Here is a 144,179-nt window from a genome sequence, read left to right on the forward strand (position 1 = left end):
AAATGCATTTTAGGTTTTCAAGAGATGAGATAATCAATACTGACTCTTGTATGAAGCTAAGCTAAATAATGTTGGTCACCAACAAAGGTTTACACCATGAAACTCATTCTCCAATCCATAACTTGTTGTTTTTTCTTCATGGGACATGTTAAATATCATGTTTTTGCTGGGGCTGGGTGACAATCGTGTTTTGTCTTATGTTATGTGCACAATTGCTTTAAAATACAAATTGTGATGTTCTTGAGGTCACTGGGTGTTTCGGGGCTTTCAACGTCAGACACCCTCACTCAGGTGGACCCAGCCAGGGTTGATCAAGCCTCCGCTTGTGCCCTCGCAGCATTCTCCCACGGATCAGCTCTCTTGATCCAGAGCTGTCTTGAGGCTTTCTCAGTAGTCTCTGTGTTGCTCTGGATGGCTTTCCTCCTCCTTTCTCCTGTGACACTGAGTGCAGTATGGCACTGCTGAGGGACTGCCCTGCAAAACCTCTGCACCCCCACCTCTACAGGTAAGCACCTCGCCTTCCATTATTGTCTGTGGCCGTCACTGACAAGGCCCTCATACTTCCACCTCTTCCTTTCAAAGGCCTCCTTCATGCGGTCCTTCCAAGGCACTGAAAGTTCCAGCATGATGATGATCTTAGTCCTCTCTGACACCAGTAATATGTCTGGTCTGATGGTGGTCTTGATTACATGCTGGGGGAAGTTAAGCTGCATGCCCAAGTCCACCATCAGCTGCCAGTCTCATGCAGTGTTAAGTAGCCCAGTTGTTGCCTTGGGTGTCCTTGATGGTTTCTCCCCTTCACAAACAAAGCAGATTTTCTGCCTTGAGGGTTTTAATCTCCTGCAGCTGGGGACAGTACCACAGATAGTTTCTTCGATGGTCTTGAGAACTTGGTTGTGGCACGGTGGCGACCCTCTCCCAGAACCTTTGGGCAGCAGCTCAAGATATGCTCAAGGGTCCCCTTAAAGTGGCACAGAAGGCAAGCAGGTGTTTCACTCAAGCCCCAGCAGTTGGAAGGGCTGGGAAGGACATCATACCAGCCGTCTTGCCGTGTCACTCCCACTGCTCTGCTCAATAGCTGCCCTTACCTCATCTTGGATTAGTAGCCTGCGCTCCCTTCCCCGAGCCGTGTCAATCCGGGGAGTTGTAAAGGTTCCTAATCCTGCCCTTCTTCTGGTCACTGCACCAACCAGGACACTGTGTTGCAGCCGTGACTCAGCCTGCTTCACTGCAGACTCAGCCCTCCCCTTCCTTCCAGTTCTGACTTCTATTCCAGCCCCGGCAACCTTGGAGTCTCTGGACCCTGAGCTGCAGCACCTCCCTTGTATGCAAGAACTTGAACTCCTTCTCGAGCCTCAGTTTACAGGTGTTACTTTAGAGGGCGATACTGGTCAGACTCCTTGGTAGCCCCAGCCATCTCCTCAGATAGCAGCTGACTCTCCTTTGCAGTTCTGAAATGGTGGAGATTGGAAAGATCAGAGGCCACAGGATCCACGGTAGGGATTCCATGCTGATTAATCCATGTCCTGAATTTCCCAGGAATTTCAACCACCTCTCTTCACAGGTGCACTTAATGGATGCTAAATCCCTGAGGCTGTTGTCAAGAATCTTGCCCAGGCTTTTTACTAAAAAGCAAAAAGAGTAATTACATAATTACATCCTTTCTGGTATGCACAGACAACTGTAGTTCCGGCAGATGACTCAAAGCAATCTCTCCATCTCTGTAACTCTGACAATATTTGCATGTATTATTGAATTTATTGTTTGTCTCCGAGACTTTCCTTTTATTAGGTTTCTTCTCAGCATAGGCAGTTGTTGCTGGTGCTGCAGAACATGAACACAGAGTAAGTGTAGTGGAACAGCCTACAGGAGCGCACTGTCTCTCTCCAAACTGACCTGTGACTGGCCAAATCCACAAATGTGTCCATAGAGATTTAGTTATCAGGCTGAAAACAAATCCCAGAGGAGTTACAGAGGTGTGCAAAGGTCACTTGATTTACATTGCACTGTGATGGGGGGACAAAGTTTTTGGCAATAATTTGATTGTTTGTAATGAATAATTAGCTTAAATCAGCCTACAAAATGTATGTTAAATAAGGATATCTTAAAGCTATCAGAGCGAACACATAGATTGTCTTGTTCAAACACGACATCAAGCATGATTGAACAGTGGCGACCGAAAGGACTGCAAGGTGATGCCATGGTGACCCTACTGGACAGGTAGGTTCACTTTTTGTCTTTGTGATCTTTTGAGAGTATTTGTTGTTTTTAGGCATCACGTTGTCATTTTTATCCAAAAAAGTTAGCGCCCCTAAAAAGTACCAAATGTCACAGATGCGGCGCAGTGCTTGTGAATCCTTGTTCATTGCACGTTCCTGTGCTCTGGAGGCGTAGCTTCAGGGGTCTGAAGGAAGGGGCTTGGACTTTTGAATTCAAAATGTAGCCTACTCTAACTGTTTTTCCAGAATCTCCAACCAGACCTTCAAGTCTGTAATTTTGATAGAAATTAAGTTATCACAAGACAGAAATGTGTGTATGTACTGCATTTGTTTATAGTACTGTACTACAATGTGGTTAAAAAAGGGTGTAGCTTGTTGGCACAGTTATTGATCATTAGAATTTATTTAAATGTCAGGAGAGCATAAGGCAAGGCTGTAGTTCACATACTGTATATGGCTGGCTGGATATTTCCATTTAGATGCTCTTAACATTTACTATTGCCCTCTTACTTATTCATTATGATGTGTGTGTGTGTGTGTGTGCCATAAACGCAGTAATTCACATCCTGTCCGCGTAATATGTTGGTGTCTAGACCTGGAGAGTAATTCCTCTTTACTGCCTATTGATTTAGAATACAACAAACAGCTTTAAATGTGACAAGAGGTTTGCCGTTGTGTTGAATGAACTGTGCTTATGACTCACAGTTTTGCTATGGCCTCCCAGAGCAGCAGCAGCAGCAGTCATTTTCAGCCAACCATGCCGAGCTACATTTCAACTTTATGTTCGTCCAGCTGAAAGTCCGATCAATACAGTTTAAGTGGCCATCTCCAAAGAGCCTAATTCATTTAGCTGGTTCTGAGGGGCTGCGATAAATAAAAATTAATTATTTAGTGCAAAGATCAGAATCACTTTCTTTTTCTTTTTTTTGACATTATGCCGTCAGACATTGTGGAACCATATAGACCTGGAAAAAATACTATATAGCAGCTAATGCTTGGACAGACAGCAGCAGCTCAGACAGACATTTTGCCCATGTGGCCTAACAATCCATTATCATCATCATCATTATGGTCCTCACAACTAGCCTTTGCAGCTTCAAGATGAACATCCACACTGATGCACATCCACTCCACAGCAGTATCACCCCACACACACACACACAAACACACACAGTTGGTGTAATTGCACCTTTATTTGTCTCCCATTCGCACTTATTACAACCCCGAGCAAAGAGGTGGTCACATCACTGGAAATGGCCTCTGAAAGCCTGGGGCTGTTATAAACAAGACTCTTCAGTGCCATTAGGCTGAGTGTCTGTGGGAGGCAAAGAGGCCAGTGCTGCCATCATGGTGAGTAAAGTCAATTAGTGTACTTCATTAGAATGTAGTGAACTTGCAGAAAGGCCATCGCCTGATGAATACTGGGCATGTTTCCCTCTTTGTAATTTTTATTTAAATTATTTGGGATGGTTTTTTTTTACCTATGTAGGGAAATTCCTCTCTGCATTAAATCCTTTACCAGAATAAGGACTGTGTTGATGGTAAATGGGTGGATGGAGGGCGGATGGTTATGAAATATATACTACACATTCATTTGGTCATAAGATAAGATAAACTTTCACTTGTTACAGCAGCAAAAACACTTAAGACAGACGTGTGCAGACAGCAAAATGAGATAACACAAAACAAGCAAGGGATTAAAGAAAGGTAAAACAGAAAAAAGGATATAGTCTATGTGAATTGTGTACAGAAAAAGTTATTATATTATACAATGAATGAAGGCTAGAGAAATATTTCCCTTTGCAGGTAAATGTGTAATTAAATATAGTGAATATCGTGTATACAGACTCAGCAAGAATATAAATACTTCTAAATATTATGACTATTGCACAGGATAATGCACTGGTGTACAGCCAGTAGGCACAAGATGGTCGAGGTAGTAGTGCAAGTGAAGGTGGTTACAGTGCTACATTATGAGTTGTAGAGTCTGACAGCAGTCGGGATGTATGACTTGCGGCACAATTCGTTTTTGCGCTGTGGGTGCAGCAGTCTGCAGCTAAGTTAAGTGCAGTTAAGTGTCACTATAAATACTGTATGAGGAGGCCACCATTGTGCTCTCTCTCTCGTGCACATCGTGTGTTACTATCGTATGTAATGCGATATTAACACAAATGAGGACAATACTTCAACTTGCAAAAGGTCATAAACCCTTTATTATATTAGATAAGCTATACTTTGACACAGCTTGAGTATTAAACCCATATGGAAAATGTTTGAAATGTTTGAAATTAAAGTTAAAGTCAAGATTCAGCAGTTTCTTCTATAGATTGTGTAAAAGTAGTCCTCCGGTGGCAAAACAAACTCCTCATTTGAAGCCTTGATCTTTGCAATGTGAGGAACCTGTTAGATGATACTATTTGTCAATCACATCGGTGTCCACCCCTGTGTGCTGTGTTGTTTTTTGTTGTTGTCTATTTCCGCTAAATGGAAAGATAATTTAAGAAATGACATCATGTGCTAAAAAGAAACTAGTGATTGAGATCATTAACTCCTCAGGAAAACCTTTACTAATAGAAGTAGGTGATTTTGACTTTCATTCAAACAAAGGGTATCACAGCGCGCAAGCTACATCCATTTATTTTATTTTATTTTTTAAAATATGGTCAATTGTCTTGTGTCTGTTTTCTCAGTCCATGTAAAGCTGCACACCAGGCTGTGACTCGTTGTCCTGCTCCTCCTACTGGAGCTCTGGAACCTCCCCTCCTCCTGATCAGCACACCTGCATGCAATCATCTCATCATCTTCACCTGGTTTCCACAGCATAAAAAGCCCAGGTCTTCACACCACCTCAGTCTGACTGTCTGTTTATCAAACCTGTGTCTCACTTTTGAACCTTGTGTTAGTTTATGTCTTTTGTCAACACCTTGTTGTTCTGTAATCCAGATTAATCTGCTCAGCCCCTCTGATGTACTTGTGTGTGTCAGTTAAATACGAATTTGGGTTTTGATATCCTGCATCAGCAGACTTTCACATTCAAAGACCTGAAACCAGATCTTCAGTTCATTTAGTGAAACTCTGCAGGGAGATAATGCTGATGATGCACTTTTGTGTCACATTGAAAGTGCAATGGCTCTGTTGGAGTAAAGTTTTGCAGTGGGTGTGTGTGCAACACCGAACGTTTTTACAGTGTCGTGGTGAGCAAATGTCGCAAACTGTTCATTGATGCATCTTATCAGCCAATCACATGGCCACCAGTTCAATGCATTTGGACATGTAGTCATGGTCAAGACGACCTGCTGAAGCACAAACTGTGCACCAGAAGGAGTCAGAAGGGAGATGGTTGTCAGTTCCCAGAAGGGCTGGTCTGATCATTTCAAAAACTGCTGATATACGGGGATTTCCATGCACAAAACCATCCCATTCTAGAGTTTACAGAGTGGTCTGAAAATAAAGACTGCCTGGTTAGAGGTCAAAAGGGAATGACAGAATGGTTTGAAATGATAACAAAAAGGCAACAGAAACTTAACTAACCACTCATTACAACAAATGTGTGCATGAAGACATGCGTGTTGAAGCCGATGTTGAAGGCTACAGCAGCAGAGGTGACACTCCTACCAGGTATCCTTGGTACCCAGTGAAGTGGCCAATGATGATTAATCATGGTTCCCTGTAAGGAGACCCTGGCACCAATAAGTGTGAGAACCCCCTGATGGAAAGAAAAATGCCTCTTAAGCATCAGCACTTATAGATCTGGTTTCTCAGCTTCTCAACACTCTGCACTGGCTTATATATTAGTTTAGCATATAAAGGCTCTGCAGCATCTTTTTGAAGAGGCTTTCTGATATGGGGCGTGTTTTTAATACTGCTCTCTTTGACGCTTGTTTTCACTTTGTTAAACACTATTTTCTGTGCGCCTGACGGATTAAGATTAAGTCAACTACACAATCTCTTATCACTCTTCTGATTCCAGCTGGCAGCTTTACAGCTTGTGTTCTAGTGCCAAACATAAATGTCACCACTTTATGTAACGCGTCATGTTTTGAATAAATGTCTCCACTTGCCATATTTGACAGGCCTGGTGGTCAATCTGATAGGCAGTGACACAAATAGACATACTGCAGATAGGCTAAATCAGAGAAGACATATTCCACTGACTGTATTTTTTTTTTTTTTTCCTCTCTGTCATTCTGACAGAAGTGAGAACTCAAATAACCCCCGTGACCTGAGGTTGGTGCCCGCTGAGCGTGCCACCCCCACAATGGACTGCACAAAAATCCACTCCTCAAACCAACTGGAGTCAGAATAATTCAGTCTGTACTTTTTTTTTTTTCCACTGACCATTTCAGAGCATTACATGGTATTTCTCACTGTCCCCACTTGACCAAGCGGTGCTTGTGAAGCCTGTCTGGAGGTCTCCTGTGGTGGAGTCTCCCTGCTGCATCCATTTTTAGGTGCTCTGGGTGTTTTTGAAGTAGTGGAGAAATGTATGTCCCACCCTCCTAGACTTCTCCAGTCTGCCAACACTTACGCAGTGTCTTACCCAAAGCTGGCGTTTGCCGTTTTGTCAGAGTTGCTCAATGTTTGACGACACTGTGCCAAAAAGACATGACATTGATATCAGCCACCAACTGACCCTGGACCTGAGATTCACCTACAGAGACGCTAGAGCTGCATCTCCACCATATATTACAGTTGAACTCGCCTCGGCACAGTTTGGATTGGTAAACCCTGAGTGATCTGGCTTAACCACTGCAGGGTGTGTTCGCCAGATGACAATAGCTTTGTCAGTCATGTAAACAGCATGACATCAGAAAGGGCAGCCCGCAAATAAAGTCAACAAAAGAACACAACACAGTAAACACTGGTGCATGGTGTCATCATTTGTCAAACGGCTCGGATTGGACGAAATACAAAAGTGCCTTGGATTTGCCTTGGACTTTCTGTTGTGTTGCATTTAAAGTGGCATGTTTTTGTGTTTTTCCCCCATTTCCTTTTTCCGTTGTTACTCGGAAATGACAGTTCTCCGGTAATCCATGAGTCCTCCAATAAAACGAGTGCCAAAAAAGCAGGGTGGTACAGCTCAGTTACTTTGGTGCCCCTCAATCAAAATGCAAATAACTGTCATGAATCCTGCACAGGGTTAGAGTGGGTTTCTAGCAGCTTGTTTGTATGCTGATTTTGTATGTGTGCATCAAATAATACAGAAACTGCGAATAAGTGCAATGGAAAAATATTCAGTGATTACAGGATGAAGTTTAGTGAGGAAAACACAACATGCTTTCACGCAAATAATTCCACAGTAATAGACTGAAAACACAACCATGTATCAACAGCTACTGCTGCCCCTTTATTTATGTCCTCCAGTTGCACCTTCTTATACCAACAACACAGCGATTTCTCAACATTTTGTCAAAATTTGTGACTTTTAAATGGAAACCAAGTTACTGACAAACCTTTTTAACACAAACGCATAAAGAACACCCATTTGTCATCTTATTTATTTAATGCACACATACTTGAAGGCCTTGGAATTAACCTCAAGATCCAAAGCTGTTATTTACAAGCTGCATATTCTAGATCATTCTGATAAAAAAAAGCTGCTGTTTCCCCCCCACCCCACCTGTGAGAAATGAGACACTTGGGGAGTTGATCTGATGTCTGTGGTTTCTCAAGATGTGTGATAAATGTGTCACAGGTTAGAACCCAGCAGCAGCATTAGTCACCACCAACATTAAGATTGGGAGAATATAGGGGGAAAACAAGATGGCTATGTCTTCTCTTAGAGTTAGAGTTAGACAGGCGAGGCTCTCAGGCTATTACAGAACAATGTTAGAGCCTGCATTCACACGCAGCAGCAGCAGAACAACTCAGCCTGCATTCTGATTTCAGGGACATGTGTTTGCCCTGTCTTGGAAACTAAACACTACCCTCTATTGGATGACACGGAGACTGCGTGTGACAGTGCCTGACCCAATCGCAGAGGACATCAGTCCTGCTCAACCACATAGTATTTTTCAAACCCCTCCTATACGCAAATGGAGAGACAGACTACTGTGTTATAATGACTTTAATAAGATTTGATTTGTTTCTTCTATTTAATCCTGTCAGAGTCACCGAGTGTGTCCAGCACTGAAGAGCTCCCACTTAGCATGATGACTCGAGACAATTAGTGAGATTTGTTCTGCGCTGCTGCTGCTGCTGCTGCTGACCCCACTTCAATTTAGAGGTTATTCTGTTGAGGCGGGAGGTGATGCATGAAACTCAAGAATAATGTCATACACATGCTGAGTGGAATTTAAGTGAGGTCCAGAGAGAGGGAGAGAGTTTAATTTCATAGTTATTTTACTGACTAGTTTAATCAGAGACACCGCCACTTTGACCTCAGCTGCTTTACAAACTAACACAAAACTGCATTAAGTCGTGCACTGAAAACTGGACCTTTTTTTATTTTATTTTATTTATTTATTTTTAAAATACATGCAAAGCATTAGAACCCCCTTATTTAAGTCCGTACTTGACTTTTCACAACCTATGAAACCAAAGGTGCGGCCGTACAACATCGGCCATGATTGGCCTGCGAGCCGGACTTTGGACATGCCTGCGCTGGACAGATCGCCAGTCCATCGCAGGGCCACATAGAGACACAACCATCCACTCTCACACGCACCTAGAGTCAATAAGAGTGTCCAGTTTAACAAATACCCATATTGCATATTTTTGGATTGTGGGAGGGACACAATTTTGTCTTTTTACAAAGATGAGAGACCTTTTTGTCCATCACTGCAGATTTAACCGTTGATTGGTGTATTTGCCTGTCCCAAACTTTATCCCAATTGCAAATGCAGTCATGACACACGAGGAGTAACTTTATACTCTACCAAATACAGTATAAACAGCTCTTATCACAAGTCTGACGAGTCACATGCCCATTTTGGTCACTGATGCTGCCAATAAAACTCCATGAAGCCCTTAAATTTATGAAGTTGAGGTCAGATTAATAATCATTAGGTGTCAAGTGGCTTATAATACCCCTCGTGACCTGGCATTTTTCTTCCCTGGAGACGAGTCTTCAAAGCCTGCCATTTACACAGTGTTGCACAGTGGATTAATGCAGTCCACTTATTTCCCTTGAGAGCCTGGGCAAATTTCAGCAGTCAAACGACAGCAGTGACAGACTGTGTATTATAAATTGGCCAACAGGAACAGCTCTTTGAGCTGCGTTGTACAAAGGAACACGAAAAGTCACCGGTATCTAATGGGCAAAGGTTCAGCCACAATGAAGAAAACCGTTTAACAGTTGGTGAGCTTTTACAAAAGGTGCCCTCTAAAAATCTTAAAGTCAAATTGCCTGCCTTCATTCATTTTCATCCACCTTTTTCTTGAGTCTCTCCATGTGACATGGGAAAGATCTGACAACACTCGCACTCATGGCTTTATTACTTTATTACTGCAAGAAAATCTTTGGGGGAAAAAAAACTCCTTGACTTTTCTATTTGTAATGCAAATAACACATGTGAGTGTTTTTTAATTTTACCATTTCTGCCTGGGAAAGTAGTGTTTACAGGAAACTACAAGAAAACGAACATGGGAGGAATCGAGACGAAGCTGTAACTATAATTACATTAAAACTAGGTGTCTCTCAGCGTACCTGTCTCAGCCTTTTGACTGGAAATTAAGTATGTAAATTGCTTCCTGCACTGATGTCCATAAAGGAAAATCAGCACATTTGGCTCGAGGGGACACAGGAGCTCCTGGTCCGCTTCAATTTGAAGAAAGTCTGTTACTTTGGTAAATCTGAACAATGGATTTCAACTACCAAGTGACAATATAATTTGAATGTACTGATGGAGGCAGCAGCGGATCAACACCAGTGTGCGCTGATGAAAAATTGCTGGATTTCTCAAGGGACTTTGGTGCCAGATGTTCATGGTTTTAACATTATTTGTTGTTAATATGGGTCACATTTGTTTTTTTATAAAAATTAGTTATATAACTGTTAAATTAATTACACCGTGGCTGCTGCTTACTGTAATCAACTACAACAATAAAATAGATTAAAGAACAGATGGTTCATTCTGAACCATTTATAAGTAACCTTTTTTAACTATTTATTCTTCATTGTTTGCCAAACATTACCAGGCCACAACATTCAAGTCAGTTGTTTTCCAATATATCCTTCATATGTAGATGTAGTGCACTGACCATCACACAACCTCATTTGAGGACACTGTAAATGCTAATTACACACACACATACAACGAAGAGAAGAAATGAGCTGCAGTATGCAAGTAAACAAGACCACCACACATAAAAATGTTAACATTTATTGCTGATTCTGAATACCTCGTCGAAAGCAAAAGCATTCAGAGTATACACAGAAATTATACAATTATATATGGTTTCACAAAGGCAGTGAACACATACTGTATTACAATCTACAAAAAATCTACTTTACAGAAATTTAAAATCCTAAATATCAAAAAGTACAGCTGCAGAAACAGGTGTAGAACTGGAACCAGAAAACTGCTCTGGATATTGGTGAAACAACATGGTGACATCACAATATAAAGAAAGCAGAGGTCATCTTTGTACTTTACAGCTGGTTTTGGAAACTACAACTGGCAGACAAAACAAACATAACTCCAAAACAACTTCTGAATTGAAATGATCATATAAATTATGGTGGTTTTATGCATCCAAAATATATAATTTTACAGAGTACACCTCTACAGGTAGAATGTCATAGTATTGTTCAGTGGGACTGGTAGTGTATCCTTGCAAAAGAATATGGTTAAAATAATATAAGGGCACCATGGAAAGTAAATACTCTCCCATCACACAATGATGGGTAAGTACATTTTTAAAACAATCAGCCTGTTGGAGTAACAGCATAATCATGAGGGGGTGTTAGGTTTGGATCATTGCTTGACTAAGGATTTTTTTTACATGTGCTTCAGTCAGGAACAGAAATGGTGGTTAGCTCATATTTAAACGATTTGATAAATAATGAGGGCTGGTATGGCTCTGTTCTGACCCTGGTAGTGTGGAACACTGGGCTTAAAGGGTACAAAACCGAGACCACCAATCCTGGAACAGTGTCCAAATAGCTGGAGAGAGTGGCATTAGAACCAGAAGCACTCAAAGCAACTCCATAGAAAATGCAAAAATAAATCCAGCCAACAGACTCAAGGCTGCTTAAACCAACCCCTTTTAAGGGAAACTTAAAAATTCAAGATATGAAGATCAATAAAATATTCCAGTAAAAAAAAAAAAAAGCCTTCAAACAAAAATGTTTTTCTATGCCCACATCAATGCCAGGTAGCCATTTTGGAGAAGTGTCCAAAAAAGGGACGAGGCGTTCGTCTTGTGTCAGAGGAGCAGTTGTCCTCGTTTCCAGTGACAGTCAAGCTGGATTCAAGGACAAGCTGGTTTGTGGTCACATGAGGCAGCAGGAGGACCTGGTTTTAGTCTAGTCCTGCTCCATAGGCTCCTCGGTGGTCCCAGTGTTCGAGGTGGCACTTTCCATGGCGGCCTCTGTGGGAGGTTCAGTCGTACTGCTGGAGGGAGCGAGAGCTACGTCTTCTCTGCCTGCTTCTGCACCATCCTCTATGCTACAGCTGCTACCGCTGCTGCTGCTACTACTACTGCTGCTGACTGGGTCACTGTTACTCTCCTCACTGTCCCTGCTGGTCTCGGGGCTCTCCAGGACGCCTGCAGGTGCCTGCTGTTCAGTCTGATCCATGTCATTGGCCTCATCCTGGGAGCCGCACGGTACCTCCCTCTCAGCCTGCTCCAGTTCCTCACCGGAGCCTGAACACACTTCAGCTTGTGTGCTGCTCGTTGGCTCTGTTTAGAGAGAGAAAAAATGGAAACATTTTCAAACACAACAGAGTGGGAGGTGTTTTTACCACACCGATAGGCTCAATGAAAACTGTCTGTCATCCAAGTCAGAGCTTATCAAAACCCAAACAAATAAATGCCATTAGACAGGTATTTATTTATCTGAAGTCTGACATTATGTTAAACAAAAGCATTGGGTTATATTTGTACAATATTTAATTGTTTGTGGTGTCAAATAGCAAACGATCATTGAATTGCATTAGGGCTAAACACAAAAATCAAAATGAGCAAAATAACAAAGGATGCTATTTAAAACTTTTACGTGACTGTAAATGTGATGAAACATTGTTCGTAATGTAAAATCTCATCCTGACAATTAAAAGTAAAATGGTTTATTTTCTCCAAATTGTTCAATTGAGTGCCTAAAACCTATGTGAAGTAGCACCATTTTCTAGGCAGCATATAAGGGCAGACTTTTTTGAAAGACCCTGTGCAAACTGACAACCATTGAAACACATTTGGTAAATAAATAAAACCTGCCTTGGTCTTCAGTGGCAGCAGCACTGCTGGAAGCTTCATTCTCCTTGCTGTACCCAACCTTCTCCTCCTCCTCTTCATCCTCCTCCTCCTCTTCCTCTTGGACCATGGCTTCTGCCTCTTTAGAGAGGCAAGAGGCGTGCGAGGGCCTCGGTGAGTCCACTTCCTGCTCTTCCTCTTCATCATCCTCATCCTCCTCATCTTCATCTTCCTTGGTGAACTTCAATCTCTTCACCTCCAGCTGCTCAGCTTCCATGTCCTCTTCTGTGTCTGGGTGTTTGTTCTTCACAGAGCTGCCCAGGGAGGCTTCTGAGGCAGAAACCTCACTGAAAACACAGCAGAAGCAGGAAATACAACATTGATTCCAATTGTTTCATTTGTTCTGAACATAAATTGAATTTCAGGTGTGTTGTGGCTTCTGACATACCTGGTGTCTTCCTCTCCATCTTGCTCTGGATTGAGGTCTTTGCCATCTGTGCTGTCGGGCAGACCATTAGCAGCTAGTGAGGTAGCCAGAGACAACTTCGGTCGATTCAGCGGTCGGGGAGTTCCTGGACCGTTAACTTTCCTAAAGGACAGCAAAAATAGAAAATTAGTAAATACAGCTTTTGCCCTTGAAGCAGAACCTGCATTTTCCACGGCAACTGAATGCTAATCACGATCGATCGAGTGACGTTTGGCATGTGAGAGCATCACCTGTTACACATCATTTCTACTCTTTCGCCTTCAACAAAGTTATTTTTGCAGTGTAAAAGTAACACCAATTCCGATTTGAATAAGACACAATCTGGATTTGTGTTAAATTTAACTAATTCAATGTTAACATAACACACTATGGGTTAAATATAAAAGTTAAATTGACTCTTTCAGAATTTTAGTGTTAGTTTGACAACGTTACTGTGTATTGTTGGATGGGAGGATGGCGACCGGTGGTCTAAGCTAATATACACTAACAAATTTAGCCACCTTATTTACTCTGTCACTACCGATGGTGAAGCTATAAACAACGTGAAATGCTCCAATGCATATCACTATTTACAAAGCAATAAGGTCCTTTATGTTGTGTTGAAGGATGTGGAATAGAATCTTATTTATTTTAAAGGCAGACAGAGAGCCATGTCAGAGACTTAGCGTCTCATATCACCTAAACTGAGTTTTATTTAAACATCAGTTAAAATACAAACTGCAGGATTCCAATTCAGCTGCCACCACCACTGTGTTTTACCACTGGAAAAAACTAACTTCTTCCACATCTGTTCCTGAAGTTCAGGTCTAGCGATTTCAGGTATAATGTGGATATACATATTACAATCAAGGAATAAACCCCCAATCCAACCTTTCTGTAAAGGCAGATGTGTTTCCAGGAAGCATCACTCCATTCATTCTATTGACGGCACTGCATCCATTTTTCCTGCACAAAACCAAAACGCTTAGTACACTGGAGAACAATCATTCCCAAACGTACACATTTAAGTTACTGTATTATTATGACACTTACTCGGAGTTTGGATGTACACAGCTGACCACCATTACGTTCTAGAACAAAACAGTAATTGCAAAATGAGTCACTGAAAGTGTCAGAATGACATGCAAAAAATAATAAAAACATACATGATGATTATACATACCTTCTCCACTCCCCGAAGAAACTTATCTGTTCCTGTGTAGTTCCTCTTGGGTTCTGTCAGCAGCTCACACAGGCGCTGAATGGTAAATGGGATTCTACAAATAAAAGTGCAGCAAAATTAATGTGCAGCAACAAAAGTATGTTCAGCAGTCCTGTTAAAATATCCTAACTTATATTCATACTGTAATTTAGTTAATACTAGAGTTTTAGTGACAGTGTGGGAAGGAGATTTACCATAGGCCAAGAAATTCCACAATCTACACCCCTGCAACACATCCAAATAACTAGAATGTGCAACTCGCATCCCCTTCTGACTGCTGTTCCAACACTTTGTATTTGGTATATGATATACACATTTCATTTTGTGCCTTATTGCGTACATGTTTCACTCGTATTGCAAAGCTTAGAGCTGAGAGACCACAGTAACGGCCAAATGTGTACTTATATTTTAGGTTTTCTTCTCTCATGAAATGTGGTGTGATGACACAACAGACCTCATACTCACTGATAGTTACTTTTGTGGTTATCCAATCTCAGGTCTGTAGTCCAGGCTCATTTTCTATTAACCGTGGGTGCGTTCAAACTGAACAGTTTGCTTTGTTGGAGCGCATGGTGGATACACTGTATTTTTAAGCTGGTTCCGATTATGTTCACAAAAGGCATACCTCAAACTGAACAAAGTACTGTAAACAAAGGTCATGGTTTTAACAGACAATTAAGCAGGTAAAAAGGTGAATCCCTTGCATTTCCTACATCATGGCGCATCGGTTCCAGAAAAGACAGACAAGGAAAATATGCCTGACTGGCTCTGAGGAAAACCTACCACAACCAAACCTTTTGTCGCTTTCACACACATTTTACTAATATTTTTATCATTACAAGGCCACACCTCAATCAGGTCTGGGACTTCACACGCATCAACCCCAACAGGGACAGAAATCTAGGTCTGGTTCAATTGGTCTAAACAAGGCTGGTGTGAGTGTACCCTCAGAGTGGACCAAAAAAACTCAAGTGGGCTTGGTTAAGTGTGAGATGAATAATATTGACAAACCTGAGCAGACATTTAGTCAATCGATTTGGTTTTAACTATTAATTACATCTATTGAAATTAGTATTATCTGTCTGTGTGTGTGTGTGTGTGTGTCAGGGTCTTTGTGTTGACATGAGCAAGAGAGTGCAGAGCCAAGAGGAGCTGAGTGAATCATTCATGATGGATGTAAATAGCATGGGTCAGTTAGGACAAATATGAGATCCAATCACTCAGACTACATTTGAAGGTGGTGTGGGACACATGTGGTAACATTCATTTAGTAGTGTAAATGCAACATTAAACTGAGCCAGTGTGCAGAAGACAACTGCATCCCCAGCTGATGTCCTCGAACCTTCTGTTCCATAATGAACCAAAAGTATTTTTACACTAAGTGCCATACATAGACCTACTTGTGGCCACTGCAACAATAACAATAGTAGCACACGTCAACACATGCATATTGACAATGAACAATGTTTCCTCTCTCCCTGCATCACAGCTATGGTGCATTGCCTGAATGGACACAGATGGACAACAAATGCTACTTTGGAAATTAAAATCAGTTTTGGGTCAGGGCCTGTCACATTGGCTCAGCTTTTTATTTTAATGGTCGTTTACACAGCACACCCCTGTAATTATGGAAAAAGAGTATTGACCACACAATAGTGCGTCAGGGAAACTCAATGGAGGTGGGTATTACAACAGCATCAAAGGCTTAACAAATAAAGTCCAAAGAGAAATATTGTGACAGACCAACAAACTAAATCTGATCACAATTGGAAACAAGACAGAAATGCAGGACACATTCAGAGCTGCCCACATGTGACAGAATCCCATAGGACAGATGTGAATACCAAGTATGACCAGGGCCATGAGGGTGAATTAATTTAACTGGACACCTACCCATTGTATCCATTCACAATCTTCAGAATTCTCTCCTTCATATCATCAAATGGAATTGACTCCACATTGGGATTTGCAGGACCTCTTTGTTCAGGCGCTGAGGCTCTGAAGTCATCCATCACCTTCTCTAACTTAAATAGGAAGTAGCTTTTAAATTGAGACCATTGAACCCTGGAGGAAAATGAGGAAACTTGTAAATAATTAGGCTTGTCACATTAAAAATAGGACATTTAAATATAAATACAGGACAAGTGTAGGCCTTTAAAATACATAATAATTGGTATCATACGCACACAATAAATTAAAATAAGGGTAACTTACATGCATGCATGCATGCTGACAATTCTTTAACAGCTACTACTTAAGGCATACATTTGTCAGTTACAACTTCCTACCACATGAAATGCAGATTAAATACTGTGTGCACTGCAGTAGTTGAAGTAGTAGTAATGACAAGGCCTGTAATGTTCACTTACATGGTCTCTCCAGTCTTGGCAACATGACATAGAAATTGTTCCAGAAGAGGGCATGCCTCCTTCTTCGATTTTTTATCAAAGTCTGAGGAAAGAGGGGGAAATACAATTTACATTATATCACAGCCATATCAGACATCATAAGGCTTTGCTTCGACCTAGTTTCCACAACAGTTTAGATAACTGTGCCATAAACCCTCGAATGTTTTGAGCAGTAGTCATCTACATAAACTAAATATTGTTTGTGTGAAGGAGTCCAGGATACGTATTTTATTATTTTTTTAACATAACGAAGAGGAGTAGTGCTGCTAAAACTAAAGCTGTATGTCGGCTAGCTGTTTAGCAATGACTAGCTCAAATCCAGCACACTGGCTAGCACACAGCCGCATCCGCGTCGCCGGCAAAGTGTTTTATCACTAGCCGGTGACAATAACCAGTTCTATAAATTGAGCCGAACGCGCCAGTAGGCGAAAAAAGTGAAACAGGGCCAAAACGCCGGGTAAATGTGTACTTTTTGAAGGACAGAATAAAGGGAAACATCATGTTTTAGTTAGCTTTCTGGGCGAGCTAACATATTGAACAGGCAGCTATTTCCGTCAAACCGCTTGTGATGTTAGCATTAGCGCGAACTAGCGCTGAGAAGTAGAAAGCTAGCGACATTAGCCCGTGAGGACAAGCCGTTCATTTCGTATCATATCACAAATGCGGGATACACGGACAACACACAACACCCAAATATACACATGAATCAAATAAGTAACGTGTATAGACCTCTGAGCGCCTCTTGGAGCGAGTCAATTTCCATCACGTCGTTGCCCTCTGTCAGTCCCGCGGATGTATAAAGCAGACTGGCGGCTAGCTGCTGCAGCTAAGCTAAGATCTCACAGGGAAAGAGGAGGGAGCATTTTAATATGGCGCCGTGAGGTCACTGCCTGTTTAGCAGCAACAGCAACCACTTCTATGCATGTACAGTATATTTCATACATTGTATATATCATTTCCATTTTTTTTATTGGCTTATGATATGGCGTTTTGATCATAATATTAAATTTTGTAATGCCTACATATTACACGTTACATTTTGTTTCCACAAATGCCTCTATTTTGTCATCTCCTTTTCTGGTGGAAAATGCCTAAACAAGATACCATGAAAGCAAAGTCACAAGTCCAAGACGCCAAATATCTAAATAGTCAGACGAAAAATAGAAATATAAAATAAATACATTGACACACAAAATGGAGTCTGAGCAGCAACAAGCAGTTATAATAGCTCCAAGCTTTTCCTTTTATGTAATGTTGTCCTTTATATGTATGATGTTATCAAAATGGGGCTGTGATGTCACATTTTTTATAATAATAATAATGATCATATGAATGAAAACAGTAGGGGCTCCATCACCGCTGGTACTTTGCTTTGCCTGTGTTGGCCTCCAGTCAGCAGCTTGGTGCCCGAATAAGAATAAACATAATCTCAGCAAAATCTCTGAAAATAGACTTTCTTTAAACTTTGTCTTCTTTCATCTTTGAGTGGTTTTATTTAGGTCTACCTTGCATTATATTTAAATATAATGTATTATAGCACTCTCGCCTTGCAGCGAGAAGACCCGGTTTCGAGCCCCGGTTGGAACAAGGGCCTTTCTGCAAGGAGTTTGCATGTTCTCCCCGTGTGTGCGTGGGTTTTCTCCGGGTTCTCCGGCTTCCTCCCACAGTCCAAAAACATGCAATGTGGGGATTAGGTAAATTGGACACTCTAAATTCACCATAGGAGTGAGTGTGAGAGTGAATGGTTGTTTGTTTCTATCTGTGTGTGGCCCTGCGATGGACTGGCGAACTGTCCAGGGTGTACCCCGCCTATCGCCCGATATAGCTGTGATTGGCACAGCACCCCCTGCGACCCTCTGGTGGAGGATAAAGCGGTTAGATGATGACTGACTGACTGACTACAGGTGACCACGAATACTCCCCTATAACTTGAAGTTTATACATGCACAACATGGTTAATTTATCCTCTAACTGTTGATAGATCCACTGGTGGGAGACTATTAAATATTTAAGGGGGGGTGGGGCATGCAATATCTTAGTGTGCAGCCTCCATGTTCCTCCAGAACAGCTTTTTTTATGTAAAATATTTTGCAACTTTAATGTAATGATTCATTTGGAAGAATGACAAACAGATGGGAAGAAACGACAAAGGACATTTTGGAGAAGGGACAAAATTACTGGTTGGGTGAATATGCAGTCTGACATGTTTTAATTCTGTGCCTTTTACAAAGAAAGTAGTGTCTACAGTCCATATAGCTATACTGATTATGTGAAACATATACAGGTTGAAACACAAGATGCTCGGCCAAATGTAGAAATTGTAAGCAGCCTAATTTGTCTCCATTTCCCCTCATTTTCTCCCTCCCTCTCGTCCTTCCTGTTACAGTATGTGTCTGTTTGGCTGAACTCCCGCGCCACGCACCTGCAGTTCATCACCACTGACTGCCATCTGCACCATAAATACCCCATCTCCACCTCCAGATTGTCTCAATCCTTTTTTTGGCCTCGCCTCATTTGCCCTCTCCTCTTCTGCTGTAGGTCACCTTCCTGTCCCGCTTTACTCTGATTTCCACACAGGTGTCACAAACTTGCATCTTGAAGGAAAAAGGCTGGAAAGCAAAATTGCAAATTGATCGTGACACAATATATAGGAATGAGGCTGACCTACAGCATACGACGTCATCATATGATACAATATTCCAACATGATCACACTACATTACATGTTTCAGTAAATGAAGGTGAAACAGGCTCAGGACATTGCATTGTTTTATTTAGAAACATGTGATGACTGCACAGCCATTTTCAGTTTCCAGTTTGAATCATTTGATACATCAGTTCACAATTAAGAGTATGTAATGTTGCAACATTACATATGACCCAGGTGTACACAACATAGTACAAAAACACACATGTCAATACCAGTCATTTTCTTTGTTATTGTAGTAAACATGGCAGACTTGAATATATGGCACATAATGAGCTATAATATGTCACATTTCTTTTTAACACTAATACTTTTGGTATTGATTAGACAGTGTGACATTTTGTGTACAACCATCCAGTCACATACAAACATTCTGAAAGTGCATTTTAACATTCACAATAAAGTCTGTATATTTCCCCTCCGTTGTACCGCAGTTGATGCTGTAGCATTTGGACACTGCAGAACAGACAAGGAACTCACAACTTATTCTCATCCACACAGGCTCACTCTTCAAGGTAATTGCTTGTTTAACATTCACATGATTTTAAAGGAGTGGTTAATGAATGGACTACTAAGTAGTACAGGTTCCCCAAGCGGAATGCCTACTTTGTGCAGTCAATGCCATTTTCATGAGGAAAAAAAAATGGCAGATTCTTTAGTCAAACACAAAATGACAAAAACACGCTTTTGTAGTGTTGCTTTTACACTTGAGATGAAGAGCTGATACTTGTTCTTTTCACTGTATCATATTGACATTTTCTCACATTTCATCACCACCTTTTTGAGATGTGAAATTTCCTAGATGGCAATAAGGCAAAATGTGTTCAACAGCATCACTGACCAGCACTGTATGCTTCAGAGTACACAAAAGGATTTTACCCACACCATGACCCGAGAGTCTAAATGTGCATGAGACCATTCTTCCATGAAGTGTCTTTTGTTGAATGCACTGCACATGCTGAGCCACCAGTTCTATTTGAGCGATGATGGTATGACGCATAATTCACACCAAGACATTCCTCGGCATGTTCTAAGAAACAAGAGTCCAATTTCCTTTCTCTGTCTTTAAGTTCCTTTGTGCGGCCGGACATGTTTGACCACTCTATCCTCAAACACCTTCCTCATGGTCTTTTCTATCTGTTTCAGGAAGACTTGAGGGACTCGACCGCACAGGGTGTTCACCGTGTCCAGGAATTTGGTCTGGATGGGGTAGAAGAGTGACTCGAACATGTTGTCCTCGAAGGGAAACTGCAGACACAGAGACGTTATTACACTCGGGACGTTTATATGCTGTTAAAAGAAAATGATTACGATAGTCATAACTGAAATTGTACAAAATCAAGTCAGACTAATGTGGATAGTCCAGCTGGGAGTAGAATTATTATTACATATAACCCAAACTAGCCTTCAGACGAAGAAGACACAATCTCAAACTGCTCCCACCCAATCGCCCTGTGCACTACTTCCCCTCTTTTTGCACAGAGGAAGTGCAACAGGAGCATGGAGGAAACAAGGTACATACAGTATGTAATGGTTCCATCTTTCTACTTTGTCCCCGTCGATTAGTTTCTGTGTCAGAACGTTTTTCTCAAACCAACATATGATTCAGTTTTAATAATTTATTTGTTATATGGAGCAAAGAAACGAGAACATATTCAATAAGAAGCTGAAAAATCTGAAAACTTGTCTTAATTCTTTAAAAAACACTCAGACCGATCATCAAAATAAACTGATTCATTTAGTAATCGTGTGTATTCTTGTACACAGAGACAGTGTAATAAACAAAGCAGCTTATAAATCTGCACGTTTGAAAAACGCTGCAGAACGTCTGTCACTTTGTATACCATTTTATGTAGAATAAAACAAGTGAAATCATGCTCATTATACTGCACTGTAAGTCTTAAAAGTCTTATTCTTGTTGCCATGGCGGCCACTGCTTCTTTCTTCTGGTAGAGTGGTAAGGACATAAATTATTTTGGCTTCTTCTCTTTTATACTCTCCTCCTCAGTAAGGAGAGCCCTCCACAGCAACACAAGTTACTTGGTTTAGAAGGACAGTGGGTACGGCTGATTTAGGTTTGAGCCGCAGACGACAGCGAGGAAAACACGGTGAAATGCAGACAAGTGCATCTTAAGACTGATGGGAGACCAAGTCTATGCTCTGTATTCTTAAAAAAAATAACAGTTTGAATTTAATGGATGGTAGAAAGAATGGTGTTCAACATGGTGCCAACTTGCCACTAGCAAAAGTAGTTTTGGTCAGTGACGTAATAGGTCAACCAGAAAATGCCTAATACTGACGAGCTGAAAGGGGGCATATCGGAGCAACAACAGTGTTGCAGGTTTGGAATAAAACATCATATACTAAACAGTATTTACAAATGACTTCACCAGGGTTGGGGTAGGGTGATTTTTAATTTAATTACAGTGTGACACAGCTCATCTATAAGAGGCTTATCTCAACAGAACAGTGCGGAACTGACTCTGCTGTCAGAGAAAACAAATTCTAAATTTAAAAACTGACCCAGATTGTTAAATGCAAGCACGAGAGAAGATGCTTACAGTTGCTCTTTGTTTCGGCACTGATGTCCTTAAAGGAACAGTTCAACATTATGGGAAATGTCTTTTATTGTTTTTTTGCATTATCTAAAATGAAAATAAACCATCAACATTACAATATTTGTATTAGGTTTATTATTACTACATTAGTATCTAATATATTTTCTTGGACGTTGACTGCATTGGCTTAATATGTCATTAATTATTACTTATTCAAATGAATACACTGTATTCAGGTAGTTCACAGGTATTTGTTTGTGGAATCAATGCCACAAACAAATACATGGGCTGTTCTTGTAGGAACTAATGTTCCTAATGATAAAGTGTTCAGTGACTGTACAGCCACAATTACAACCACCTTGCACTGGACGTAAGGTTTCAACAGAGGGCGCTGTGAATCAGTACCACGCTGTGTCAAGCTGAACTAACCAACTGGAGTACTCACGTCACGTATTGTATCATAGACGACTTTAAAAGCTGGCTGCTTGTCGTCATGATACACTCCGCGGTTGCCGTGGAGGATGGACACGCCCTCCTCTTCAGCCTCTTTACAGTTACTGCCGTACATACAGTGATCGGGCCTGTAGTTCCACTGGCAGGGAAAGATGAAGAGGCTCTCTGTAGAAGAAAGAAACGACACATTGAAAACACAGGATTACACTCTAAATCACAAAGTGGGACTAAGAAGTGAAACTAGAGTGATTCCCCAAGAATCAGTTGAACAGTAGACCACAAAATCAAAAAATACTTGTTAAAGTGTAAAGAGCTGACACTTTTTTCTGCTTCAGGTTAACTGCTAACAAATACAATGCATTATTTACTTTTCAACAACATGATTTCATTGAAAAACATAACATCTGTATAACTGTAGCTTGGCCAAACAGAAACTAGAGCAAAGGGAAAAATCAGCATTAAATATTTGCACTATGAACATAGCTTTTGCAATATGCATATTCACAAAGTTAATATCATGATGACGCTGGTACTTTTCTATGTAGGATAACGGCTTTTGAACGACAGGGGTGGGTTTAGCTTTTGTAAAACAAAAACACCTGCGTTGTTTCTGTGGAGAAAACCCCCATCTGCATCCTGAAATAGAAATAAGTCTGCACTGCACAGCCAAGAGCATGTACTGTCCCTCAGTAAATCCATCAGTATGCAAGCTGCAAAATTTTTTTCTGGTGTCTGCATTTACTTGTTGTTTTGCAGATTTTCTCTGCCTCACACATACAGGACATCGCACCATAAACATAATGAGGTTTGAACATAAACCACCTAATGTTTCAATGATAAGTTAAACTGTTCATTGAATGTGACTCTCAGGGAATATTCTTCACAGTAAATGAATGTTTCTGCAGTGAAGTAGTTTGAGGTGCTGACACATTATAGAGCCGACTGCACTCTGTGTGTGTGTGTGTGTGTGTGTGTGCTGAGAACACTAAAAAACTCGCTCTCATTGTAAGCATGGCTGCGAGTGGGGACACAGAAAAATTATTTTAGCCACTTGGGAGACCAACATGAAACAATGGTTGTGGGTCCTACATCATACTGTGAGTACAGGTACATCATACTTTAGTGTGTGCAAGACAGACAGCAGGACATGTAACAGGGTTCGATAACTACAATTAGTAAAAAATAAGATATCGTATCTGTTAAATATTCATCTAAAAGCAGAGTGAAAAAAACAGAATGATAAATTAAACAAACCTCATTTAAACAAACCAAAAAAAACGAAAAAACATTCCTTATAACGTTCCCTCATTGTAGAACAAACAAAATCAGGTCTGAACAATGTGTTTTAATGTGATTTTTTTCCCCTCTCCCATAGAGCTTAAAGCCTTAAAGGGGAATTCCAGAATATCCAAACAAAAACACCCACATTAAATAAATGTAGGACCCCGTTTGAGAAATAATGGAATTCCCCTTTAACGTGCAAAGCAAACACTCCACACTGCAGCGCTGTCACACAAACACCAGCTATGCCAGGGCTGCTGTCGGCTCTGAGCGCTTAATGCCCACATCTGGCTGCTGCAGCTGGAACGCCTGACGCCTGCTGCTGCTGCTGCTGCCTGCAGCCACATCCCCGCGTGTTTACTGATCAACACTCAAAACGTGGACAGAAATACGAACAGGAAGCAATCTCTAGGAAGACGTTGACGGTGTGAAACAGCTTGGATGAAAGTGTGCCGACTGGAATTTTAAAAATCCATTCGTATGCAGAATGTGTGCAAATAAGTCCGGATAATCATTGACGCAGAACTGAGTGAAACTGTAAAGCTGCGAGGGGAAAAAAGGGCCACCAGTGGCTGCTGTGTTTATGGAGGTGGTCTGATTTTGATAAAACCCACGACGATAATGTTTTATCATGAATCTATTTTATTTTTTTGGTTTGAAAACTTGTCTTTAAAGAACAGACATTCTTGGCTAATAGTGAGCCTCAGCTTTAGACTGTGACTCACACCCTCTACAACATGGAGGTGAATTAATATTTCAAAAGGTCCAGACAGAGAAAATGTCCTCAAGCAAAGGTTTTTTTGTTATTTAAACATTTGTTTCAGTGGTTTAAAGGCTTATAAATAAGCATTGTAATGAATATAATAAATTCTCTTTTCTCAGCACTTTCAATCGACACAAATTGAACCTAAAACTAAAGTGCTGAATGTAATTGGCCTGCATTTCTGGTGTCGTACAAAAAGCTCTGCCATTATGGTTATGATTTATAGAAACAGGTCAGGGTCTGGATCAGAGGAGGGTGTCTGGGTCTGTCAGTGGCGGCAGCTTGTAAATGTTTATTCTGAGTCTTCATTTTTGCCATATTTATTTATTCTAGTATATGACGATGGGTTCTGTCATTTATTGTGTATTTTATGTCCAGACTAGAGGAGAATTAAGCACTTTGATGTCACTCTTTCTACTTATTTTTATTGTTTGTTGTACAAGAAACAATGATCTTGTTTGATTTACAAGATCATTGTCAAAGAATGCCTTTGTCTGAAAACGGCGACACAAATCTACTTCCAGAGACAAATAAGACGACTTAAATTGATGAACACAAGCAAATGTGTTTGTTCACATTCCACTGGGCTTTCAGGGAATGACATGATGGATGCACACTGTTACCTGGGTTGTAGTGGAAGATAATGTTCAAGAGATCCTGGTCTCCCCAGGTGATGTGGTTCTTGTACTTCTGATAGAGTGGATGGAGGAGATCCTCCCACGTCAGGCCACTGGGGATCATACTATTCTGATGTTCACTCACAAACAGCTCATAAGCTGCTGCTTCTTCTTCAAAAAACACATCATCAAAGGAAAAGCACATTTATATTCCAGCTCCCATTTGCAATCTGCCTGCAGTATGAAGAACTGGATAGCTGCTAAATTGAGTATTGAGGGCACGCGTCTGTGATGCAAGCGTGGTAATCAGAAAGCTTCAATCACAGCCTACTCAGAACACTTAGCCAGGAACAAAATCCCCTTCAGAATGCAAAAGAGACGTTTGACCTTACTTTGAATAATGTGCTGCGGATCCTTGTGAGATTCATTAGCATGACACCGGAGTTGACCCCGGTGACGCCGTAGAAAGGGTGGCGAGCGAATCGGCTGTACCAGCCAATCTTGGGGACCTCGTGCTCTGGAGCCATCGCTGCGAGCTGAGTGCTGTTGAAAGATTTCAGGAACCTCCAGATGTCGTCCATGGGCCGCAGGAACAGCACATCTGTGTCCACGTAGAGTAACGAGTCCACATCCTTCAGGATGACCTGTGAGCGTAAGCAGAGGCGTCGGCAGAATATTTATGACCAGTCCTCATCTGAAGCTCGCCGATGGGCATGATTACGCGATGTAATGCGCAGACATTAAACATCGGATTAATAAGACTGCTGTTGGAACATGCTCTCACACACTCCCCATCTGCAGACAACTTGCAAACAGCTTGCCCTCCCAGACAGTGACTCGCCTATGAATAAATCATAACTATAAAGTATTCAGAAAGCGTAACGAAGTTCATTTTAGTTTAGATCATCTAAATATTTAAAGGTCCAGTGTGTAATGAACATAGAGCACATAGACAAATAGAGAGTGACTCCACTGGTTGCAGAAAGATCTGTGTTTGAACGGCCCATGGAAACTGCCACTCTTCTAAAGTACAATGACTTATTCTAAGGCTAAGAAAACCTGACAGTTTGTATGTTAAAAGGGGTTAAAAGTAGTGTGTTTGAATTCTTTTACTACCCCCTCTGAAACATTACACAATGGACTGTTTTTCATTAGAATAAGGACTGTTTTAATTAGTAGTGCTGTGGTGTGTGACTTTTAAAGATAAACAAATGTCTGTTTCATCCAAGTCATTGTCAGGGTGAGTTGACTCAACGGTGATTATCCGCTCAACATTACTCTCTCTCTGTCAGTGTTTTTAGACAGACACAGTTCTGGTTCTGGTTCTGGTGCAGTCGAGGAACCAAAGTGGGAGGACATTACTCTGCGTTACTCAGGTAACACTGGCATTGCTGATGACACGGCTCGTGAGAAAGAACCACTTATTTTTTGGTTCCAGTCGAGAACCATCTTTTCAGGTTGCGAACCAATTTTCTTTAGGTTTGAACACGTCGAGGGGCATGTGTGATTCACTATGTCACTCTCTCAGTCAGAAAAGCAGTTGTTTTTGTTTTTGTACCTGAGGTGACATTTCCATGCCGCAAACAAACTCATTTCAGCATGCGAGGCAGAAGAAGACCGAGTTACTTCTTCTGAAAACTTGTGACAAAAAGAAACCGTTTTTAATCACATCACGACTTTGGCTTCTCACAAAGGTGAGCGTGCAATGTTGAAAATGAAACAGCAATCAAGCGTGAGACGTGCACTCTTGTGTATGTGTGAAATATTAGTGGGACCAGTGGATGCACAGTCTTGGCACGAGTCTTGGCATTTTGTTGAGTACAGAGGAACATTTTAAGTATTTAATAATATATAATCAATTTAATATTTAAAAGCAACAGTCATGCGGAAGTCGCAGCAGATGAGTGCACTACACACACACACAGTGCAGCCCAGGCCTTAGAATCCACATATCGCCAAACACTATGAGATAATTACTTTCAGTACGCAGTGATGAATTGAGCCGTCAGTGCTTTGCAGACAAATTACACAGAGTTTGGCTGAGATAAAAAAAAAGGTGTTTTTTTTTTACTCTTGTACTGCTATAACGGCCAGTTTTCAGGGAGGATAAACGACAGAGCTATATATCTGACAGCAACAATAACTTAAGGACAGAGAATATTATGCATTCTTTCAAAGTTTGGCACAGACTGTCACAGTGTTTGCTACTCACATTTAGAAAATGTAGCACAGACAGATGGAGCATCAGGCCGCCGCTGTGGCAGACCTGCGACACTTCTAACCAGAGCAATAAAGTTTGAGGTGTTCAGTCAATACAGCTGATTGAGAGAGAAGCACTGGGTGCACGTGTCGGCTTTGCAAATGAGAGGGATATAAAGATGGATTATAAAGCGCAAAAAGTATAGCATCCATTGTGTGGCAATGATTGGGAAACCTAAGCTCCGTTCAGAGTCAGTATTAACATCTGTCCTGGGAGATTCAATCACAAGTGGACCCCCTTCAGACCTGGATCACACATGTTCAGGTCTGAATGCTCTCAGATCCAACCACAAAGAACACATTTGGAGGTGGTTTGAGCATGTATATGGCCACATTCCTGAGCCGCATGAGCACAATCCATCCCCCGGACAGATTAGAGACCACTCATCTTCAGTTTCAAGTATTAATAAGTGTTTCTTTTTCATAGCCACGACGACAATATTATTCTAATTCTATCAATTCTTTTAATTTTAACATTACAGCAGCACGAGTAGAGCTTAGATAGGGAAGCCAGATCTGAGCTCATGTGGTCACAGGACACTCATCCAGGGATGTTTTGCCAATCTTAACTCTGTCCACAAGCGATTGGATCACTAAAGACGGGGGTGGAGATACCAGGTGTGAAATAGGGCCATAAAAGTATGGATTTAGCCTTAGCTGAAGTTAACGCTGCCTCTTTATTGAGTAGAAATGGTGGATACAAAAGTAGAAACTTTAAAGTTGTGTCTGATTTACAGTATCTGCAGCATTAAGTGAAAACACATCTCTGGAAGCATGTAATATTGAACCAAAATGGACCAGTCCAACCCCTTAAGTGATTTATTGTAGTGGCAAAAAATACTGTGACACTTTGCTCAGTAGGTGTTCCAACAAAGGTGAACAGTGAATGTTCATTGATTGCCATGCAGCAAAAGAATACAAAAAACACTATGGATCTTTCTGACCTGCAATATGCTCATTACATGCTAAATAAGCTAGCTGCTATTTCAACCAACACCAGCAGAAAAAGCAAATCAATAACCAGGAACAACCTTCTCTTGATGAAATTACTAGACTGCGTCTCTGGAGACTGCTCATTTGTTAATTAAATGCTGCAGAAAAGGTGTGAAATCATCAGTCACCATGCCAGCACTTAATTATAGACATTCACCGGGATCAAAAATAAAAGAGTGGGGGAAAAAATGCTGTTTGAGTAGAAATGAAAGGGATTAATAAAAAAGACTTGTGCGAACACTGGATAACGACATTATGCATGGTGTCTGAGGATATAAAGGGGAGATAAGAGCCGCAGCCTTACAGGGAGGAAGAGTCTCTGAGCAGCGCAGGGCTTGAAGAGCTTCTTCCACTCGTCAGCGTTCCCCACAGAGAAGGTGATGGGGTAGATGGTGAACTGGAACCTTGCCGAGACGGAGCGAGGCCACTGGTTCAGCTGGAAGTAGAGCAACACATCACACTTTATGAAAACGGAAGTGTCTAATGGGCTTCTCACTATAAACAATCATTATTCTGAAAGCTAATCTCCCGCTCATTATGCAGTCTTATCAACAGAAAAGAGTGCGAAAAGACAGCCATTTAAAACAATGAAGTCATGGTGGTGATGTATGGTTCAGTATGCAGCTGCCAGCTGTGGTTTAACTACTAGAAAGAACAAAATATTCCAAACAAGTAAGGAACCACTGCAGTGGTCTGCCTGTTATCAGACCTACGCGATGCCAAATCCCTCTGGGATCGACAGTTGAGAGCGAGGGCAGCGCTGCTAACAAGGCCAATAGCTCTGACAAAGACAGGGTTCCCACACCTTGGTTGACATCAAATTCAAGGACTTTCCAATGACACAGCTGAAGATGGAAGGGCAACTTGTAAGAGACGCTTCTCCCATGCCGTCCACTGTGATTGATTTGCAGCACGCTCTGCATCTAGTGATTGTCCTTAGGATCGTAGGCAAGCCAGTCTTTGTCATTTTCTTTAGCTCTCTCTTGACTGACGTTTCTGGGCTCATTGCTCTGCATGGAATCTCATGTCAACGAGAGAAAGTGGACACAACACCGCTAGTAATTAAGACTCGATGTCTTGTTTGTTCTGTTGATGTTTGTTCTGCGTCGGCGTAGTATACGTACATCAAGCAAGTGCATCTTGGCGACAGGAGACCTAAATATCAACTTATCTTCTTTCTTGCACAGAAAAGCCCCAAAATTTCTACTAAGGGCAATTCAACACTTGAAAGGGCCTTGATTTTTTTTTCAAATTCACAAATTTTCAAGGATTTCAAGGACCTGTGGAAACTAACCCTAAGCCTCACTCTAACAATAGCGAGTATACACCCCTTTTTTTTTTTAAACCATGGGTTAAAAAGTAAAAAAAGAAGAAGAGGCAATTCATGTCATTCCCATTGTCAGTGTTTTTTCTTCCCTGTGATGTTTTTTCACATTTGAAATGTCACCCATGCATGGACTGTGATGCTGCAAACAACAAATTGGAGGACAAAGAAAACAACAACAACCCAATGAAGCTCCGTGACAGTCATGTGTTATTTTTCTCTTTGGTCCCATTATCAAACTTAATGGCCAGTAAACAGAGGCACAAAGACACTATTAAGATGAAATACAAAAACATAAAGCACTGTCGCTTGTAGACATGAAGTCACTGTTCATTTGGGTCTTATGTTCCAACTAATGCCAATCTGAGCCAAAGCTGACAGAAACCTGCACACACCACACTGCACGGTCCTTTTGACCTGAAGGTGAATGCAGACTCCTCCCCTCTCTCTTACTGTCCCATCTGCCCGCCTCACCACAAGGGCATTCAGCCGCTCTGCCTCCCCGCCTCTGGAACCACCTGAACTCAGAAATATTGAATCTCTCCCCCAATTCAAATCCAGACTGAAAACCCAGCTGTTTTCCGACTTGCCTTCCCCTCACGATTCCACTCCGCTGTCCCACTCCATTATTACATTACCCATCTGTTTTTATTTTCTTCTCTGTTTTTAATCAATTGTATATAATCTTGTTTTATCCATGTTTTATTGCTTGTTGTTTTTTGATGTACGGTGACCTTGAGAGCTTAAATAGATAAAATGTATGATTATTATTATTATTATTATTATTAAAACACACTAACCCTAACTCACAAGGCAAAGAAAAAGCCTTTAAACCCACTTTATATGAACTGTTTTTAGCCAGTGGGACTGAAATGAGAAGGAATCAAAAGAGATTGTCACTAACCTTTTCCGAAACACACAGTGTCTCTTATCACTAAGTCTCCACAGAAACCCCTCACTGTAAAAACCCAGCACATGTGCTACATTATATTGCCCATAAATTAGCTCCCTGTCTTCCACAAGATGACTTTTTTTTTTCCACACATGGAAATAATTCACACACACTTGACAGCCAGTTCACAGGTTCAGGGTTTCGACTGAAAGCAGTTTAAGGTGCCATTTGAGGTCCATTAATTGGAGTAAGTTTAATAGAGCGTTAGTTATGGTATCAGTGGAACTAATCAAAAACATGCCCGGCACCTTTGTAAAGGTGACTTTGAAGTGCTACGCGGCGCTGGAGGAAACGCAAGGGTGTCTCTGTGATATATTACACCCCAGCCTTGAGATAAAAGGATTACACGTCTGTACGAGAGGGAGTCAGAGCGGCAGAGCTAAACATGCTCTGATCTCTGATGTCATCTCTTGCAAAGAGAGAGGGGAAGTGCCGCATTAAATCGGAAATCAGAGCACATGGAAAAAGGCGTGTACGTGTGTATTCAGACAAGGATTCTGTGGCGCCACGTGTGCTGTTTTGTAAACATATACACTAGAGCTGAACGCTTATATGCGATTCTATCTTGATTTGAAATGCAGATTTTAAATCAAGCTTCACTTCAGTATTCAGTGTGTTACAGATTTAACACACGACGTCGCATTACAACTTCAGATACCAACAAAATAATGCCTGCTCTATATCACATAGACATTAAACTGTGGTCGACTCAGAACCTTACATAACAATGTTTAAGAATATTTTTGATATCGAGCCATTAAATATACAACTATAAATTACACAACCCTTGCGCTGTCGGTGTTCAGTACACATAAGAATGATGCCAATAAGAATATGATAGGTCCTTTAACATTGAAGTAGGGAGGTGAGAAACCCTGGATTAATATACACTATATAACTTAACGATTTGCGAATTGCTTTGTTTCAATTTGCACAATTTTATTTGAATCTGATTGTTTATGTATTTGCATTATACACTTTACTGCCCTAATGCCTGCGTGTATATAATAGCAATGGCTTCTTACCCTTTCTTCAAACTGTGGGGCCAAGGGGTCCTCAGCAAAAATGTGAAACTTGATCCTCTTGAGGCTGAACAGGAGCGCTGACTTGACCATGGTGAGGGTCTCATCCAGTCGATTCCCACAAGCGACCACAGCCAAGTGCATGAACTGCTCAGCCCGGCTGCGCCTTATCGCAGGTCGGCCCACGTTGCTCTGCGATCTGCTGGAAAAGGGCAGAGACAGATGGTGGCGAAAGGAGCAGTTTAGTACAAAAGAACAGAGGAAATGTTCAGTAATTAACTGGGGCACTTTTACGTTGGTGTGTCATCTTTACAATACGACGTAACAATGGGGGCAAAGAGATAAAAATGGCCTCCATTAATCAAAGAGATAACGTGCAGGATCTGCAGTTCTCTGCAATGTAGTCAGGTCTAAATGGGCCAAGGCCGTGAGTGGGGATACGGAGGGGGTTTGTTTTACTCACTCATCGCTTGTAAAAGCTGCACAGCTTGTGAACTGCAATTCTTACTCAAAAGAAAACACTTGCACTGAGCCAGACCTGAGTCAAAACATACAAAATGAAGTCGTGAAGGAATGAATGAACTTTGAAACCTGAAAGTTCACTGGAAGATTTTGATATTTCTAATTTACATGAGACACTAAATTATGATATTTTGTAGCAATAATCAATTACTTTACACGTTATACATTTTCATACAGAGGTGTTTTGTATTTTGTGTTTTCACTACTTTTCATTAGCAAGTTATGGATCATAGAAGAACAAATCTGTGTATATGTTTTCAACTTAACCTAAGTGGGTGATTTCTAGTGTCTAAAATGAAATAAAAGAATAATTGGATTAAAGTTGGACATGTTTGCTTACAATAATGGAGCTCTCCAGAAGGGACATGTTGTAAAAGAAAATTTGCTTCTACTTTCTCCACACATTAAGACTAATTCATAGTTTCTGTGTCCAGACCACTACAGTCAGTGTGATGTAAATGTTCCACACTTCTCTGTTTCCGGAGCTTGAAAACATTGTGTGGACAGCAGACATATGAATGTGTTTTTAAATGAAAACAGCACATGTGGATGTAGCCTGACTGTCCAGCCTCCTGCATTTGTGACCAGGCACCACTGCTGCCTGAAGATTCCGGACACGTGTACGCATCTCACCAAGACAATCTCCAGCTGCATTCATCATATGTGAAAGGCGAACTCTGTCCATTATCCCACATTCATGTCTGAACACAGCTAAGGTTTCAATATACAGTATTATATGAGGGCTCTCCATAGACGTCTCACAGATGGCAATATTTAGCAAGGAACAGTAACACTGTATAAGTCCTACGAGAGCACAGAGTGGGTCATCATCTCTCATATTGAGAGAATACAGTCTGTCTGTTAGCCACACTTTCATCCGAAGCCAAATGCATCGAGTATCACAGTATAGCAGCACGCCTGTCCTGTCAGCACACATGTCCCTGTTGTTCAATGTCAATGGCAGTCACTTTGAGTGAGAATCAAGGCGGCAGAGGCAAGGGAAGCATTTGAAAGCCACGCTGATCACTGAATTCATCGCGCTGTCAGATCGCTCAGCTACAAAGTCAGGGATTCATCTCAAGGACGTGACAAATCAGTCGCTTTGCGCACTGTTCGACATGTCTGAACCTCTCCCTCTCCACGCCACCATTCAGAGACACACTGACACACTCAATTCCAGTTCTCCTTCAGTGTTGCACTGCGACTTCCTACGAGACGTTGTTCTTCGATGCTCAAAGGCAACACTGCTGCAGATACTGTACAATAGTGGAGCCTCAAGCTAAGGCCAATATTATCAACGTGTCCCACCCACACCACATGGGGCTGGCTGTAATAACATGTTCAACATAAATATTTTCACAGCCGTAGGGGATAAAAAGACACGGGGCAGAACAGAGAACCTTTTGTTTCGGTGTGTCACGTTGACTGGGAGAACGGTGGAAGTCAAGCGGTTTCACGTCGAAAGCCTGCGCCATGCCAAAAGGAAGTGGATTTCCTCTGAGCCCCAAGGAAGAGAAAGTGTCTACCATAAAATGGATGGGAAGAGCGTAGAGTGAAATTTGACAGGTGGGTTGCAGACCGGTCTCCGAGCGTGACACTTCGTTTTCTGCATGGCTGAGGGACAATGATGAACCGCAGATTAGGATGAATGCGAAGGTGCTGAGAAATCTGTCCTCCACGCTTCAAAGGCTGCTGCTCTGTCAAGGTTGTCGAACACACATTCCCATTTTTTCCACGCAGAATGCAATCCATATCTCCCACACAATTGCTATTATTTTCTACTTAGGTAATGCAAAATAAAAGCCCTGGAAATGATTTCTTTCAGCATGAAATTGGATAACAAAACATCACAAATAAAGACAAATTTCTCTGTTGCATAAAGCCTGGGCTGCGCACATGATGTTTTGTGTCATGGCAGAGTTCCCCACATCTGGAAGCAGTCAGGAAAGCACAGAAGAGGTAAAGGACTGCAGAGTGAGCACAAGAGCAGTGCTCTGCCAACAAAGCAACATGGACAAGCATCAGATGATTTGAGGGAAGAAAAGAAACTGTTATTTGAGTCATCAGCATATAACATAACAATGTCATTTGGTAGGCTTGTATTTTAGACGTTTTGACTTTGGTTTGAACGAAAGGATATCAAAGTTATTACCCTAAAATATGCTGCCATTATGCTCTTCCTGTTTTGGTGGGACTAAAACTAAATTCACCACTTTGAAACAACACAAGGCAGCCAACAGATAGCACTGCAGATCACACGTGCACACTGATTTTCATTTGAGTTACCCGACTGGATGATTTACAGTCATCAGAATATTGAGCTGAATCACCTAAACAAAACATGTGATTACAGTCTAATTCTTAATTCACCCAAGATGTGCTGACGAAACTTGGGAAATTTTGCGGGCAAAGAGAGTTACTGTCAAATGCCTCAAATATGTACCAAAAGATCTTAGAACATTAGGTCTGGTCAACCACTGACCTTGGAAATCAAGCAAGTTTCTTTCAATAACAAAACATGTTCCCAGATTTTTCTTAAATGTGAATGAATGAATTGATCATTAAGTTCATTAAACTCTTTCATAATGGACTAAGTGGTTGGAGCGAGCTTAAAAAGACAGACAGTTTCTTTATTGTGTTCTGGTTTCATTGTTTCTCTGTCAGTAAACTGAATATCTTTGGTTTATGGACAAAGAGGAAACCTCATTATATTTGCGCCACTAATTGGTTTCATATAGTCCATAAAAACAGAATTTTTTTTTATCATCTATACCACTGGTATATGTGTCCAGCTCCTGGACCATTCAGTTCAAACTTCTGTGAATTGTATTGATTTTACAGTTTCTTCCATTTTCTCAAGTTTTACATCCCATGTTTGTCGTGTTTTCCCTCCACTGTGATTGTCTGCCTCGCCCGTTTTACTTGTGTTCAATCATCGCTGCCTGCCTCCTGTATTTAGTCTCTGTGCCCTCCTGCCTCCTGTGTCGGTTGATCATCTATTTTCAGCCTTTTCTTTTGGTTTCTTTTAGTGAGTTCGTTGTGTGCTGCTTGTCTGCACTGTGAAAAGACATTTGAGGAAATTCAAGAAGTAATACAATGATATTTCTTGGCATTTCATAGACCAAACAACTAATCAATAAATCAAGAAAACAGCTGACTGCTTAATTGACAAAATAATCATGAGTTGCAAGTATGTACTCAATACTAGTCAATACGCATAACATCGGCTCTATTCTGGCCAAACTGTTCTGTTTGGGTTACTTTGGTTCAATATCCAATCTTCTTTGGCTGATTACCTTCTGAGGACCATATAATTACTGTTGTATGACCCTGATAAACTATCAGGAGTGATGATGCATGTTTCTTGTGCTTGCCCTAAGCAAACACATGCAGTCCTCCTGCAGTTAATGTAACTGTGTTGATGTGGATACAGCACATGCCTCGAGAAATTCTAAAAACATCTACTGACTCAGTTCTTGCTAAATCCTTTCAATGGTTCGTGCTTCCATAGAACCTTTGTCACTTTAAAGTCACACAGATATTTAGATAAACCAAAATCCACAGGTTTCAATGGGAAGTTGTTTTCTTCTGACTGTACTGTGCTAACCACTTTGACACCTATATATGTAGGGCTGGATTATATGGTCCAAAAGATTATCATGATAAACGTTTTTAAATCTGTTGACGATCATGGTGATAAATGTCAGTTGATGCAATGCAGATTTTTGCTTTTGAGAAGCTAGTAAATTATGGTACACCCCAAACTATGTTTGTGCATTGCATATAATGTATATCAAACCCTTTTTTATATTGTGATTGAAGAATTTTAAATCACAGTTATTGAATGTTTGCCCAGGCCTATACCTTTAACTTACAATGATATTTGTCTAATCTGGTTGCCACAAAATCTTCTTCTACAAAATAATTTAGTTAAGGAAACGCCTCAGTGTTTCTTCACTTGGCTTGGCTTGGAGGAGTCAGTTCATTGTGCAAGCCCAGTGTAAACAGGCACAGGTTTCATATGTCCGAAAACTGGACAAATTAGACTAAACTGAACTTCAAGAATGAGGACAAAGCAGAACTACAGCGCTGCGGTAATTACTCACAGGTCAACAGGGGGCTATAAAGGTTCTGAGCAAGTTTATAATTTTATCAATTACTCAACAATTTGTTTCAGCATTTGCTGAATCACTACTTTTTACAGTCAGTGTTGTCCTTTCAGAAAGAACTGCTTAATAAAATATTTAAACCATGCTCTTCAATAGTAATGAGTTTTACCCCAAAAGGAGACTTTCTCTCTAGTTTCGATTCCTCCCACACTCTTGATGACTCATTCGCCATAATTTCCTTGGCCAACAACACTGATATGGCGGCTGCTGCTGCTGCAGCCTCTTTATCCAGGTTCCACAGGCAAACAGGGAGATTTCAAAACGCGAGCACAGAGAGAGCGCCAGTGTGTTAAATCATGCAGACATTTTTATAGCTATGCATAATGCCACTGCAAGAGAGTGACGTCTTTATGGCAAGGAATGGTAACTGTACACAAAGTGACAGTCCAAGGGATATGTTTCAACACAGTGTATCAACAGCCATCTAACCCCAGAGATACAGACAGTAATTCCATGTAACAGAGCAGACAGAGGGATTATGACTGTATTACTCAGCATTCGATACACATGCTGAAGGCAATGAAGTGGGCACAGTCATGGTATGGGTTTAGTTAAGTATTTTGAATCACAGTGTAATGGAGGCCTGACCAATTAGTCACCAGAAAATGCATTTTTAAACAATGCTATTAGCAATAACAAATGCAAGCTGATTAAAAACAACAACAATATTCATACCTTTGAGTTTACCATCCTTGCATTATAGTCCATTCCCATGGGTCAAAAATCCAATTTCCTTGAGTTTGTTTTTAACATGTAGGCTCAGAAATGCATGTGGTTTTAATTCACTTCAGCTCTTATCAGCATTGCTGGGAACGCAAGACCCAAGTGGACACGTTAAGTTCTTCATTTTTGGCAGCAAAGCAAATTCCAGAGTCACCCCAGTGCTAGGCTACAATGTGTTTTCATCTTCTGGGCGTTAGCATAGCTGTTAGCTAAAAATGTTTACAGTGAACCTTACTTTTAAAAAAAAAGCTTGGAAACAGCGCTGACTATTTTTATTTTATTTCATTGGCAACTTGAAAACACTTGGATTTTTATGTTTCCTGCACGTTTGCAACACCTATTTTTTAGATGCTACATGTGAACTTCAGCTTACAAAAACACTATGTTAAAAGCTTAAATCTTTCAGCCTTAGCTGTATGGTAACAGTTCATCACTTTTATAAGCAAAAATGATATGAGCGACAGTGTCTTACATCTGGAAGTGTCTGGGTTTGATTCCTGACTCCACTAGTCTACATTCCCATGTGTCCTTGGACACTTGGCCCCACGCTGCTACTAACAGCTGTGCAAAAACGATATATGATAGTAAATGTGCTGCACACATATGTAAATATGTAGTGTAAAGCAGTTTTGACTGGTCATCAAGACAAGAAAAGCACTATATAAATACGGACCATTTACCATAACAAGCAGTGTCAATTCTTATTCCTGATCAACGTCCAAAGACAATGTGGTTAAAGTTATATAAAATAAAACAACATCTCAAATGTGGCTATATGAAACAACTTTTTTTGATAAATTTGATTATTTAATTATTGAAGGGATTGTAGGTGACTTCCTGTGTCCCTGTCTGGTAGCTGGAGCTCTTCCTTCTATTTTTGGTCACGGGAAGTAGTGTGATGTGTCAAGAGGAAATGATATGATTAGGAAAACACAGGGATGTTTGTCCATTAAGCATGCCGCGCAGGAAATCTGGCCAACGCTCAGATTTTTACAGATGTCTGTTGAGATCAATGGCTATTTATATCCCTATATTATATCCCTGTGTTTTGACCATCAGATATAAGAAGTGATCATTTTTCCAAGGCATGCATGTCTACCATCTGAAAGCCACATGCTATTTTAGAAAGTTCCTGTGATGTTTATAGTCACAAACTACAAAATATCCATCCAACAAGCTGATGCATTCAACGGGCAGGAAGTTTTTGGAGAATCTGGCCAGATGCTCGGTGTGTTCCTGCCAACAGCAACAATCACTCTCAAGCACTTTCCAAACCTGCTATACATTTTCTTTTCTTTTTTGTACAGCCACTGGTGACCCCCTCCACCCCATCTCTCTTATCAGTGCTGAGCACACATGGGGGAGTGTGGTTTCTGGGAGGACGTAAAGGTCCTTCCTCAGTGTAACGCCTTGATGGCTTTTATCTACCAAACAGTGTCCCCATCCTCCAGCCAGGCTTTGGAGTAGAATACAGATTACTGGCTGCCGGTGAAGCGGGTGTATCTCCGCAACCACATTGTGGCTGCTGTGGCATTGCTGGCATTCAGAGCCAGGAGGAAATGTGAGGAATGTCTGAGACTGGAATTAGAACACCGCTTCTATCCTTGGACAGAAATAGCACCTGACAGCACTCTGCCTTTGGTCCAACATTTGAAAGAATGTGACAAAATGGTGTCTTCATCACCATTGTCAGTCAGGATGAAAAAAAAAAAATCACTCAAACTTCACATGACAGTCTTTTCACTCAAACACAGACATCGTTTTGGCAGATTTTGACATCTCACTCATATTGCAGTGAAACAAATTCATAGGCCACCATTCTGTTGTACATTTGCATCTCTAAAGTTATGTTCAGACTACAGGCAACTTGCATTTGCTTTTCTTAAATCAGGTCTTTCCAAGAAGACTAATTGTAAATGGGTCGCTTTGGTAACGTACCCATGTTTGCGATGCAGATTTCAAACACAGGTGCAGGAAAAATAGAGCCGTATCATCTCCGTCTCTAAATAATCACCCTGTCAATCCGCAGAGCAGAACTCCTCAATTTTGCACAACAAAAACTGAGGCAACAGAGAAGGAGGCTGGTATGTATGCTGCAATGTCCTATCTTAACGTTACAGCCGGCTTCACAGTAGCATGAATGAATCCATCCTGCACTTCTAGTGCCAGTTTTGACGTCATTGTTGTGTTATGCATTGAGGAAGATGCGGGAGATAAAGTGAAACCTGATTTGAGCAGCCAGAGCAGTCAGAGGCCCCCTGTACACCTGGCATTAGAGTGTATTTTCTGTGATCGGACAGTGCTTCACCACATCAAGATCCAATTGCAATGCAGTCATCTCCCCCTAGCATCACCTGCCCCTCCTCTTCTGCAAAGATTTCCAGCAGGAGACTACAGCGTCACATCTTGTGTGCCGCCATATCAACAACAACAACGTTAGCCGCACGTGACGTCACGCTATTGTATGGACTCTTGTTTGCTTTTCGAATCAGGGGAAGTAGTCATCTTCAACAAGTGGAAATCCAACGAAAGCAGAGGAGACTGCTCAATTTTGTAGCTGGTGTCACATTAGCTGTGCTCGAAGCCACCACGTATTTCTGCTCACATAGTTGTGGGTGCAGCAGACCACCTCCCAAAGTATTTTGGCAGATCAGATAACAATCTGTCCTAAGGTATATTTACACCTGTACTATGAAATTGCAATCCAATCACAGAAAACACATTTTAATGACAGTTGTGAAGAGGGCCAGACTGAGAGGCATGTAGAAATCAATTCTGACTCACATTTCAAACCAGCTCCAAAAAAAAACACCATTCAGACCTGGACTTAACCGTTTTAAGTGTGGACACAGCCATAAATACAGATCTGAACGCTCTCAATCCATAGTGAATGCATCCATAGATCCAATCATAAAATCATTCAGGGGTGGCTTGAGGACACATGTGGCCACATTCCTGAGCAAGCATGAATCCAAACCGTCCTCAGCACTAATTACTTGCACTTGACCAGCTACTACTTGCACGTGCACCATTGACTGTAGAAGGAGTTGAAAGCTGGAAGCGAGGACATTTTCATTTATAAAGACGAATACATTTTTATTTGTAAGCCCCTTTCTAACACTCAAGGTCGCTTTACATATTAAATGAGAAGATACATCAAGAAGAAGTTAAGATAACATAAAATGGACAAGATCAACAAAGTAAATTCAAATGCAAAATGCTGAAAAGGATGGGATGGTCATGATGGGTAAAATAATCTGAAAAGGTAAATTTGTAGTTGGAATTTGAAGGTAGACAGTGATGATATTGTTCGGATGTGTTATGGGAGTGTATTCCAGAGTTTGGGGGCAGAATGGCTGAATGACCTTAGTCCTTACAAAAGACTGTTTTTCTTTTGGAAGATTTCAAATATTTAAAATACATTGGACTTAGAGGGAACATGTGCATTACATGTTCGCAATAATATACAGTGCATAGGAAAGCCAGATCTAATGTGATCACAGGAGACATCCAGAACACTGTCAGGTATGAACAGTTGTACTTACTGTATCCTCATCGGAGGACAGATGTTAATACCAGGTCTAAATGGGGCCATAGTTTGAAAAAAAACAACAACAATCTGATTCCATGTGCCTTTGTTGCTGTCGTCCAGACTTTAATAAAACAAACTGGATAAGATCTGGCCATGCAGAATATCTGATTTTTCTCGGGCAGGCTGAACGAGGCCCATTAAACTTCCAATTGTGTATTTCAAGGTGACCTTTTCGCTTCCAAAAACAGCAGAGGACCAACGCAGAAAAGCCTGTGGGTCAAATGATCAAGATTTAGAGGTCAAGTGATGAATTCTTTGTGTGCCGTGCTGCTTGCTGACATCCTCTCTGTAAATACTGCCAAGATTTGCACCTAATAACATTAGTCATGCTCCCCACTCATATCTCTGCTGGATATTTAAGCTGCACTCTGACACTCTGAAGGTGATTCATAGTCCAACACATGAGAGAAAAAATACTGGTTAGAAAATGCAGCCAAGCACTCTTTGACAGATGAGGGTATTGTGAGACACTATACAATATTCTGGCGTTGTATTCTCACAGTAAGTCCACTGGGGTGAGTTTCCATTATGACTCATAATCATACTATTCCACTGATGTGACACTGATCTGATATTTTTTTTGTCAGGTCTGAGTGGACACGGGAATCAGATTTTCAAATCCAGTTTGTGTCACATCAGTTTGACATGAGTGCTTTTTCAGATGACAGTTGGACTCTTTACACCTGGCATAAACTTGTGTTTTCTGTGATTGGACTGCAATCAGATATAGAGGATTGTTAAAATATAGTCCTGCGATAGGGAAATTTGCATAAATGTATCCGATCTGGCTCATTGGGAGGTGGTTCATGACTGTAAACTATCAAATATTATCTGTACTGAATTGGAACTGAATCAGAACTGAACAATATGACAGATGAACAGTCCTTGTGATTTATTCTGATGTACCACTAAGGGAGGAGCCTACATCACTCCAATCATTCCAGGATTATTTAGAAACATTTTTTTACTTAAGAATGTTCACTATGAGTATGGACAGAAAAGCCCCGCCCATTTACATTAAGCACATATAAGAATCTCTTAAAACATATTTGAAAAGCACATGATTTGCAATTACTGCAATGATATTGTGGCTCTAACCCTGACAGGACCTTTTCATATCATGCTGCATTACTGTCTCCTTCTCTTTCATCATCCACAATCTTCATGATCCTCTTCTCCTGTGGTGTTTTACGACAGTTGCCACATGTGATGTTGCATTACTGCCTCCCTGAACCTTTAATTGAGGCCATCGACCTGAGTTTGCTGAAGGGAGGACGTGTGTTTGGATCATGGGAGTAGTTTATGGTGAACAGGAACTGGTGAGCGTGTGGAGGAAAAGTGCTGATAATAAACAGAAGAAAAGTAACTCCGCTCACCTCTTCGCGTTGACGCTCGCTCCTCTGTTGACCGCTTTAGCCTCTTTCCTTCCCCGGAGATTCTCCCCCAAACGCACGCCGACTCTTGCGGGTGCTTTCCCGGTAAATTTTGGCGCAACATCGCGCCCGAGCTCAGGCTTTGACGGCGAAGACTTTCTGTTGTCCTCCTCCTTCTTCCCCTTCTCCACCTCATCTGCAACTTCTCTCAACAGCGGATCGTCCGCGGCATTGCCCCCCAAAAAGTACAAAAGTAGGAAAACTCCCAAACACACGGCGATCACAACTACTTTGCAGTGGATCCGCATGGTGAGAGTGACTTGTTGCGGCTGAAAGAGGCGGACGGGACTGCGCTCATGTCTGCGGGAGAGAAGGAGCGGCCCGGGAAGACGTTCTCTTACCGTCCATCGCTCGCATTTTCCCGCAGATGATAATGATGATGGAGTGGGGAGAGGAGCTGCTCATCGTCCATGGAGGATTACACAGGGGCGGGGCTTCTACAGCATTACCGTAATGACGGTGGTATTAACGCGCAATTACATCGTAATAGCGCTTAGGCAGTGATTTCCAAAGTGTGGGCCGCGGCCCCCGAGTGGGCCGTATAGATACTGCACTTGGTCTGCAAGAAGTAGTTTAATTGTTCTTTTTATTTTCGTTGTTTCCTACTTGTTGTGAATATGTATGAACATGGTAACTGTGAAAAATATGTTTGACGTAAGTGTGAAGACGTAATTGAAATAAGTTTAGCTTGGACCTGTTTACTTGTCTGCAATGTTTCAAATGTTATTTGTGTTATTAATAATTTACGTTTATTTTTCACATTCTTCTAGTGCTTGATTTATGTAGATAAAGTTCAAGTTCAAATTTCATTTTTAGTTTTGTCATTGAGTCATTTTGATATATAGTTTGTGGACCTATCGTGTAATAAGTAATAAAACAATGGAATTAACAAATCACAGATGCTGTAATTTAATTGTTCTGTTTCTGATTATTCCATTATATGCCATTAAAAAATTAAAGACATACCTGCTGTTTTCTAGTTGTCCTTTCTTAGCTCTTTTATGACTGCTTTATGAGTGTGTGACTTTGCCCCTGGTCACTCGTTTTTTTTCTCTAAGTTCTGATAGTTATCTGGGTAAGAACAACGCATCACAATTTGACAGCCCGTGGCCAAGTGGAATGGGAACTTGGCTTGTAACCGGAAGGTCGCCGGTTCAAGTCCCCACCAGGTTGAAAGGGCTGGGGTACCCCTGAGCAAGGTACCCAAACCCTAATTCTAGGATGGGTCAAATGCAGAGAAATAATTTCCCTAAGGGGATTAATAAAGTCTATAAAATTGAATAGGTTATATAATCACAGCATTGCATGGTATTGCATTAACACCTACTGTACGTTAAAATACAATGGTGCAGTTAAATAAACACTGAGAAGCTCAGATCCTTCAATGTGTGCAGCAAGATGCTGGAGATCTTTAACCAGTCTGTGGATGCTTGTATCATATTCTTTGCTGCCGCATGCTGGGGGAACAGCATCAGAACGACACCAAAACACTTGATAAGATTATCAAGAATGCTGGCTCTGTAATCAGTCACAGGCTGGACACATTTGAAGACACCATGGAGGTCAGAGGACTGGTCAGAGGACTCTGAAAAAGATGTTCTCCATCATGGACAAGGCAGAGCACCCCGTCCACCACACACTGGACAGACAGCGGAGCTCCTTGTCCAACAGGCTGTTGCAGTTCTGCCGTTGAACGAACAGATATAAGAAGTTGTTCCTGCCTCATGCCTTCTCTCACTACAATAGTCATGTAAAGTCATAACAATTTTGTTAGTTTAATCTATGCACTTTACAGTTCACAGTTTACTACGTATTTATTTATTATTCGTTACACTCCTCATCCTTACGATATGCAGCCTACATACAATTTCACTTCATTCTTTATTAGTATATTTTATTCTATTTTTATTTTTATGTATATTGTGTGTCTTGCTGCTGCTGCTGCTACGATCCAATTTCCCAGTTTGGGATAAGTAAAGTACATCTATTCTATTCTATTCTATTCTTTTTTTGTTATTCATTTCATTTTCCATGCACTCTAAATAAAATACTAAATACTATTCTCATATTTCTGATTTTCCTCAAAGTATCACAGTTTGAGAACATTAGTCAATTAGTGAGACTATTACACACATTGACTAATTAGCATTAGTCAGTGTGAAAAGAAAGTATGCGACTTGGTCAATTAGATGACTCACATGCATGATGCATATTTTATCTCACATATATCTGTTGGAATATCTGTCTGCACGGTTTACGGACCTAAATGTCACAAGGCGATTTTTTTCTTATTTACTTGCCCGTTTTGGTGGTATATTACGGTAAAACATGGACGCTCCGTGTCATAACTGACAGTGTAGCGTGTGCCTCTTGGAATAACTCTGTGTTTTTCTGGTCAGTAGTTGTTTATTCCTTTTCACTGTGATTCGTGTGGATGTGCTGTGTTCCCTCAGTCAGCAGTGAGGTGACAGAAAGAGCCAGTCTCGCCTGCATGCGGTGGAAAAGTAGTGTTCAGGGCGGTGAGTGAAGTGTCTGTCAGTTAGCATCGCTGTTGTTAGCACACGAGGATACCCATCCATGTGTCGGCTTAAGTTTACAGGTGAACAGCTGCCCAGCAACAACATGAAACTATTTTAAATCTGTGGAACACCGACGAAAGTGTCTACCTCTCAGAAAATACCCGCAGTCTGTTGTGTTTTTAGAGAGTGTGGGTAAAGTCTGAACACTAAGGCTGATGAACAGATAACCAGATTTTCGGACTCTCTATACTATGAGTGATTTTATTCATGTATGTACCAAAACATGTTAACGAATATTATGCCTAAGTAACGCGTTGTCCTTTAGTTATTAGACCAACGGGTCTGTTGTGAGAAATACACACGACTGTCATTGAGAGAAACCTTTTTAAACGTCCCGGATTTCCAAGTGTAGTTTGGTAAAATTTCCTTGAATGGCAGGAACTACCCAAGCTAATGAAGATAGCCTCTTTTAATTTGCTGCAGTGGGAAACGACCTATGTGTGAAAACAAGATTTGTTTACATTTGTTCACCAACAGTGTGACTGTGGCACATGTGGCTGCTGCTGCTGCTGCTGCTGCATCTGGTCACGTGATCAAGACCCATGATATAGTCAGCCACAAGGTGGCGTGCTGTAGTCAGCTGGGCCATGATTCATAGGAGCAGCCAGATGAAATAGCTGTGAAATGTGATCCTGTACTACAATCTGAATGGAATTTTCCCACCATTGACTCCACAGGTCTGTGTAACATTCACGTTCATGATGATAACTCCCGCCTTTGACCTGAGCCAAGATCCTGAGTACTTGATCCTCAGCATCCGTGTACCCTACACCAGAACATCAGAGTTTGACCTTTACATTGATGGAACGGATTTCAAGTTTTATGCCAAGCCCTACTTTCTCAGGTGAGAAAAGCGACAAACAAGAACTGATTTAACTGTAAATTCCGTTAAAGGTACTGTAGGTTGTAGATTTTGTAATCATTATTGATAATGATGAATTTTGTAATACCCTTTCAAGTCAAATACAATTTTTGTCACATACACAATTCGACATGATACTAAAGCATTTCATGCCAATTTACAATTTTAACCAAAAAATGGTACAATCCCAACGATGGTACAAAAAGCATACATACAAATAAAATGGTAACAAAATGGACAAATGCTCTACATCAGCAGAGCCGGATTAAATAAATGGACTATACTAGGCAGACTGTATTTATTGTGGCCCCCTCCATCAATGTTATTTATGAATTGAAATCTGAAACTTACCAAAGTTACTAATAAAAGTGAATTCACATTTTATATAGCATAGTATTTGGTTAAGAGTAGGTTCTTTGATTTTTATTACCGTATTTATACGTTACTACAAGGCTCTATTAAATGCTATTACAATAATTATCCTTATCTTATCCATTGCGAGTGTCATCGTTAAGGCAGTAGTACCAGTAAATCACCAGTAGGTGTCAGCATTGCTATGTAAACAGAGCAAATAAGATAAATGTTGTAAGCGATTGCATTTTGCAGAAAATCTTAATTAAATGTGTTGATTAAATTGAATAGTTTAATAAGTCGTCAAATATACAAAGACCAATAAAATTTGCAGTAAGAGAAACTGTGCTGTAATGGTAAAGAGGTTTATTTTCATGGACAAGCATCACCTCTCTTCCATTTTCTGGTGTTCAACACTCAGCAGTTTTCTCCACTGGTCTGAATGTTTCTCTGGATGGTCTACTGTGCAGTGTTGTTTTTGGAAGCCATTCTAGATTTAGTCTTAGTTTTAGTCATTTGGACTAATACGCTTATTAGTTTTAGTCACGTTTCAGTCATTTCTATAGTGCAGTGTCACACATAAGTTTGACATGAAATTTCCTCCGCCGGTGGTGGGCCGCGACCAACTTTAGAGATGGACATGTGCACTCGCTGCGGCTTCTCCCGCTCGCCTGCCCCCAGCGCGGCTGTCGATCAGAGCAGACTGTCCTCAGAACGCCCTGACAACGTCGCGTCATCAGGACGAGGAGCTCAAATCGTCTTGAAACGCGGACCAAGTCATTTTTAGGTTTTGATTGTCCTTCTGTCTGGGCCCCCTGCCAATCGGGCCCTAGGCACGTGCCTAGTTTGCCTTTGCGTTAATCCGGCTCTGTACATCAGGGGTCTCAAACTCAAAACCTGGGGACCACTGAGTGTCTAGTTTGGTCAGTTCGTGTGTAAGGAATTGGCATTTTACAGTAGTAGCACCATTCATGTCAGACTTGAATGTATAATTATTAGGTTTCTTACCTTAATCTTAATCTAAACATAAAAGGTGAGAAGCGAATGGGATGTTTTTTCATTGCAATTATTGATGCGAATATAATAATAAAATATGTATTCTTTTCAGATTAAATCTTCCAGGAAGAATAGTGGAAGATGGAAGAGAAAAGGCTAAATTTGACATTGATAAAGGTAGGTCACATGATTATTATTCATGATTACAGTTGGATACGGCGGCAGTGGATGTGTTGGAGAGGAATGTGAAGAGTTTCTTTTGGCCCCTGTCTCAGTCAACATAATAATTTGGTAACAGATCAGATAAATAGCTGTTTCCCTGCATTGATTTGTTGTTTATTTAGTGTCAATGTGCTGAGATTAAACCTTTTTTCTGGTAATTACTTTTTAAATTGTCCCAGACACATTAATTATTTGTTCCTTTCCCCAAACAAAAGCTGTGAATGAATTAAAGTTGTTTTTTTAACAATTTACTGTACAGTACATACAGTCTTTTTGCATCTTTTAAGTTATCTAAATGTGTTATTACTAAACTGTTTTGAAACACTTGCAATATCCAGTTTATTATATCCAGCTTATTCAACTATCTCGTTGAGTGATTTTTATCAGTGACACTTAAATTTGTGTTAAGACAAGAAAACACGTCTCTTAATTTAGATATATACAGTATAATATGCTGGTTACAAATTACCAATATGTTTGTGCCCAACACAGATTTTTTGTTTCAGCTACTCAGTGACAGTAACACTAAAACTACCCACTTTTAACTCTCACTGTAGCTGACTGTGTAATGTTGACTGAATTTTAACAGGCACGAACCCCCGCAATGATTCATAGTGTTAAGGTTTATTTAAATAACACAGACATCATTCCAAACAGACAATGTGCTTCATGCATGAACCATTCAGAATGTTCTCTCAGGTATGAACAAAGATTAAAGTTGGTCCAAACCTCTCATGTGGTCCCGTTTTAATGGAATAATGGATTGCATATGCCATTACTTTGAAGCCACCATCAGCCTGGTGTGCCTGGAGATGGCTGAATACTGGTGATTTTCTAACTGTTGCCATACGAACCGCAGTATTTTCAGTTCATTTATCTAAAATTAACTATTTTCTTTTTGTGATTGAGCTTCTGCTTTAGCTCTGTGGCTCACGACAGACAGGACAAGAGCACTCGTACAAAGAGTGTCATAAGCACACTTGTACTGCAGTGTAGGCACTGGAAATGACTGACAGTGCAACATTTTTTCATCTGTGTCTGTGACAGACATTTGTCCTTCACATCCTGTTGGTGCAGGCATCGATCACTTTGCTGTGGCAAGATGTTTTTTTGCCTTTTTATAACAGCGACAGTGTGACTCACAGGTGACACAGCAGCACTAGCAGAGACTAAAAATTCTCAGTCTAAAGCAGCTCTATTAATGCTGCTCTGTGTTACCTGTCTTAAGGTTAGACACTTTTTATTCCTCTGCTCCCACTGCCAAAAATAACACTTTTCTTCTTTCTTCATTCCCCAAATGCGGCAAATTCGACGGTTTACGTTTGCCTTTCACTGATGCCATTTTCATGAATGACCACTTTCTGGCATATCGGGCAGGAATAATAGCCTCATTTCGTATCATTGAGGTGGTCGTTATGCTAATTTAATCTCCTTGCACATGCACATTCAAATACCAACAGGTGGCATTCATTATGTTAACGAGTGTCATGTACACTCTTTTTTCTGAAGTTAGAAGCAGTCTGCAGAATCTGATGTGACATGTTCACACAAACCCTCCAAATATTTTATATGTATATGTATATATTTTTTTAATTGCACGAATCATATGTATTGTCTTGTCTTGTTTCACAGCTGCTAAAACAGCTGATGATCATTGTATAGTGTATGCAACAACAACAAAAAAAGAACAGGAATATAATGTGACTTCAAGAATAAGATTGTGGATCAACTGCTTAGTCAAGAAGTAAATAAATAAATAAATAAATGAAGCTTCAGCTGCTGTGAGCTGCTGTGGGAAGTATAAATAATTCTCCTTCTCTGTGTCACAGAATCACTCTGCCTGTATCATTTTAGACTGTTTGCATGTGAAAACGCTGCAGGGTGGTTCATTCATCTGCCCAGCCCTAATAAAGCTCCTGCAAAAGTGCAAATGTTGTAGCATTAAAACACTGCTGCAGTAGACGGTGTTACCTCAGTGTTATTGCATTTCTACAGATTTGAAAAATCTATCCCAATTAAGATACTCTGGTAAGTTGCTTTACACTGTTTTAAGGTGTGTTTGTATGGTTGTAGATTATTTGTCACACTGAGGTGAACCACTGTTCTGGATTCAGATATTTATTTTATCGGAAAATGCCCATTTTCAATTGAAAGCATAATGTAACCTCGTGACCAGTCAGAAACCACTGCAAGAACCCGAAGCTTTGCTGTAATAGCCGGCAGTGATTGATCCCCAGGGAGTCTTTAATATGTACTTCAGTCAATCAGCCAGAGTAAATGAACCTACCAATCATGTTATTTCATCCCTTTTAAGGAGCCACTGGAACCATCTGTAGTGTCATCACCATTACAGCCTGCGGGCTGCATGTTCCGTCTCTCTTCACAGTGACAATGACGGGCAGCTCAGAGTGGAATTTGGTTAAATATATAACGAGCAAATGAAACATGATAATGGCTTTTGGCACGATGTTCACTATTGTCTTTACATTAGTCTCTGTCACTTTGATTTGTCTTCACTTTAATCAGTGGTAATGAAGTTGTCTTTATGGAGACGCTCGCCTTATGGACTCTGACACCTCTTTGCCCGTCTGTCAGCGTGGCCCCAGTTAACACGCTGTGTCTAAATAAGCCTTGAACATCTGCTAATAAAGTGCTGCTAATGAGTGTCCTTGTTTAGGCTTATAATGAGCAATCATTAAGATCCGTCTTGCAGGCTCTCCATTCTGCGAATCTTGCAACTCGAGCACTTAGTCGGCTTCTGTCATAAAGCACTTGTAAGCTTTAACGCTTGGGTGCATTGAAATTTTATGAGGTCTTTAGGCGGCCATCAGATTATCTCTGTGGTGTAGGCAAATCATTTTTATTCATCTGTTCAGTTTTTATCGCAGTTCGTCAAGGAACTAATTTCTGCTGTACTGCATGTGCAGGTGGTCCGATTTATCTGCTGTTGCTTGAAATAAAGAGAGGCTTACTTTTAAATTTAATGTGTAATGGGTTATCAGAAATTAGTCACAATCAGAGCCACAATCTGATTAGAGCCACTGGAGCCTGCTGTGTGAATGTGGCCTCAGTGGTTTCTTTGAAAAGAAATGTGTGACTTTTTTTTTTAAATATTGAAAATGAAACTCAGAAATTACTGGGTTGAAACTTGTATGTAATGCGTCTTCTGTTATTATTAATAGAACAAGTTGTCAAGCTAAATATAGTTGCATCTCAATTCACCCAGAGCTTAATGTGATGTTTTTTAAAAAAAGGCTGTTTTCTCATTAAAGTAGTTCTTCTGATTTTACACCTTTAATATTTTCATAGAATGAGAAACAGCAAAAACAACAAATAATAAATCTGTTATCATAATTATAACAATGGCTGATTCCTGGAACCATAGTTCCTGGAACTATGCAGGGGGAACATGCCTTAAATTATCTTAAATTTACGTTGGATCGCAGAATCGCCCAGCCCTACCTTCATGTTCCGTCTTTCCCGTAGGTCTTTTCACTCTTCGGGTCCCTAAAGAGACAGCTGGGGAACACTTTGAAGGACTTCAGATGCTGACGAGTCTGCTTGCCCCCAAGGGATCCCGTTCAGCAAAACCACTCGTCGAAGATTTAAGCTCTGGTAAGTAATTTGTGTAGACATGATTAGCCTGTTTAGTGCTGTTTCATTTAGAGGATGTAGGATGTTAGGTTCTGTTAGCCCAAACCGGACAATATGACTAACAACACCCTCTTCACATGTAAAAGGATGCAGCGGAAGTGTGGGTGGCGAAGAGGAGGACGACGGCGATGATGATGAAGAAGAAATTGACTGGCAGGTTGAGCAGGAGGTGTACAAGGAGAACACTGAGGAGGAGCTGAGAGCCTTGCAGAAATATGGTTTTGGCAACCAGAGGTCTGGAGTCTTTGCCAGATTACAGGTAATGTCCACGGATTTCGATTTTTTTCCTAGTTTCCCGAAACACTCGCATTCTTTATGAGTGGGATTACACTGGGATTAAGCTCTGTTTGTGAACAGAAAGTGATGTTTATGTCATGCTGTGACTGTCCTGACAGGAGGAACTCAGCGATGTGATTGATATCATGAACCCAGAGGGAACAACAGCAGCAGAGAGGCGGCAGGCGAGGCTGGAAGCAGAAGCATCTGCTTTTTCACCAGACCACTACCTGTGAGTTCATCAATGGAAAAAAAAACTCTGACTCTGCTGAATGTACTGTATGGAGCTGTTTTGTTTTGAGTTGTATATCCATGTGTCTTTGCAGTGCTGATCTGTTTGAGGATGATGAAATACAGAGATTGCTGAAGTTCAGACCGTGGTGGGCAAAGTTGACGCCTTCACTAGAGCAGGAAGGAGAAGCTGGTGAGTTCACCTGCTGTAATTCTTTCCGATACATCACCTGAATGGTGTTACTATACTCAATCCCTGGAGCTTCTTCTTAAAGATACAATATGCAACATTCTGCCTCATAAAACACCATATAACAAATATCAGTCCATCCATCTTCTACCGCTTTATCCTCCACATGAGGGTCGCAATGGGTGTTGTGTATAGAGACAAACAGCCATTCACTCTCACACTCACACCTACAGTCAATTTAGAGTGTCCAATTTACCTAATTCCCATATTGCAGGTTTTTGGACTGTGGGAGGAAAACCCAGAAAGGCCCTTGTTCTGACTGGATTGTAAACCCGGGTCTTCTTGCTTCAAAGGCAAGAGTGCTAACCACAACACCAACCGTGTTACCCTATAACAAACTATATGTAAACCATAAAGATATACAGTGGAGTAGAGGACTAATGTCATGAGCAGAGAGTTACATTTCCTGACCTGTCAGAAACTTGCGACCTTGTTATCTCGTAATTACAATTTATAGTCCACATTGTACTCTGGATATCCAGTATACTTGGAGTTAACAAGTACTGTTTGAACGCAACAGTAAACACTGATACCAATGAGCTATGTTTACTACTGACGCAACAGTTTAATGTTGCTGCTGCTTAAACTGCTTCTTATTAAGTAAGAACTACTACAACTGAACAGCTTGAAAAGATGACGGCTTCCTTACTTTAACTGTCACAATCACTTTTGATTTTGTCTTATGTGTGCTCAACTGCAAAGACTAGGTGTGCTCAAGTATTGCATATTTAAAAAGAGTACTTATTTAATTTCCCCTTATTGAATGTTTCCATTGCATGACTTGTATAAAATCAACAAAGCACAGTGGACAAAATATCTGAGATTGCCATTATGTTTGAACTCTTCAGGTACTTTACAATAAAAGTACAATTACAAAATGCAAAACCCTGTGTTAAATTAAGTTCCGTTGAGTTAAGGTTGGAGTTTGATCTTAAAAAAGGTCATGTTGTTACTCTTTATTACCGTTGCATTACTTTATAAACGGTCTACCGTTGCTGCTGCAAACACTTGCTATTACTTAAATTACTTAGTTCGGCCGACTGCACCTTTTGAATAATACAATTAATTCAACAACACAAATTCTTATTCAGTTTTCTTGGAGAATGTAGTGAAATATTTATTTATCATTTATTATCTTTTGATTGCTTTTTCAAATGTGTTAAGTAATTTAGTAGGATCATCACTCTTAAGTGACTCATATCACAGTATAAAATGGATGGAAACCACAAATAGTGCATTGTGATTTCTAAATAAATATGGTGTTGTAATAAATACAACATTTTGTTCTTAGGAAGCAGTATTTCTATGTAAAAGCATTAAATAAAAATACTGCAATAAAGTAAAAGTACCTCACCCATACAGTGAGTCCTCCCCCACTTCAGCATTAAAGTCTATGGAGCTCAGTCAAAATGCGTTGAACTCATGGGAATTCGGCTTTAAAGTCACTTTTTTTTTTTTCATTCAGTGATTAAAAACATTATCACATATTTTCACACATCACAGGTTTATTGATGTGGATGAATAGATTTTCCAAGCAATTTAAAGCAACCAGCAAAGTAGTGACTGAAGGCCACCAGAGGGTGGCATGAATTTGCAAAAACCAAGAGGTAAATTATGCATTATTAATTCTTTGACCAAATTAAAATACTCTTGTTGACCATTATGTTACTCCCTGTGTACATGATACAAAACCTTCACAAGCAATATGAATTGAAAAAAAAAGGAATATTTATGCATAGATCCCAATGGGAATCTGTCCGCTGGGTTTGATGTCTGCCAGAGTGTCTGACATTGTTCTCTGACAATATGAATCCCCACAGGACACACTTTTAACTGCCTCGTGTCAGAGGAAGGTCAGAGCTCAGCCCGTGGGCTAAAGCTGCTCTGCCTGCCAAACAGCCTCAGGGCGTCTAAGCCAGCAAAGACACTCGCCATTAAGAGAGATTGAACTTGGACCTACTGCTAATCACTACACCTCTATGGTGCCAATTTAAACAGCCACAACCACTAAGTTAGGATGTGACGACTCAATTTAGACTATTATCTCCTTTTATTTACCGTAAGGTTATCCCTGTGAAATATTATTTTTCTTTTTGCAGCCATTCCTTGCTTACATCCAATCTGTGGCTCATTTACTCAGACTGTTACTCCTCGTTGGCTCGAGCCTCCCAGCTTCATTTCGCCATTGGAGCCTCTTGTATGAGAGCGATAGCTCGTGAGGCCTCAGCGCTGTAAGAGACTATTTAATTGTGCCATGCAGCTCCTCTCACAGCCTGTTAATTCCAGCACTTCCACTGTTAAGGCGTGCACATGGCTCACAGCCATAGCTTATGTGTAGTGCATGGGTGCCGTACGCTCGAGAGAGGATTTAGATTAAACAGATAGCTTTGTCACAGGAGGGAGCGAGACTGGTTGATTTTCCACCTGCACCCGGACCTCGACTGCTGACGAGCAGCCATCAGTCAGCAACACGAAGGCCATTAGCCGCACTCTGACTCTAGCCTCCACAGAACATTACGCTTTGCAGTATCCCTGCCTGTTCCTTCTTCTCATTCTGCATTCTAAGACTGAGTGCCTCAGTCGGGAGCCCAGGCATAGATAAATGGGCCAAATTAAACTTAATGGCTTGATTGACAGGTGGAATAGCATTAAGCCACAGCTGAGTGTGAAGAATGGTGTCAGCCAGGGTATTTAAGTGGCTTGCCATCAAATCTTGAAGGCATGGTTGTGATTTTAACTGTTTGTCATATATTTATAATGGAGAAGTACAACTTCGCCACATGGGTCCTTTAGGCTCCCCCCAGCCTCCTCCTCCTCCTTCACTTCTGCTAAGTCTGATATATATGTCACCTGACAGATGGATGTGGTCACAAGTGCTAATGAAGTAGAAAGTGGCCCCTTTGTGCTCTCCAGTGTCAGGTCCAGTACACTGACAGGCCACAGCTGCCCACTGGAGGCCTGTATTCACACACTGGTTCAGGCTAAATGGTCTTGACAGCTCACTCTCTTTATCTTCTCCACTTTGTTGTGGCTGGGTTTAGAAATCCGACCCCAGACTCGAGATAGTCTTCTGTCGATGTTCAATAGGTAACTACTTCACTACCAGTGGTTATACTTTTTTTAGCAGACTGTATCAAGAAATATCCCAGATTTGGGGATACACTTGGCATTATCACAGCATGCACTATGCACAAAATCAATCATATCTGTTTATCCCAAGGTCAAATGTTGACCTCATGCATTTTGTGAAACTCTGGGACAGTTTTCAACCCTCAGCAGTGTTTTTAAGATGCATATTTACTCCATGCCATTGTGCCATCTGGACCTGTAGAGAGCATTGACGAGCCAGACTGCCTTTCCCTACTGTAGGAATTAGGTCAGTTATTAATTTCCAAACAGGAGATGTCTGCGTGCATTGTGTGCTAATGTGCACTAGAATTGATTGGCTCCACAGAGGAGATGAATGAACATGACGTTTATTGAATCTGTTCACCTCAGCTCACCTCACCTCAGCTCACCTTACCTCAGCTCACCTCAGCTCACCTCAGCTCACGTCGCTGCTTTAGCTGCAGAGTTAATAGACGATATATCATCATTGTGAGGCTGCTGTGTCCAAATTGCATAAGGGTGAGTGCTCTGTTTTCTGTTTAGGTTTTCCGTTCAGAATTTCATATGCAAGTGTGTCATGCTACTTTATTCTTCACAGATGGCACTTGTAACCAGAGAAATCTCTATGATCATTTTAGTGTGAATAATGAGCCATTAATACAGTACATTTGCTCAGTGTTGGTATGTGCTTAGCATATAAATCTTGAATCATTTCAGTGCTTGTGGATCCAGTCATTTATGTCCTAATGTTTGAAACTGTGGATTCTCGTGGTCTCATTGGACACTGTTAAAGTATTGTTAACTGATTTAGAGGCAGAAACATCTGGCTGTTTTGTCTAAATGCACTTTAATTGATTTTATTGACAATATTTATACTGCACTTGTTTATGTATATTTTATTGGGGTATGCTGTGTGTGCGTCTGTGCTGCTTTTGAGTGTGCAATGAATTATTTTTTTTATTGTGCTGTCATCCCTTCTCTCAATGCATGCTATTGCATGTGCAATATGTGTATATATATGTATATATATATATGTATATATATATATATATATATATATATATATATATATATATATATATATATATATATATATATATATATATATATATGCGTGGATGCAGGGTTCGCTATCTGTTGTGTGTGTGTGTCTGTCTTGGTATGTGTGTTCACTCAGCTGTGCTCTGGCACTGCAGCTGCACTTGCAAAGCAGCATCTGCAGGGAGCTGCAGGGAGCAAGGCTGACGTAATGCCATGGGAATCTCTAACACAGCAGAGCCAAGTTCCCACTGCAGCCGGAGAGATCATTGTTAAGTCCTGCGTGCGTGCGTGTGTGTGTGTTTGAGAGAGAGAGAGAGAGAGCGAGAGAGAGCTTGTGTATTTATGTGCTTGCTCCAGCCATTACGCACCAGTGTGTCTAGCTCATCAGGGGCTCAGTGCAGGGAGTCTCGCTCTATAAGCACTGGATGAAAGAAAGATACAACAAACTGCTGAGTTACAGCCTGTCCTTGCAGACAGTCCATGTACCTTTCAGTACTGAATGATGCAGATGGCTTAAATGGGATGGAAGTCTGTTTGTGTCACTCCATTAGGCTTGCCACTGATCCCCATTAAGGCAGATGTCTCTTTCAAAAGGCAACGGTAGTAAATTTGCAAAGAGCAGGAAAGAGATATGATCATATAATAGAGCGGTGTATTTTTTTCTTCACGCGGATTTGTCAAGCGTGTAAATGGGATCGGATTACAAAATGTTGATAATTTCACATGGGAGTATTTGGCGTAATTTGCCTCTGCTGCTTATCAGCCTCAGTCAGGTGCCCTTCAGCAATGCACTTTGCCCCCAACTGTCAGTGGAAACATCTTAACAACAGGAAATGGCCAAGTCTCCTCTTCCCTTTCCTTTTATTCTACAACAACGCACACACACACATACATGTAACTGCACTGCACATCAGATCACTGCTGTTGATGTATATACTCCGCCACTCGGGCTCATAGTTTCCTGCTGTGTTTTTAAAGTAATTGCTTCTCTTGCGCCATTTGTCCTCATACATGATGGTGTCCGTGTTTATTTTATCAGGAAATCCCAACTTCATATTCCTACCCTGTGGCTGAAAAGTGTGCATAAATTGCCCAGTTTCCATTAAACTGTATCGTTATCACAAAATGTACATTCATTTGTGATTCCATCCACTGCTCTGAATTGAATAAGTCATCTTTATTTCACTTAAAATAGTTTGTTTTTGTATTCTTTAAATGCCGAGTTGTATGTGTGGTGACCAGTGGACTTCCTCAAATCATCTCAAGCGAGCTCTAATGGTTACCATTTTTCTTTTGACCAAACCAACTGAAGTGGAAAGTGTTGTGCTGCAGGGAGGATGTGGAGTCGTTGAGTACAGTCTGTGCAGACTAAAACTGCATGTGTGCCTGCATTCGTCCACATAGGATCCGCGCAGACCATCGCTACAATTAATGGATGATGGACTACACAGAACTCTGTAGACACACAGATGCAGACCTGGGCCTTAAGACTTGCATTTGTCTTGAAATGTCTAACTGAACCTTTCTTGTTCTCATGCAGCCGTATCTTTCACTGACGATGAGAAGGAGCAACTGAGAAAGTTCACCAACCGCTCTTACCTGCTGGACAAGACGTCCCGTCACCAAGCGTGGCTCAGCCTCGTTGACATTCTGCTGGCTTACTCCTACGAAACGCGCTCCACAGAGGGAGAGCACAATGTGAGTGAGTGAGTGAGTGTATGTGTGAAGAGGCAACCCCTCATAAGCGGCACTTAGGATGACAAAGCCCTATATCCTCAAATCCTTTAGACCCCCCTTCCATTTCATACAGATCCTTAAGAGATTACCGGCCGATCCGTGAGCTCTGATCTAGCTTCTCTGTGGCATTCCTCTCACGTGGTAGGTGCAGAAAGGAAAGGTGACCGGGGCTGATATAATTTTTAAACACTGTTAGTAGCAGGTGTGAATACAAATACAAATAAATCTGCGCTAAAGCACAGCGCTGAATCCAATTCCAGCAATGAAAACAATAGTCTTTATCAAATGCATTTGGGATGTTCTAATCTTGAAAGAGCCCTGCACAAGTCCCCTGCTTCATTTCAGCGTGTAGCCTGATTTAGTGAGCAGCTGCTCTCAGTTCGTCAATCAGAATTGACTGTACTGTATTTTTCACGTAGTGCTATTGTTGTAATGACAAGTGATTTCCTCCTCTGCAGGTTGAGTCACCATGGACAATCAGGAAACTCAGCGGGACTCTCTGCTGGCTGGAGGTAAAGAAATCATATTTGCTGCCGTAAAGATTTTCTGTCACGTGCTCGGGCTGGTAATTAAATACACATACAGTACGTTATCATGGTACTTAATGCGCCGAATGCTTTTCCTCTGACCCCTTGACTGTACTGTTGTGTGTGTGTGTGTGTAGAGAGAGAAAAAAGGGCTGACTTGAATGAGTTTTAACAATTAGTATGGGAGCTAAAACTGCAGCGGGTCAGGGGACGTCAGCTAAGGAGGCGGTCTGTAGAGTGTTAGGGACAGGATTGTGTTCAAAGATGTCCACAAACCACCTCCGAATGTGCACAGTTGCAAAATAGTTTTCATCAGTTTTCAGAAAATAGTTCAAGTCGTTTTTTGTCTACTCCTGCTAACAGGCTGACAGACACCGAATCGGCGGTAATAAAGTAGTAAATTGCTTAATTGCTGACTGCTTTAAACTTACTGTACTAGACTGGGGCTGCTGTGAGCCATTAAATTCAGGAACAATCAATAAAAGGCAGCTGCAGGAAATTGTTCTTGAAAAGCTGTTTCATCGTTTACTTTATTGTTTTCTCTTGTGTTGTGATGGTGGCCAGAGAGCTCCAGTAAAGTTATTTTACGATGCATCTTTTAATGTGTGTTCCTCTTTCCCCTGTTTCTCCCTGTGTTACTCTCACTCGCTCTGTGTGCGTGTGTGTGTGTGTGTGTGTCCAATACGAAAGCTTCTTTTCGCACATGTAAAATTTTGGCACGATTGAATCCATTGCCAGCCGCCAGTTGGCAGTGATAAATCAGGTGTCAAGGGTTTGCACAAATTTCCATTTCCTGCTCCCATGTTTTGGAACACCTAAAGTATAAATCGCAACAGAACAAACACTGTATTTTCAGCAGTGTTGCTTTTGTATATATATATATATATATATATATATTTATATACATATATGTATATATATATATATATGTATATATATATATATATATGTATATATATATATATATATATATATATATATATATATATATATATATATATATATATATATATATATATGTATATATATGTATATATATGTGTATATATATAAAAAAGGCCTGCAAGACTTCAGCAAACTTTCCCAACAGTGTGGATCTGCTTCAGTTTGCCTTGAATTTCACCTTAACATTCATTCAGTATGTTTATATTCATGGCTTCTGTAAATATTGTATCTGTTTTCAAAGCATAAGCGGATAACAGACTGCAGTACTGCTGCTTTTCAGGGCAGGTGCTCATTAACAGATTGGGCTGGTTTTCATCATGTGACAAATGTGAATGTAGAGCACATGTTAACACGTCTTTGCACCATCATGCTGAGAGAAGAGAGAGCGCTGTAGCTCTGCTCATCCTAATTATGAACAGCAACTGTGCGAGGAGAATCCTTATTAAATATGTGACATATTACTCGTGCTTTGCACATAGATAAGTAGTAATTTGCCCAAAAAAATGTAAGGCATCTTAAGTACATTGTAAGGCATCAAAAATCCAGCAGCAACATAAAAAGCTCAGTTTATACTGCTTGCGTTTTTATGGTTTGGCCTTTTTCAGACTTTTTCCCTTCTCCTTGCACCATATGTCATTTTTAGACTTTGGAAAATATCCAGAAAAAATTGCCATTCACATGGGACGAGCGCAGCAAGAGATTGTCTGGCTCTGCTGCCTTCACAATAGCAGGAGAATTTTCAGAACATTCAGGGTGAGTGGCGGCGTCTGGCTTGAGTACGCAGGAGACAGGATACTTTCTCACTCTTGCTCACACGGGTTCACTCGGACTCGGAGAGACAAGTTAATATCGAATACATCCTCTATAGATGATATTGGGAAATGCCAGCACATCAGTGCAGTCCCGGCAGATGCTGCCAAAAATCTATACACATAAGGGCTGAGTATTTCCTATAACCTCATGATGTATGTATGATGTATGATTGCATCATGAGTTTAGAGCTAACTTTAGGGCATTGACTGAGATATGTGCTGCATTACGTTAACACATTAAGTGGCTTTATCTCACAGTGTACCTTAGATGGTGTCAAGACTACCATCACTGCATTTGCTGCTTTATCGATTCAGTTACATCGTAGTCGATTAACACATTGGCGAGGTGTACCTCATGATGTTCTTTTTAGCATAACCCTAACAGGCATTCTGTCAGAGAGAAGTGCTTTAGAAACGGGAATATTTATAGATCTATGCTTTGTCTTTATAGTCTACCCTACCCGACACTAAAAACTCATTGCAGTGAAGCTTTTTAATACCCCAATAAGGTCAACATGGCTGATATATAGAAAGCAGTTCAAGTCGTTTTTTTTTATCATCCTCTTGTAAGTCTTAAACTTGACTTTCAGCTGCAACTCCAGGTTGACTGATGTGTTATGGCCTGGACGGATTATAAAGAGATTAGAGAGGCTCCTCAAGTGAATGTCTGAGTGCGAACGTGTTTCACATATATACACATTAACGATGTGTAAATATGTTGACAGTTGAATTGGTATTTGAAGACACATTAGAGACCACTCTGATATAAACAGCTCAGGTCATTGTTCAGACAGGAGCAGTGTGTAATGTGACCTACAGGGACTTGTCAGTTGTTGGACTTGGCACGTAACCTGTATAATAACAATAACAGGTGTTTCCAATTCAAAGAGTAAATGAAAGGTGGTGTGTGGAGCCTCTCTGCCGCTACACATTTTTGTGTGCGTCTGCCATTATCTACTGTTCACATTAAGTGTAGCTTTTCAATGCAATGTATTTATACTGTATTGTTCTTCTCGTCTTGATGGCGGCTCAGTTATTTACACACCCTTTTGCCATTCACACCAGTTGTGCTGCATGCAATTCCATTTTTCATAGATAAAATGGAATACATAATCAGTCGCTCTTTACTTCTCTCCTGACATGTTTCTTTTTTTTGTGAAACTCACTTTCCTTCGACCCTTCCATGTGCGTATATGCATGAGAATAAAAAAGCTGTTAGCGTGTCTTCACTCTTGCAGCAGAATGTGTGATCTCACATGGGAAATGAGCACAGACATGTTAGTAGGTCTTGTCACTCTGACACTCTGTTATCACTATATTTCTACACATGAATTAAATTATGTTAATTGGTTATCAACCTGAAAAGATTACAATTTTATTCTATAATGGTAAACATGAACACACATCAATATTAATAGTAGTGGTCTATTCCAAGAGGACAGTTGTATTTAGAGTCGTAGTAAATCCCGTGTTTTTATATCGGACCTTTTTGAAGGTGTAGTTTTTGACATTTGAGTTTGAGTGTGTCTAAAATAGCCACAGGTAGTTGATTAATTCTTGTATGCATCATAATTCTGTCTCTTCTCTTGAACTATTACAAATCAAGCAGAAAAGTCAATTTAAATTTAATAAAGAAAAAAAAACAACTTCCCAGCTGTCTGCATCTATTTACCTTTTACTTGCTCACGCTCTTGCCATGGATTAAACACATGTTAATTAGAGTACTTACAAAAGAACACAGACCGAGCGGAGCAGTAATTATTATTTAAATTTTTCCAGCAAAGTCACGGGTAATTCAGCCTGCAAATGTTGTTCTATTAGTGCTTTAAGCAAAACTGGGAGAAAAAAAATGTGTTTACATGGTTTTTCACTGAGGGGTGAAAACCATGTGTGTGTGGGTGCACCACTACTATAACTAGACTGAATTAATTCACTGCTGTTCCAAGGATCGTCATTCGTGTTCCTGGTTTTCTCAGAAATATGTTGCCCCATATGAATAACAAATAAGGGAACCAAAAATACACAATACTTTTTGAGTGAACACTTCAAATACACCAATAACTGTTTCATAAAAACATCATAGGCCCTCTGAACTGTAATTCAATCAAACTGTGAGGTACCAAGAGTTGATCAACCTTCGATGTGTGACCCAATGTTGTCTTCACGGTTAACAGAAAGTGGTTTTGCTCTCCTTTATTTCTGTTTTAATAACATATCTACTGAGACAGATGATGCAGTTTGATGAATGATCTTTAATTAATCAAATGTCTCTCTCTCTGTCTGAGGCAATATTTGTTTTCCATCTATTCTTCAAAAAATTAATTAAATTGAAATAGAGAAAAAAAAAATAGGCCTGTCAAATGATAAACTCTTTCGTAATTGCAATAAAGTGCACAAGTTCAATAATTAATTGTGAGAAATCACATTTTTATCATGTTAAAATTCCAAAGTCCATATTAGCAATGTAAAGCGACTCTTATCAGTGTGTCTTGATTGGGACTGAAATGAATGCAAATGAAGTTACGTTATGGACTTGACTTTTCGTTTTATTTGATTATTTTAAATATGGCTGGGTATCGTTGTACTGGGGTCTCAATTAGTTTCGATATTGATTCATTTCGAGATATTTCTGTTTCAGTTCCAATTTTGATTTGTCATAATAAAACCCCACCAAACTAATGCTGTAAATCGTCAAAAATGTGGATCTCTTTCACTTGCATCATTAAAAATATTAATACTCATACTTAAAAAATGACCCCAAAGTAATTGAATGCACTTTTTATTTATGTAAAAGGAAATCATTTGTGTGTGTGTGATCCTCACTAGGTGTCGGGTGCCTTCGAGCCATCCAAGACACACTTGGTTTCTAATAATAAACAAGCTCGTGAAGAGTTTGCGTCCCTTGACCTTGACCACACTTTGAGAAGTAGCAGTTGTCTCGCTGTGGTGACAGTGGAGTAAAGAATAGTCTCCACCTGCCTGCCAGCCCTTTAGTACGCGTCCGTCAGTCAGCAGAGCTGTCGGCTCCTATTGACAGGCTGCCTCGCTCTCTCCCTCTCTCCCTGCCTCCCCCTCTTCCTCCTCTCTTATCCTTCACTTTCTGCTCCACAATAGATTCCTCTCCGTCTTTGACTGTCTGCCTGTCTGTGTGTCACTGCTGATATCAGCTCTGCTTCCTCACTCCATTTTCTCTCCATGCTGTCTCCTCTTTATTCTCTCACTGTCTGCCTCGCCTTGCTTATGCCTAACATTCTCCTTCCCCCTACCACCCAACATCCCCCCCCCTCTTTTCCATCTGCTCTGTGTTGACTTGTCCTCAGTTGACTGCGCTGGTGTGACTGTGTGTGTCCCCCCCTTCCCTCTACCCAGCAGCAGCAGACCTTATTTACACTCCTACTAAACAAGCCCAAGGGAGAATGTGATCCCCGATGACACACACACACACACGCGCGCTCACAAGCTCGCAACACATCCCTAACAAGGCACAAAGAAAAGCAGGCACACGGGATAAAAATGTCTTGTTTTCATCTGCGGGCTGTGTGTCCATTAGTGCAGAGAAAATCTGAGAGTGAAGGCAGTGATTAAAGGGAAGCAGCAATTAATTGGCCAGGACTGCAAAGGTGTTTAAGAGATGTAATCCCCTGTTTTGCCAGCTCTATAATTGAGGAGTTGTTAGGAGTAATTAGAGCACCAACAACTGCAGTGCACTCCAACGGGAGCCAGACTTCAACTTAAGAAAAAGAAAGGAGGGACCACAAGGACTGAAATACTGACAGATCCATCTTGAAGTTGAGTGAAAGCGGCCAATATAATAAAAATGGTTAGTTTTTGTTATCTTTAAGTGTAAAATCTTATTCAACAGTATGTTCAAATGATTTTGAATTATTAAAGTAACTTTTTATAATGGGGCGAAATGATTGAGGAAGCTGTTGTTGTCAAGAGATTTTGGGGGGAGAAATTGAAAACAGGTCAGATATAACATGAAAACCATTTCATCGCTCTTTTAATATACGCTTTGGCTGCTGTATCCTCTGCCCAAGTCTTGCAAGAATATCGTGTTCATGTCTCATTTGACCGTCGTAGTCTCACGTTACCTTGAGGCTGGGGTAATTACCGAGTGCTGAGCTTACAGCTGAGTCCTCTGATTTGTTCATTACTTTGTTAACTGTGGTGTCGAACCACAAATACTCCCACACACCTCTTTTCAGATGATTTGTTGTGTTGTGATTGTTGGCTCTGAAGGTCAGGTTAGGTTTTATTTGCGTACTCCATTGTCACGACAAAACAACAGAACATCACTCTTGTTGTCCTCTGATGATCAGAGAGGACATGGATGCTGGTCAAGCTGTGCTCAGGGTATTCTCTGCTGGATAACTTGGTGATTACTTCAAACTGCCTAGTGCGATTCTAGGCTGGATATTAAGGTCATATCTAATTTGAAACAAGTGCAAGGTGTAACTACTTTAGTCAATTTTGAATCTGATGTCATTAGTTCTGTTTCATTACCAAAATAATTTGGTATCTCCAAATTAATTGATTGCAAATTAGAAATCAAATCACCTCTGGACCTTGTGAGGGTCAGAATTGATTCAGCAAATCAGTAGTGATACCCAGACCCAGTGTCCACCCTGATCACAGGGGTTTTTCAAACCTTATTGCTAGAACTGTAACTTGTCAAAGACTCTATTGAAAAGTAGAATTGCCATATGATCCATTAACTATTTGAAGTTGGTTGCACTTTTATGGCAAACCACTGTCTGATCCCCATCCTTCTATTCTAATTAGTTGACCAGTTTTGTCTCTTGTTTTCTATCAGGACTTAAACACCAAAACACAACCCGGCCTGGATCATTTTCTGACAGTCACATTCTCTCTTTTACAGACGTACTGCTCCATGCCAGAGGTGTTGGTGTCATTTGGACGTAGAGTGTCGTGTTACCCACTCTACAGACATTTTGCGCTGGTCTCTGCAGCCGTTTGTGACACAACTAAGATTTTGCAGTCAGGTGAGTGTGAGCATGAACATCACACACACACACACACACTCACACAGGGGCTAATAAACTCACATTACTGCTTTGATCTTTCATCTCAGCAGACCAGTTGTGACCCTGCAGTGTCTGCCACATGTTCATTAATAGGACCATGCCATGTCATATTATTCATGATAATGCAGTATAAATTTTTATGTGACTCGTGATGTGGGGTCCACTGCCTGTCGTCGCCACTAAAACAGAAGTGTGGCTGACATGCAAAGTAGCTCACAGGACTGGGATGCTGTCGATCTGTTGCTGCCTTGTTTACTCTGTTTGAGTTACTTTTGTGAACCTAAACAAAGGATTTCATATACTAAAGTCATAGAGGAAACACAATTGAATCTTTGGGGATTCCTGCAACCTATGGTTTCCTGTTGGAACAAGCTGTCTAACTGTAAGATAAATATTTTGTAGCTGTGGTGCAGAATAGGCGAGAAAAGAACAGGGAAATGTTGCCGCTTTTGTGGATTCATGGATTAAATCAAATGTGAACCAAACTGGAGTTGTTTCACTCTACCATGAACACATGATCATGACTAATTAGTGTTATTTGATTTTGGCCACCCTGCAGTTTTGTCTGAACAGTGTTGTCATTATGTAAACGAGGCTGGCGTGTGAAGTCGGAGTCTGCCGCTTGCCTGTGAGCACTGGGATGCAGGTCAATTGTGAGACAGCCTGAAAGTCAGCATGCTTTTCGTGGTACACTGCCCAGTAAAAACAGCCTTCTGAACAGACCCCAATCTTTGGATGAATTCACAAGCACACTGCGGCATGTGTTTTCAAAAAAAAAGTAATATTGCTCCAGCTGAGCAGGAGCGTGGCCTGACTCGCGGCTCCCCTGGGGGAGTGAAATGTGGATTAGTTAAGAACGGACAATTGAGTTTGATTTTTTTTTTTTTTTGAAGCCCAGGGTAATCTTTAAATCAAAAGCCCCCACGGACAGATGAAGCTCTGCAGTATAAACACTCTCAGGATGTGTGAGGGCTAAGATTATCCAGCTTTTGATGGATTTAATGCCATCAAATGACAGCAAATTAAGACCTTTTAAGCTCCAGATTAGCATTTCTGCACGTCATTAAGTCGGAAGATGAGTTGATCAGGAGAACCAGGGACGCAGCAGTCTGAGTCACTGTTCCCCTCACCTTCTTTTTCATACATCAGAGGCACTTCTCATATCAAAAGCAGATTTCTCATGTTTGTTTCAATCCAGAAAGTGTTCCAGTGTATCCTGACGGCTCGTACATCTTCATACACATCCTAGTGATAAGACACTCTATTTATACTGTATCTGTCAAGGAAAAAATAATTATGTCACAATCATTTTTCCTAATGTTGACTCCCAACTGATTTAAGTTATTGCTTGCCAGCATTAGGACTGTGAATAATCGAACTGTAACACGACAGTTTTTCAGCCTGGCGTGTGTCTGTGGGCAATTTTTCTCCCAGCATTTTTCATGCACTAAATAATTTGTCAGGATAAGGCGAATGGTAATGCATGTTACATTTTTTGGGAGACACTTCATTTAAGTGGCCGTGAAAGCAAACATTCATAGAAATGAGTAAAACAAACCCATTACTGGCAGCGCGCAGTTTAAGACCTTGAAGGAAATCTTATCCGTGGGTAAATATTTGAACAGGTCTCCAGTGGCATGGTGAGTACTCTCAAGGAGCTCCTCCACCTGCTTCCTAAAGAACTACTGCACAGGCACAAAAGAGAAGAGAGCCTGAGGGAGCTGCAGGTGACATGGTGCAGAGCAATATGGGGTCATGCTTGTGTCCCCCACTGGACTGAGGAGACAAGAAGAGACAAGAATTGCCAGATGTGGTCCTTTGTTACAGAACCATCCACCATGCATGTCTGTTGTTATTCTTTTCGGGGGAATGTTTGTGTTGGTCATGGAAAATATGGCATCATTCACATGGCATTTTGGGAATTCAAGGAAAGTTTGCGAGTTAAATGAGATGAGGTCAAATCTTCTGTTAAATAAGCACTGTGTTGTCAATTATGTGTGTGTGTGTCATCTCTTTAGGACCTTTTCTCGCATAAATACTGAACTAATCAGGACCAGTCCTCGTAGAGGCCCAAACCTGGTCCTAATGAGGCAGAACCTCATTTCTGAGGCACTGGTTATGTTTAGGGCTACGGATTGAATTGTGGTCAAGTTAAGGTTAGACATGAATTGGTTAGGTTCAAGCTGTCCAGATGAGTGGAGGTCAATGCATTGTCCAAAGAAGAATAGCTGTGCAAAACCTGGGAGTGTGTGTCTGTCTCTGAGGAAAAGAACTGGATGCAATGAACAGTGTGAAAGTATGTGCTGATACTGGATGCATACTATAACTAGATGAATTGAAGTAGACAGCTGAAATGCAGTGAGCATATATTGTCATGTTAGTTGGCAGTACTGTAAAGGCTGAACTACATTACATTAGACGTCAACCTGGATGATGTTTCTATGCTGGCTTTTTATAGCACGTCACTTCTGCATTACTCTTCCTGCTGCATTTCCTGCTTTCATTTAGGTGCCAGATACTGACAAGAAAAGAGAACATACCACTTCAAAGGGATAGTGCAGGTCTTTCTTTTCTTTTTTGATTTGTGGTTGTATTAAGTATGGACACATAGTCAGCTGGCTCCCTATGCCGAGAACAGCTTGAGGTGCGGAAGCTCATTCTCACTGTAAACATAGCAGCCAGCGGGGACACAGGGAAAAACAGATTTTTAGCTCACCTGAGAAAACGTGCTCCCACCTAAGTCGGAAATTGTAAGTGTGTAAACCTATCACTTTCTCACGCCAAAGAGAAAATCGTCAATTTTACATCCTGGCACATAGGAGTTGTTGATCCACTCTTGCCTCTATCAGTGAGGTAAAATGTGTTATGCTGTGACTTTGTTGTCTGAAAGTCTTCACCATCACCTCCCTTGTTCCTGTCAGCTACAAAGGCGGATTTTCTCTATGGACTTTGGTGTGGGGGAGCAGGCAAATTCTGAGATGAAAAAGACTGTTTAAATGATGAGACAAATATATTCTTAAGATATGGCAGACATAAGCTGGTGTGGATTTTATTCGTTGGACATTGTTCAAGTCACAAAATCATCTGAAGAAAGAAAGAAAATTATACTAAAATATTTCACACTCTTCACAGAGATGTGGTGAGAGAATTTGACATACCCCAGTTCCCTATTAGCCAGTATTTTCAGTCATGAAAATGAATCCTCTCTCTAGAATACATTTTCACATTTCCAAATGACCCGTCCATCAAATACAGGGAAGTTTTACCCAAGACAGTCACATGAAAATGCAAACATCACAATGAAAATAAAATGGAAAACTTTGCAGTCGAGGGAAAGAGTTTAACTAAAACTATGTGCATCACGGCAGAGTTTCTTAATACCTGCAGTGGGTACCAATTAACAAGAGAACTGTATTCAGCCCTTATTCTGTTTATCCGTTTAACAATATGATTTAAGATATGGCTCAATTACAACACACTAAAGCTACTTTGCATGAGTGATAAGTGGGTGTCCTACATGGCAGATGTAATCTGCAGCATAAAATCAATATGTTTATATAATCTGATGTAAATTCCAAACTGGACAAGTTTTAACAGCACTCTACTCCTGTTTTTACGTGTGTAATTATTATGACATTTTAATCCACAGAACCCTGTACAGATGTTTGAGAAATAAAATTTGGATTAAATTTCACTAAATGCAGTTTTAACAGTTTTTTTGGAGTCCCTAATTTCTGTCCAGAGGACACAGCAGCCTTTGTATTTGTCCTTCCTCACACCCACCCCTGCGCCTGTGCCAGCCTGCTCTTTTAGCAGCTGCAGACGACTTCCTCTGTGGGCCTCATGTGCTTCCCCACTCATCAGATAATCTGCTTTTGCCCAATTAACACACCTGTATCACTTGTCAGATGCCTTTCGCCAAGAATCACAAGAGTAAAGTGAGAGGAGAGAGGGAGAGGAACTTCTCCCTGTAAGTTTCTAATAACAAGTCATGAATCCTCAGCAAGAGAGAAAAAGTCAAATCTTGGAAGCGAGTGTGTTTTTTCCTCGCATGATCCAAGTCCTGGATTTGAGGGCAGAGTTCCCTGCATATGATCCCATACTTAAATGAGAACCAAATGTTTGCTTAAGGTTTTCCTCACTGCAAGTGTGCTGTTTATTTTGACTGGACAGAATGTTCATGGACAATGCCAACCAACTCTGTGGAGGGGGGGGGCATTCTCTCTATTGCCCTCAATGGGTTGCTGGTCACATCATCAGGCTATTTATACGTCTGATTGGTGAGAGAAGTGCTCTGGCAGTTTTTGCTGGCGGGATACCTCCGGGGAAAGTCATTTGTCGGAATAACAAATGGAGATCGTGTGTAGTTCTGCATGTGCGATACATTTGTGGTGGTGAACGCGCGCTAAGACAATTTCTATACACGTTTGCCAAAGTGCCGGCCTCGGCCATAAACCATGTCGTGTGCATCGTGGCTAAAAGCTCCCCGACTATTTAGTAGATAAACATATCTGATAGTTACATTTGCTGACAGGTGCTATATTTGAGTGTTGATTGATCTCAAGGCTTTATGTAATCAGTTGCAGCGTGAATCTGATGCTGAGTGTTCAGTAAATACCATGTGGAATCCACATTACCTCAGGCACTGTTGCAGTGCAGTAAAAGACATCATTAAAAACAGTAGTTTGGTACATTTCTGTAACACATAATGACGACCGGGATTTAATGTGTTTAAATTATTAGATGAGCTAATCGTCATGGTCATTGGTGTAAAAGCACTTTGTCTACACATGCTGTTAAAGCAAAGAAAAAGAAAGGAAAGAAAGCAGATAGTTATTCAGGAAAAATAAATTGGACTGTATGTGTTATTAAATGTGAAGCATTGAATTAAAATGTGTTTTTCGAGCTGCAAAGCAAACCCGCAAACATGGAATTGCACTGTTTATTTAATTGGTTGCTTGTCTAAAAAACAAGTTCACCCAAGTCCCTGAAGAGCACGTGTTTCCTGACTGACATATAATTGGTATCTAAGGCTGTGTATAGTAACAGGTTTTTATGCAGAGGTTTTTGCAGCCTCCACCCAAATTCCACGGAGGTGAATGGAATTTTGTTTATGGTGCTCAAAGCATGAGAAATGAGGTTTTGTGAAAAACACTCAAACATGTGTCGCTTTGGCAGGAGACATTTATGTTCTCGTGTGAGGGTGGAGCAGCAAAGTTATGGCTTTTGATTTTCTCGTGTCACGTCATCGCTGATCTTCAGCGCGGCGTTGCTTTAAGTCACAAGTCGAACGGTATCATTTCTGTACGTCTGGGACGCTTCCAAAGTATTACGAAAGCTGACAGGGAGAGCAGGCATCAATGCGACGATTATGTGCATAAATCATACGACGCACTTAATGCCGTGCAGCTGTTCACGCTAGAAAAGTGGCACAATTAAACATATTCAAGTAATTAAGAGGCTTTAAGCTGAGCAGTAAGACAGATGGGTGGCAAATCCATACTAGACAGCTTTCACCACAAGACTACAACAGTATTCAGCGTGCTGTCATTAGGGGGTTTAGCACAAGTTTAGGCTCGAAGTTTTTTGACAGAGACATTCACTCGATTCACAAACTGCTGCGAGAACTGAACTCTGAAATAATCATTTTACTCCTCGTTTAGGACCAGGCAGGATTTCTTTTCTTTCTTTTTTTTTTAACAATTACTTACTATAAAAATAAAGATGCTGTAAATAAACGGTGCATGCAAAACTGGAAAGACAGTCATTACTATGTAGGACTGTGTTATTGTTGTTATTAGTTGCAAATCAGGCCTTTGTGATTGTCAGATCACATTGAACTGGATTCAGATGAGAACTCCCGTGGTGCGGCACAATACCTGAATGGGCCGCTGAGAATGTATTTCAAGTGGAAAACCATCCGTTACATTTACTGCTCTTTTTTCAACAGATAAAAGCAAACACGTGTTTGACCAAAAAAAAAAAAAAGTCTGAACAAAATCACGATTGAAATGACAGACTGACTGCCAAAAATAGAGCTGTCTATTCCGTGGCTCTTTTGCCCCGGATGAATCTTTTCTTTTTTTCTTTTTCAACCAGGAACCAGGCTTCTTAAACCGTATGGATCAAATTACCCCGCAACTCGCTGGGGTTTTTCCTCTGATCCCGTACCTTGGCTTTTATGTATGGAATAATGACTGCCAGCCTTTAGATTCATGCTGTGTCTGCCAGCAGCTGGAGTACATTGTCATCCTTAATACTGGAGTGAGAATAACACTGTTTTTCCATTTGCCTTCCACGGTGTGTTTCTGTGCCCAGGGAAAGCCTGTGTCCTCAAATGCCTGCTGGATATTCACAAAGTCTTCCGAGAGAACGAGCCAGCCTACATACTGAACGATCTGTACATCACAGACTACTGCATCTGGATCCAGAGGGTCAAGTAAGTTCACACAAACACACACACACACTTCCATCTATGCATGCACACCTCAGAGACTCTTCATCTCAAGAGAACTGCAGCATCTTCAGAGCCGAGGGAAGTGCCACTCAGCCCCCATGATGCATCGGTGATTTAGAGGAGAGAATTAGACGAGGCATTTGTCACAGCGGCTCCGAGTGAATGACCAAGGCAGCGATACATGCAGTCGCTCATCATAACTATTAACATGTGTCAAAAGTGCCATCGCTGAATCTCAAAAGAGCCAGCTGCACTCAGTAGATTCACTGTGTGCAGAAGAAGAGTTTTTCTGTGTGTGTATGCATGTGTGTGGACCAATTATGGCACAAACACTGGTCTTGTCAGGACCAGTAGTCCACATAGTAACCAAAATCAGGTCCTAATGTTGCAAAACCTAAGATCTGAATTGTATTTAGGTAAGGCGTGAACTGGTAAAGGTAAAGGTTAGGGATGAGATTTTGCTGAGGCTGTCCAAATAATTGGAAGTCAATGCCAAGTCCTTACAAGGATAATTGCACGGACCTGTCTGTGTGTGTGTGTGTGTGTGTGTGTGTGTGCGCTGGAGTCTCTCACATCCTCCCTGCTCCATAACCTTCTACCAGCATTTTAAGCCAATCCTGCAAAATCTGCAATCCCCCACCAAATGATATAGGTTTGAAGGCTCTCGACTCCTCCTTGCACATATTTTACAATTACTTACACATTTCAAATGTGAGCCTGCGAGCACATTACTCAGTAATGAGCTCTGTTTTACTCTTGGCCAGGGTTCAGCCAAGTGGTGTGCTCGTCTGGAAAAAGCCCAGCTGAAAAATGTGTGCCTGATGTTGTAGGCTCAGCGCCCAGATGCAGACACGATAAAAGGTCTGCGGGGATTTAGTGCAGTTTCTCTTCCCTTGTTTCTCTTTACGTTCTTATTTCAACATTTTTCCAGCAGTGGACTTGAATTCTGCTCCTCGTGGATGCTGCGGATGCTGGGATCGTACTGTGTGGCCGAAATCAGCGGCTCAGCTCGGGATTCGTGTGATCTCTTATCTCTTGAGGTCTTTGACCCCAGAGGAGACAGGCCCTTTATCTTACTCTGTAAGCACATGAGGCTGCTGACACTCTGTCAGCTTTCTGAAAATCTCAATCAGTCTCTTCTCCGTTGAGGGGCACTGGAGCCCTGCCTCTTCTCCTTGGTGGACGTTGGAACTAAATGTCAGCTTGACCTCACATGCTGACTCCTACTCCATCGTCCATCGATCATTAAATGGATTAGTCTGTACACAACTTAGCACAGACCTGTGATTGAATTGTTACATTCCCCCCTTTCATGTGAAGTAGGGCTTTGCATATTGTGAAAGCTGGACCTCATGAGTCTTTGGTGATTGGAGTTTCTTCTCCTGCACTTTAATGTTTGACGAAATTTACTCTGAAATGTATTTATGGTAAATATCACTGTGTATTGAAGCTGTGTCGAGGGATCCACTGTGTGTGGTCTCCCCTCCAACACCAACGTGGCTGAAAGCCAAACTCGTTTGAGGAGCACATGACTTGCTGGTTTGTTTTGTGTTGTGTGTGCATGTGTGTGTGTGTGTGTGTGTGTTAACACAGTTGAACTTGCTGGTTGAGGCAGCTAAAAGTTAACTTTAAGGGAGCAGAGCATAGAGAAATGGCTGCATGGAGTTTCATAACTTTTATTACTTCTGCAAACATACTGTCGGTGCATTCTCCCTACAACGCCGCTGCCTGTAGTCACTGATGAAACTATGCCACGATGAAAATCGCAAAATTCCCTGGAACATCATGATAACATTTTCAGCTTATATCGCGCACTCCCCACAGAGAAGCTTGGATTGTTTTTTTATTGTCTCCCCTTGTGCGAGCTGTCATCCCTTGAAAAAAGACATTCAGACGAGTAAAAACCACATCTATCACTGCCAGCCACTTAAAAGAGCATCCGAGCTTAAGTTGCTTTTTGTTGTGTCAGTGTGGGGATTCTGGCTCCATTGAAATTGCATACAGTCTCCTCATGTGGTTTGGGAAACTATGTTCTCATGTTTGTAGTTTAATATTAAAAAGGAACCAAAAGCTGCACGGGAGACTTGGGCCTGTTCTCTGTTGCTTTGAATGAACAGACCAACTTCCACCGCCATACACCCCCCGGTGTCTCCTGACAGGTTTGATGACAGATTATGTAGGCATTGTCTTCTCCGGTGTGAGATATTCCCTCGTGCGGGATTTGTCATCCTCGGCTAAGTGAGTGGTCTCTGGGAGCCAGGCGGAAAAATTAGATGTAATCTATACCGTGGACGCAATCGCTGTATCTTGTCACTCCCTGCCACCGGCGAGACAGATGTGATCAGCTGCGCATGATGGACACAGCGATTAATAGGTGTTTGTTGGCTCGGGAGTTGATTTATTTAGTCTCCCTGACTGTCCCACGTGCATTTCTACTCCTAAAGTTCCTCTGACTGCTGAGACATCCGTCTCAAATTTACAGCCTCATAAAGGCTTCACTGTGATTTAAGCTCTGGGGCAAGCGCTCGCCTTTTCGCTCTCACACTTGGAGACAGAGGAGAAGCCTGCACACTGAAATCAGGAGTACAAGCTCAAAGCAATTTGCTCTTCTCATTGTCTCAGTGGTGTGGAACTTTTGGAGCTTTTTTTTTTCTTTTTCTTTTTTCAACACACTTCTTCCTCTCTGGAAACTGTTTCAACTTGGCCCTCGCACATCCCACCCATTCCTAATTATCTCGGAATTGTTAGCAGGGAGTATTATTCCAAATGGAGCAGCAGCCTCTCCACTCCATTAGCCTTGGTGCATGCTTTTGAAGGTCCTCAGATGCCAAAGCCCCCACAGAGCTGCTGGACTGCGAAGAAAAAAGAAAGTCGCCTCACTCTCTCTCTCTTTGTCTTCACCCACTTTATCAAAAAGCTGGGAGAGAGGCCAACGTAGATTCATGGCAGCCAGCACAGACAAAAAGCCTATAAGCTTGGTGTTGTGTTACAGTACCTTTGTTAAATCAGAAGGGCTACAACTTCCTTTTTTTTCCCGTTTAGGTTCGCTGAGAAAACACCCACCCACCCTTATTAAATGGGTCAATTAGATTCCAACAGAAAAAAAAAACATGGCATCATACAAATGATGAGCTCCAGGGTTTAGTCTGGGAGATGGGAAAGGGAGTTGAGTTTCCATATGAAGTCATTCTTGCAAAAGGAATAACTGGCTCTCTGGTGAAAATTTGACTTGTCCATAAGATGTGTGATTTGTATGTTGCTCCTGAGGCTGAAACAAGGTTCAGGGACAGATTGAACTTTACTCAAGAACAGGTAATTGGACAGTGGGCAAGTGCGCAGTCCCCAAAAACAGCGGGTGTCGTCTTCCCCTCAGAAGATGAGTACAATGCATCGCAATCTTAAAGACCGTCTGCTGTGCCACATGAAAACAACAGAAGGCTGCCAAAAATGAACTTGTAGACATTCTTTTTCTTCCTTCTCTTTGTTTTTTTTTTTCAGTATGAATCAGCCCTCTGGGGTGATTACATATTCTCTATTTCTCCCTTGTCTCATTCATCCCTCGTCTTGTGTGCATAACAGTGTCAGTGGGGAGGGTTTGTCAGCAGCTCCCCCGCAGGGAAAAGCATCTGGAGCTGCAATAACAGGACCGCCTCAGGGCAACAAGGTCACTCATGGGGTGAGCGTGAAAGCGCGGACTGGTGGCCAAATGCCTTGAAAAATGCACTTTTGCTCGTTGGTGTGGCGTTAACGCTCATCCCCCGTGCTGTGAAACGCTGCGCCATTCACCTCGCCGTACCTGTTTGTTCAGGTGTAAAACACAAGACACTTAGCACAACAGGCTTTTTTCATTTTTTACTTGTACCCTGGGGCTTTTTTACTGGATAATAAAATAAAGGTGTTTGAGGCGATCTGTGGTGTGATGCTCCCTGTGGGGAAAGAAGTGGGGGGGTGGGGGATTTGTGCTCTTGTCAAGCATGGCATGTTTTCTGATCCACCTCCCAGCCACACAGCTGATGTGACACCCAGATGTTTGCTGGGAAGGACTTTCCTGCAGCCACCAGGCAGCGTTACACAGCTGTCAAATGCTCGTCCTGCGGAAGGTTTTTAAACAAATAATGAAGCAGCTTTATCTGAAGGAGATCCTGGAGGCCCCGCTGGGGAGAACAAAGACACAAATGTCTCCCAGCTAACGGGGATAAGTAGAACAGATTTCCTCCCAGCGTGTTACCACTCCAGTTTTTTTGTCTTGAGTACACAGGCTCATCTTAAACACAGACTTACACTCCGTGTTTGCATATTTTCTTCTATCCACATTTGGAGTGCCCACTCCACTTATTACACTAAATTACAGTTTTTCCAGCCTCACATGTCTCTGCATTTAGATGAAGCCCAGTTAAACAACTGCAGTCACCTTTTTGCAACAAGATGTAGCGGAGAGAGGACTGAACAGCTTGTAAGATTTGGATAATTTTTTAAATAACTACAACTTCCTGAAGGCTTTGACTAAAGTTTTAGGTCAAATTTTACACCTAATTGATGAAGTGGGAAATACAGCAGAACATTTCCTGCCAAAGTACACTTTTAAAGTTGACTATATCTTATATTCCAGCAAACCACAAATGCCTCAAAGGTATTTTTGTTTTTTTTAGAAATGTCTTACAGTTATAGATTTGTACGTATTTTCTACTGGTTAGGATATTTTATTCACAAAGGCAAAGGAAAGAATTTGGAAACATGGCAACCTCGGTAAAATGAGTCCATCTACAACATGAGTCATCTTACAAACCCCCCAAAAAAGTGCATCACCCAGAAAACCTCACAGGAGAAATATTGTGCTTGCGTTGTTTTTCAACATAGTCTCCTTTAATTTCAGTGCACTCGGTCCACTCATGCTCAAGCTTTACTATCCATGTGTGGCAGAAGTTCACTTCTCCTGCCTCTGGACAATTCTAAACAGCACAGATAACTGAAAATGGCAACCACCCACGTGAGATCTCCATTTTGGAAACCAAGTCGGACCCATTGCTTATTTGGGTGAGTGAGGTGCAAATGGCTGAAGTCACATTTGTTTGCTTTTGCCACTGCCACCTTTTCCCATTTTTTAATAGGGCTCCATGATTTCCGCGTTATAGGAAAAGCAATTTCAGCGATAAAAATGGAATCATGCAGAATTTCTCATGATTTGACTGTAATTGTGTATTTTCTGAGAAGTCGGAGCAGTTTTGCGAGACAGCGTTGCGGGGTGGGACGTTCTGCTTGGGACCATCTGAGACAAATGCACTGTGTAAAAAGTTATGGAATTCAAATGTAACTCCTTAATTCAGAGCTGGTGTTGTTATTCTGTCCACTGGAGTGACAGCCACTTAGCCACTGAAGCCCCACAATTACAGCTCAGAATACGTCGTCAGATTCAAAACGAGAATTTCTCCAGGACTCTGTGGCTGTGTGCGCCAATTCCGACCTTCCTCCAGAAAATCTGTGAAGCTACTGCACATTGTGAAATCCGGCAAACAAGAGTAGCCTCTAACAAACTCACCACTATCTAAAGCACATTGTGTTGAAATCCTTCAAATAAAATGTTATGTGTATCAGACTTAAAGCATATGATAAAATTAAATGCATTTATGCAACACAAAATTTCACTATTTTAATACTTTATTAAGTTGTTGGCATTTGATTCAAGTACATTCTGACACCTTTTTTTTTAATTCAGAATTTAAGAAAAAATAGAGTGGATTTCATTGGGCTCTATGCTAATTTTCATCTGTTGCAGAGAAACAATGGCAAATGTTTGAGTTTTTGTGCTCAGTGATAGAGAATACAGCCTCAAATGTGAGTTCAACAAGTACAGTATTTATGTTGTAATTCCATAAACTGTGTGTCTGTCTTTTCTCAGACAGCCCTTAAATATACTCTCCAACACTGGTTTGTTGAATAAATACATCTGTGTTTGTTATTTCTTAAATCGAAGTGGCGTCCACTGCCTCCCGACGATTCCAGTATTCAGTCACACTGACGAATCGAATCTCCCACTGTCGGCTTTTATTCCCCTCGGCTCGTCGGCGTTACATTTTGCGAGTTACACCGAGAAAGCGTTGCGATCACATTACACGGGCGCGTACGTCGGACGACGAGCTTTATCACAAACGTTTTCAATAGCACAGACGTGCTCAGTGAATGAGCAGGAGTCTGATGAAAGAACTGTCAGATTGTAGTTTGGGTCTGTTCTCTCTCTCACACACACACACACACGTACATTCACTTTTCCCAAGGACTCTGGCAGATGGAAGTGTCTTTGTCTCACCAGAAGTTTTCCAACCTTGAAAAAGCCACCCCTCCTCAGTTTAATGAAGGCAAACCACAACAGCAGTGTAGTAATGACTGGATTGTGTACAACATTATCCCTCCCCCCTCCTCTTGGACGGATCCTTTGTATTCACCACAGGCTGAGCTTCTCCCACCACAGAGCAAGGGAGGGGAGAGAAAACAAGCGGGCCTTTCCAACGCTAACTCAGTAATGACTTCCCACGGGGGAAAGAGAATACGGGGCTTACTTTGAAGTGGCTGTGCTGCAGGAGGCTCTTCTTGCCCCGGCCTCGCTACAGCAAGTTCTTACATGGATTTTATAGAGTCTGGGACTGAAACAGCCTGTAGACACTCATCAGGATCAGGCGAAAGGTTATAGTAATGTCTTCATATCCTGTAGTCATTGTTTGAAAAGGAAATGAGCTGTTGTTGAAGTTGTGTAGGACTGGTGAATACTTGTTTTTCTGGCATTCACACATTGTTTCCACAGACTGCAGTGGCGTTGGTTGCGGCACGAGCCGTTCATCAATCGCGGGCTCCGTGTAATGTCCCGTGAATCGGGTCCGGACGTTCTTCGGTGTTTGTTGTTCACATACTGTGACAATTGCAGGAAATCACTGTGTGGTTAGAGTGCAGTCATAAAGGCAAGAACAATCTGCGGGAGCGTCCAGGCTACGCATGCATTCACCCGATGTGGATTATCCAGGGGTTTCTCTTGGAGAATCTCCAGAGAACATCTGGACTTCAGTCTGAAAGCAGTTTAAGAATTCATATGCACTCACACCAGATTAAGACATTAATCGATCCACTGCTTTGGTGTAGAAATATTCCCGCCAGCTATGTTGCAAAATTTGGATTTATGGTGCCCAGAGGACAATAACTGATGACTCTGGTGATTCCCCAGCTTTTCATTTAGCTTCTTGACAAATTGATTACTACAAAATGTGTTCCCCTCAGGGTACATTACCTTAACTGTTGGTGATCTGTGTCAATTTTTTTTGGGGGGGGGGAGACAGAATTTATCTACCTCTGTTGCACTTTGTGTTTAGTGATAATTATCCAGTAATAACATGCTACCACATTAACGTAAGTGAGTAGTAATGTGCTCAATGTGTGTTTCCCTCAAAGAGGAAGTCACACCTGAATTGCCTCCTGTGTCAGTCAAAGGATGTGAATGTGTTGTTTCATTAACCGCTGATACATGAGATGAAGGAAATCCACTTTAAATAGAATCATGTGTGAATGTTGTGAAACTTGTCAAAAGACTGCGGAAACGATTTATACTTGGTTCTGTCTGAGCTGGCAAGCTGCCCAAGCGTCTTAGCCGGATAGACATCAGTGGACTTTTTCAAATTCTTCCTCATCGTGACGGACAAAAACTGCCAAAACATTTTTGGAAATGTCAGAAATGTTGGTCTGGCATCCCAGCCCCATCCATCCCCTCTCTATTCTTCTCTGTTTCTCAGAGACTACTGTGTATCAAGATAATATATCGCAGCTATAAGATCTGTTTACACGGTCCCTCCTGAGGTCTTAAATGAATATGCAGCCTCTGCATGCTGCTCCAATAAACACTTATGGCTCCAGAATAGGGAGCTCATTAGGACAGCGCAGTAATGAGGAGCCATCCTGGAGCTCAGCACTGGGTTAATTGGGCCAGAGAGGGCAACAGGAGCTGAGTGTGAAAATGTGAATGGCAGCGGAAGAGTAGCCTCTCAACACATACACAACCCCCCCATGCATAAACACACACACACTCACACACACACACACACCAGCATGGCTCACACATTTTCATCCCACCCTGAATGGACGTAGTCTGAATCGCAGTGACCCACACAGGTCAGCTCGTAATCACCATGGCAATGGGGGCGGCACACAAGCCCCGGCCACACTGAGGGACGAATAGCAAGCACTTAAGTTTTTGGCAGCATGGCAGGCATTCCCAGTGTGAATAATGTGCAGACAGGGGCCTCCCAACAATCTGATGGCTTTACACAAATGGGGCCTTGTGGGAGGACATTCATCAGTAATAAAAACCCCACTCTCTCTTCAAGGAGTCTGTTGTGTCTTCTGTGGTGACACAGCTACAAAAACTGAGACGGGGAGGACAGGGACATTGTTTAATTCTCCGCTTTATGAGGACATTCTTTTCATCGTAATCTTTCGAGACATTCTGCTGTGAGACTGCAGTTTGCAGCCATTCTCTCGCCAGACTTTTATTGACTGTACTGCAGTCCGACTTTGTGCAAAACTGCAGTCTGTGGCCATTCGGGTTCCCCCCTGCGTCACCTCTGTGTGCCTGTGCAGTGCTGTCGACGAGCCACTAAAAGCCATGAAGAAAACTGCTCTGCTAACTTCCAATAACTGCCTCCAGCACCAAGCGTCATGCACGACCAGCAACAAGTGTCAAAGTGACAGGTACATGCAAGTCGACCTTGCGTCAGTTAGAAAACAACTGCGGGTAACTGGGAGGGTGGAGAGGAGAATGTAATGGAGAGAAGAAGGTGCGAGGAGATAGAAACCAGGAATAGATGTGTAACAGGTGTATTTGAGAATGATCTCATTAATAACAATAATAATCACTATCATCTTCAGCATCTGTTACAAAACTTCCACATTGTCGGTGTTCCAGACCTCTGGACCGTGGCAGATGTGATGTGTATTAAAAATGCAGGATTATGGACAAGATCCACTGCTCCACTTAGAGCTGACTTACAAATAAAAAAAAAGGTCATTATTATAAGAGTTTATTAACTCCTAGTAAAATCCCTGTGTGTGTACAATTCAGGGCATCTTTATAGGAATCTTAATGCCGTAGTTATTCTTGCATACATACAGCAATAATACTGTAATATTTTAAAAGTCCTACAACGCTGTCTTGGTTGTTTTAGCTCCAAGTGCTCCATGAGTTGGTTGTTTGGTAAAAGTTTCAAATTCATTTCACCCACAAAGAACATTTTATTTTCTGACAAATTACTCTTGTCAAATTATGAAACCACAGCTCACATCTCTGCTCAGTGTCAATTTCTGCGAGTGCTGTGTGCTTATTACCAATCGTAGGTGCATCTCAGTTTAGCTCCTTGGAATGTGAAGGCGTGAGTGTGTGTTTGTGTGGACTGTGGTGGAAGAGGAGCGCTCACTCTCTCCCTCCCTCTCTCTCCCTCTGTGTGTAATCCTGCTCAGTCTCTTATCGCCTCTCACAGGGAGAGCAGCAGGAGCGGGGGGGTGGGGGGGGAGAAAAGCCCAAGCCCCTGGTATCAGCAACAGTGCTCCTCAGCCTACATTATTAAACGTCCACATTTCCATATTTTGTCGAGCCACTTTGCCGCTGCAAATCACCGGCTACTTAGTATTCAGATGAGAATGGGATTTGGTTAATGGCTATTAGATTTGTAGATGGTTTTCCTGTGGCTATGTCTTTAGTCCACAGAAGCACTCAATCAGTCAGTCGTTGCGTTTCTCTCTCCTCGTGTTCCACTGAAGGTGTCGTGAAGTCATATTTTTGTTTGAAATAGTTTTTTTTCTCCCACTAACTTGTCCCTAATTCTCTCTTTCCATCCTCGCAGGTCCAAGAAGGTGGCAGCCTTTGCTGCTGTGTTACAAAAAGCCTCTCTGCAGAAGAAAGACTTGGAGCTGGAGCTGGAAGAACTAGAGGAGGCAGCAACTATGGTGGTGGAGGAAGAAGGAGAAGAAGAAGCCAAAGAGCAGGGAGCTTTCAAGAGCACTTCGTTATCCCACCGTGACAGCAGCGATGAGTCCAGCGACAGCAGCAGCAGCAGCAGTGGCTCGTCTGATGAGAGCGAGGAATTTGAGGCTCAAGGGCAAGCCTGCACAGGAGGAGGAGGAGGAGGAGGAGGAGGAGGAGGAGAGATACGTAAGGACATCCCTCCCCAGCTGCATCCCACCTCTGCTGTCTCTCCCATCCCCCAGGAACAAACGAGCATGCTCATCTCAGCAGTGAGCAAAGTGGAGGCCCTCCCCTCGGCTCCACAAGGCACCAGACAGCTGATCCAGGAGCTCGGGGAGCGGGTGGCAGAGGAGCTGCAAATCTGTCAAGACTCCAGCTGCAAAGACGAGAGGAACGGTTCACAGCTGAGCGGCGCCGGAGTGGGAAAGAGTGAAGCAACATCTGCGAGGAGCAGCAGTGGGACTTTGTTAGAGCCGAGTCCTCAAAGAAATCCTCTGCTCATTGTGCAAACACAGGAGCGTCCCGATGACAGTGACTTAAAACGCTTCATGAGCTGGAAATAATTGTTGACCCCGGTGGACGTGATGTAGGAAAGTCTGTCGGACGTTTTTGGCTTTGAATGTTTTTCCTTCTGTTTGGAATTTCAGGTTTTCTCCTGTGTGTTGTGATAACAAGCATCATCTTTATGCTTTAACCTTCATCTAAAAGGACCTCATTGTTTTTGGCTGCATTTGTCTGTTTGGCTGTGAGCATGTTGAGGATGGATTTTGATTACATTTCACACGGATGTTGGTGATGGTTTTTGGTCACGAGCTGGTCACGGATTTTGATCAGAATTTAGTAGTTAAAATGTGAGAGAGTTCAGTGTAAGGACACTGTGGGGAACTGAGTGGCCCTGGCAAAGGGAAATAAAGTTTTCTACTTTATGAAGTACAGACAGGACACCTCATAAAGCGAGGTGTTCCTCTGCTGTCGCTCATCGGCTTCAAGGTTTGCCTCGTACAGTTTGTCAGTGATGGTCTTCTGCATACCGTGGTTATTTAAATTACCGTTGTCTTTCTATCATTCATTCCCTTCTGGCTTTGTTGATGCTGCTCATTGGATATTTTGAACTCTTGACTGGATTAATCTGGATTTAACAGGTTTTAACTGGTTTAACATAAACGTGTTTCAGAGTGCTATCAAAGTTTAAATTAACTGGTAACCAGTGGTTTCAGTCTCTCTTCAATACTCCTGTCTGTCAAAGTCATTTAAATCATCATTCTTCCCCATCGGGACGTTTGGGATGAACTTGATCAGGTTGTGTTGACCATGTCTGCGTGCCTGAATGCACACAGTCGCTGTGGATAGTTGTGTTTACTGACAGTTAAATGGTTTAGTGAGTGTATGTTGTACTAATTGATGAACTTGAACCTCATTCCTTATTTACATGGTTGGTTAATGTGTGTGGGTTTTAGTCTTCCTCGTTTAGTTAAAAGCAGCAGTCCAACCTTCACCTGACTTTATGGCTGTTGCTCAGTAACCTGCTTCTCTATTGCCCACGTATTATAATCCCATATAAATATGAACACTTTCATGTTGGATCGAAAACATAGACGAGGAATGTCATTCCAGGAAGCTGACAAACATTTGTCATTGTTCTTTGCTGTTCATCATTCACCTAAGGTGACTGGCAGAGCTACTTTGAGGCAGCGATTCTTTCCTTAATAAATAGTAGGAAAGGCACTAACTCCTTCCTAAAGCCCTGGCATTGATTGAAGTGGAAAAGACTCCGTCGGCACTAAAGAGGAGCCGCGGAGCAGGCGGGAGTGATTGATTCATCTGGCGTGAATGGAGGAGCGCCGTCGACGCGGCTCAATATCATCAGCCACGTCTAGCGGGGCGAGGGAGAACAAACAAGGAAGCGCATGTCAAGCAGATAGATGAGGACTGCGAGGGAGGCTGCGGCGCGGCAGCTGTTTTTTGGAGAGATAAGAGGGAAACGCGGGGGCCTGAGGCAGCACAGAGACAGAAGACCAGAAGAAAAAAGAGTCGTGTCCATCTCCACATACAGTGGCAGCAGTGATATCCTATTGGTAAGGAGGTCTTCTCCTTACCAAAGTAGGCGTTTTGTAGGCATGGTACAGTAAGAACTCTTAAGATTTCACGTAAGTGACTTGAAAGTCCATTGCCCAGTAATGCCGATAAAAACCGTGTGCATTGCAGAGTTATTTGACCCGGGAGTGAATGCTGATCAAACACATTCCCACTTGTCGAGTAACCCATTTAATACCTGGTTTGAACTCGTTCTGACCAGTGGGAACGGCACAGGAGGGATTTATGTTGATTCCTCAAGGGGGGAGCCTGCATTTCTTATCCAGCCATTCCATCTTATTTAAGATTCTCACTTTAAAGGTCCAGTGTGTAACATTTAGGAGAAACTGGATATACTATGTTTGTGTAAGTGTATAATTGCTTAAAAATAAAAATAATTGTTTGGGTTTTGTAGCCGCTGGATAAGCACCACCATGTTTCTTCAGCAGTCCCGTTTTGCATTTTGAAGCGAAGCCTTTCTACGCAAATGAAGAACGAAAGAAGATCCTTTCTGGTATGCAGAGGCCACCGTACTTCCCTGACACTTAGGAAAGCATTAGATTTATAATATTCTTTGTTAATGTCAATAATGTGTGTCTATTTCCTCTGTATCCGTAAGCTTTCAGAAAATGCTAAATATGGACATTCATAATAAAGCATAATTTTGGCAATTGCTGCGTTTAGTCCTATGCTTGTGCTGCTTACTATTATTGCCTGAGCAGAAATAGCCGGGTCCTGTGATGCTTCTGGGTCATGACGAGCCGAGGAAGTGAGAGATTAAGCACAGCCGCCGCGTCGCCTCGGGCCATTTCAGGGGGGAATTTCATCCAGCGTTGAATGAAGGCGGCTCGGGAGACAGCGGTGATGATGGCTGCTCAGATAGGCAGTGTCTGTGGTATTGTGTTACCCAGATGGATGGCGTTGTTAGACACCTCCCAAGAAGAGACAGCCTCCTTGAAACTCCCCCTTGGGAGAGGGCGTCATGATCGCTGTGAGGGAGATGAGTTACGTCGGGGGAGTCGGCCCATTTAAAACCCCCTTCATTCAGGGGACACAAGTGTGGGGACTCTGCGTCCCCCACAGGCAGTGGTTTCCTCTCCCCCACTGGGGTTTCCACATTGATTAAGTGACAGTGGGCTCCGTTGCCATTTTTCATCTTAAAGTGGCCTCCATATTCCTCCATTAGTGCAGCCGTCTTGGAGTCTGACCGGAGGCTCGGCACTTCACTTGGTTCATCTGCAATTAATGCTCCTCGCCAACTGACATTTTTCACGGGACAAGGCTGCTTTTTAATGAACACGGCTGATAAATTATACAAGGCTGGAATTAATGCGATGTCCACGTTCTGTTTTGACTTGGATTTGATAAATCAGCCCGTTATCCGTGTACAGAGGCTACCCTTTGACCCTCGGGGCGCTAAGAAACTGGAGTAATGTGCTCAACTACTCATGTAGGCCATCCTCGAAATGAGCCCATTATCAACGGAACATGTACAATAATGAAGGCCAGTTCTGTGCATAATGGTAAATACCAACCCGACAAATTATCACTCGTGTTGAGTAATGCCAAATTAATGAGTGCAGTGTCCTCTGACCCCACCCTCCCTCTCACTGACAAACACAGTGACCCATCGGTCATAGTCACACTGACCACACCAGGAGAATCCTGCCAGATCTATCATGGCCTTTGCCAAAGAGGTCATGTTTTCATTGTCTGTCTGTCAACAAGATTACTCAAACTACCAAATTTGTTTCCATTAAACACAATGAATATTAGATAAACGGGCAGACACAGGAATTTGTACTCAATGATGAGACTGTGATATGACCCTGGTGTTCAGGTCGATTCTAAATGGTCTTTTTTTTATAGTATGTTTCTCATTTTGAGCTTTTTTTTTCAGCGGTTCGGGTCTTTACGCTACATATTGTGTTGCGTTTGCATTAGGAATGGTACCAAAATATCCGACCCCAACCCGCCCCTTGGGGTACCAGAGCTAGACCCATGACAGTCAGCTGATTGGGCGACAGAAAAGCATACTGCACCAAAACGAACTGTACCATGATGGGAACAAGCCCTTAGGGTTAAAGGACCGGATCGTCCTTCCACATCCGCCCTTCCCCACATTGTTCTGTACAGATTCAACAGGGACAAATCTGGGCAAGTCCCTCATTTGACTCCACATGGACCAAATTCGCTGACTGCACACGCTCCCTGTAGCGCAGTCCAGTTGGTGGTGCACTCAAATTCTTTGACGAAATAGACAACGAAGAAGATGGAAACCACCGGTACCCACACCTGTACAAGTCAGCACAAATACAAATGAGAGGGAACTCCTCTCATTTGAAAAATTGCAGCTACTGGAATATGAGATTTGGTACACGTGTGTAATTGGATTGAATGGAACAAAGCAGCTCTCTGCAGATGAGGAACGTGACAATTATGACATCGACATATACCCAAATATACCGATCATCGTTCTAGAACTGTGGCTTAAAGGAGCATTTGGGACACGTATGCTTTCTTGCTTTCCAGCCGAGAGCTATGGAGAAGATGAGATGATTAATATCACACAGCTTGACAAACATTAAAAATTCAAATGTACCCACCAGCACCACTTAAACTCACTGCACCCAGCCAAGCTGTGTTTAAACTGTACTGTGGGCATTTGCTTTTAACCACCACAGCTTCTGCTGCTTCCAGTCTTTGTGAGAACCTAACATCTCGTGCCATATTCAGTGAACAGTTGGAAGAAAAGGTATTGATTTTCCCTTCCAGCTCTCAGTAAAACAGAGAGCTTGGCCCACGGACTTTTTTTTCCCCAGTTTTGCTTCATCCACCTTGTATGGAACAACACCAATTAAAACAACTTTGGTCAAAGCACCACTGTTCAGTTTCGTCTCCACTAATGTCTTTTGCATTGTTGTTCCCTCATGAAGAATCTGCTGCTGGGGCGTTGCATCACTAATGGCTCACTGTGACCTTGTTAAAACCTTGAGGACATAAATAACTCGCGGCATAATGAAGGTAGCGCTTCTGCGCAATTAACTCAACAACATGAGCAAAAGAAAGTTAAGCGTATGAGGGGCTTGTGAATGAAAACTCAATCTGTTGTACGCGTAGAGAAGAGGAATTTCAATGAACTAAAACAAATAAAATAATGATTCAGACTGCATGTCTGTGGAGATGAAGTGAACCACTTGGCTCTCCCGTATGCATCGTGGCCTCGCGCTGGCCGCTGTGAATAGACATTTCAGAATTATCTCACTAATGTGATACAGCATCGCCTCCATTGTTCTTTTTTGTTTTAAATGAGAGCGGCGGCAGCGAGGACGGCGGCGTCACCGCTCCCTCGACCGGCGACACGCAGCCTCATGGGTTGATTGTTAGAGAAAACTCAATCTCCTCTCCCGTTCCCGCACAAGAGGCAAAGTGATTCTGGTGCTTGAAAAGATTAATAGCCCTCAAGAAGAAATGAATCAGGTGCTCTCCAAGGCCTGACTCGTCCAATGGCCGTGCAAATAGAAATCCCTTTGTGCACGCTCTCTTTCAAGCAGCTGTGTCGTGGCTCGGCTCTCTCTCTCTCTCTCGCTCCCTTTTTTTTTTTGTGGCATTGGTGCGATGTCATGTCGCTCCAGGCTTGGCCGGCAAACAGTTGAGGAGTCAGCGCTCAAAGGGAGAACCAGGTGGCTCTTCCCGTCGGCTCCCATTTTTTCCATGGGCTCTGTAGCGGGCCCTCTTGAGATGACTGGCGTATGATAATGAGGGAATGAGTGCGCAGGGATGTGTCGGCGTCTCTCAGGCTGACAGTGCTGACAGGGAGAGATAATCTAAATGGGCTATATTCATGCTCTTAATCACAAAGGAAACAGTGAAATACCCCCCTTTCTGCAGCGTGTGGGAGCTTGTGGGTGAGGCTGTGTGTTGACAGCGCTGGCATCCACTTGTCGTAGGTAGCGTTGCTCGGCTGATTCACTCTAATTGGTGTGAGCAATGTCCGTTAAATCACTCCTTAACTCTCAGTGGACATGTGCTATCAGGCGGCTTAATGCTGCAAATTGCCTCTGCTGTGCTAGAGCTGCGTGTGTGTGAGAGAGAGGGAGAGTGTGAGAAAGCCTCTCGTCATTGTACGTTGTAAAGTGCACTGGGGTTAAAGGGAAGTTGTTAAAGTGTAATGGTGACTTCTTCTGATATCTGACGCTACGTCTATAATAATCTGGACATGACCAACTTTTAAACAAAGGCTCGATCCAGATAAGTGTGGTAGCTACTTATTTGAAATAATCTTCATCCAAACTAACTGCTGAATATTTTATTTTATTTTATTTTATTTTATTTTATTTTATTTTATTTTATTTTATTTTATTTTATTTTATTTTATTTTATTTTATTTTATTTTATTTTATTATTTGCAGAATTTTACACATTTTTTAAACTTCAGGAACAATATATCCGACACACAACTCTTGCTCTGCGTCACAGTTTATTAATTCGACCGTCAGTGTTTCGGTCCTTCAGGACCTTCGAGAAGAGTCCTTTCAAACATTTAAAACTGCTGTCCTTCAACAGATAATGGCCCACACCTGTGCAGGGAGACAATCCCTCTGCCCTGCACAGGTGTGGGCTAATGATCTATCAGCATGTGTTTCTCTCAGGTGACCTGTCTTCTGTCACATGTCCGTGCTCAATAAAGAGACAGATAAACACAATGGTAGCAATAGAAAGCATTTTAAAACAATCTGAGCCGATGCAATAAAAGATCTGACTATAGAGAAGACTATCTGCCACACAGACTGTACCAGGTAAGATCAGATTCAAAGTGAATAACCTTTCCATCCAAAGATCTGTCGTCATTTGTCCTCCCTGCTGTAGACAGGAAATGTAACGCAAGAGTGGATTTGGGTTTTTCACAAAGGTTTAACTCAAGTAGTATGACTTTTGGAAAAAGTCAGGACAGCATGATGAATTCCAAATACCTTCTAAACTTTCTGATGAGCATTTTTTTGTTCTACTTAAAGGTGAACAAGACATGTTGAGAAATAATCTACTGTATGTCTATTTGTGGTCAGTCTATTTAGTCTACTTATGGCTGATTTGGTACAAGATTCCCCAACAGTACTGACACGTTTAGACAAAGGAGACTCTGTGTGGACGTTTATAGGACGATGACAAGGACAAAGAAGACACTTTAAAGACGAAATTCTACAGACGACAGAGTGGAGACTTCACTTGTTTTAGTGTGAAAGAAGCCCTAGTGTCAGGCTGGTACATTACTCATTTAAAATCTGTTCCTCATGTCACAACACATCACGTTCGAGAAGTTTTATTTATCTATAGGAACATCTGTCCGTCTGTTAATCTCATAACTTCCCAACGGTTCGCTTGACAGGCTTTGTAAGACGCACCAGACATTAGGTGATGACCCATGTTCACACAAAAAAACATTAGTTATGCACTAATTTAATTAAATTAAGGGTTACATTCAATATATATAAGCACTCCACAGCTTGTGAGTGATTTATGTAAAAACATTGTGTGTGCTTGTGTCTTACCAAACCCAAAATATTCAGTTTTATTCCTTTTATTTTTTTTTTCACTCAGTGATTAAGAGACACACCCACTGATTAGTAATTGCCCCACACCTGTGCAGGCAGAGGGGGGCGGAGCATCATCTATTTAAAGCCTTCAGTGGTGTTGTGTCAAATGTTTGGGAGGAAGCACTTTTGAGGGCAGAGGGACAGAATGATTGTTGAATTTATACGTTTGGGATAATGCTGAAAAAGAGCTGTGTTTACATTCCAAAACCCATCTGCTTCAAATTTAGATTTTCTAAAGTGAAGTAAACTTTGAATGAATATCACCAGGGCCGGTCCAAGCCTTCATGGGGCCCTGAGGCTAATTAGATTAAATTGGGGCCCTTTGTCAACACCAGTAATAAAGCAGTGAATGTCATAATGTGTCTGCACGGATGTAGCTGTGTTGCTTACAACTCATTGTCAGTCTGGCATGTTCTTACCCTTATATTGAGGGCTAATGAATATGCTGTCAGCTGACTAAAAAGTAACAAAATAAAAATGCAGTTATTGTAACCATGAATATGATCTAAACTTTTGTTTTGGGTCTTCTTTTAACACGCTTAGTTCGCTTGCGTCTCATAAGTACAGTAGAAAAGCTTCCAGCACAGTGCTGCTCCTGACGACTTGACAACTGAGAGATGTAGCGCAGCTTGTCATAATTTCACGCTGCTACACAACAGCACATTTCTAATGAGCCGTAGTTAACCAGTGTGAAACAACAGCACATTTCTAATGAGGCTGCTTCTTTCCACACTGGGGTTTCTTGAGCCTCTTCTGCTTTTTTGCCCACAACAGTTGTTAGTTATCTGAGCCAGTCCACGTTCCAGCATACGTCTCTGCGTTTTCCCAAAAACAAATAATAATACAAAAAAAAAAAGAAACAAGCTCAGCTCTGGCCTTGTGTTTGTTTTCATTGCTAAAACAGCTGTCAAACACGATTAATATTTCAGCGAGAGAGTGTGCTGGAGGGAACCTCTAAGTGCTAGGGGAGTTGGAAACAACAATCCAACACTGTTGCTTTCTGGTGTTCTCCCTCTTTGGGCTGCGCGTGCTGGATACATTCAGCGCTCCCCTGCTCTGCTTTCACGGAGTCAAGCAGCTTTTTTTTATGACTCCAGAAACACAGCAGCGCAGGATGGAAATCAAAATAAACTGCGTAAAGCGCTCCCAGGTTGGTGTCAACAAGCTGTTTGGTGTATCACTTCATTTTCAGCCGCGCTAGACTGAACACTCATCAGACACTTTGATTTCTTTTCACAGACAGGCAGATTAGAGATTTGTACAGAGGGAAGAATAAGGGGGAGACCAGTGAGCTGATCCTACAAGGCCTTGGCGGTGTTTGTTTTTTGCCTTATGTCCACGGCACAGTGCCCTTTAGCCTCCGCGTGAAGTCCACCTTTCTGCCGTGTTGGGCTGAGCCCCCACTAACGATGCCTCTCGGATGCTCCCCTGACATTACTGACACGAGAATCTCTGCACAGATGAAAGCTCGTGGTTTCCAAGCGAATAACGCAGAAACACACGCTGCTCCTTGTTTAAATTTGCCTGGCAGTGTCACTTCGACTGCTTCTGTTTGACACGCACCAAGGAAACAAATGGACTTTCCACGCTGATTACAGCTGCCGAAGCAAAACACAACTTCATCCTGACACATCTTATCTTCCACCTGCACTCCTCTGGTCTCAGTTAGTCCACATATACTCCCTTTAACCTCCTCTCTCTCCATTTTACGATGTCCATGGTACTCTAAGACCGAGATCGTGAATACAGACGGTCAAAATGAGTTTCCTCTACAGGGTGGCTGGGTTCAGATAGGGTGAGGAGCTCAGAGTACAGCCGGTGCTCCTCCACGTCGAGGAGCCAACCGAGGTTGTTTGGGCATCTGGTTAGGATGCCTCCTGGATGCCTCCCTGGGGAGGTGTTTTGTGCATGTCTTTTGGCTTTTCGGGAGGGTCCTGTAGTATCCCACTTCACCATCGGGTGGCGTTACAAGCAGGGAATAAGACGCATTCCTACCAAAGAAGAAGAGACCAATGCTACAGCTCCATCAGACACGTCTGGTTCACGCCTGAAAGGCCCGTCGGGCAGAGGAGTCGGGGTGTCAGTCGGTTTGAGCTGGTCTGAGCCTCGCCAAGTCGAAGCTCAGACTATCCTTGGCGACTACTGAAGTTTTCCTGTTTGGTGAGCGAGGCTTAAACTACAAACATCGTTTGGGCGGAAGTTCAGTTCGCAACGCGCTCTTTGTGTGTGGTTCCAAAATCCGGGCTGCACGCCTTCGGTTGGCCTGGGAACAACTTCGGATCTCCCCAGAGGAGCTTGGGGAAGTGGGTGGGGAGAGGGCTTCCTTGTTAAGGCTGCTGCGGAAGACGTAGACTGTATATAAAAATGTACAATATGTCGTCTTCTGTTATGAAAGGGGAAGCCCTCTGTTTCAGAAAGTCGTAGTTTCTGACTTTCTGAAACTGAGGGAAAGAGAATAAGCTTCCTGTTTACACAGGTACTCGCGTGCCATATGTGATGCATATGTAATCCTCTGGGTGTTACCCAAAGTCGAGGAAGGATTCTTGAACCGCTGAGTTTCAAGGATGTAAAGCCATCAGACCAGTCTCTAACCACAGAGAATGTAAAAAGATGCATGTTGTCTTTTCCACCCTCCTTTGCACCCCACATGTTTTGCTGGGCAGAACCCTCTCACTGATGTAATGATGCACACTCGCTCGCCTGTTCCGTTTATGTGTTCTCTTATCTCCCCCCTTTCACTTTACTCTCCTTCCAGATCCCTTTACCGCGGCATCAGCCGGCTTGTGTTCCGTCCCACCCAGTTGCGCAGCCCAGTTCCAGCACCTCTCTGTTTCACATCACAAGACCTTGGCCTCCTGCCATACACTACCCATCCCCCACCCCTTGTCCTCCTCCTCCTCCTCCTCCTCCCCCTCTCCCCCGGGGACATGATGTATGAAAGCACATACCCACACATGTGTCGCTATGCTGATCCTGTCAGCGTGTCACAGATCAACTGCCCTCCGTGATTCAATCGCTGTTCTCTGGCACGGAGAGGTGTCGATTACATCTGAATAGTACCGTGCCGTGCTTCCCAGCTGACGCACCGTGTAGACAGAGAGGGAGGGTAATGGGTGGGAGACATAGAGAGAGAGAAGATTTGAAGGTGAAGGGGGAGGAGGAAGAAATCCCTGTCAGTGTAGCAGATCTTATATATATATATATATATATATATATATATTTATACATATAAAAAAAGATGTTGAAATTCCTGTTCACACTTCATGTCAAGTGTCTTGGAGAGACTTGCTGCTTCTCATCAAAGAACCAGACTCGAGGTGGATGAAAGGAAGAGTAAAGAAAACGTTTTAAGTGTCATTAGCATCACAGCGTTCGGGGCTCGGCTGTACGTGAGTGGCAGCTCGCTGGATTTCCCCGACATCAGAGCAACTGGATATGAATGTCGTATGTTAATGCTGAGTCAAGCTGTGGAAGCAGCGTCAGATCACATAAACTAATATTGTGGAATGTAACAATCTGTGAGCTCCGCTGCGAGCTGAGAGACGCCGCACTCCAAACACAAAGGGCGCTTTCAGCTTGCACTCAGATAACGGGTGATAAGAATTCATTTACTTGTACATAAGGAGCCTGTTGACCTGTGAACCTGAGTGGAAACTGACCTTTAGCTGGTGGAAATGGCTCAGGATGATTGTGAAGAATTTGTGTGCTGAGTGAGGACTTTGATCGCTCTGAAGCTGTGCTGCTACACTGACTCTTGACCATATTTGACAGGTTGTAGTTTTTTTCCTATGTTTTAGTAAACATAAATAATTCATGTTTGCATTGAAGCGTTTTAGGAGCTCAATTCACACAATTTTGTGAGGTGTATGTGTAGATCAGAAGTCGGGGTATATTACATTACATTACATGTCATTTAGCAGACGCTTTAATCCAAAGCGACTTACAATGGAATCAAGTACAATTAGCCAGGGGTGGAATCGAACTTGCGACCATGATGTCTTTGGTACACAAAGTAGGGTCTTAACCACTGAGCCACTCCACCCCATATATGAGGTAAAGTCAGGGTGTTGAGTTGTGTTTCCACCGAATGGTTTGGTTTGGTTTGATACAGTATGAATTTTTGGTGTTTCCATGAAGAACTGTAACAAAATACCCGGCCCCAACCATTCACTCTTTGGAACCCTCCCCTTGGGGTAACAGAGTAAAACAGTACAGTACAGTCTGGGTGGAGCCTCCTCAACAGCTGATTGGACAACAGGAGACTTCTTTGCGTAGTGCGTTTTCGCTGCACTGGTATGACAGGAAGTGTAATTCACTTCTAAATATTTTGTGGGTGCTTCTTTGTGTTTTCTGTCATACTTTAGTCATACCTATTTGCAGCTGTCTCACTTTACTAGCGCAGTGTTGCTATTACCCCCATCCATCTTGGCAGTAATCAAAACATTGTTATACAGAGAAACACAGGCTCACTCGGCATTGTGTGATCTCATACGAGAACGGTTTGTTCTCAACATTTGTTTTGATTTATAGGTTACACACGACAATTCAAAGTTCTCTGATTTCTTTCTTCATTATTCATGTTTACAGTCCATTGCAACACAATGACGGCCTTTGAGAAAAAGCTCTCTCTCTGCAAGCGTTCCACTCGAAGTTTCAACATTAGGAACATCACTTGCTTGATTTAAATGGAAGTGGCAAGTGGCTGTGATGTCACCCATGGGAATATGGACTTTCTCTACAACTGGAAGTTCACAGTTGACCTTCAACCAGGCACTTATTGGGCAATCCCAGCTGTCAATCACACTGGTGTTCGCTCATGTGTGTCAAACTTAATCATGTGTTTACCTCAAGAGAGAAACATCATTTACAATCACGTTCCACTGAGGAAGACCTGAAACTAGAGACTGTGACAATGAACTCCTCAGGAAAGTTGATTTCCATTATACATCAAGTGACTTGATGACTTCCATTCAGAAAGAGTTAATTTTTGCAACCAACAGCGTCGCCCCCTGCTGGCTATTCAATATATTTTTACTTCTCTGTTGGCGTCCTCGAGCAAACTTTTTTTAAAAAATAAAATCCATATTTAAACACAGAGGGAGGCCCAGAACAAACACAAAGCCAACCATTTTCTCACATTCAGCACATGTGCACTTGCTCTTAGTTTCTTACTTAGCGCAGAAGGTGATAACTGAGCCAACTCTGTTTGCTGAATAAAGGCTGTCAGATGAAAGGCCAAAAAGCAGACACTTGAGCTTAGAGTATTCTGTTACTTTCGCTTTTCCCGCAGGTCAAGAAAGAACCTCCATCCTCAAATAAATCTCTTGATTTGGATTAGAAACATGTGCATTTATTTCATCCCAGCTTTACTCACTCAGATATTATTAACATTCACTCTTAGATCAAAAGTCTTCAGCTGTGTATTTTTGGGTAATACATCTGTTTGCAGCCTGGTCCAGCCCATGCTCTGATCTCCATGAGCAGAACAGAGAGGGCAGTGGGTGCGCTGGATCTGCAGGCGAGCTAAAATTGTGCGTTCCTCTTTAATATATTCCAGGCATAATGTGCACTAATCTTTGCAACACAAAAATCAATGAGGCAATCGCCCGTCCACATAACTTTCATCTCTGCGCTTGAGTCAGGAGTCTCCAGCACATCTGTGGGATGTTAGCATCGCTCGTGGATTTACTTGTGTGTCGATAAAGTGGGCACGCTCACTCTCACTCTCACTCACACACACACACACACACACCAACTCACAGTCCAGAGGTTACATCAGGACACACTGCATATCCTGGTTCCACTCTTATCTGGATGAAACAGTGCACAGACACATGAGATAATATGACCATAACACTCCAAATGCATTGAGTATCTGCACAATTAAAGACATTCCTGCTTGATCCAGTTTACAAATGATATAGTTTATTCACTATTATATCCTAACTGCATTTTTAGCTCCGAATGCCTTGGCTGCATTTGAAAGATTGCTAATATGTTAATGTTCTCTAAAAGTACAGAGCTCATGGTTAGGGTGGGCCGGCTCACCATACTGAGAACTCACAGGACACTAAGTCATGATGAGGTTGTATCTGTGTATTTGTACTAGCAGTAAAAAGCAATAACAGTGCAATTTTTCATAGAAGGTGTGTTATTATGATGATGATGATGATGATGATATCAAATCTCTTGCATAGCATTAATTAGTTTCGCTGTTTAAGAAATAAGTTCCCCATCCAATCACATTTATGAGTTAAATGTACTATTTAAACTCCTGTGCCTTTTTGACCCAGAACAAGACAAGACATGGAACTAAAGACGAGACCAAAACCTTCAAAAAATGGCTACACACAGTACTTGGGTGATACATGTAAACTCAATATCCAAAAATATTGACTCTCTATTCTCATCTCCTAACTCTAATTATCGCCACCTTGCAATTATTGCCAGTGCATCTAAAGGACGAATGAGAACACGTGATTTGTCCTGATGGCAGCATGGTTTGAGTAAAGCAGCCAGGAGGTATTTTAGCCAGGAATAACCGAGAGTTGAGTTCATGCAGTATTATGTCAAGTACAAACATATGTTGACTGACTTCAGTGTTTGATTGAACTGACACAGCAGTTGAGTACATGTTGACGGAGCTTCGACGAGTGCTCGGCATTTCACTCTCTCCCTCTCACAGGAGGTGGGAGAGAGGCAGCAGTGGATTCATCGATCCGGAAAGGTGGATAGGTGGAAAGATCCGAAAGTGGGGTGATTGTGAGTGTTTATCTCGGGGCGCGATGCAAGTCGAGTGTCAACAGTTTCATTCTTGGAAATGCACAGCTTGGCAGCCTCAACCGTCCAGAGTGTGACACAAGGCGTCGTGATAGACTCTAATCAAGAACAGACCTTTCATTCTGGACACCAAGAGGGAAAACAAACATCTTGACGTGTTACACACTTTACATTTGGGAGACAATGTTGTCCAAATTTTTAACCATTTTGCTTTGTCTGTTTGGCACTGAACTCTGTGTTAGCTCCTTTTTGTGTGTGTGTTTTATGGCCTTAACAAGGACAGCTCAGGTTCAGTGGTTTGGAAATAATGCAAGAGAGTCACGGTTGATATGGTTTGGTCATGTGCAGAGGAGGGATAATGATTTTTTATGAATTATATGGAACAAAGGATGTTGAAGATGCAGTAGAAAGAGAGGACGACCACAGAGAAGGTTGATGGATGTTGTGAGGGAGGACGTGAGGACAGTTAATGTAACAGAAGAGGACACAAGGGAGAGGACAAGATGGAGGCAGATGAAGAAGATGACGAAGAAGATTCCCTTTCTAATTTCACTGCCCGATTGTCACCATGGTGAACCACATTTTTCAGCACAACTGTCACCTGGTTTGTGTGCAAGGCACAAAGCTGACGATGAACAGGCAAGAAGCCATGGGTGGCAGCATGCCATAAAACCCCCACTTGAGACGTGTATTCCAGATGTGCTGTATTCAAAGAATTCTCAGCAAAGTGGAATAATTTCTCCATTTTCCACATGTCTTAAAACCCCTTTAGACCCCGTCCAGTACAGACATCCTTCCTGATCTAATCACTGGTGGACAGCATAAATTACAGGTCTCGACACGAAGCATTTTCAGATCTGACCACCAAAATCACATTCAAAGGTGGTCTGGGACATGTGGCCACATGTTTTTTTGCACGTGTAAATTAGTGGTGGGTTCTGGTCTTTGAAACAGGGGAAGCTCATTTCAGGACCAGTTAGTTAAACATAAATTCTACCCCCCACAACCTTTCAGACAGTCCCTCCCAATCATCACTCACCAGCCCAACGTCGGTGCCCCTCAACCGCTCCACTGACTCCCAAAGATGCCGAGTTTCCCTGGAAGTGACGTTTTTTGTCGCATTTATCCAATTTGTCAGCATCAGTGACAAAAAGCTATTCTGCCCCGTCTCAGAGAGACGTGCAGCAGAAGGAATGTACAAGAAGAAAATCAACCTGCGATACACGGCTGAGTCACATAGTTAAGCGTGTCCTGTTTGAGTTTCCCTTGCTGTCACAGAGCAATCGACTCTATAAATGCAGTGTGTCCTCAGGGTGCTGTAAAGACTCCTCGTGTGATGTCCTTGGACATTTCACAGAGAACTGGAAGTATATTTTATTGAGTGTTGTCCCACGTTTGTTAAAAAAAGAGTAAGGTTTGCCACAAACATTCATGCATAAGGAATGCGTGCAGTAACATTTCGCTGGAAAACGGTGCGGGCATTTACGTCACTGCCCAATATGAAGCAGGAGAAACGAGCGTGTTGTGTTCTCAGTAATGCCGATTGGTGCCAAAGCTTATCATAGGAGAGTCATTTTACCTGAGCGTGACTGTCGATTAAATAGAGTCCCACTCAAACTGTTTTTGTTTTAACTAGTTGGAATAAGGCATCAGATATAATTTTGATCTTCCGAACAGACAGGACATCCGTGTGTTGGCATACAGCGCAGCAGGAGTGGGATCCGATTACAAGTGGGTAACCTGATCCAGGATGCATGTTAATGCCAGGTGTGAACAGACACATTCAATGTGTCCACTTGTGATCGGATCTCACTGCAGATGATGCTAATAGCGGGTGCTAATGGGGCTTTGCTTTCAGCTCTCCTCGACTGAACGACCCTGCGGGTGAACTGGTACACTCACTGAATCTGATACTCCCTCGGGGCATCAGGTGGGCGGGTGATATGGGCAGTTCGGATAATCGTTGGCGGATTAAATGGATTACTAGGAGAAGGAGATGGAGCAGTCATCCTGAGTAGGATCTTGAAATGGATTGACTGGGTCTGAAGACAAGAGAGAGGCTGAACCAATGCAGCAATGTGTGGGGGAATTATAGCTACAATATGTTTTGCCTGGGCAGCAGCTGCAGAGATAAAGCCATCACTTTTTTTTTATTATCCTTTTTTTTATTTATTTTTTTGTTAGAGCTCCAACTCCAGGCAATGCATTTTATCTCCAAGCACACAAACACACTAGCCTTAAGCAGATTTCATGGCAGTAAAACAGTGTCAATTACAGAAACCTTCTTTGAAGACACAGATCAGGCTGTGATTATTCATCAATAGATTGAGCACTTTGATACTTTTATCATGTTTATTTAGTATCTGCTGCAGATGTTGAAATATTTCTGTCTACTATATGGGGCATACTTGAAAATTCTACAATTGGACTAATGTTGAATTCAGATTAATGAAACAGAATAAACGTGTAATATTAGCATGTGTAGACGGTCACATTTGAGTGTACTGCATTCTCAGGCCATTAGACTGTGATGCAATTCACATCAAAATACCAACTTACTGAAAATAATAATTGATGAGTCAAATGTGCTTATTGCTATCACAATATACATCATCATCCGTGATGATGCAGATTAAAAGGATAGTTCCGTTTTTTTGAGGTGTGGTTGTATGAGGATTTGACACATCCTCAGCACTGCCTTTGCCGCCATCACTGAGGACCAGCCTGGGACATGGACGCACACTCTCAGTGACAGCGGGAACACAAAGTAAAACGCTGGCTACACAAAACACTCACACTAACAGGAACGCGGCCTACTGAAGCCTGCGATACAAGAACATGAACGCCACAAAATTTTCTGCCTGGAAACTGAAGTTTGTAAAACCGCTCATTGTCAATTTAAGCCTGCCCGACACTAGAGGATAAATGGCCAGATTCCTGTACTGATCTGGTCCTTCCAAGAATCATGAGTGTCGACTGATTTTAGGCTGATTTGAACAGATTATCCAGCCAATTATCCTGTGGTATGGTTCACAGACCAGTTGAGAACCATAACTTGTTCAAGCCAAGTTGATTCCGTCTTCTAAGCCATGACTTTATCCACAGTTCCACGTGAAACAGTGAAAACGCCGACTGTCCACCTCCAAGTCTGTTTATATTCTGAAGTCACGTTAAATCAGGCGAGTTTTTGTGAGATCCCAAATCTCTGGAATCTCCTCCCTGAAATGGTTTGATTCAAGGTACTGTGCTTTTTCACGGTTTAAACACTGAAAATCGGTTACCAAGTCCGTTGTGTCTGTGGTCTCCCATGTTTTTAAAAATCAAGTCGGATTTGAAAATCCTCTCGTGATTTTACATCACAGCACATTGAGCGTTGTTGATCCATTACTCCCTCTGACAGTAAGTTAAAATGCAGGGGAGACTGCTAATTATAAATAAAAACAGTTCACATTATCACATTAGTTTGATCTTGCATCTGAAACTGTAAAACAATATTCCCCCACAGCAGCTACCTTGTTATGATGTGTGGTGACATGTTCTAATTAGGCTGTTTTTCTCCCTGGCGACAATCTTCTCTCCGTCTCATGCAGGACGTCATGTTTCCTGTGCACAACACCAGCTTTGTCACACAGTGACACACAGCCCTGCTGCCCGGTTCTTGCTTTGTTTCCATGATTACATCCCAGCCACATGAGACCGAACACCTAACATTTACACACATGGCGGCAAAGTGGAGGCACTGTTGTCGTATTTTAAATGTTGCAGTTACACGGGTGAGTGCCGCGCAGATAACCAGCCTTGGGCTTGTTTCCACTGTGCAAACACTCGCTTCAGTGGACAAGGACAAGCCGCAACCTTCTCTGACATGACAGAGCAGCGGGCTGTGTAAAACTCTGATCTGACACAGCTGCTTGACTCTTAATGGTGTGTTTCTCCTCACATGACAGCCCGTCTCGCAATGTTATGACCACAAATTGTTCATGCTATGTGGGGCCATTAGGGAGATGAGAGATATAAGATTTATCTGGAAGTGCTTCCACCTGTCTGCTGATATGCGACATGTGGGTGATATCTAGATGAATGCATGATGATGGTGCTGGATCCTGTTGGAACGGGCGAGGGATCTGAAACACCGTCACTGAAAAGACGGCTGAGCACACCCGATAAAATCCATGTCTGCTCAAGTCTATGATATCTTAAAAACATGTTCCTCGCTTTATACACCTTTTTTTTTTTTTTTCCATTGGAAGCCGTCATGTTGTAAACTGCTGACTCCATACCACCGAAGTTTATAGAGAAAAATCAGCAATTCTACATTGCAGCAAACAGGAGTTGTTGATTCAGCGCTGCCTCCATCAGCACGTTCATTTTGTGATTTAGGTGTTTGAAATCCTTTGTTCTGATTTAACTTACTTCATTTTCCAGTGGAAAAGGCTGTCTAATGGTGGGATCATGTGGCAAAGATATTCTTAAGATATCGTGGACTTCAGCCGGTGTAGATTTGATGTAGTGAGCATTTTATGAAGTGGTTAAAATCTATTTTTCCTTGTGTCTTAAGCTGGTTCCCAGCACTTAAAAATAAAGGGCACGTGAATGTGCAGCCTCAGGAGGAGAGGATTAAGATGCTGCAATCCACTCACTGTACACACTGGATAACGCAATATTGATTTGTTTTATCACTCGGTTTGTTAATGATGTTGATTTAATTTACACGCTTGTTTGACTCAAGTGTAAAGTGTTATCAATGTAGCGGCATTTCCAATTAAACCAAGCGTACGCCGCCCCCGACGCGTGGTGCGCTCTTGTCTAACGCTGGCCCTCGCGTACAGCAAAGGGCAAACCGTCACCCTGGGCAAGGAATGCAGCTGTATTAACAAGTCAATGAGAAATTCATGTGTGTGTATCATTTCACAGTGAGCACATCTGACCTTTGTTAATGATGCCACTCAAACCTGCAGGTGGTGTCTCTCAAACGAACTCCTGTGGGAGCGGCAAGCATCGCTGCTGAAGTAGCTCATTCCACCCGAGTGGAAAGAGAGGAAGGAAGGAAGAACACAGTCAATTAAGGGAAAAAGGGAAACTTTAAAGAAAGAAAAAACTGTCCAAATCACTTTACATCATTTTCTTGTTGTTGTTGTACTGTCATAACAGATTTGTCTTTCACAAAAGTGTGTGCGCGTTGTTGTTTTTCAAATGTACTGATGCTCATCTCTGCATACACTTTCTCTCTCTCTCATCAGTGAGTGGAGAGAGTTGAAGAGAGGGGGAGGGGGGAGTACATACTTTTTCATAGTCCCATTCTCCTCAGAGAAGACGGAGAGCAAATCAAAGGGTCCTCAGAAAGTCCTTGAAAGGCAATTTATCCTCTTCCGTCCTTCCACCTTCTACCTGCTCACTCCTCCAACTGCTTTCAACCATCTCCTCCTCTCATCTCCTTTTAAGCGCCTTCTCACTCCATCTTAATTTTCCCGCCTTGCTTTCATCACCTGCTGACTCACTGCTATTCATGTCATCACCTCCCAGTTTACGCGCTTTCTCTGCGCTGGATCACATCACTCATCACATCCCGTTTCGTAAGAATCAAATGCGAAGGTCGGCCACAGTCTCGCTGCTTATATCTGCCCGTAATGGAGCCCAAGGGTCTCCGAAATTGAGTGTGAAGACTGCATCAAGGTCATTTACTCCACCCCACAGGATAGTGATGGATGTGTTGTCTGATTGCTCAATTTGGCTGCCCTACTTGAGGAGGTGTAGGGGCATATCTCATTGCACTATGAGAGCAAGGGAGTGCTGCTTGTGCGTGGATGGGCAAAAAGTCATTCCATGCAGCAGAGAAAAGATGGAGGGGTGCGGGTGGTGGGAAGCAGGTGTGTGTGTGTGTGTGTGTGTGTAATAGGAGAGCACAGACGGTACAATAGCCACCCGAGCCTGGGAGAGGAGAGGTTCTGTCTGTGTCTATACTTGAGTAAACATTTGAAGGAATTAAAGTAAAACATATTGATTGCTGGACGGATGGCGCACAATCTGTCAATACACTAATCTGCCAAATTGACTGCACCTCGCAGAGCATTGTGCATCTGCAAACAGCTGGATTCAGTCAGAGGAAAACCATAAACACCAGCCGTAGTCGGCTGAAACCCTCTCCCAAGTGCCTGTGATTTATAATCCCTTGGACTGTGAGTGTGTGTGCGCACTTGTGGGAATTACTATAGACTGTGGCCTGGGCATGTGGGACTCGTCATTTCTGAAAGGGCAAAAAAAAAAAGAGTAAAATTCAACATTCAAGAAAAGAATGAGAGTGAACCGTGTGTTCTTTGCCATTTCATGCGCTCCGTCCACCTTCCTAAAAGCGACATTGTGCAGTGGAAACTGGTGACCCATGACGACTCTTTTATCCAATCTTATTTGTCACGCCTCTTTAGGCGCGACTATCATGAACATGAGGCTCCGTATCCTATTCGATCCACTGCAATAAAGCTTAGCGTAAAGAATAACACAATGACGGGCTAAAATGCTGTAAAATGTGTAGCTCGAGCCGTGTAGAAAGTTTGGCTGAAAGTACTGAAGCTTTTACACAAAATGCTATCTTTATCATTTTTCCCAAATACTATATGGAATACCACTGCATGACAGTGATGTAATGATGAAGTTTACTTCAATTGTTACTTTTACCTCAGTAATCAATTCTATGACTGTGTTATTGGTACTTGAGAACCCGTTGGTGTTTTGTTGAAGAGCATATACAGCAGAAATGAGATGTCATTGCTAAGCAACAGACACAGAAATTACTTTTGCACATCAGAACCAAATATTTTCCTGAACTTCAAGGATCAAATTAGAAAACAGAACCTGGAGAGTTGCCTTCGGCTGGATGCTTTAAAGGTCTTTCCGGCCACTGCAGAGTGGCACATCACTTGCTGTGACTATTGCTGTGTTCAAGTAGAACTTGTGAACATGCATATCGTAAACAGGACATCCTGAACTTGGAGACTTCACAAAACATAGATAAGAGCTTGTGATGACAGGATTGCTCCTATCTGCTCGTCTCGTGAACACTGTGAACTACTGCCTTTGTAGCATCGACGCCTATATAACTATACATAGAGAGGGAGTGTGACATCACTCTCTGCTGATGACATTATTTACACTCCACTCACTGGCCATTTCTTAAGGTATTATGATCACCTGACTAGTTGAACCGGTGTACCCAAAGAAGTGATGTTTCCTATTATGGAGAACATGGAAAGGAAAGAGAAGAAATAATGCATGATTAAATCCAGAATAAGGACCACTATCATACCTTGAGATGTACGTTGTCGCATGTTGGACCTTCACCTGTGGCCTTCTGAGAAGGAAGACACAACCACAACCCCAAACAGTTGACCTTCTAAGAAGACACGGTGCATTGCTGCTGCTGCGGCGGGAGTCGCGCATGATGCCTGTTGATGAGTCTGAGGTGTCGCGCTGTCAGATTTGTAATCAACAGGCACGCAACTGACAAGTGAGGCGTGATTGTCTTAGTCTTTATTCTTGTGTTATGTTTGAGAGTTAACAAAGCGTGTGATTGGGCCGTGCCTCCAGGCTGCACATTCTCAGCTTGCAGGCCTTTTGTTCAGCAGCTCTTTGTTGAGTCTGCCCCGGATTCATTGAAACTCTCCACTGCTGAGTGAGCTGAAGGAGCTGCTTTTTTTTTTTTTATTGTCATACACTCTTATTCTCTCCTCAACACACACACACACTCACACACACACATGCGTCTTTGCACATACACACAGGCATGCACAAAGGCCTGAAGCTCTTCCAGCATTTCATGGGATAATCTACCTTCCTGAAGGTTTGCTAAAGCAGCCTTCCCTTCCTCCCCGCTAACCACACAACCCTATTTCTTCTCCTCCCACCCTCACCCTTTCCTCCTCCCCCTCCATCTTATCGGCCCCAGTGTTAGAAGCATGCAGTTTCCTGCCAATTTCTGCAAGCCGTGAGCAGCCTCTCCAAACAGGAACACGCATGAAGACATTCCACTGGTGAAGGAAACAGTGTCCTCAACCGCCCTCCCCTCTTTTTCAAACCCCCCCTGGACGCATCCACACATCCACACACTGGACAATCACGTTCGCACACACAAACATCCACAGACAGACAAGAGTGGGCACAGACTATACAGCCATTCAGCATCGCCATGGACATGGAAATGAAGACGGCTGTGTGAGTGTGTGTTGGAATGCGTGCATGGGTATCCATTGCATGAGAAGTAGAGGGTGATTGAGTGAATAAAAAAAAGGACTGAAATTGTGTTTTTTTTTTGTTAATAAGCGTATCATCGCCTTACACAACATTTATCATCACATGTCCTCGTGTCAGAATTTTGGCTCTGGAATGGAAATCTCAAGCCACTTTCACACTACAATAAGTAAGTGTACCTGTGATTTCTTTCAACTTGTGTGAACCTGCTAAGAGAAGGAGACTTAACACCGTTCCCATGCTCACTCTTGCGTCACCCTTGCATGGATTGTGACATCAAGAATGCGCAGGAAACAAAACCCTTTGGAAAGAAGACGAAAACACTGAGACGATGTAGCTTGGTGACAATTTTACAGTTGTTACTATTTCATATATTTTAGTTCGGTCCCTCATTTGAGCTCTGAAGCACTGCCCCCAAGTTGTAAAGAGGAAGTTTCTCAAATGGCCAGAAGATGAATGTGTGTCTTGCTGTTGCACCTGAAATGATGTTGGAATTTACATTGCTGCCAAAAAGACAGTGAAGAAATTTGCATGTTCACCCAGATCATGTGTTCTCTCAGTGCTCGTACCAGGATGGAAACACGGCTTTTGAAGCTGAGTTTTGACAGAAGGTTGTGACAAGAAGGCAACCAGCAGAGTCACCCCCTGGTGGCTATTCAAAATATAGTTACTTCCTATTTAGCTTCAACAGGCAACCCAGAAGACATGGTCTATGCTGATTGGAGCTGAACCTAAATGTTTTTTTTGACCAGTAGGAATAGAGTCATGGTCTGAAACAGGGGACTTCTCAATTACATACTTCTTCACCACACTTATCTGTTTGAGAGGTGCTCGTACTTTCTGTTTTTTTTTCCCTGGAAATCTACAAAGGCTTAAGTTGAAAAGCAAAAAAACGACTGTGAAGAGTGAGAGAGTGGTTGGAGGGCTGTTATGTGCCTGTTAAAAGAGCAAATTTGTTTAACACTGCGGGAGCACTATTGGAAAGCAGACGGCAGGTCATGTAGTGAGGTGCGGAGAAAAAAAGGAAGAATAGACAGACTCTAGCGGGCATCATCTGCATGTGGAAGGTCAAATGTAAATCTAATCACGATAACATAGTGGAACTAGAACAGATGCAGCGGTGTCGCCACGACGCCGCTGAAAGATGAGTCTGAGATGACAAAAGCCAACTTCGCTGTGAGGAAAAAATAAAATAAACCGTGTAATTAGTAGAGGGAAGACACCTCCAGGGACTTATTCTGAACAAAAGTCAAACAAAGATTGGGACTGAAGCAAGCAAACCGAGCACAAAAGAAGGCTTTAAATAATTTAAAACCTTGTTTATAACCTCTGTGTTTTCTCCCCTGGCATGCAAGAGGCGTATTGATCGGGGAATTTTATGTGCGAATTCTGTGAGATGATTAATCATAAGTCACTTTTCTCCCCCGTGCCTAATGGATCAGTGCCAGAAAGAGAGAAAGGCAGAGAGGGTATGTCCTCAATCTGCCGTCTCACTCGCCTTTTTAGCAGCCTATTCTCCCACTTCTCCCTTGCCCTCTCCACCGTATCTCCTCTCCTAAGTTGCCTGCATTTCGGGGGGAAAAGTAAACAGAGTGAAATGGCCCAGATTTTGAGGAGCCGATTTCTTTACTTCTTTTCTTTCCCTGGTGGTTGAGCTCACCAGGCGTGTACGTGGCACAGCATCTTTTTGTGTGCCCACATGAATGATTCAGTGCCATATTGAAATTACACAGTGGGCTCCTCTGGTGAAACTGCGGAGGAGTTTTGAGAAACAGATCAAATGTTGGATAATCCATGCCAACTGAAATACCTTAAGCAAGAAAGTTGAGCAGGTTGTGTAATGTTCTACCTCTTTCCTTTAATTGCTCAAGATTAATTAAGTCTCTGTGGAGTTTTAATTAGTGTTTGTCGTGCTGATCAAGTTTACGCCAGAGTCATCAATCACGAGGAGCTGACGGTGCTCGATGGAAGTGACGAGTTAATTCTGTCAGTTTGAATATGCCAAGGTCAGTGCACACTAATACAAAGATAAGGACTTTTTTTGTTATTCCTGCTTTCGACAACTACTACTACAATAAGCCCACTTCAGTGCAGTCAATAAGCAGGTGTATGGAAATGAGAGAACAAGAAGGCTTTGAATACAAAAACCTTGTTGACTTAACTTGTGCAAATGAAAGCAACGCTAGGAAAATTTGAGCAGCAATGTGCCTTTAGGGAAAGATTGTTCTGAAGAGTCAATTGCCAGTTAAACTGGTATGGTGTCTTACCCGTTGCCATGACAGCAGGTTTTTAAGTCTTTGAGTAAGGCTGTTCAGACTGGCTAAAATACTTTTTCTTTTCTTTTTTTTGACAATGATGCAGTTTGTCCTGAGCATAGAGAAAACTATGTGGCTTCGGGAAATACAACATGGTTATCAGAAATACATCACATTTTAGGTGTAGTTATGGTGAGGCAACAAATGATTGTGGTTACAGTTAATTATAGGTGAAGAGTAAAAAATAAAATAAAAATCATGGCCATGGCTGACCAGCTGTACAGAGGGGAGAAATGAGCCAACGATAGTTCTTTCCCAAACTCTCATTTTTCAATCTTTACACAACTATATCTGACATTACCAAGTGCAACACTATGAATGCTTTCCAGGAGTGTCGGAAAACGTATGCTGTGTGGCCTATTGGAACTATAAACACATGATTTTTGATGTGGTTGGACAACATTTTGTAACATCTGGTCCTGATACAGTAAACTCAGGCCCTTAAGCTGCCAGTGTGCTTCGTCAGAACTGCTTGTCTGATGGTTGCACGGCTCCACAAGCCCTCACCTCCTGGACATTTTTGACATTCACATCGGTTTCTATTGCAGCTGTAGCCCATGTGTGACGGCAGCCCTGTGCCAGTCGTTCCATATAAAAGACACAACAACAGCGGCGTGTTAGGGCCGCTGCATACCTTCTGTGTCCGCAGATTCCCATGGTTCCATTCATACAAAAATGAGGGTCTGCGTCAGTCTAGCAACTTTCATACAAAGAATTAGCAGCTATACCTGGGAGTTTCTTTTTCATTTCTGCATCACCCTGGTGCAAACTATGATGTCACGCACATGGGAGAAGCCCTCAGTAATAATGTTACGGTAGTTACTATTTTACATGTTTTACTCCAGTCTCTCTTTAACTCAATTGTTTAGATGATTCGATTGATTAAATAAATGATATTGAGCTCTGCCCCAAGTGCAAACATCAATGCTTATGGCCGTGTTAAGGAAAATAGAGCAGACAAACAAGATATGAACACGTTAATCTGGGTCTCGCGTGACCTGGCATTCATGTGTTTTTGACCAGAGGGAAGACATGGCATCCCAGTTCATGCCAATTTCTCCGCAAGGGTTTGCCCACATGTGTATGTCATCATAGTCTTTGAGTGATGGGTTCGCACCACCACCACCTCATGCACATATGTCTCGCAGAGTGCTACAGGCTCGTAGATGCTGAGACTAAGTTCAATAAGCAAAGGTATTGAGGGAACCTTCAATACAAATTGATCTCTGCACAAAAGGGGCTATTGATTTGTGCAGTCATTTGCCAATTTCCCAAACGAGAACGTTGCCCCTTTACTCCACCTTGTCTGTCTGTAACAAAAGTACAAACGCAGAATGTAGGAGCATCGTTTGTGTGTCTTTGTGTCCCCAGTGAATCGAGACACGTGACACTGCACGTCATGTCTCTTACACTGGAACACGACAAAATAAAATCACGCACACGAGCCAAGAAGAAGTCTTCATAATGGCAATACAACAGGATCTCTGTACAAAAGGGCCGACGTGACACATTTTCCACATTCTATTTCACTATTCTCTTGCTCACGCTGCTTCCTGCGGTGTCACCGCGGACATCATCGACACTGGCTCTCGCGTGTGTTCTGTCACACCGTGGTGGCGATGATGTTTGTTGGGAATACTGGCTGCTGCTCAGGGCAAATGTGTGATTTGTCCAAATGTTAAGACATTACTCGCTTTTTACACATTCATGCCTGGAAGCAGTGCGGCCTCAATCTTCTGCTGTCAGACACTGAACAGCCCCTCTGGAGTTATTGCAGTTCAAGGCTGCTACATGTGTTTGACAAAATGCAGTATGACCGAGTCTAAACTGTTTACTGTTGTAGGTAAACAACAGTGTGACAGCGACTCACTTTCCTTGAATCTACTGGAATTTATTTCTTTATTTTTGTGCCGACGTGATTGGCACGAGTGTCGCCCGCCTTTGCATCATGAAACGTCTTCAAAGTTGTTTGCGCCCTGATATGTTTATCCACTGTCATGTCATGCTGTTCCAGCTCAGCTACTCACCTCTCATAAATAATGAATGAGGCCTAACTGTTTGTCTTGTGAGATCGTTTGCCAGTAAATGTAAGCGCCTTGCTCAAGGGTGTCGCTGCTGAGAGAGAAGAATTTGCTCCACAAGTGCACCTCAGTCAATGCCTCCTTTAATGTGAACTTCATCCCTATTGTATCACTAGATCAAACAGGCCATGCAAATATTGTCATTTTTCTGAAATGAATACACGAAGCAGCGAGAACTCATCCTACCCGTGAATATCAATGCACTCCATGCTATAACTTGCAAGCTAAAACAAAGCAAACAAAAAAAAGCTTTCCCAGGAACTCATTGCAGAACCAGTGAGGCAGGACTTAATGTTGTTTTGACTGAACTGTAGTTGTCAGTAGGCCACCGTGATGAGGCTCAATTAGAGCAGCATGCTATGAGCTAAGCAGAGGTAATCACTGGGCAGAGGGCGGACTTATGTGGAGGCACGGATATTCACTCCGAACAGAGAGAGCGAGGGATAGACAATAGGACCTGGAGCCGTGGAGAGCAGCTAATGAGCCAACATGATTCACGCTTGTTCTCCCCCACAGAGAGCCTTGTCCTGGGCAGAGCGGAGGTGCACAAGAGGTGCACTTTTTCGCTCCAACACATTCCACCACCACGAAGTCTGTCAGAGCCCAGGGGGAGTAAAAGGGATTAAAGGTTGCTCCTGCAAATACTTGGGTGAATCAAAGTTTTTTTTTTTTATTCTTTTGTGTTTCTCATTAGAATCTTGAATTAATTGGGACACTGTTTATTTTAGAAAACAGTGCAGGACACACAAATCTACAAACACTGGATCATCGCTGCTCAACCCAATACTCAAGAGAGGAGGAAACAAGAGAGGCTGCTTGTTTTTTTTTTTTTTTTGGAAATGACTGTTTCAGACTAATCATGTGTTTTCAGCCTCCTGCAGGACAAATTTAAACTGGTGTCATGTAACCCTCCCTTCGTGGAGTTAAGATGTGAGAGGGAACAAATGGTGTACACCATTCCTTCAAGAACAAATGTCTGAGACATTTGTGATGCAAAATGACAAAATGATGCAGCCTGTCCATATCTGTAACACAATGATTATATTTTAAAAAAAGGTGCTATTATTGTTTACCATATTTTCTATACTGTATTATTTCACTATTACTTTTTTCTAGTTAGCATTAATTTTTGTTCATCTTTACTTCATTTAAGTAGATTTTTTTCGTTTTTTCATTTGATTGCATATTACTAATTTGGATTTTTTTTTTTTTTTAATTTGTTCCAATGCTATAATTCGGGAGAATTCTTACTTTGACGAATCTCGTCAAGATTCATGAAATCTACTGAATTCACGACAGCATGATGTGTTGAACATTTGGATAGATGTCATTCATCCACTGCATGCTGATGCAGATGTAACCCAAACAGCGAGATATATAGTTTATAATAATACGATGACTTATTCACCATGAAGGAGATGTGCACCTGTCATTTTTAGATACGGGATGCAGAGATGTTTTTGTAATTCCACCTGTGAGCTTGTTGATTTAACTGTCTTGCTTGGTATAATATGAACGTATGTTGAGTTGCTGTCTGTCAAAAAGAAAAACTCCAGTACTTATTAAAAAAAGAGCCACTAAATAACCATCCAGACTTTTAAACCCACTCGCGCTCTGATTGGCCAGGTGGGGCTCACGTGGTCCAGTCGCTGTGCCGTGCCTCGAGCCAGCGCTGAGTGGAGCCTGTCTGCCAACAGCTTCAGCAGCGGCTCTATCTGGATCCTACAACACTCACTGACAATTAAAGGAGGCCCCTTTTTCTTCTTATTCCCGAGGACTACTCTTCACCATGGGCGACAAAAAGAGCCCTACCAGGTAAAGCGACCGCCTGCTGTCGATTTCGGCCCGTTTTGTGCGTGTCGGGCTCGATATTCGGATGCGTTTCTCTCTCACACGGGGATCGTTTCTCCCCCTTTTTCACTTGGTATGCCACAGCTAGCTAGAATAGTGCAGTCACTATGGCGGCTTCTCGCTCCCAACAAACCCAGTCACTTAACAGACAAAGGGAATTTTTTCAGAGGAGACGCCTGGCATTCCCTGAAACGCTCTTCTGTCTCAGCGAAGCCTTTTGGAGGGTCAATGTCGAAATTGACACGGTTTGATATTCGTTTTGTTAGCCGATATGCTAAGCTTCGATGCCGAAAATTTTTAGCAATGCCTGCCTGCCTGCCTGCTAGGCTAGCTGGCGACACAGTCGGACGGTGTGGACAGTCTGATGGGATTCATACACCAAGAGGGCTTAACTCACCGGGACTCGAACCTAATTTTAATGACAACCCCTCCACGCTCCGTGCTTGCTCACGGAGGAGCTCGTTTATTACACAACAGGTTATGTTCGCCTCAAGCCCCCCGTTCTTGTTAATGCGTGAAAATAAAATGTTTTGCGGGTATTCCGTCAACTAACTTGACCTCACAACGTTTGTGTCATTTTTTGTGTGTATAAAGGCCAAAAAGACAAGCCAAACAGAGCGCAGACGACGGATACTGGGACTGTAGCGTGTGCACCTTCAGGAACACCGCCGAGGCTTTTAAATGCAGCATCTGCGATGTGAGGAAGGGCACATCCACAAGGTAACGTAGCTCGCTCTTTTCCTCTCTCTCTCTCCCCTCCAGTCTGGTCGTCTCGTCTCTCCGCTGCTCTTGTGGCTGCTGCTGCAGCAGCAGCAGCATTGCATCGCAATTTATGAGACTGACAACTTTGATTGACAGCTTATTTGTCTGCAAGCGAGCTGAGGGACTTGTTGATGGACAATTCCGCGAACCGTCTTCCCGCCGTTGTTTGGGATTATCCTCAGTTTTCTCCTTAAACGCGACTTAAAAGCTGAACATTGCTGTTGCTTTTTATTCGTGCGTTTTTTTCTAGGTAGGCTGCCTGGCTGCCTCAATAGCCAGAGGTTTGGGTGGGTGAGGTGGGGAAGGAGGACTGTACTTCATGATGCATCCACATGAGTGAAAGGGCTGCTGCTGTTTTTTTTTTCTTCTTGGAGTGAAACAAGGTGAATGCATGTATGGGCATTTCAGAGACCTGTAGTGTTGTACAGAGGGGTTTTATTTTTGGTGTGACATGTAAGATTTATGGTGCCCTGAACTGCGCTACAGTTAAGGAAAGATTGTATTTCTCTGGTTAGAGAAAAGTGGTTGTAAGTAGGATTAGAAACACCAACTCCAGATGTGCATTTCTTTGTCCATCAGACATTTCCCGTGTGCTGGAGTTTCATGTCCAACATGATGTCATCTGGTTACCTTTTAAAATGTATTGCAAATTTAATGTATTAAAAATAAAATGCCCTGTTATTCCACCTACTGCTGTGCAACTTGATGCCATGAGTAAAGCACACCAAGCAGGATTAATACATTACTTACATGTTTCATTGCTGTTTCTTGTCTGTTACTGTTGTCATTAGGTTGAAGAATGTTGTTTCTTTATCAGTCCATACAAGCTTCCCCTCATCTCCACCATTTTTCTGTTGCAAGGACATGTGGAACCTGGAATGACATTTAAGTTATGTGTTCCCTAAACATTGTCCATTGTTGGCCAAATATCTTTCTATTGCATTTATTGACACTCATCATTTATTGATATGCCGCGTCCCTCAAGTGCAAAAACTTTTATGCTGTGAAGATTTATACAGTTGCTGGTATTTTTCTGTGCAAATCAAACATGTGCTTAAAAACAGGCTGATGGTAACCTACCTAATGTTAGAAGGAGATTTTGCTTGTTTTTCCAGTTCAGCAAATCAAATTTTCATTCTTCAAATACAAGTGGCATTTGGCTGTGATTAATCGTTCTCAAAACTCACAAACATGCTTTGTTCCTTAACAAGAAAGCTAACTCCTGTTTGTTTCCAGAAATCTTCAGATTAATCATATCAGCATTTATTGTAACAGGCTTGTGTGTTTGTGGCATTTCCCCTTGTCTGAACCTAAAATACATTTTATGACGTCTACTGAAATCAGCAGCTTATGGGAAACTGAAGTCACATAGTTGTATAACCTGAATATCATAATGGGATTCCCTCAGTCTGTTTGTGTACTGACGCCTCCTCCTGTTGCAGGGAATGTTTTTGATGATAAGTTGTGTGAGTGTGTTTGCTCATGCCATCAGTTGCATGAAGACATGGGGAAACAGATGAGTCAGTTGTGGGTTTGTCGATAGCTCTCCTGCACTCTAACCTTTCCAGCTGTGGTTTTACAATGAGTAGCTCAGCTGACACCCCTGGTTCACCGCAAAAATGTGGGGAACACACTCAGCGCTGGTTTACTGAGAATCCCAAAGGTTGAGCTGAATCCTAATTGTCTGCCTCCCCTCCCCCTACAAGCTTTTCCCAGCAGTGTGCAGCTCAAGACCGTAGTTGATGATGCAGTGTGAGCATGCTAAGCGAAAGCCGGAAGCGGAGAGAAGCATGTCGCAGCCATCCTGCCACTGTGCATTGGCAACAGCCCAGTTGCCTTTGTTTGTTAAATGGGAGCACATGACATCACTGGAGTGTTTGCTACATGACGCTGTTTGATCTGAATAGTTAACCTTTGATTAATGCAATTGTATAGTTGTGGGGCTGCCTCTCATTCTAATGAGTACTAATTAGCTGTCTTTTCCTCACTGTGTGATGTGTTCCAGCAAAGGACGGGACAAAGCAACATGCTCTTAGCCAAATGATTCACACTTATGGTGCTATGTGTGGTTGGTTGTCTTCCCGCTTTTGTCTGCGCCGCTTTGAATGTGCTTTTAATGCATGTGGACGTGTGAGTTCACTAATTAGAATTCCTCACTGCCGATTGCAGTCAAAACACCTCCTTATATCAACATTGAAGCCACCATTCTTCGTTTTCTGCAGGGGAAATTAGTTTAGGTGTAGATTTGTGCAGTCAGTTTTGCATGAGTATTTTTAAGACATGTTTGAAATAGCTTGTTGTGCATAGTAGAAGTTAGTGGAAGCACACCACACACTTCTCCCTCAGTTTCTCAATGCTTCTGTTTTTGTCCTGGGACAAAGGTCAGCCAGTATTGGCTGACATTGCAGCAAGAAGAATGTTGATGTAATTGAAGTTTTGGATTTAATCATAGTCAGTCAAACCTCCGTGTTTTGTGGAAATGCTGTAGGTGCAACAGGTTGCACAGTGATGTGGTGAGCCACCACTATCTGCCTGATGGCCATTTGGGTAACATGGGTGGTGCTTGTGTGTGTGATTGGGGTGACTATCAATATTTAACTAAAAATACAGTCTATCTAACTTGGTCCTGAGGGGAGCTAAATGCTTTCTTATTTCTCTCTTCCCCTCTCTCTCCCTCTGGCGGTCTCCTGCTGCAAATTGTATACAGCAGAAACTCAGGGTTGCAGTCTGCACACTTAAATGCAGTTTTGTGGTTTCTAGATGCATTTTGTGAAATCTAACATTTCCGTCCACTCAAGTTTGATGCATTAATCAGTCACTTGTCTGCTATGGGTAATTGTTGCTGTTTGTACCTGACATTAAAATGCATCTTAGGTAGACAGCTGTATGTACAGGTACTGAAGTGGCCTGGGACATAAGTATATACATATACGTTCAGCAAAGTGAACTCAAATGTGTCTCGGCTCATAATGAAAGACCACTTACTGAAATGATGTCCTCTATGCATGCAGAAGTATGTTAAACCTTGAGACGCAGTATAGGCAATTTGGTTTGCTTGGAACATACTAAGAAATAAACCGAGTCTGCTGGAAATTTAGAAGAAAAAAACATATCAAAACAATTTCATTTGTTTTTTTCTTCTAAATTTCCAGCAGACAATGCACGAGTGTGCATAGCTGCCTCCTGCTGGTTAATGCATTGTTTTTTGTAAATGGGCATTGCAGAGCAGCAAAGTAGTCACTTAACACATATTAATGCCAAGTAGAAATGTCCAACGAGACACTAGCTGTTCCATTGGGGTCGATGGAGAAAACACGCTGATTATGATCTGTGGTGATTTACAGATAATGGTTTGCACCCAGTGAGACTTGAATCACACTTTGTTTCCTGCTGGCTGTAGGTGAGCTACATAACTGTGGGTCATACCATTCAGTTTTGTGTTATTGGAGGCAAGAATGTGCATTAACAAGAGCTGTGGCATCAGCATTTGGAGAGAGGCCCCACTCTCCCATTGCCAAGCGCAGCCTAATAAACCTGTTGACCCAGTCCAGTTCAGTGATGTAACATGATACACAAGTGGGATAAATCTAGCCTCTGCCACTCTTGACTCTTAAACAAGAAAGCACTTTCCTTTTTGCACCTGACCTCGCTCCTAATCTACAAATCCAAGTAGCCCCAGTGTTCAGCCTCTGCATTCAGTGGCTACTTCTTTGGTAATTAAAGAAAGGCCCTACATTTGCATCCCCTGCGAGGTGCATGCTATCATATTTAAATGTCTCTGGCATCTGAACCTGATCGCTGTGTGAACGTGACACTGTTTCTGTACATCAGTTTGCTTTGTGGTGGTGTTTGGTATGCACCACTGGCAGCCCCGGGGCTCAGGGAGAAACCATTAGCAGCCCTCTAAAGTTGATTGATGACGGGCTTCACAGGAAGTCTTGGGGTACCTCAGTCTTTGACTGCTGTGCTGTTATCTGTGCACTGTTGCTCTGTCAGTCTTTTCAAGTAGCTTCCATCTGTGCTTTATATAAAACGGATGAAATGGGTGTCTCTCATCTCACTTGTTCATGAAATACAGTGCTCTGACTTGCATAAAGACATTCTATGTTCTAAACTTTATTTGATGCTCAGTCACCGCTGAAACCATTACAACTCATGTAGCTGTATTAGGTGGTGGGTTGTATTTATATAGGTGTTAGAAACAAGGCTAATAGGATACATTTTTTTAAAACTTTGATTAGCTATCGTAATTAATTTAAACACTCGACAACATGTTTGCTAATATATTTCCCTCAAAATGTGTTATGAATAAGTATGCTTTAATGTAAACTTAAATGTTTTATTAGATATTTAAACACACTAGATGTGTGACATTTTCTCTCCTTATCAAGCCTTCAGGGCCCGCGAGTAAGTAGAAATCTCCCTAGAGGAACTCAAATCATTTTCACACACCTGTACTTCATCACCACTGTTCCATCACCTACATCTCAGGGGAAACACTTTCAACACTGTGGTGAAAGTCACACATAATATGTTAAAGGGAACGTTTTTTTTTTTTTTTTTAATTTAGCACATAGCTTTAGAGTAAGAGCCTATGTGAAACCCACAAATCCCCAGATTTTGACTATCAGAAGCAGGATTGACAAACAGAATCAAAACGGATAGAATCAAAACCATATTAGCCCTGAAGCCTTGCTTAGTAGGTGGCTCTAAAAAGTTAAAGTGCATGTCTCTTATCCTCTCTTTTTCCCTCTAGCTCTGTAAGTGTTGAGATGGTACAATTATGGGAAAATGATTGCAGTGTGTGTTTGTGCGTGTGTGCCTTTTACAATGATGGAATAGAGTCATTATAATCCCTGGATTCTCCCACTGTCACATTAAAGCAAATTGTCTTGGATAATGGAATTACATAAGAGGGACATGCTGCCGCTCAATTTATATCTCCACTTCTTCGCCCCCCACAGCAGCCCCCCACTTGGAGGAAACTGCTTTTGCTTATCCAGCATTATCAGCATCTGCACTAAAACCCCGAGCATGAGCGGTTAGCCCTAATCTTGACGTTAATTGCCGGATTTAAAAGTCCTTAATTACTTCATGGGATTTGGCAGAGTGTGAGTGATTAAAAACAATAGCCAATTTGGCAATCTGACAAAAAAAACAGAGACATGTTGAGAGAGTTGTTGAATTGAGGTTCCTCCCTTTCAGGAAACAGACGAGGCAAGCAAATGAGTGTGGCAGAGACGTGTCTCAGGAAACTACAGAAAAAGCATATGAGGGCGAGGGAGTTGTTAAGGACAGCCTCGCAGCTTATGGAGGAGATGAGGGCAAAGGAGGACAAGGAGAGATGCAAAGTGGTGAGGAGACGGAGAGGAGTGTAGCTGGTGGACATTTCTGTGTCTGTGTGTCTGTGTGTCTGTGTGTGTGTGTGTGTTTTAAAGGACGGGGTGTATGGATGGCTGTAAGGGGGATGTGCTCACTCAGCCAAGAGTCTCCAGGGGCAAAAGCAGAGCAAAGCACATGATTACCTAGGGAGGAGGTGACTGGACATCCTTGTCTGTTTCTACCCGCACCACCAACCATGCATGGGAAAAGAACAGTAGCATTTGACATGTCACTTTCTACATATGAGATTGTAAGAGAAACTGAAATTTTTTCCAGTAATTTCAGTTTCTTCTGGTCCTATTGAACAATCTAGTTTCAGAGTTTGTTAACCATGGTTACTAATATTGAGAAGCTAATCTCAGTTAAAGGCAGTTGACTCCTTTCCCGTTGCCAGTGGAGTGTTTCCTCCAGTGAGTCATGTTCAATGTCACAAATGAGCGGCAAACCACCAATGTCCTGCACACAACAGAAGGAAAGCACCATGGAGAGGACTAATGGTTTCACATTGGTTACTTTGATATCTTTGACTTCAGCCACTCTTTCAAACTCGGCAGCAACTGAAAAAAATGGTGCAACTCATAATGCCACACTGGAAACAGTGCAGAGCTGTGCAGACTCCTTGACTTATGCCAAAATAAAGTAGTAAATGGAAAAAGTACTACATACACGTTTACTGTACACGACTGCCGATTGGTGCCAGAGCCGATAAATGTCTTTTGCAGTCATTTGACCTGAGATTGAATGTCGATCGTATCTATTCCCATTGGGGAAAGGCCAGATGTTCAGAGTGTTGCCAAGTATCTTTCCCCAGTGGAAAAGAGATTTTTAGTGATCGGGGTTCAAGGTGCATTATTGAGGCTGTGCAAACAAACTCACCCATGTCAATCTCAGGTCAGTTACAGCTGTTACCATGGCATCTCATCACATTTAAGATAAAATGAATGAAAATAAGAGACCCTGAATTAATTTAGCCGTTGTGATATTTTTCTGGTAAACAAAAAAATACTGCAGATAATAAAGGCAGGCCAAAAATGCTAACTTGGTCAAATCTGTGATTTCAGTATGATTAGTATAATATATCATCTTCTATATCATAGTATGTATCACATGGCGCTGTAGCAGTGCTGCTTGATAATTTGTTGAAATTTAAACCAGGCTTTGTTTATACTAAAGCAAATGGGCCATAAGACAACTGGACAGCAGCAAGATAGGAAGACGCGGCCTACGTGACAGATAACTCATGCACACCAGAGGCAAGCAGCAAAAGGAGAGGTGAAGAGGGGTGAAGAAGAGAGCTACTTAAAGCTGGCAGGATTTATGGAGGGTGTGGGGCGGTAGGGGAGGCTCTAATACATGAGGAGAAAGTGCAAGACTCAGACAATGATGGAGAGGAAATGGAGAGAGAACAAAAACAAATGAGCGATGCCGAGCAATGTCACACAGTGCTGTTGATGGAAGTAACTTGTACAAGCTCAGTGCCTTTGCGATGACTCACTGTCAGTGCGCACAATGTCAGTCAGTACATAGCCTGAAAGGTCAGTCGTAGAAAAGAGGGATGATGTGTCTTTCACACACAAGAAAACTCACATGTAGACTTATCCCCGTTTGAATTCCCTGTCTAGTTTTCTTCTTGCTGTGTCTCAATCAAATGTCAAAATACTCAAATGGGCAGACTCCTTAAGGTTGTCAAGAGAAGCAGAAAATTGCTCCTGGCAGCCATTGTGCTGCATTAGGTTTATAGTTATTGCAGTCGGAGTTCAGATATCTCTGAAAGCTTTCCCTGGACTCCTTTGCACTGTGAGCGCTGAGACATAAGTGCCATGAATGTCGTGCTCTTTTACTGTTTGAAGAAAAGGTGCAAATGCTTGTTACATCCAGACTACTACTATTTCATTTGAAAAATGTTTATTATGCAATATAACATACTTAATTCTATTCTACATCTCCTAAGCAATGCATGGTTGCCTTAAACCCCACTGCATGATTGGACAACATAAGAAATCACCTCCCTTAATCTTTTTTTGAGATTGAGTCCGAGTAGGAGAGGCTGTAGCTACACCCATGCTACTGCTATGTCTTTATTTGAAAACCACTTTCTCAATGAAAAACAGTCTACATTCAGATGATGAGGATTTCAGCTCTTACGAATGTGCCTGAAAACACACATATATACACATACATGACTATTCATGTACACTGGGGATTTGTCTGCTGGTGGAAAACAGGAAGCTGATTCTCTCTTCTGGAGTTGTTTCAGAACCTACTACAAAGACGAAACAACAATGCTGACAAGTCAGGGAAAAGATTTCTGTCATGACACAATGGCCGTGTTAAAAGAGCTTTTTGTGCACAGCTGGTAGATCGGTTGTGGTAGATATGAACCAATCCAGAAGCGAATGTGGACATAATCATTTTCTACAGCCGCCATCTCTGGCCATCCAAACTGAAAAACTGCCGTAGGGTTTTCAAATGAGATGAACCCAGCAGTGTTTTCAAATATCTCTGTTTTTTGTTTCCCTGTTAAAACGAAACAAAAAGATGCCAGGTTTCTGGTGGACAGTAGTTAATAGTAATTGCAGAATTGAATCTTCCTTTTTGTCATGAAAAGTATGTATGTAGCTGCTTTACTGAGAAGAAGAACAAGAGCACCTCGAGAAATTTGATGGAAACGCAGTCAGTTATCCATCGGCTCTCACAAGGATGGGAAAGGTTCTACATGAATCCCTCCAAATCTGACTGGAAGGAATGGATGAAAGGATGAACGTGAAATGCCTCTGGTTGGCAGTGGGAATAAAATGGAAGTGCTGTAGCCCCAGGCTACTCTTCAGGTGTTCTCCTCATTCAAACTCCACACGCACAAATCGCTTAACCCATGCATGGCTAGAGGTGACAACACTACTTCTGTCACTTCAGGCTGAGACTGATCTAGAATTCCTTTACTGGGAACAGGGGCCCCATTTCCACCAAGCAGTACAGTTCAGTTTGCTACGTCGCTCAGTTATTTGCATTTTGATTGTTAAATGATGAGAAAGGTACCAAAATAATCAATCCTTAACATTCCAGTTTTGGGTGGAGCTGGACATGTTGTTTTTAATTTTTTTTAAACACCCTGCATCCTTCTGTCAAGCAAAACCTTCCTTGGTGTGATAAGCAGCTAAGAAACAGCACACATTGTCACCTGTCACAGTATTTTGCATGAACTATCGAGACTGCTATATGTCTTTTAATTAAAAGATCTCTACCATAGTGCTTAGTTGTGGCATTGTATATCCATTGTAGTGGTGTTTGCCTCAGGCTCACTCACGTGTGCTCATGTGATTATATGTGTTTATACTCTCTGTACAGTCAGACCTCAGTGCATTGTATGCTGCTCGCTGGTACACACACACACACACACACACACCCACACACACACACACACAGTGGAAGCTCTCTGTATCTCTCTTTTATGAGAACTTCTTTCACCCTCAAGCTTGTGCAGCCTCCCTGTCATCTGAGTTTGATGGATTTAAGAGTAAACTATGTGAGCTTGTGTGCACCGCTGCCTCCATGGATTGAATTAATTCTGTGGGAAATGCCACTTGTCAACATAGTGCAAAATTTACACCTATGATATGCTTTATTGTAGGGCTTTTTAATTTTTGACTGCATTACTTTTAAATTACTTTATAAATTGTCAGGTGAGTTTAGGTCCATTGCAGTCTGTTTTCCAATTGTCAGTTTAATGTACCAGTGAATAAAACTAACAGGTTTGTTCATTGTGAACTGGTGGTGGGAACCAGTAGAGTGCGTTCCCAAGTTTCAGTTTGATAACGATTCCACGATTCAATAATGAAACAATTGTTGATGTATCATAAATATGATGCAACATATTTTTGAGGAAACCAGTGTTTTATAAAGTTAATTGAGTCTACCATTTGTTAAGGTGTATGTCTAACCCCTTCATTTGTAATTTATTATCTATTCAAGCTTTATGCTTCTATAGAAAAATATAAAAAAATAACACAATACTGGCTCAGACAGGCCTGTGTGACTATAGAGCCATGCTGTCCTGCCATCAGCTGTTTTTCTGGGACACCTTCACCAGATTTTTGACAGAAACTCTGTGAGTTTAGTGGTTTTACTCCTACTGCACTGAACTGGGTGAAGCAGAGGCTGTCGCAGAGCTCCTCCCAGACAAACTGCACTTCAAGTCATTCTGGAAAGACAGGCCAACACTGAACAGCACGACAGCAGAGCCTCAGTGTAAACATCTATAAATGCCTTCTAACTGGCCAATGCAACTGAAGCAGCACAGGCGAGCAGCTCTATGCTTCGTGTCACACACTGGTTAGCGGGGAGGGGCAGCCACGGGTATCACATGTTTCAACATGATAATCAAAGCTCTATAACAAGTGTTCCCATAGATCACTGGTTATACGGTTGTCACTGTATGATAGTAGTGCTCTGATCAAACTCAAACCCTGTGGCGTTCTCACATGTTGGATCTGAGGGATGTACAACACAAGGCGGAGATTGTGGCGGGGTAAAACCGGGTCACTGGTGAATGCATGCGAGTAGGGGACTCGTCTTTCCCAACAACTTTTTGTGTGCACTGAGCACAAGGAGCCCACGTTCATACCGTGTAGATGTGGTTGTGGGTACAAGGTCAGAATGAGAGAGAGTGGGTGACGTTAAATATCCTGAGCTCTCAAGTTGACTCTCAATGGTTGAAGAAGACTCTTCTCTCTCTCTCTCTCTCTCTCTCTCTTCTCCACTCAGCTCAGCTGTTTGCCACTTCATTCCCTCAGCTTGGCAGGAAATAATTGCTTGTCCTCCACACAGCATTTCAAATAAAAGAGCTGTGTTAATGAGGGCTTTCCTGTGCATGCCTGCCTCACTCACTCACTCACTCACTCACTCACTCATCCTACTTATCCGTCAGCATTCCTGTGACAGGCACAGGCTTATTGTTGATATTCCTGCCGAAAGAGTCCAGGCTGAAACAACAGCTTCATCTTTATCCTCTACCGTTCTTTGTGAGTATGTGAATCAGCTGCTCGTGTTCAGCAAGAGCACCAGCTGAGGCGAGGTGTGTTTGTTTCTGGGATGATTTCAGTTTAAGTGGAGCTGTCTAACAATAGGTGTCAGTCTGACTGAATTAGGAGCTTTTAAGTACGATGATAGTAATTTCTGGGCATCCTGTGGAGGTAGTCTCCCCACTCCTCCCCCCCACTACAAGGCGGAATTGAGGGGCAAGCATAGGAGGAGCTGTCAATCACAGTTTATTGTTGTGTGCAGAGGAGGTAATATGCTGTAAGCCTTCACAGTGGGAAACAATTTGACAACAGGCTTTATACACTTGACAGACACACTCACACTGATTTCCCAGGGATGTATTGGCAGTAGTGGGAGGTTGGAGCAGATTCTGCAATTGGACCCTTGTGTGTCGCTCCTGGTCCTGCTCCCAGTCTTATAACCTGTTGTATTATATACACTAGATTGTTGTGTTTCATTTGGATGTTTGCAACATCATTTGGTTCAGATGTAGTGATCAGTGCATTCTTTGGACAACAATGTTGACACATTATTTAAATAAATGGAATTGTACATCTGAATGTTTTGGGTAAAATCTCTAATTGTAATTTGAGTTTTAGTGTAATTATACAGAATTATACTGCATTTACTGTGATATAGATTTAAATAGGATAACATGAATATTACCATAGACTGAATTGCAATGAAATTTCAAATATGCATTGTTTCCAACATCACTTTTTAGCTAACTGTGGTGTATCAGATTTTGATATCAAAACAATTCAATGTTCAGGTATAAATAACTCTTCATTCATTTTAAATATGATGTTTATTTTCACTCTGGCTAAGGCTGTCAAGGTCTGTGTCACACAATCCTGGTGTCATGCTGAGTCTCCAGGCATGTCCAGAGCGTGTGCCTTTACCACGACAGCCCAAGTGGTCAGTGAATAAATAATGTGGAGCAGAGAGTGTTGGCTCTATCATGCCAGCAGCATCTCATGGCTGACTTAATGCTGGCACTGAATCACTGCTTAACTACTGAGACTTCTTGGCTGTTTCTGCTGCCACTGCTGTTGCTGCTGACGCAAATCTCTGCCCCTGACCAGGCCTCCAGCTCCGCAACAAGCAGATGAGGTGTTATTTTGCACCTTTTTGGCTAATGGATCTCATTGCTAAATATATACTTTTCTGGTCTTTTTGGGTGCGTTGTGTGTTGAGAGTGTCTTTACTCAATGCTGTAAGCTGCTTACCCAAAACTTCAATTCTGTGTCATACTGTCTCAGTTGCATGTTGACAATTTCCCACCAGATGTTAAACAGTAGATCAGGAGCAGGAATGATGCTCTGGGGACCATCTGGATTTTCCATGGTGTTGACTGTTTTGGAATGTCATCAGAATATAGATAGGACAAGGAAATGCAAGCCACTAGTGCTGTGTTTGTGTACATGTTAGACCGCAGCCAAACAAGTGAAAATATAATTTCTCTTCACATTTGCTGAACAGGTGATATGGTACCGTAGCTTTCATTTTTATATTCCAACACGTTTAGAATATAGACTAACACGTTTAGTTGTTGTTACCGCGATATTCAACTGCCTCACTGAGTCGGCGTGTTCTCTCTATGACCATAGTGCGTATATGTGTCTACGGAGTAGGGCTGCTTATATTAATATTTCCCGCCCCATCTCCACTCAGGAAGATGGTTTAGTTTGCTTGTGTCTTCATTAAAGAACCCCTCTTCTTAGAACAAAATAACATCACTGCCTATTTCTGTGTCCCCTGCTGGGCCATGCAGTAATTGCTTAAGATGGAATGATGTGCTTCAAGGCTGTACATTTTGAACTTGAAAATTGTTTTTAGTTGGAGTTTGAAACTCCACTTTAATGTCTGATATTATTTGCCAGAAATACATGTATGTCCGCCTGACAGAGTGCAGCTCTCTTTTTATTTACAAAAATGAAATAATTTTCCTCCAAGATGCTGTGGCTGCTGCGCTGTTTTATGATATTGTAGGAAACATTAAGTGCGCTCTCTCCTGGACTCGAAGGGATACTTGAATAGGTACTTATGAGATGACAGCATTTGCATTCCGAGTAGGTAATTACAGTTTGAACGTGAACTTAACTTTGCATGTAAGAAATAATATTGAATTTCCGACTGAAAAAATGACAGCTCTAATGGGAATTGTGATTTGGTATCATTATGTCACTTTACAATAGTCTCATAGTTTTTGTGAAACACTGCTTTCTATCTGGAGGAATTTATATTAAAGTCATACATTTGTTGCCACAGCTCGGTTAGCACATTTATGACACTAACACTATTTTCACAGCCTGCACATTATCATTTTCATTTACTGCTACTACATCTATATTTCTATTGCGTGATTGTTCATTAAATTATAATTTATACAGAATTGTAAACCCAGTATCATCACCTCATGATTAATTAATAAGAGTCTCAGAGTGTACTTGGATTTATCTAAGCACTGTGGGGATGAGTTCTAAAACTCAGCCTGGGGAGTAATTACCTAAGATTGGAATAGCAGAGGGATCAATTTTATGGGAGCAGTCAATTATGAAGCTGGGTTGGGATGGAAGGAAGAATTGACTCCCATGTTACCCTCTTAATTCCCACCTCATTCAATGCCCCCAAACACCACGGCAGCAGGTTGAAGGAGTCCCAGGTCCATGACAGCTAATGGATAAGGCATCACCAGCCCAGGGCTCATTGCATTCTCCACAGCTGGTGTATTGATTGGAATGTAGTGCAAGCATTACGACATGATGCTCTATTATTCCCCGATTGATTGCTTTCTGATCGGCTGCACAACCCAGCCCCCTTCTCAAGGACAGCCTTTCTCAGTCTATAATGGGCTGCAACAGGAGGACACTTAATGTGTTTGACTGAGCTGCTGAGGGGAAAAAAATACAGGAAAGTTTGACAAATTGTTAGAGGCTAAAATTACCAGGCTACTAAAAGATAAAGGGACTGAGGGAGCGGAGAGTCGGTTGAGCGATATGAGAGGATGAAAGTGTAGAAGCAAGAGTAACTGACCATATGATGCTGCCAAACTGAAACAGTGAGGCTAACCACTTAAGCAGCTGTCTGAAAACCACTCTCCGTAGCAAGCCACTGAAATCGGCTTCATCAGTCTGACACAGCTTGGAGCTTTGTCTGTGTTTGCCACATGCAGTTGTTCTTCAACTTGACTCACAGAGACTCATTCCCATGACAAAGCCAGAAACATTTGTTTTTCTCTGGTAGGGCTTCATTTTTCAGCCGTAACACTTGTTTATCTGGACTGAAGTTTGTACTGACACGGTTTGTTACTTTTATACAGTATCTCCCTACTTGACCACAGGTCCTCTAAATCAGTCCTCGGTCTGTTTGTTTTTAAAATAACTTGCAAAAAAACTAAAGCTGGCTTTTGGAGAGTTGCGTATCCATAGCTTGATGTGTTCTAGTTGAACTGCCTCCCGAGCAGCCGTCTAGCCATGCCAGGCTGTTTGTTTGCATGCTAAGCTTTTCAAGTACGTGTTTGTGAGTGTGTGAGCACACTTGTGGTTTACTCCTCACCATGCTTGCCCAGCACTGGCCTGTGATTATCCACGTCGCTGGCTATCATTTGGTCTTGGCTGCAGTTTCCGTCCTCTCTCCCCCCGAGGTCCTCTGCGGTCCCTGCTCAGATGCTGTCAGCTTGTGTCCATTATGCTGCAGGTGTGTGTGTGTGTGTGTGTGTGTGTTTGTGTTTGAGCTCAAGCATTTGGATTAGGAGTTTGATTATTTGCCTCACAATTTCAGGCCATATTCATCTGCACAGCTGATGGAGCAAGATGCTGCTAAGTGCGTTTCTCTCTGCGCAGCAGTGAAACCACATAAATGTGGGCAGTTTCATGAGAGTCTAGAACGTCAGTGGGATTCAGTGAAAATTTCACATGACATTTATTCTCTTGCTTTTATTGTCTTTGCTGAATAAGAATGATCAAACTCAAAGAGGTTATGCTCTGTGGGTGCATGTGTTTGAGTCAGAAAGAGGGACAGAGTAGCTCTGCGGTTGCTCTGTGAGCTCACCGGGTGTAGCAGCTACACCATGTCCAACTGAATCTCAGTCTGTGACAAATGGGGCAAACCCTGTAGTAATCAGATTAGAGGACCTAAGTGACATGCTGCAAATGTCCCACCTTGTGAACCTGTGCATTCATTCAGATCTGCTCAAAACAGATCTGCACCACCAGGAAGCTGCAGCATTTAAACCTGCCTCCTGCCTCTCGCCTGCGTTGCAGCGTGGCCAGCATGGTCGGCTCCCTGCTCCTCCATGAGGCTAATCCGTGTTTCTGCCTTGGATCCTCTCCACAGGAAACCCAGGATCAACTCCCAGCTGGTTGCCCAGCAGGCGGCCCAGCAGTACCCCATGCCTCCTCCACCCAAGAAGGATCGGAGGGAGAGGAGCGAGCGTCCAGAGAAGGAGCGCCCGGAGGGAGAGGGAGAGCGAGAACGAGAACGAGAGCGAGAGCGAGAACGAGAACGAGAGCGAGAGCGTGCCAATGGCGTGGGACGCCCGGAGGTTGAACGTCCGGAGAGAGTGAGGCCAGAGGTGGAAATTCCTGAGGAAAAGAGTGAGAAGGAGCAGCCAATCAAAGACAAACCCGACAGAGAGAAGGAAATCATCCCAGCCGTCACAAAGAAGCCCAACAGCAAAAAGACCAGGTCAGTGTATGATAATGCTTTAATACATGCATACAAATACAGTTTTAGATTTTTAAAAGTTAAACAGTTGGAGCCTTCTCTCTGTAATCTACCTTTATTTGATGCTGAATGCTTTTACAGAGTATAAGCATACAGAGTATTAAGTGACTGAAAAGAAGACTCCCCCTTGTGGCACAGTAAATCACTAGGACTGTATGTTGGAGAAATATGAGGATAAATGATAAAATTATGACATTATCCAATCCCTAGTGTGAGGCTATATTTGTGTTCTGTGTGTGTGTGTGTGTGTGTTGGACTTCCTGCTCACTGGTGTATGTCCACTTACTCTTCTCTTCCAGACCTAAATCAGAAAACCACCAGAGCCCTCCCAGTGACAAACACAGCATACAGTCTGGCAAATCAGCAACCAAGACCAACAAGAACTCTCATATTTCCAGGTGTGTAGGCCTCGCTGAGTCCACACGTGCAGCAGAACACACACGCTTTCACTTGTATGAGTACACAGCACCTTGTGTTTAGAGAAAGTCAGTCAGCAGCAGGCTAGTGGGAAACCAGAAATGATTCACAAATGATCTTTTACACTAAACTCCCACTCTCACTTTATATACCCTTGTTCTTACTGTGCATGTGTCACCCGATGAATTGAGCAATTTAGTGTAACCGCCCCCACAGTGCTGGCAGGCTCCCTTTTGTGTTTGCTGAAACACACACTCACATATTGTGGTTGATCTTTTTTTTTGATTATTAAGGTTTGTTTGTTTTGGGTTTTTTTCCCTCCTCTTTCATTGCATCACAGACCCAAACTGAAGAACATCGACAGGAGCACCGCCCAGCAGCTGGCCATCACTGTCGGGAACGTGACGGTTATCATAACAGACTTTAAGGAGAAGACCCGCTCGTCCTCCACGTCCTCCTCCACCATCACGTCCAGCGCAGGCTCCGAACAGCAGCACCAGAGCTCCGGCTCCGAGAGCATGGACAAGGGCTCGTCACGCGCCTCCACACCTAAAGGGGATCTCTCTGTGGGGCATGACGAGTCGTTCTGAATACCCCCACACACACGCACACACACACACACACACACACACACGCACACACCATCCCGTCCACACCTGCCTCCACTCTCCCACGTATATCCCCCCCCTCCACGTTTTTGGACACTAAGGATCCCACAGAGGGAGAGATTTCATCTTTCCCATTGCTGCCCTGCCTCCATTCCATGAGCCACACCTGGATGCTGAGAGGATCTGGCTGGCTGCGAGGATCAGTGCGGTGCGACTGTCGGGGAAAACAAACGCCCCCGCTTGGAGAACTTACACCGGCGGCACAGGCGAGGAGAGCTGGGCTACAAAGAATAACCCTCCCCTCCCCCCTTCTCATCCCATCCTCCTCCTGCGGTAGCATCCAGACACTTGTATGTATTGTTTTATATTTGTATGTGGATGTGAGGCCAAGTCGACTTTTTTTGTTTTTGTAAAGAAGAATTCTTCGCCGGGCACAATAACCACCATCATTTTAATAACTTTAAACTATTATTACCCTTATTTATTACCCGTTGCACCTGTATACTTTGATATTCTTCTTTTTATGTTGAAGCTTATGCTGTGTAGCTCTGCCGATCGATTTGTTCCTTCAGTGTTTTTATTACAGTTTGACAATGATAGGACAAGACTCAAGTCACAGACGAACACACACACACACACACACACACACACACTACACTGGACTCAGACACACACACACACACACACACACTGGTGCTAGATACACTGTGAAGCGGATTTGCAGATCTGGGATTGCCCATTCACTCAATGTGACAAAGTGCTGATGAATCAAATTCTCATTCACTTTTTTCAACAACACTGTCTCACCTCGAACACTGTCTGGACCTCCATCAGGTCCGTCTGCTCCTCCTGTACAGTTCAATGTGCATCAGAGGAATAATCACACCTGACCTTTTTCAACACGACTGTCTGTGATTTCGTACGCTATATCAGATCTCCTTAGGGCTGCAGCGATTCATCGAATACTATTAACCGTCGATTCTTAAATAACCCGTTCATCGTCTCAGAGTGTTTTTCCGAAGAATTAGAAGAAGCTCTCTGAGTTTTGCACGTCGTAAATGTGAATATTGTTTCTTTGCCCCTTATAACAAAGAAATAATTCAAAGTGAATAAATGGTTTGTGGTTGGTTCGGGGGCAGGTTTGGGAAGCACCGATCAACATTTTTCAACAATTTCAGACGTTTTATAAACCAATCAAGCAGTTGATTAATTGAGAAAGTAATCGTTGGTTACAGCCCTAGATCTCTTATGCAGGATCATATGTCCTAAACTGTACAATGTCGGCGGTGGTGTAAAACACTAAAATTCCACTGCATTCCACAGTGAAATACTGAGTTTTTCTTTTCCTGGCTGAAGGTAGAGCTGTCCTCTCATCACCTGAGTCATGTTTTTTTTTTTTATTATTATTCTGTTGTAACTGAAGGATGGTTACGCACGGTTCCATGTGGTGAAACTGCATCAACCTGTAAAATCGACCTGTTGTGTCGAGCTCTTTGTATATCAATTTTCCTTTCCAGTCTCCATCCTCTCCACCCGATCACCCCAAGAAAACAAGTGCAAAGATGTGAACACGTTACAAAGATCGACTATTCAATTTTTATTATTATTGTTATTAATTTAAGACTCCTGTCATTGAAGGCAAAATATTACATTAGTTAATAGAACATAATTGCTCTTTTATAGTTTTAGAACAGCAAAGCTTATTTAAGGGTTTTAATTCACGTTCTCATTAGTTAATACTAGACCAACATAATTTCCTTTTACCTGTATGAAATTGTAAAAAGAATAAATGTGTATATGATATCTTAGTTTTATTTATTGAAGGACCAAAGGAATTTCATGACATGATACATAGACAGATGAATAACAATTTGAAAAATGCAATTATCTAATGTGATGAGATGAATAACTAAGTTTAAATAAAGACTAATATAATCCATGTAAATGGCGTTCTTATTGTCCCTTTAACCCGGAAGAACTCCAGTCTCTGCTCTCGCTGGTGAGCGCCGGCACCTGAGAAGAGCTTTGTCTCTTTTGTCTCAGCAGCTAACCTGCTCTGGACCACTGCCCCTGTAAAACAGCACGCCTCAGCCTCCCAGAGCAGCTTAAACCAGGTTAGTCGAGGCTAACGTGTCCCAGAAAACTCCTGTGGAACATGCGAGCGACAGGATTTTCATGTGTGCCGACTTAAAAAAAGAGAAAAAAAAAGAAAAAGCCCCGCAGGTTCACAAGTATGGATGATTTTCACCGGTGTTGTAAAAGCAAATGTTTCTTGTCCAGGAGATTCGTGTTTATAACTTTTGTTCTGCTCTTAAGTGATGGTTATGTAACTATGTACATTATTGAATACAAATATGGAATCGATGTTCAAAGTGTGGGGAAAAGCATCGTGAACCGGTGGGACTGCTGGGTCACAAGAGGGAAATGTTTGGTCCAATTTTGACTGAGAATAAATAAACCCTTGCTTTGTAATGCAATCTGTTATTAATGGGCCTGAGAAGCCATCTTTTTTCACCTGCCTTATCTGCAACCATTCACTTGACTGAGAACTCCGACAGAAAGGATTCATTGTTAAATTATTGAGAAATGGCCATTTGCTGAGTATATGAATTATTGCTTGTAAATAGAATTTTAAAAAGGTGCAAAAGCAAACACTATGAATAATGGCATCGGAGCCGACGTCTTCTTTTTTGGTTTTTTCCGTTTCCTGTTTCCTTTCCGCGCAAGCAGTTCTGTTCTTGTGTGCGACCAGTAACCTTAATTTACTGTGTAAAGATGGTTACATTTTTTAGCTTTGTTTGTCAGAGACCCAAATATAGAATGCTTGTTTTAATGACTGTATAACCTTAACCGTGAATTTCCAATTAAGTGTATTATACAAACTCATTTCTTCCTATAACAATGTCTTGTACAATGCTTTTAAAAGTTAATGCTCGGTTTAAAAGAAAATGGAGAAAAAAATTGTAGGGACAGTACAATAATCCATTCTTTGTTTAACCCAGTTTTAATTTTCTTTTCTTTGTTTATTTTTTTTTTTATTTTTTTTTTGTTAAGTTATAACTGATGTGTCATTGTTTCCCCTTGTGAAATGGTCACATTTTGTTCCTGGTGTGGAAATGTACGCAGCATTTTCAGCAGTTCACAGCTCCTTGTCTTAGCTTATAATGTTAAAAATAATACATGTTTCTGGCATGTGCACGACTTTGCGCTTATAGGCTTACCTGATCATTTTCCTCTGCTTCAAATAGAAATGTCTATTTATGAATTTTGCTTGTAGTTTTTCACAAATAAAATTGTTAAAGTTACCTACGCTCTGGCTGCTCTGTGTCCTCACTATATTGTTATGGTCATTTTTGAGGAGTGGATCACATGTTCACCTCCTGAACTTAATGAAACGGCTCAGTCATGGTATGTTTTCTCTTAAAGAGCGAGTTAATCCAAGTGTTTGAGTGATGTTACGGGCTCAAAGAATAAAGAACGCAGAATAAAACATTTGCTCACATCTGTCGGCTTGTAGCACTTTGACATCCAAGTGTGACAGAAGAGTAAGTTAAACACATCAAGCTGCAGCTGTGGCTCAGAAATACTCAACATTCCTAAACCTAAAAGGAGACGAGTTAAAACAAACCAGACATCTATTTGTGCATATTAAATTTAGAAAATCACCCAAATTAAAACCCATTTCTTGGTCTACTTTCGAATTTATTAAGTTACTTATTCCCAACACCTCTGTGACCTCTGAACCTCTGTGACCATTAATGCACAAGCAAGTCTCATCAGGTCAGATAGCGGCTATACCAAAATAAAATATCTGAGAAACGTAAAGACTCAGTGGTATCAAAAAAGAAAACAAGGCAGTAATTATTCTCTTTATTCTTTTGTAGGGGACAAGGGTTCAGGTTGAGGGGGGCTTGTTTTTCTTGGACATAAGTAGTGGGGGGGGGGTTCAAGGAAAAAGGTTGGGAACCTCGGAGTTAAAATGTGAATGACTGAAAGTGGAGAGAAAGTTGAGACCAGACATGTCAGTGTGGAAAAGTTTCTTCAGGACAGGGAAGCAAGACAGGCAACTTCAGCCAAGGATCTGTCTGTGTGTGTGTGTCTCTCTGTCTCTGTCTCATTCACATTGTTTTGGTTGATGTGTCTCTACGGTCCAAATTATTGTCTCTCATCATGCGATAATTCACTACTGTTGTACTTTCTCGTTCAATCTTCTCTGCTGTTGCTGACCAAATAGCTTCAATGTCTATAAAAATAAAACAGACACTTATGTGTGTGTGTGTGGATGTTACTGTGCATAAACACCACACACACACACACACACACACAATGTTTTCTACTGGGATTGAAGTCAAAGTATCAAAAAAAAAATAGAAAAGCTTGGCAAGAAAAGCCGGAGAGGGAGAAAAAGGGGATATCAGTCTATAATTAAGTTAACTTTTATTTGTAAAATCTGGAAATGGGCTTGAATGTGGGTGCAGTATCATCCAGTAGCATCCTGATCCACATCCACACACAACAGGAAGTGTGTATTATTTTCTTGCTTTAACATTGACCTTGTCAGGACCAGTCGTCCTCATGGAGACCAAAACCTGGTCATATGAAAGCTCATTTCTGAGGAACTGGTTAAGTTTAGGGCTAGGATTAGGTTAAGGTTTAGGGTAAGACATTAACTGGTTATGGTTAAGGTTACACTGTGTGGACACAGTGCATTTTGCAGCGACAGTTTAAGAGTCCCTTTCACACCAGTTCCAACAGAACGGTGTTAAACTGGAATGCTTTTAGGGTTCATTTAAAACTAAAAGAATTCAATTTAACATCGTTTTTTTTTTCCCCAGGAATAGCTGTTCAACCTGGTGTGTGTGTGTGTGTGTACTTTGTAGATTTATATCTTTGTGAGGTCCAAAATAACAATACAACATACAAACCTGTCTTTGTGGGGACATTTTCTTTGGAGCCTAGGCGTGGAAATCACCAGAGATGCGATGTTTAAGTCACGATACGATATTATCAAGTCGTATTTGCGAAATCATATATTGCGATGCCACCACGGCATGGCACCATCTACTGGACTGAAATGTCAATAGATTTTTTTTTATTAATGCTAAACCCCAAAAAGTTTAATGTTTATTTTTAACATCAGTAAAAAAAATGCAAAAAAAAACGTGGTGCAAAATAATATCGGCATGCAAAAATATCGCAATATTTCACTGTGTCGATTTTTCCCCTCACCCTGACTGGAACCCACAACTTTAAAGGACTTTTTCAGGGTTAAGACCTGGTTTTAGGGTTAAGGTAAGGGCACTTAGAGTAAGGATGCATTAGGCCTGTGATGTGTCCTCACTAAAGATAAAGATAAAAACACGAATCCTCCACAGTGCAGCGACACGTGACGCGAGGGAGCCCTCGCACTGACACCAGCTTTCAATCATTCCTCCCTCCAGGGGCTGGTTAGCCGCGCACTAATGTGGCGTCCTAAAAGCTCTGACTGATAATGCGGTCGTTACTGATAACCCATACACTTCTGAAAGTACGCGGAGGAGAACACACAAGTCTTAATGTTGCAGATTCACTTCAATCATGAAGTCATCCACCAAGGCTGCGTGTCTTATTTCACTTCTCTCTGGTTCATGCAATAAACTCCGTCCTCCGAGAGTGAAAACACTTAGTTTTCAGGCTTTTGTTTTGGTCTGGCTTAATTTAATCCCTGCATATGTATATATATATATATATATATATATATATATATATATATATATATATATATATATATATACATAAAAATATGTTAAGGGGATAAATCACTTTGTCGTATATTTACAGACTCTGGTGTTCACATTAGATGGCATGAACTGCATAATCCTGCATTACAAATGGAAGACATGGGCATTCGGCACATGGGGGGAATTTAAAAGGATCCAATTTCTGGCTTGTATTTAGGACACACACACATAAATCCTAAGTTATGCCCGCTGTCCACACTAAACCCCTACATTTTTGAGCCCTGGAAAACTGAGAAGTTTTCAAACACTGCCTGGCTTTTGGCCTGTGTTGAAGTCTGGACGGGCAGAATCAGAGGGAGACCTTTAAAAACAAACACACTTGCCTACTTTCACTTCCTGAATGGCTCTCAACAACCACAACAAAACGTTCAGCTGTGAATGAAAACCTCTCTTATTACTTCCACTTTCAGGTTTACCTCTTCTCATAACAGAGCTGAAAGTGGACAGTCTGGATGCAAATTTTCATCTTAGCCTCTGCTGCTGTTTTCATTTTGGGCTGCCAGTATCAAGTATCTTATTATAGTTTAAGAAAACTAATGAAATAATGACTAAAATTGAAAACAGTTAACTGAAGTTTATTTTATACATAAGCCTTTTGGGTTCATATGAATTGGATTTAAACTATTATAACCTTTGACACATAACAATTTCTACAGAGAATAACTCAAATAACCACTTGTTTACAACCAAGGTTTGCATCAGAAACACGTGGTACAGTGAAATGAGGAGCGACAGCAGCAGAAGATCACAACAGACGCTCCATTACTAGACCTTGAGTCCAGTCTTTTTGTTCTTTCAGTGCATTCACAAGCTACTTTTACTTGACTTTTTCGTGAAGGTTATTCTACTGTCATTAAAAAAATCATTAAAAAAAAAAGTAGCAGGATATTTTGGTACTTTTCTTTCCACCAGTGGCTGTACTGCACATCCCTGAGTTATCCCTGAGCCCCGATACTTAACCTGAACCTGCTCCAGGGCCTGTGAAGAGGGAGCGCAGACAATCTTCCCCTTGAGGGATAAATGAAGTATGTCATAAAAAGAAAATTGCTTTAGGTCACTACCCAACTAGCAAGGGCAAAAATCTAACATATGAGGTGGATTTGGGGCTGAAAATAAAATTGCACTTTGATGGGATGGAGTAAAAATTGAACATGTCAGCATTTGCTTTGAGGGTGCCATTATAGTGTTTGTTCATGAGGTCTATTATAATCAGGAGTGTGTGGAGGCAGAGTGGCTGCAACACGACTTGTCCTTAAGTGTGTGTGTTTTTGGAAGTGTTGAAATTCACGCCGTCATGTTTCTTGCTCTGTTGATTCAAGAACGAGCTGCAGATGGAAAAACTTCTCTTGGATCCCTTTTTCATTTGGGCCGAGCTCCTCCCAGATAAGCGTCTTCCGCTGCAGTCGAACCCTCTGCCGGTCCAAACTCAAACCACATCCATATGTCTGGGTTAGTGCTGAGCGTGTGCAGATAAGAAACCACCGACTTCGACGTGAAAAGGAAATCAATCAGCCTGATGATACGCGTGCGACAAGCGCTGAGGTGAGCCACGTTTCCTCTGAGACCACAAGGCCCTGTGATGTTCGCGATCACCGCCCACCCAAATCAGGAAGAACTGGAGACAGCAGACAGTTTCAACAGCGGCGCCATCTTCCTTTAATTCAGCAGACGACATCTGTCGTTTTGTCTCTGGGCTGTCGTCATCGAGAGTCATTTCACCCGGGTTTAATTCACTACACTCTGGGTTTACCGGTGACATTTATAGATGGAAGTTTACAGTAAACTTAAAGGGGTGTAGTTCGTGGTTTTTTTTTTTTTTGAAGTGTGGTTGCCTGAGTCATTGAGTCAGCAACCCATCAGAAACACAGACACCTGCTCTCACACCATTTAGACGACCTTTTTGTGCCTAGAAACTGAAGTTTGTTTATCGCTCTCTCTCCCCACGCCAAAGGCCAGCGAGAAAATATGGGATTTTTACATCACGACACGCAGCAGTTGTTGATCCACTGCCTCCATCAGTGTGTTTTTGTGACTTTGATGTTTGAAATCCTTCGCCCCGGATTTTCCTCAGTGACACAAACTCACTAAATCCAGGCAGCAATAGACCAGCAACTGCTTTGTCCCTGTGAGCTAAAAATACTGATTATTTGTGTCGGAGCGGTTTACAAACTCAGCTTTTTTTTTTAACAACAGGGTTAAAATGCACACATATTTTTAAGATGTATTGTATTTAGATTCAACAGGACTGGGTTTTATGAGGTAAGCATTTTGATAAGTGGCTAAAATGTGTTTATGTGTTCATGTCTGAGGCTGCTTCCCACTGCTGATAGCATCCTGGCAGTGCACGCTACCAAATGTCAAACAATCCCAACTATTACTGTTTGTTTCAGTGAAAGGAAAAAGAAGGGTTTGTCTCAGACACTTGAACAGAGCTCTGATCTGTGTTCATGCTCGGTCACCCAGAGTCATCCCCTCCACAGGAGGTGCCCTTGTGAAAGGACAGCCCTGACCCATATCCCTTAACCTCTCTTCCAAAGCACCTCAACTTGCTGTTGTCCCAAGTTTCCACTGGACTTCCCCCTGCTGCCCTGATTACTGCTGCCAGCTTCCAAAAAAGACACAACAACACACACAGACTGCCTGGATGGCTTTTGTGTTTGCTCCAATGCTGAAAGCAGAAGGTCTTCAGTCCACTCTCCCCTTCTCATCAGCAGGAAAAAAGGCCCATAAAGGTAAAGTCTGCTTGTGAAGCAGCTCAGGTTTTATTGGCGTCTGCTGACCCTCCGCTCACAGTCAGTCGCGTCTAAAGGAGCAGATGACAATTTCTCTGTGGATCAAATAAAGTTTGACTTAAAGGTGCATGGCCTTGGTCTCCCCAAGTTTCAAGTAACAGAACTAGTTTAATTTGTGAAGTGGACATGACGGTTAGTGAGGCCAGCTCCACTTCTCACAACTTCTTAGAGACTTAATGAGTTAGTACTTGACTCTTTGACGACAGCCACTGCATACAATGCGTTCATTTTCGTCCAAAAACACTGAATGTGTTTCAAGTGTTTTCGGCGCTGCAGCTGAGGTGAAAGTGAAACTGAAAGGAAGCGTTAACAGAGCTTTTTTTGTTCACAGCTGAGAGATGCGTTGTAAGAACCAGTGAGGACGAGAGCCCTGCAGTTATCAAACAAAATCTGAGACCGCAGCATTTTCACACTTCACTCCAATGTTTGGAGCTCGAAAAAACACCAGCAGAGTGTGAATGTAGGGCTGAGCGATAACGTTACAGTCATTCTGTGCTTTGAAGCAGGAGCCAACTTTGACAACGAAGAAGAGCGACATCATTATCAAAAGGGGAGGAATTTATTTGTTACAATGTGCAGTATCAATGTTAAATGGCACTAAATCTTACAGTGTCTTACTGGGCCTTTAAATCAACTTATTTAATTAAGAATGAACATTGTTGAGAAGATTTAGGGAAATGAGATGCATCATTTATTTGTAAGTCTGTTACTATAGGTGGAATCCCTCTCTCTAGCGTTGTGCAAGTTGTACTGGTATAACTGCTTTTTGTCATGTAGTCTAAGGCTTATTGTAATTAAAATAACAACGTATTTACCGTAAAGTCAGTACTCCGTGTTTATTTACTCCTTGCACCATAAACCAGCAAACTGCTGCAGGTTTCATCTGTTGTCTCAGGAAGCCGTCAGCATCAAGCTGTTCCAAGGTGTCAATATTTGCTTAAAACTGAAGAGGGTTTTTTTTTTGTGTGTGTGCTGATTTAAATTTCACATGTGCTCACAATAACACACAGTATGTTCGCTAATTCTTGTTCTCTCCAAGTTTTTTTTGAGTAAACGTGTCCCTCCTCTTCCACAGTTTGACCTGCCTCTGCCTGGAGAAGATGTGCTACTTATTTCATGAAGCAGCTCAAAGTCCTCTGCTCAGTTTCCTGCTCAGAATGCAGGGACAGTAGCCGCGGCCTCGGCAGACAAGGTAGGCGTTGCATTATATCAAAAATGACAGACAAGCTTTGACAAGCGTCGTGCGGGTTTGTGTCCTCTGTGTTTGCACCTTGAAAATCAGACCTTTAGTCTGAGTCTGCACACTGCAACGTGGATAATTCACACACTGACGGTCACTGTGGACCAACTGTGACTGACAGTCCTTTACTGGACTGGACACTTTTGATAACAGCAAAAGTTCAGCTGATCCAAAACTCTGCTGCTCGTTTAGTAACCAGAACCAGGAAGAGGGAGCATATTAGTCCAGTCTGAGTTGCCCTACACTGGCTCCCTGTAACATTTAGAGTTGACTTTAAGCTCCTCCTCCTTGTATACAAAGCACTTCATGGGCTTGGACCAAGCTACATCGCCAACCCCCTTGTTAGCTGTGTACCACAAACAACACTGCGATCGTCCACTGCTGCTTTATTGGAGGTTCTTCACAACAGTTTAGAGCTGCAACTAATTAATGATTAACCTGTCAATTATTTTCTCGATTAATCGAGTAATCGTTCGGTCCATAAAATATCAGAAAACTTTAAACCTGGGGAAATGATGATGTTCTCAAATGTCTTGTTTTGTCCACAAACCAAAATGATTCACTTTTAATGATTTCTTTGTTATCCAGAGCAAAGAAATGAAGAAAATATTCACATTTAAGAAGCTTAAAAGATCGAAAATCTTGTTTTAATCAGGAAAAAAGCTTCAAACCGATTAATTGATTATCAAAACAGTTGTCGATTAATTTAGTAATCGATTCATCGTTTCAGCTCTACAACAGGTGAAAGAAAATTGGGGATGCCGCCTTTGTTACTTACGTCCCTAAACATACACTCTAGCCTTCAACTAGCTCCTTTTTATTCCACCCTGTGTTGTGTTTTATTTGCATTTTAGTTTATTTTAAAGTTAAAACAGGGGTTTTAGCCTTTTCCTATTTTATTCCACCCTGTGTTGTGTTTTATTGTGACTACTCCGTGTTTTTAGTGGCTCTGTCTTTGTGTGTGTGCATGCTTCCGCATTTGCTGGGGGGTGGAGTGGCTCAGTGGTTAAGACCCTACCTTGTGTACCAAAGACATCATGGTCGCAAGTTCGATTCCACCCCTGGCTAATTGTACTTGATTCCATTGTAAGTCGCTTTGGATAAAAGCGTCTGCTAAATGACATGTAATGTAATGCTTGCAATAGGAGCAACAGAGGCCTCTTAGAATTAGTGATAGACACACACATTGCCCAACCTTCTGACCTGGAGTCAGACCCTCTACCGCTGCAACCCAGAGTCTGAATGGGGTGAAGTCTGCCATCTCTGATGTTGTATTTGCATCGGTTTTCTTTTAAAATGTTATTTTCCTGCACTTCGAGCTGCACTCCTTTGTATGAAAGTTGCTAAACAAATTATTATTATTATTATCATACTGTTTTTCACACACAGATTGGGTTGACCTTAATCCCACAAAGATTGTTTGGGATGTTCTTGAGAAAACTAGATACAACTAAATAACATAGCCGTGTTTCCACTGTGATACAGTAAGGCCGTCAACAGTACCTTTACTTGGAACGTGGGGTGTGTGCGCTGTGCCCGATGGCCGTGTCAGCAAGATACATAGCGGTGCAACAACGACACTGAACGGAGCAGCTGTTTTTTTGTTTTTTTCCTGCTCTGTTTGTGGCTGTTTGTCTTAACAAGCCTTGTATGACAATCCAAAGAAACACCAGTTGCAGGGGAGTGACACTTTTCTGGCACCCAATCAGCTGACTGACGTGGGTCTAGCGCTACCCGTATGTACCATATCATTACTCTGGTACCCTGAGGGAAGGGTACTGACTAATGGAACAGCTGGGGCTGGTTATTTTGGTACTATTCCTAATGGAAATGCCAAAAAATACTGTACCATACCACTCAGTGGAAACACGCAATAAAATACACAAGTCTGCGCTACTCTCTCATCATCAGTACAAAAAAACTAATGCAAATGGGGAATGCATTGGCTGAGCAGTGTATAGCTAATGGAAAGTCCTTTAATCTGGGCTCCCAAGAGGCAATCTTTCCCACATGTTTCATGACAATAACAAGAACTGAAGTACCCCCATCTTGTGTGTTTGGTATTTGTTTTTCTGTCTGTTCACAAAGGAAGAAATAAAGAAAGAAATAAACTGTACTGTTCTCAGAAAGTTCCAGAACTTGATGTCTTGAGCGCCGTTAGCGGGCACTCACAAGAGCAGGAGCCAAAGAAAAGAAGAAGCATACTTTAAATCCTTCCCTTGCACTCCTTATTTAACCTTTATAGTTGTAAACAATGGAGAGCAGCACTTATTTGGTACCTATCAATCACTGTGACATCGACCTCCACTCTGCGCCGATGAATTTGTCTCTGCAGAGAACTCTGCAGTTGTGGACACTCTGCTTGTTTCTGAGACGTCTATTTATGGCCACATGTCTGACTAAAGAGGGCTGTGTTGTATTTCTACTGACGGGATCATCATAAAGTAAAGTCTCCATCACACCTTGTGTGTGTGTGTGTGTGTGTGTGTCAGTTCAGTTCTGACAACTTTATTTGCCCCAAACGTACAAATTAATGAAGAGACAAGCAACAGAGAAGACAGGACAGGAGTCGTCCGTGGTTACTCGATCAAATCTGACTGTGGATCAGAGTTTGACACTTTACCTCAAGCCCGCTAATAAATATGTGACATAAAAAGTGCTTCCGCAGAATCATGGCCACATTATTAGGTACACAGGACATGTGAAAAGTGGCATAAATGGAACCCAGCGTGGTTTTTGACTGCTGAAGTACATCTGCTTCAAGGACTGATGTGCTGTGTATTCAAAGATGGTCTTCTCTTCTGCATACCTTGGCTGAAACAAACGGTTATTTTGTTCGTCTAAACCAGTCTGGTCATTCTCCTCTGACCTCTGGCATCAACAAATCATTTTCTCCCAGAGAAACCTCTGCTCACTGGTTGTTTTCTCTCTTCCGATCCGTTCTCTGTAAACACTAGAGATAATTGTGCATGAAGTAGATGAGCAGTTTGTGAAATAATCAGACCAGCCCATCTGGCAGCAGCAACCATGCCACAGTCAAAGTCCCTTAAATCACATTTTTTTTTTTTTCACTCTGATGCTACATGTCTAAATGCATCGAGTTGGCGCCACGTGATTCCCCGCTAACAAGCAGTCGTGGCTGGTGAGCGAACTAATGGCCCATAAGAATGTGAGCGTGAATGGGTGAATGGCAAAACTGTAGTGGTCATTTGCACAAGAAAGGCGCTAAACGCAGAGCAACTTACCATTAATGTAACGCACATTATCATTCTATATGACCTGCAACACACACTCACGGGGGGCTTTTTTTTTATGTTGCCCTCCATCTGTCTGCTGAGATCAAATCCCCCAATAAAAGCACGATGATAAAGGATTTATTGAGCAGCAGCCTCAGCGCTCATAAAGTGGAACAGTAAATCTCTGTTGAAGAACTTTACCTCTTTTTTTTCTCTCTTCCTGTCTGTCTGTGGGAGGACCTTTTTCCTTCTACAGCTGCTGCATATTTTCTTCCAATTTTGTGCCAAGAATTAAACGGGGGGAAAAAAAAGAAGAAGAGAGAAGCTAATTTCAGACAGTCCACTGCATCTTGGAATATCTGACATTAACTGAGAACGAACAGCATGGCCAGGCCCGCACTGGCATCTTTGTTTTTTATCTGCAGTTCGTCAATAAGATGCAACATAATGAGGATCATTTTAGAACCACAAGCGGCAAAAACTGTGCCTGTGTGCGCAGAGAGGAAGGGAGTGAACTCACAAACGCCGTCCTGTCAGTGTGGGTTGCCTCGATAATAAGCACGTTTAAGGCTGGTGTTAACATGGCCGGCAGCACAGTAAATTATTGATGAAACTCTGGGCTTTGAGAGCCTTGTAAAGCAGCTTCACCTGGAGGTCAGAAGCTCAGCCTCCCGTATCTGTCACAGCTCGCCCTCGGGGCCCGCTCTCTGTGTTCTGACACCAATTTGACATCATACTTAGATCGTGAATCCATAAAACAGGACTGCCGCGGGTTTTTGTTTGGTTTTAAGAGCGAGGTTTTCCAACCTCAGGAATAAACACACTAATGTGGAGATTATAACGCCCTGGTCTGAGCTGCAGCTCCTTGGCAGTTTCACTCTCCTGCACCGACTGATCTGTCTTCACCCCCTTAATGGGGATGCATTACTTTATCATTTAGGCTAATTACTGCAGAACAAATGGCTCCTCGTTGCCTGTCAGCTCGCAGTGTGTAATCACTTTTGACCTACACGCTGAACTTCATGTATTAAGTATGTGTGAACTGTATAATATTCGCCCTGCTTAATTATTAATGGGACCAAACTCAGTGGGATGCGGCATCCATTTAATTGGCGCGCCCAATAACTTCACTGCCTTTTTAAGTCAGGAGAAAAAAAGAGGAAGTAGAACCAGGCTGAAGGAACGAGTGAGTAGACTTCTGTAATAAAGTGCAATAGATGACAACATATTACATTCATGCAGTTCCTGTTTTCCCCCACAGACATATGTGTAGATGACACACGGATTGTGTTTTTCCGTCACGGCGATCAGTGCGGCTGCTATTTTGGTTATAGGGCAAATCCATGATGTGGAATTTTCAGAATGGAACACACGAATGTGGACATTTAACTGATTTTTATATTTAATCATTTACGGCGTGGGTTCTCTCCGCGTTCTCCGGCTGCCTCCCACAGTCCGATAACCTGGAATTTGGGGATTAGGTCAATTGACCACAGGTGTGTTTGAGAGTGAATGGTTGTTTGTCTCTATGTGACCCTGTGATGATCTGGCGACCTGTCCAGGGTGTAACCTGCCTCCCCACCCCCCATCATGACCCTCATGTGGAGAACAAGGCGGTAGAAATTGGATGAATAGTCAATTTATACCCCATGCCAGAAAATTATAGTTATTTCATTCCATATAATAACATTCCATGCAAAAAAAAGGAAAGGAAAGTCTTTCTTCTCACTCTCAATGAATGCCACTCATAAGAAGATGGCAGAGACAATGACACATCTACTGCTGGAGAATGTGTATATGTCTAAGGTTTTTCTCACCAATTACCTTTGCCACGCAGGCTTTCTGTCCCTGCTGGTTTGTCCTTGGAAGGCCTCTAGTCCAGCATTTGCCTCAAGTCTTGGCCTGATTATCTCCCCCCAGTTTGTGTTTTTGCTTTGTCCAAGAGATTGGCTTTTCTACTGGACTCTAGCAGTGACTCTTTTCCACGTCTGAGTTCTGTGCATCCCAGTACACGTCTCAGATGGCCTCCTTAATATGTGAGACGTGTTCACGCCAGCGAAGTAGGTAGAGCGCCTACAGAGAGATCAAACTGACGAGTTGTTATCTCACCGTAAACTTGAGCAGTTTGAAAGGTAAGCTGGAAAATGTTCTGCAGTCTAATGACATGCTGTGGCTCGCCCCTTCCCCCAACCCAGAGTGCAGAAACAGCTATTAGCACCGAGAAACCCTGAATTTCAATGAGGCGGAGGCTTGTTTTGCATGGAGCCTTGTGATGCTGTTGCAAAATCGCCGGTCTTTTTAATGAATGTTGTGAATATGTTACCAGGCTTTAGAGTGAACAATATGACCAGACTGGGACTTGCTGATACCTAATAAAGGTGGTTGCTTTGGCGAGATGAATCGTCGAGGGAGGTCATTTGCATATAGAATATCACAAAATAGGTAGTTCTTAAGCAAAACCAGAATGTTTTGTTCTTAATTTTTTTTCCCATTGCTGTGTGTACAGAATGTGAATAGGTGGTACTCAGGGAAACTACAACCTGTAGGGGTCGTAGGTATTTTATACTTTGGAGGCTGTCCCTGAAAACAGCTCATTATTAGACCATCACAGAAACTTAATGGGAAAATGTGTTATCGGCTATATAGACCATGCTATAATATCTTAATTCCTAACTAGGCCCAAAGCCACATGCTTGATTATATACACTATGTGTTAATTTTAGCAGAAAAGTCTGAAAACATGTCACTTAGAATCAAATACCTTTTTATTTTGTATTTTTGTTTTAAAGATTTATCCTTATTCACTTCCCAATTGGTTCTTATTGACCACAACTCAACAGTCAGCTTTGGACGAGAGGATCCGTTGACACTTACTTTCCATTTTACCTCGTCGTAGGTCCAACAGAAACCCAGACAAACTAATCCTTTCTGAAACCATCAAACAACTGTAGAGAGAAACTACTCCTCTACTGTTTACACCAGCGTGTGCTGAATGAATTGAGCCAAAGAAGTGTGTACGTTTCGTGTTGTTTCCATGTGCATATTTAACGACTTTACAGACCCCCGACTGTTTTTAATGTTGTAAAAAGCGACTAGCGTCAAATCTACCACCTTTCTGTCATAGAAATGAAAATAGAAGGACATGCACAAGTTTGCCGCACAAGTGAGATCCATCTAACGGGCGGAGAGTCACGCACACACACACACAAAGAGTCACAGACAAGAACGAGCTGTGGATGTTCAGCATTGTCGACTGTGTGTGGAACAATCACTGATCTGTTTTGTTTATTCAAGTAAAAATAGGTTTTGTTTTCTCCTCTCTGTATTTAATGATTCAACACTTTTTTTCAGACAAGACGTGTTCAAGTGATATCTCGCGTCTTTTCGGGCTGAATTTAGTTACTTTTCATTGACAGTAGTTGGTAACGCTGTCAAACTCTCTGTCTGAGAGCTGGGAATATGACGTCATCATTTTCCCAAAGTATCGTATTTGATATCTACACGGAAGCACAAGGCCGGCGTTTCCGGTCCAGTTTCCGGTCCCGTGTGGAAGGTGCTTTAGACGCAAAAAACCCTCCCACAGATTTCTGATGACAATGGAAAGGTATGGATGAATCCTCAGTTCCTTTTGTTGTGGGGCCTCATGTCTCTCTTTGCATGGGGGCTTTGAAATCTCTTAAAACACCCCTGCTTGTAGCTGCTCATCAAGTGAGCAGCTAGTAGGATATGGTCGCTGGCATTTGTTTGATAATTAGTGTTGTCTAAAAAATATTATTTCCACTTCTCTGCCAGCACACATTAGCTCTTTTTTATTTTTATTACGTGTTAAACATCCTGCCAAACCCTGTCAAGAAACCTTGCAGTTCAATCAATAATCTGCGTAAGAAGGGGACAAATAACATTATATTGAGTCAATATTCTTAAGCAGTGATTTGACAGTTTCCCAGCAAGTTGATTTAATGCCACATCTTAAAAATTAGCATTTGTAATTGTAGAGTTAAGAGTCGAAATATTTGAGAACCTCATGTTCGCCTGTTGTCACTGTGTCAAATTTGAGCGACGTCCTTGATTCAGGACAAGCTGCTCCGAGCGATCAGCGTTTTACTCAGCCAGACACAAAGTTTGTTTCAC

General features: G+C 42.1%; 4 protein-coding genes and 1 pseudogene across 6 annotated transcripts; 2 read left to right on the forward strand and 3 right to left on the reverse strand.

Moving 5' to 3' along the window:
- Nucleotides 1-311: 311 nt before the first annotated feature.
- LOC122767948 lies at nucleotides 312-8,815 on the reverse strand (annotated as a pseudogene).
- A 1,712-nt stretch (nucleotides 8,816-10,527) lies between these two features.
- On the reverse strand, nucleotides 10,528-17,521 carry ppp4r2b (protein phosphatase 4, regulatory subunit 2b). Its single transcript, XM_044024681.1, has 9 exons — nucleotides 17,401-17,521; nucleotides 16,633-16,714; nucleotides 16,157-16,327; nucleotides 14,225-14,318; nucleotides 14,095-14,132; nucleotides 13,933-14,007; nucleotides 13,024-13,164; nucleotides 12,600-12,922; nucleotides 10,528-12,065 (listed from the first exon to the last, which is right to left on the reverse strand). Exons 1-9 carry the CDS (start codon nucleotides 17,432-17,434, stop codon nucleotides 11,689-11,691), a joined length of 1,335 nt encoding a protein of 444 aa, XP_043880616.1. The 5' UTR covers nucleotides 17,435-17,521; the 3' UTR covers nucleotides 10,528-11,688.
- Nucleotides 17,522-19,422: 1,901 nt separating this feature from the next.
- gxylt2 (glucoside xylosyltransferase 2) lies at nucleotides 19,423-42,463 on the reverse strand. Of its 2 annotated transcripts, none has more exons than XM_044024888.1 (7): nucleotides 41,982-42,463; nucleotides 31,603-31,798; nucleotides 28,606-28,737; nucleotides 25,442-25,693; nucleotides 25,056-25,179; nucleotides 22,381-22,553; nucleotides 19,423-20,625 (listed from the first exon to the last, which is right to left on the reverse strand). In XM_044024888.1, exons 1-7 carry the CDS (start codon nucleotides 42,284-42,286, stop codon nucleotides 20,443-20,445), a joined length of 1,365 nt encoding a protein of 454 aa, XP_043880823.1. In that variant the 5' UTR covers nucleotides 42,287-42,463; the 3' UTR covers nucleotides 19,423-20,442. The 2 variants fall into 2 exon arrangements, with proteins under 2 accessions (XP_043880823.1, XP_043880822.1); XM_044024887.1 differs by having other exon boundaries at nucleotides 31,603-31,801; nucleotides 41,982-42,462.
- Nucleotides 42,464-44,364: 1,901 nt separating this feature from the next.
- Nucleotides 44,365-83,875, forward strand: shq1 (SHQ1, H/ACA ribonucleoprotein assembly factor). Of its 2 annotated transcripts, none has more exons than XM_044024495.1 (12): nucleotides 44,365-44,557; nucleotides 45,295-45,461; nucleotides 46,939-47,003; nucleotides 50,535-50,663; nucleotides 50,789-50,961; nucleotides 51,098-51,210; nucleotides 51,305-51,402; nucleotides 57,149-57,306; nucleotides 57,804-57,857; nucleotides 64,512-64,635; nucleotides 70,996-71,116; nucleotides 81,010-83,875. In XM_044024495.1, exons 2-12 carry the CDS (start codon nucleotides 45,316-45,318, stop codon nucleotides 81,692-81,694), a joined length of 1,866 nt encoding a protein of 621 aa, XP_043880430.1. In that variant the 5' UTR covers nucleotides 44,365-44,557; nucleotides 45,295-45,315; the 3' UTR covers nucleotides 81,695-83,875. The 2 variants fall into 2 exon arrangements, with proteins under 2 accessions (XP_043880430.1, XP_043880431.1); XM_044024496.1 differs by having other exon boundaries at nucleotides 44,371-44,432.
- Nucleotides 83,876-109,874: 25,999 nt separating this feature from the next.
- Nucleotides 109,875-130,305, forward strand: rybpb (RING1 and YY1 binding protein b). The gene is made up of 5 exons (XM_044024254.1): nucleotides 109,875-110,030; nucleotides 110,661-110,786; nucleotides 125,586-125,936; nucleotides 126,275-126,373; nucleotides 126,733-130,305. The coding sequence occupies exons 1-5, from the start codon at nucleotides 110,005-110,007 to the stop codon at nucleotides 126,980-126,982; spliced, it is 852 nt and encodes a 283-aa protein (XP_043880189.1). The 5' UTR covers nucleotides 109,875-110,004; the 3' UTR covers nucleotides 126,983-130,305.
- The last annotated feature ends 13,874 nt before the right edge of the window (nucleotides 130,306-144,179 follow it).

The sequence above is a fragment of the Solea senegalensis genome, linkage group LG4, assembly GCF_019176455.1.
Source record: "Solea senegalensis isolate Sse05_10M linkage group LG4, IFAPA_SoseM_1, whole genome shotgun sequence".
Lineage (NCBI taxonomy): Eukaryota > Metazoa > Chordata > Actinopteri > Pleuronectiformes > Soleidae > Solea > Solea senegalensis.

Coding starts and splice junctions, on each gene's coding strand:
- ppp4r2b (XM_044024681.1), bottom strand. CDS start 17,434: ATGGAAATTGACTCGCTCCAAGAGGCGCTCAGAG. Junction 16,328..16,632: donor GCCAAGACTGGAGAGACCAT/GTAAGTGAACAT, acceptor ATTTTCCTCCAG/GGTTCAATGGTCTCAATTTA. Junction 13,165..13,932: donor ACATCTGCCTTTACAGAAAG/GTTGGATTGGGG, acceptor GCTGTCCTTTAG/GAAAGTTAACGGTCCAGGAA.
- gxylt2 (XM_044024887.1), bottom strand. CDS start 42,286: ATGCGGATCCACTGCAAAGTAGTTGTGATCGCCGTGTGTTTGGGAGTT. Junction 31,802..41,981: donor GCGAGCGTCAACGCGAAGAG/GTGAGCGGAGTT, acceptor GCCCTTTTCCAG/CAGATCGCAGAGCAACGTGG. Junction 20,626..22,380: donor TCTATGATACAATACGTGAC/GTGAGTACTCCA, acceptor CTGTGTCTGCAG/TTTCCCTTCGAGGACAACAT.
- shq1 (XM_044024495.1), top strand. CDS start 45,316: ATGATGATAACTCCCGCCTTTGACCTGAGCCAAGATCCTGAGTACTTG. Junction 47,004..50,534: donor TAAATTTGACATTGATAAAG/GTAGGTCACATG, acceptor TCTTTCCCGTAG/GTCTTTTCACTCTTCGGGTC. Junction 50,664..50,788: donor CGTCGAAGATTTAAGCTCTG/GTAAGTAATTTG, acceptor CACATGTAAAAG/GATGCAGCGGAAGTGTGGGT.
- rybpb (XM_044024254.1), top strand. CDS start 110,005: ATGGGCGACAAAAAGAGCCCTACCAG. Junction 110,787..125,585: donor AGGAAGGGCACATCCACAAG/GTAACGTAGCTC, acceptor TCCTCTCCACAG/GAAACCCAGGATCAACTCCC. Junction 125,937..126,274: donor CCCAACAGCAAAAAGACCAG/GTCAGTGTATGA, acceptor CTTCTCTTCCAG/ACCTAAATCAGAAAACCACC.